The sequence below is a fragment of the Carcharodon carcharias genome, chromosome 17 (genome assembly GCF_017639515.1).
Source record: "Carcharodon carcharias isolate sCarCar2 chromosome 17, sCarCar2.pri, whole genome shotgun sequence".
Classification (NCBI taxonomy): domain Eukaryota; kingdom Metazoa; phylum Chordata; class Chondrichthyes; order Lamniformes; family Lamnidae; genus Carcharodon; species Carcharodon carcharias.
Genome location: NC_054483.1, coordinates 16,512,234 through 16,656,412, shown reverse-complemented (window position 1 = coordinate 16,656,412; position 144,179 = coordinate 16,512,234). Strand labels below are relative to the sequence as shown.

The 144,179-nt window shown below is 43.7% G+C and overlaps 2 protein-coding genes and 2 long non-coding RNA genes across 8 annotated transcripts; 3 read left to right on the top strand and 1 right to left on the bottom strand.

Moving 5' to 3' along the window:
- Positions 1–48,863: 48,863 nt before the first annotated feature.
- Positions 48,864–59,686, top strand: LOC121289598. The gene is made up of 3 exons (XR_005945619.1): positions 48,864–48,942; positions 53,427–53,504; positions 59,615–59,686. It is a non-coding gene; the product is annotated as an uncharacterized LOC121289598 (long non-coding RNA).
- Positions 59,687–61,076: 1,390 nt separating this feature from the next.
- Positions 61,077–63,675, top strand: LOC121290211. Its single transcript, XR_005945722.1, has 3 exons — positions 61,077–61,118; positions 62,573–62,628; positions 63,548–63,675. It is a non-coding gene; the product is annotated as an uncharacterized LOC121290211 (long non-coding RNA).
- A 7,172-nt stretch (positions 63,676–70,847) lies between these two features.
- fahd2a (fumarylacetoacetate hydrolase domain containing 2A) lies at positions 70,848–100,150 on the bottom strand. Of its 5 annotated transcripts, none has more exons than XM_041210250.1 (9): positions 100,102–100,150; positions 92,511–92,794; positions 87,463–87,679; positions 86,940–86,999; positions 84,977–85,139; positions 82,968–83,076; positions 73,560–73,647; positions 71,990–72,076; positions 70,848–71,130 (listed from the first exon to the last, which is right to left on the bottom strand). In XM_041210250.1, exons 2-8 carry the CDS (start codon positions 92,675–92,677, stop codon positions 72,014–72,016), a joined length of 867 nt encoding a protein of 288 aa, XP_041066184.1. In that variant the 5' UTR covers positions 92,678–92,794; positions 100,102–100,150; the 3' UTR covers positions 70,848–71,130; positions 71,990–72,013. The 5 variants fall into 5 exon arrangements, with proteins under 5 accessions (XP_041066184.1, XP_041066180.1, XP_041066182.1 ...); XM_041210246.1 differs by having other exon boundaries at positions 92,511–92,807; positions 100,102–100,139; XM_041210248.1 differs by lacking the exon at positions 100,102–100,150 and having other exon boundaries at positions 85,040–85,139; positions 92,511–92,803.
- Positions 100,151–100,403: 253 nt separating this feature from the next.
- Positions 100,404–138,141, top strand: zgc:152830 (uncharacterized protein LOC767682 homolog). The gene is made up of 17 exons (XM_041210429.1): positions 100,404–100,495; positions 108,244–108,285; positions 110,697–110,793; positions 113,214–113,279; positions 115,541–115,623; positions 115,942–116,050; positions 117,017–117,141; positions 117,629–117,728; positions 118,900–118,975; positions 120,374–120,459; positions 126,537–126,641; positions 127,470–127,545; positions 127,966–128,084; positions 132,711–132,803; positions 133,733–133,790; positions 135,880–136,061; positions 137,531–138,141. Exons 1-17 carry the CDS (start codon positions 100,470–100,472, stop codon positions 137,663–137,665), a joined length of 1,578 nt encoding a protein of 525 aa, XP_041066363.1. The 5' UTR covers positions 100,404–100,469; the 3' UTR covers positions 137,666–138,141.
- The last annotated feature ends 6,038 nt before the right edge of the window (positions 138,142–144,179 follow it).

The following is a 144,179-nucleotide window of genomic DNA, read 5'->3' as shown; positions in this document are numbered from 1 at the left end:
TGGGAGACGAGGGGGTATGTGTGTGGGAGACGAGGGGGTATGTGTGTGGGAGACGAGGGGGTATGTGTGTGGGAGACGAGGGGGTATGTGTGTGGGAGACGAGGGGGTATGTGTGTGGGAGACGAGGGGGTATGTGTGTGGGAGACGAGGGGGTATGTGTGTGGGAGACGAGGGGGTATGTGTGTGGGAGACGAGGGGGTATGTGTGTGGGAGACGAGGGGGTATGTGTGTGGGAGACGAGGGGGTATGTGTGTGGGAGACGAGGGGGTATGTGTGTGGGAGACGAGGGGGTATGTGTGTGGGAGACGAGGGGGTATGTGTGTGGGAGACGAGGGGGTATGTGTGTGGGAGACGAGGGGGTATGTGTGTGGGAGACGAGGGGGTATGTGTGTGGGAGACGAGGGGGTATGTGTGTGGGAGACGAGGGGGTATGTGTGTGGGAGACGAGGGGGTATGTGTGTGGGAGACGAGGGGGTATGTGTGTGGGAGACGAGGGGGTATGTGTGTGGGAGACGAGGGGGTATGTGTGTGGGAGACGAGGGGGTATGTGTGTGGGAGACGAGGGGGTATGTGTGTGGGAGACGAGGGGGTATGTGTGTGGGAGACGAGGGGGTATGTGTGTGGGAGACGAGGGGGTATGTGTGTGGGAGACGAGGGGGTATGTGTGTGGGAGACGAGGGGGTATGTGTGTGGGAGACGAGGGGGTATGTGTGTGGGAGACGAGGGGGTATGTGTGTGGGAGACGAGGGGGTATGTGTGTGGGAGACGAGGGGGTATGTGTGTGGGAGACGAGGGGGTATGTGTGTGGGAGACGAGGGGGTATGTGTGTGGGAGACGAGGGGGTATGTGTGTGGGAGACGAGGGGGTATGTGTGTGGGAGACGAGGGGGTATGTGTGTGGGAGACGAGGGGGTATGTGTGTGGGAGACGAGGGGGTATGTGTGTGGGAGACGAGGGGGTATGTGTGTGGGAGACGAGGGGGTATGTGTGTGGGAGACGAGGGGGTATGTGTGTGGGAGACGAGGGGGTATGTGTGTGGGAGACGAGGGGGTATGTGTGTGGGAGACGAGGGGGTATGTGTGTGGGAGACGAGGGGGTATGTGTGTGGGAGACGAGGGGGTATGTGTGTGGGAGACGAGGGGGTATGTGTGTGGGAGACGAGGGGGTATGTGTGTGGGAGACGAGGGGGTATGTGTGTGGGAGACGAGGGGGTATGTGTGTGGGAGACGAGGGGGTATGTGTGTGGGAGACGAGGGGGTATGTGTGTGGGAGACGAGGGGGTATGTGTGTGGGAGACGAGGGGGTATGTGTGTGGGAGACGAGGGGGTATGTGTGTGGGAGACGAGGGGGTATGTGTGTGGGAGACGAGGGGGTATGTGTGTGGGAGACGAGGGGGTATGTGTGTGGGAGACGAGGGGGTATGTGTGTGGGAGACGAGGGGGTATGTGTGTGGGAGACGAGGGGGTATGTGTGTGGGAGACGAGGGGGTATGTGTGTGGGAGACGAGGGGGTATGTGTGTGGGAGACGAGGGGGTATGTGTGTGGGAGACGAGGGGGTATGTGTGTGGGAGACGAGGGGGTATGTGTGTGGGAGACGAGGGGGTATGTGTGTGGGAGACGAGGGGGTATGTGTGTGGGAGACGAGGGGGTATGTGTGTGGGAGACGAGGGGGTATGTGTGTGGGAGACGAGGGGGTATGTGTGTGGGAGACGAGGGGGTATGTGTGTGGGAGACGAGGGGGTATGTGTGTGGGAGACGAGGGGGTATGTGTGTGGGAGACGAGGGGGTATGTGTGTGGGAGACGAGGGGGTATGTGTGTGGGAGACGAGGGGGTATGTGTGTGGGAGACGAGGGGGTATGTGTGTGGGAGACGAGGGGGTATGTGTGTGGGAGACGAGGGGGTATGTGTGTGGGAGACGAGGGGGTATGTGTGTGGGAGACGAGGGGGTATGTGTGTGGGAGACGAGGGGGTATGTGTGTGGGAGACGAGGGGGTATGTGTGTGGGAGACGAGGGGGGTATGTGTGTGGGAGACGAGGGGGTATGTGTGTGGGAGACGAGGGGGTATGTGTGTGGGAGACGAGGGGGTATGTGTGTGGGAGACGAGGGGGTATGTGTGTGGGAGACGAGGGGGTATGTGTGTGGGAGACGAGGGGGTATGTGTGTGGGAGACGAGGGGGGTATGTGTGTGGGAGACGAGGGGGTATGTGTGTGGGAGACGAGGGGGTATGTGTGTGGGAGACGAGGGGGTATGTGTGTGGGAGACGAGGGGGTATGTGTGTGGGAGACGAGGGGGTATGTGTGTGGGAGACGAGGGGGTATGTGTGTGGGAGACGAGGGGGTATGTGTGTGGGAGACGAGGGGGTATGTGTGTGGGAGACGAGGGGCTATGTGTGTGGGAGACGAGGGGCTATGTGTGTGGGAGACGAGGGGCTATGTGTGTGGGAGACGAGGGGCTATGTGTGTGGGAGACGAGGGGCTATGTGTGTGGGAGACGAGGGGCTATGTGTGTGGGAGACGAGGGGCTATGTGTGTGGGAGACGAGGGGCTATGTGTGTGGGAGACGAGGGGGTATGTGTGTGGGAGACGAGGGGGTATGTGTGTGGGAGACGAGGGGGTATGTGTGTGGGAGACGAGGGGGTATGTGTGTGGGAGACGAGGGGGTATGTGTGTGGGAGACGAGGGGGTATGTGTGTGGGAGACGAGGGGGTATGTGTGTGGGAGACGAGGGGGTATGTGTGTGGGGGGTAAGGGTGTGTGTGTGGGTGGTAAGGGGGTATGTGTGGGTGGTAAGGGGGTATGTGTGGGAGATAAGGGGGTATGTGTGGGAGATAAGGCGGTATGTGTGGGAGATAAGGGGGTATGTGTGGGGGTTAAGGGGGTATGTGTGTGGAAGATAAAGGGGTATGTGTGGGGGGTAAGGGTGTGTGTGTGGGTGGTAAGGTGGTATGTGCGTGGGGGGTAAGGTGGTATGTGCGTGGGGGGTAAGGGGGTATGTGCGTGGGGGGTAAGGGGGTATGTGCGTGGGGTGTAAGGGGGTATGTGCGTGGGGGTTAAGGGGGTATGTGCGTGGGGGTAAGGGGATATGTGTGTGGGGGGTAAGGGGGTATGTGTGTGGGGGGGTAAGGCGGTATGTGTGTGGGGGGTAAGGGGGTATGTGTGTGGGGGGTAAAGGGGGTATGTGTGTGGGGGGTAAGGGGGTATGTGTGTGGGGGGTAAGGGGGTATGTGTGTGGGGGGTAAGGGGGTATGTGTGTGGGGGGTAAGGGGGTTATGTGTGTGGGGGATAAGGGGGTGTGTGTGTGGGGATAAGGGGGTGTGTGTGTGGGGGTTAAGGGGGGTGTGTGTGGGGGTTAAGGGGTATGTGTGTGGGGGTTAAGGGGGTATGTGTGTGTGTGGGTGTGTGTGTGTGGGGAAGGGGGTGTGTGTGTGGGGAGAAGGGGGTGTGTGTGTGGGGGACAAGGGGGTATGTGTGTGGGGACAAGGGGGTGTGTGTGTGGGGGATAAGGGGGTGTGTGTGTGGGGGTTAAGGAGGTATGTGTGTGGGGGTTAAGGAGGTATGTGTGTGTGGTGGGTGTGTGTGTGTGGGGAGTAAGGGGGTATGTGTGTGGGAGATAAGGGGGTATGTGTGGGAGACAAGGGGGTATGTGTGTGGCAGACAAGGGGTTATGTGTGTGGGGTGTAAGGGGTTATGTGTGTGGGAGATAAGGGGGTATGTGTGTGGGAGACAAGGGGGTATGTGTGTGGGAGACAAGGGGGTATGTGTGTGGGAGACAAGGGGGTATGTGTGTGGGAGACAAGGGGGTATGTGTGTGGGAGACAAGGGGGTATGTGTGTGGGAGACAAGGGGGTATGTGTGTGGGAAACAAGGGGGTATGTGTGTGGGAGACAAGGGGGTATGTGTGTGGGAGACAAGGGGGTATGTGTGTGGGAGACAAGGGGGTATGTGTGTGGGAGACAAGGGGGTATGTGTGTGGGAGACAAGGGGGTATGTGTGTGGGAGACAAGGGGGTATGTGTGTGGGAGACAAGGGGGTATGTGTGTGGGAGACAAGGGGGTATGTGTGTGGAGACAAGGGGGTATGTGTGTGGGAGACAAGGGGGTATGTGTGTGGGAGACAAGGGGGTATGTGTGTGGGAGATAAGGGGGTATGTGTGTGGGAGATAAGGGGGTATGTGTGTGGGAAATAAGGGGGTATGTGTGTGGGAAATAAGGGGGTATGTGTGGGAGATAAGGGGGTATGTGTGGGGTGTAAGGGGTTATGTGTGTGGGAGACAAGGGGGTATGTGTGTGGGAGACAAGGGGCTATGTGTGTGGGAGACAAGGGGGTATGTGTGTGGGAGACAAGGGGGTATGTGTGTGGGAGACAAGGGGGTATGTGTGTGGGAGAAAGGGGGTATGTGTGTGGGAGTCAAGGGGGTATGTGTGTGGGAGACAAGGGGGTATGTGTGTGGGAGACTAAGGGGGTATGTGTGTGGGAGACGAGGGGGTATGTGTGTGGGAGACGAGGGGGTATGTGTGTGGGAGAAGGGGGTATGTGTGTGGGAGACGAGGGGGTATGTGTGTGGGAGACGAGGGGGTATGTGTGTGGGAGACGAGGGGGTATGTGTGTGGGGGGAAGGGGGTATGTGTGTGGGAGACGAGGGGGTATGTGTGTGGGAGAAGGGGGTATGTGTGTGGGAGACGAGGGGGTATGTGTGTGGGAGACGAGGGGGTATGTGTGTGGGAGACGAGGGGGTATGTGTGTGGGAGACGAGGGGGTATGTGTGTGGGAGACGAGGGGGTATGTGTGTGGGAGACGAGGGGTATGTGTGTGGGAGGTAAGGGGGTATGTGTGTGGGAGACGAGGGGGTATGTGTGTGGGAGACGAGGGGTATGTGTGTGGGAGACGGGGGTATGTGTGTGGGAGGTAAGGGGGTATGTGTGTGGGGGGTAAGGGGGTATGTGTGTGGGAGGTAAGGGGGTATGTGTGTGGGAGACGAGGGGGTATGTGTGTGGGAGAGAGGGGGTATGTGTGTGGGGGGTAAGGGGGTATGTGCGTGGGGGGTAAGGGGGTATGTGCGTGGGGGGTAAGGGGGTATGTGCGTGGGGGGTAAGGGGGTATGTGCGTGGGGGGTAAGGGGGTATGTGCGTGGGGGGTAAGGGGGTATGTGCGTGGGGGGGTAAGGGGGTATGTGCGTGGGGGGTAAGGGGGTATGTGCGTGGGGGGTAAGGGGGTATGTGCGTGGGGGGTAAGGGGGTATGTGCGTGGGGGGGTAAGGGGGTATGTGCGTGGGGGGTAAGGGGGTATGTGCGTGGGGGGTAAGGGGGTATGTGCGTGGGGGTAGGGGTATGTGCGTGGGGGGTAAGGGGGGTATGTGCGTGGGGGGTAAGGGGGTATGTGCGTGGGGGGTAAGGGGGTATGTGCGTGGGGGGTAAGGGGGTATGTGCGTGGGGGTAAGGGGGTATGTGCGTGGGGGGTAAGGGGGTATGTGCGTGGGGGGTAAGGGGGTATGTGCGTGAGGGTTAAGGGGGTATGTGTGTGGGAGACGAGGGGGTATGTGTGTGGGAGACGAGGGGGTATGTGTGTGGGAGACGAGGGGGTATGTGTGTGGGAGACGAGGGGGTATGTGTGTGGGAGACGAGGGGGTATGTGTGTGGGAGACGAGGGGGTATGTGTGTGGGAGACGAGGGGGTATGTGTGTGGGAGACGAGGGGGTATGTGTGTGGGAGACGAGGGGGTATGTGTGTGGGGGGTAAGGGGGTATGTGTGTGGGAGGAGGGGGTATGTGTGTGGGAGGTAAGGGGGTATGTGTGTGGGAGGTAAGGGGGTATGTGTGTGGGGAGAAGGGGGTATGTGTGGGGGGAAGGGGGTATGTGTGTGGGAGACGAAGGGGGTATGTGTGTGGGGGATAAGGGGGTATGTGTGTGGGAGAGAGGGGGTATGTGTGTGGGAGATAAGGGGGTATGTGTGTGGGGTAAGGGGGTATGTGTGTGGGAGATAAGGGGGTATGTGTGTGGGAGGGGTTATGTGTGTGGGAGACGAGGGGGTATGTGTGTGGGAGACGAGGGGGTATGTGTGTGGGAGACGAGGGGGTATGTGTGTGGGAGACGAGGGGGTATGTGTGTGGAGACGAGGGGGTATGTGTGTGGGAGACGAGGGGGTATGTGTGTGGGAGACGAGGGGGTATGTGTGTGGGAGACGAGGGGGTATGTGTGTGGGAGACGAGGGGGTATGTGTGTGGGAGACGAGGGGGTATGTGTGTGGGAGACGAGGGGGTATGTGTGTGGGAGACGAGGGGGTATGTGTGTGGGAGACGAGGGGGTATGTGTGTGGGAGACGAGGGGGTATGTGTGTGGGAGACGAGGGGGTATGTGTGTGGGAGACGAGGGGGTATGTGTGTGGGAGACGAGGGGGTATGTGTGTGGGAGACGAGGGGGTATGTGTGTGGGAGACGAGGGGGTATGTGTGTGGGAGACGAGGGGGTATGTGTGTGGGAGACGAGGGGGTATGTGTGTGGGAGACGAGGGGGTATGTGTGTGGGAGACGAGGGGTATGTGTGTGGGAGACGAGGGGGTATGTGTGTGGGAGACGAGGGGGTATGTGTGTGGGAGACGAGGGGGTATGTGTGTGGGAGACGAGGGGGTATGTGTGTGGGAGACGAGGGGGTATGTGTGTGGGAGACGAGGGGGTATGTGTGTGGGAGACGAGGGGGTATGTGTGTGGGAGACGAGGGGGTATGTGTGTGGGAGACGAGGGGGTATGTGTGTGGGAGACGAGGGGGTATGTGTGTGGGAGACGAGGGGGTATGTGTGTGGGAGACGAGGGGGTATGTGTGTGGGAGACGAGGGGGTATGTGTGTGGGAGACGAGGGGGTATGTGTGTGGGAGACGAGGGGGTATGTGTGTGGGAGACGAGGGGGTATGTGTGTGGGAGACGAGGGGGTATGTGTGTGGGAGACGAGGGGGTATGTGTGTGGGAGACGAGGGGGTATGTGTGTGGGAGACGAGGGGGTATGTGTGTGGGAGACGAGGGGGTATGTGTGTGGGAGACGAGGGGCTATGTGTGTGGGAGACGAGGGGCTATGTGTGTGGGAGACGAGGGGCTATGTGTGTGGGAGACGAGGGGCTATGTGTGTGGGAGACGAGGGGCTATGTGTGTGGGAGACGAGGGGCTATGTGTGTGGGAGACGAGGGGCTATGTGTGTGGGAGACGAGGGGCTATGTGTGTGGGAGACGAGGGGTATGTGTGTGGGAGACGAGGGGCTATGTGTGTGGAGACGAGGGGCTATGTGTGTGGGAGACGAGGGGCTATGTGTGTGGGAGACGAGGGGCTATGTGTGTGGGAGACGAGGGGCTATGTGTGTGGGAGACGAGGGGCTATGTGTGTGGGAGACGAGGGGCTATGTGTGTGGGAGACGAGGGGCTATGTGTGTGGGAGACGAGGGGCTATGTGTGTGGGAGACGAGGGGCTATGTGTGTGGGAGACGAGGGGCTATGTGTGTGGGAGACGAGGGGCTATGTGTGTGGGAGACGAGGGGCTATGTGTGTGGGAGACGAGGGGCTATGTGTGTGGGAGAGGGGCTATGTGTGTGGGAGACGAGGGGCTATGTGTGTGGGGGGAGGGGATGTGTGTGGGGCTATGTGTGTGGGGAGGGGGTATGTGTGGGGGGGAGGGGCTATGTGTGTGGGGGAGGGGCTATGTGTGTGGGAGAGGGGCTATGTGTGTGGGGGACGAGGGGCTATGTGTGTGGGGGACGAGGGGCTATGTGTGTGGGGAGGACGATGTGGGTGTATGTGTGTGTGGGGACGAGGGGCTATGTGTGTGGGAGACGAGGGGCTATGTGTGTGGGATGTGTGTGGGGGATATGTGTGGGGGAGGGGGTGTGTGTGTGGGGGAGGGGGTGTGTGTGGGGGACGAGGGGCTATGTGTGTGGGGGAGACGAGGGGGTGTGTGTGTGTGGAGACGAGGGGCTATGTGTGTGGGAGACGAGGGGCTATGTGTGGGAGACGAGGGGTATGTGTGTGGGAGACGAGGGGCTATGTGTGTGGGAGACGAGGGGCTATGTGTGTGGGAGACGAGGGGCTATGTGTGTGGGAGACGAGGGGCTATGTGTGTGGGAGACGAGGGGCTATGTGTGTGGGAGACGAGGGGCTATGTGTGTGGGAGACGAGGGGCTATGTGTGTGGGAGACGAGGGGCTATGTGTGTGGGAGACGAGGGGCTATGTGTGTGGGAGACGAGGGGCTACGTGTGTGGGAGACGAGGGGCTACGTGTGTGGGAGACGAGGGGCTACGTGTGTGGGAGACGAGGGGCTACGTGTGTGGGAGACGAGGGGCTACGTGTGTGGGAGACGAGGGGCTACGTGTGTGGGAGACGAGGGGCTACGTGTGTGGGAGACGAGGGGCTACGTGTGTGGGAGACGAGGGGCTACGTGTGTGGGAGACGAGGGGCTACGTGTGTGGGAGACGAGGGGCTACGTGTGTGGGAGACGAGGGGCTACGTGTGTGGGAGACGAGGGGCTACGTGTGTGGGAGACGAGGGGCTACGTGTGTGGGAGACGAGGGGCTACGTGTGTGGGAGACGAGGGGCTACGTGTGTGGGAGACGAGGGGCTACGTGTGTGGGAGACGAGGGGCTACGTGTGTGGGAGACGAGGGGCTACGTGTGTGGGAGACGAGGGGCTACGTGTGTGGGAGACGAGGGGCTACGTGTGTGGGAGACGAGGGGCTACGTGTGTGGGAGACGAGGGGCTACGTGTGTGGGAGACGAGGGGCTACGTGTGTGGGAGACGAGGGGCTACGTGTGTGGGAGACGAGGGGCTACGTGTGTGGGAGACGAGGGGCTACGTGTGTGGGAGACGAGGGGCTACGTGTGTGGGAGACGAGGGGCTACGTGTGTGGGAGACGAGGGGCTACGTGTGTGGGAGACGAGGGGCTACGTGTGTGGGAGACGAGGGGCTACGTGTGTGGGAGACGAGGGGCTACGTGTGTGGGAGACGAGGGGCTACGTGTGTGGGAGACGAGGGGCTACGTGTGTGGGAGACGAGGGGCTACGTGTGTGGGAGACGAGGGGCTACGTGTGTGGGAGACGAGGGGCTACGTGTGTGGGAGACGAGGGGCTACGTGTGTGGGAGACGAGGGGCTACGTGTGTGGGAGACGAGGGGCTACGTGTGTGGGAGACGAGGGGCTACGTGTGTGGGAGACGAGGGGCTACGTGTGTGGGAGACGAGGGGCTACGTGTGTGGGAGACGAGGGGCTATGTGTGTGGGAGACGAGGGGCTATGTGTGTGGGAGACGAGGGGCTATGTGTGTGGGAGACGAGGGGCTATGTGTGTGGGAGACGAGGGGCTATGTGTGTGGGAGACGAGGGGCTATGTGTGTGGGAGACGAGGGGCTATGTGTGTGGGAGACGAGGGGCTATGTGTGTGGGAGACGAGGGGCTATGTGTGTGGGAGACGAGGGGCTATGTGTGTGGGAGACGAGGGGCTATGTGTGTGGGAGACGAGGGGCTATGTGTGTGGGAGACGAGGGGCTATGTGTGTGGGAGACGAGGGGCTATGTGTGTGGGAGACGAGGGGCTATGTGTGTGGGAGACGAGGGGCTATGTGTGTGGGAGACGAGGGGCTATGTGTGTGGGAGACGAGGGGCTATGTGTGTGGGAGACGAGGGGCTATGTGTGTGGGAGACGAGGGGCTATGTGTGTGGGAGACGAGGGGCTATGTGTGTGGGAGACGAGGGGCTATGTGTGTGGGAGACGAGGGGCTATGTGTGTGGGAGACGAGGGGCTATGTGTGTGGGAGACGAGGGGCTATGTGTGTGGGAGACGAGGGGCTATGTGTGTGGGAGACGAGGGGCTATGTGTGTGGGAGACGAGGGGCTATGTGTGTGGGAGACGAGGGGCTATGTGTGTGGGAGACGAGGGGCTATGTGTGTGGGAGACGAGGGGCTATGTGTGTGGGAGACGAGGGGCTATGTGTGTGGGAGACGAGGGGCTATGTGTGTGGGAGACGAGGGGCTATGTGTGTGGGAGACGAGGGGCTATGTGTGTGGGAGACGAGGGGCTATGTGTGTGGGAGACGAGGGGCTATGTGTGTGGGAGACGAGGGGGTATGTGTGTGGGACATAAGGGTATGAGTAGGGGGTAAGGGGGTATGTGCGTGGGAGATAAGGGGGTATGTGCGTGAGATAAGGGGGTATGTGCGTGGGAGATAAGGGGGTATGTGCGTGGGAGATAAGGTTGTATGTGCGTGGGGGTAAGGGGGTATGTGCGTGGGAGATAAGGGGGTATGTGCGTGAGATAAGGGGGTATGTGCGTGGGAGATAAGGGGGTATGTGCGTGGGAGATAAGGTTGTATGTGCGTGGGGGTTAAGGGGGTATGTGCGTGGGGGTTAAGGGGGTATGTGCGTGAGGGTTAAGGGGGTATGTGCGTGGGGGGTAAGGGGGTATGTGCGTGGGGGTAAGGGGGTATGTGCGTTGGGGGTAAGGGGGTATGTGCGTGGGGGGTAAGGGGGTATGTGCGTGGGGGGTAAGGGGGTATGTGCGTGAGGGTTAAGGGGGTATGTGCGTGGGGGTTAAGGGGGTATGTGCGTGAGGGTTAAGGGGGTATGTGCGTGGGGGGTAAGGGGGTATGTGCGTGGGGGGTAAGGGGGTATGTGCGTGGGGGTAAGGGGGTATGTGCGTTGGGGGTAAGGTTGTATGTGCGTGGGGGTTAAGGGGGTATGTGCGTGGGGGTTAAGGGGGTATGTGCGTGAGGGTTAAGGGGGTATGTGCGTGGGGGGTAAGGGGGTATGTGCGTGGGGGGTAAGGGGGTATGTGCGTGGGGGTAAGGGGGTATGTGCGTTGGGGGTAAGGGGGTATGTGCGTGGGGGGTAAGGGGGTATGTGCGTGGGGGGTAAGGGGGTATGTGCGTGGCGGGTAAGGGGGTATGTGCGTGGGGGGTAAGGGGGGGTGTGCGTGGGGGGTAAGGGGGTGTGTGTGTGGGGGGTAAATTGGTGTGTGTGTGGGGGTTAAGGGGGTGTGTGTGTGGGGGTTAAGGAGGTATGTGTGTGGGGGTTAAGGAGGTATGTGTGTGTGGTGGGTGTGTGTGTGTGGGGAGTAAGGGGGTATGTGTGGGGGGTAGGGGATATGTGTGTGGGGGGGGTAGGGGAAATGTTTGGGGGTAGGGTGTATGTGTGGGGGGTATGGGGCTAAGAGGGTATGTGTGGGGGGTAGGTGATATGTGTGGGGATAAGTGGGTGTGTGCAGTGGTTAGGGGTGTGTGGGGTGTAAGGGTGTATGTGTGGGGGTAGGGTGTGTGTGTGGGGGATAAGGGGATATCTGTGGGGGATAGGGGGTATGTGTGTGGGATAGAGCCTGCCTGTGGGGGGTAGGGGCTGCATGTGGGTCATAAGGGGGTGTGTGTGGGTGTAAGGAGTATGTGTAGGCTGTATGGGAGTATGGGTTGGGTTAGGGGATATGTGTGGGGGTTTTGTGTGGGCGGGTGAGGGGTTTTGTGTGGGCGGGTGAGGGGTTTTGTGTGGGCGGGGAAGGGAGTATGTGTGGTGGTTAAGGGGATATGTGTGTGGAGGGTAAGGGGGTATGTGTTGGGGTAAGGGCGTATGTGTGGGAGCTAAGGGGGCATGTGTGGGGTTTGGGGTAACAATGGGAGTTTGGGGAAAGGGTGAGAGGGGAAAAGTGTGGAGGGTAGTGTAAGCAGGAAGAGAGTTATAGAGGGCGAGGGTGGGATGGACGGGTTGGAGGGACATTATTGGTGGTGGGGAGGGGAGCTGTGTAGTTAAGTGACTGGGTGAGGCTGGAGTACAAAGATGGGCACTGGGCAGTTCTGAGATGCAGATAGATGAGGAGTTGGGATTTGCCAGGCCCAAAGGGAAATGATTATTGATTTACATGTTTACTCTGCAGTTGCTGAAGATCAATTAGAAACACCAACAACTTAAATAGGGTTGCCAACTTCTCTAAGGTATTCCTGGAAATCCAAGTTTAATCTCCGAATGCTGCTGCAAAAAACTCAGGACAGAAAACATAGTATTGACATAAAAAGCTGCTTTATTTTCAGTTTATTAGAGCACTTCAGTTAATTAGAAAAAATATTGGAGATGGGAGAAAAAAATTATCTAAGGTTATGTGGTGAAACTTTCATGAATCCATCCAACCAGAGTTGATGAACATAAACATCAGCTGCTTTTGAGAGATATATATATGTACATATTTTATAAAATATTCAAATATATAAATATGGAACCTAATGATTTCTATATGGAAAAATGATAAAAGGTGCTCAATATAAAGTCACTTTGATTTTAAGAACCAGTGTTTTGGTTTGCATTTCATATTCAGTTATTTTCACTGTCCACATAGAACCCCAGGCTGGCTGGCAGCCTAACTGACTGCCTAAGGCAGTTGTGCAGTAAGTAGTAAGTAAGGAAAGCCAGCTGGTTGAAGCTTTTCCAGATTCACCACTTTGATGTTGTTCTCTAGAAAGGGTAAAAATGTGAGCGCTGCTTTTCAGAAACTTAATCATTCTTGTTAAAAACATGAATTGACCATAAAGGCTTGGCAGTGTGCAAAATCTAATCCCAGCCACCGAGGGTCTGGATTGTGATATGAAGCATAATTAATATTTCCACAAAGCACAGAGAATTGTCATAAAATGTTTTGGACCTGAAAATGTATGGCAAGGATGACTATCTATGGCATGAATTGTCACAAAATCAAAAAAATGCAATTCATAATGTGTAGTTGACTTGTATGCTTGATTGACAAATCTTTCATGTTTGTTCACGAGAGAAATCCCTCATCTTGAAAGTCTGAACTGGCTGCTGAGCATAACATTTTTTAAACAAGTAACTTAATTACAGCATAATGAGTGTACAAGCACTTAAAGCGTAATCCACCCGTTAATATTAGTTTAGAAGGTTCTGCAATCTTGTACTGTAATGGAAGTTTTCTCAGGTATGTTATATCAGTGAAAAGTTCATTCAAACCTGGCCAATTACTGTCCTATTCAATCATGAGTAAAATAATGGATGCAGTTATTAATAATGTCATCAAGTGGCACTACTCAGCAGTGACCTACTTAACAATGCTCAGTTCGGGTCACCTTCATACCTCATTGCATCCTTGGTCTAGATATAGATTCAAGAACTGAAGGCCGGAGGTGAGAACAGTCACCATAGATGTCACGGCTGCCTTCAACGAAGAAACACAAAGGAGCATGAGCAAAATTGAAGTCACTAAGTTCAGAGGGAATCCCTACAGTGGCTGGAGTCATCCTGACACACAGGAAAATATTCACAGCTGTTGGAAACCATTGTCACAGGTCCAGGATACCGTTGAAGGATTTCCTCAGTTTAGAATTCTTGGTCCAGCTATCTTCAGTGCTTCATCAATGATTCATGACCTTTCTTCCATCTTAAGGCAGAAGTGGGACTGTTTGCTCACCATTACCCTTTGAAGTTCCATTCTCAAATCCTCTGATTGTTAAGCAGCCCATGCCAGCCAGCAGTAGGACCTGGATAACATCCAGACTTTGGCTGACAAGTGGCAGATAATGCTTACAAGTGACCCCGGTGCAATGACCATTTCAGGTAAGAGGAAGCCCAGCCATCTCTCTTCAAATGACTGTGCAACAGTAGAGGTGCTCAACATCTTGTGGATCATCAGCGATCAGAAGTTGAATTGGGCCAGCCAGATCAATGCTGTAGCCACAAACAGGCCAGTGGCTAGATACTCTGCAACAAGTAGCCCACCTCTTGATCACTCAAAGCGTATTGGCCATCTCTAGGCTTATATCAGAAGTGTGAGGGAATACTCTCCACTTCTCTAGTTAAGTGCAGCTGTAACAACACAATACAGTTCAAGAACAACCAGGACAGAGCAACAGGGTTCCTGCAGGTCATGGAAAACCTGGAAAAGTCATAGAATTTGTAAATGGAAACTTTCTTAAAAAAAAAAGCCCAAGTCATTGATAAGTTATGAAATTTTGTAAAGAGACTGCCAGAACAACAACAGTCATTGACGAAGTAGCCTGTCAATCGGGAACAATCAACCTGCCAGATTACTGCTGCTGTTCTGATGGTGTCCAAAGCAGCCAATTGGCTGAGTAGCACATACCAGATTTCCCAATCCTTCCTTTCTTGCTTGCCTCGTGTGAGCAAAGTTGTGTTTGTAGGTGTCAGTTGCAGATTTTCTTTTGTTGTTGTGGCGCCACAGGACTTGATGGGTGCCTTCCTCTGAGCTGTAGCATGGTAAACAAGGTAGGGCAGACTGGAAACAAACGGAGGAACCAACATCTAAAATTATGCTGGCGGAAGAAGAGTTCATCGTGCCGAGCGGAAATTCATTGAGAAGAGGGCGTAAGGGTATGAAACTAAGTCCTGAGCAGTGAACGTTCAGCGTTGGAGAGGGGAAGGTCGGGGCTGGGATTGGAAGATGGGGTGGGGACAGAGGGACAGGCAGGGGTGGAGGGTCCTGGATGGGTGTTGGTGTCGATGAATTGTTGGAGCTTGTGTTCCTTAGCACTTGAGAGAAAGAGAAAATGTTTCTTTTTGAGACGTTGGATGAGACGAAGAATAAAATGAAACTGGGGGCACGCTCAGCTTTGGAAAAGGGTGCAGCGGTGCTACTGGAGGGAGAGGTTGAGTGTGTTCATATGGCGGTGCATGGCACTGTGTGTGGATCTCAGAATGCGGCGGGAACAGCAATCCAAGGAATGTTGTATGTCCCGGAGATACCTGTAATCCTGGGTGGGTTTGAAACATGAGGGATGGAATTTCAATTGAAATCACGTGGGGTAAGTCGGAGACGGAGACAGTCACTGAGGAAGGAAATATGGCTGTGAAAGCGGGTTTTAGTAACCACCTTGTCAAACACCAGGACAGAAATGGAAAGCAGTGAAGGTGAACAAGGCAAAAGAGAGATTCGAAAATCCTGACGGAGAGTAGAACAAAACTTCTTCAAGGTAGGTATTTCTTGAAGAGAAGTGGCAGTCAATTAAACAGAGATAAAAACAAAAAAACTGCAGGAGCTGGAACAAAAACAGAAACAGAAATACCTGGAAAAACTCAGCAGGTCTGGCAGCATCGGCAGAGAAGAGTACAGTTGACGTTTCGAGCCCTATGACCTGCTGAGGTTTTCCAGGTATTTCTGTTTCTGTTTTTGTTTTGGATTTCCGGCAGCCGAAGTTTTTTGTTTTTATCTAAAATTATGCTGCATGTCTATCTATGGTTGAGACCCATTTGCTCTGACCTTTCATCTGAGACACAATAAAAATTTCTTCTTCAACTTGGAAATGTCAAGGAATTTTATGTAAGGTACAGAACCCTGAAGTGATTTGCATAGTTGGTGTCCTGCCACTGAACTCAATATCCACCACTGGTATAGTCTAGTTGAAACACACAATCTACTGGATGAACTGCTACAACATGCCAAGGTTATTTCAACAGAATGCTCCTGCACCTTAATATCTAGGACTGAGAAAAACAAGAGGATCAATGTTTTGGGAATATCATCACTCTACAATCTACAATTGAGGACTGTTGTCTTAATAGCTGGGTTAGTACCCTGGAATTTTCTACCAAAGAAAATTGTGGGGTCACCAACACTACAAAAATTTTAACTATTTCAGGAGAAGGCTCACCATTTTCGGGCAACAATGCAACCAATGCGGCGTCATGCCAGCAGCTGCCAAATTCTGAGACTATTTAAGCAAATGATATTCTGCCATCCACAGTGCAGGAATAAATTGAACATTGTCCTCGCATCTTCAGAAGATTTGAGTTTGCTGAATCCAGCTCTTAGAAAGTTAACCTCTTGGAAGAATGGTGAGTTATAAAAGGATGGTAAGTCCTTTGAGTAGGAAGCAAGGTAGGGAGCCAGATTCCAATTTGCAAGGCCTCCAACAACAGATGTGCCATTTGAAACTGGCACTGATTCCGACACCATTATCACCCCAGATGTGTAGTCCCTTAACACCTAAGTGTGCAATGACATAGGACTGGAAAAAGCACTGCAGTCCATCTTTCCAACACTAGTGTATACAATATAGTTTAGTTTATTTTATGATAATCTTTTTGATCCCCTTTTCAATATGCAATTGAATCAACATAGTTGTAGTTAAGAACAATTGTCTTCTCCAGCTGTTGTGAAACTGTTCCACTCAGGTTGCCAACCCTCCAGGATTGGCCTGGAGTCTCCAGGAATTGAAGATCAATCTGCCGGAACTGTTGAGGTGCGACCCTGAAGAAAAATCATCAGGACATTAACGAAGATTGTTTACTTGTTATTTTCTTTGAACATTTCTCTTTACCAGAAATAAAAAATATTGAAAATGGGTTAACAAAAAGCGCTTTGGCTGACAGTCAAGCGTCATCCAATTGGGTAATGCATATTTTTGCTTTCCAGTTGGTGTAGGAAGGGAGTGTGTCACAAAGATGCATGTGTTGGCCGACTAATGGCTGGAGCCTGGGGCAAATCATGATGAAACCCCCAGGGATACATTTAATCAGTGTTGGTAGCCCTGCGCTCCACACAAACGAATGCTGTCAGTTTGAGTCTGCCAAAATTCCTGAAAATATCAACCTAAGCAAAATACTGCAGATTCTGCAATTCTGAAAAAAAAAGCAGAAAACGCTGGAAATGATCAGCAGGTCAGGCAGCATCTGTGAAGAGAAACATTTGGTCCAATGACCTGGAAACATTATTGCAGCAGCATTTTTCTGTTGAGCATTTAGTTTGCAATTGATACATACATCTTTCCCTGCAGGGTACCACTTTGTGAATAATACTGGAAGGAACTTTCCAAAGCTGTTGTGCAAATCCATAAATGGAATAGAGGAATTTTTAGAATGCAGATTTGATTATAAATCACTTTTCACTGTGGCACATGTCCTTCCACGTGTAGCCAGAGTTACTGTAGTAAAATGTGACTTTGTTGCTATTTCTCCCTTCCCTTGAAGCCATCGAGTCTTTGGGATTTTGCACAGGTACTGGTTGACTGCAGCATTTTGTCACCCTTTCTATTCATTTTTAAAGTGAATGTGTTCAATGTAACTTGAGAGATTGCAGTGCAGCTTGATAATATAATTACCCTTTGTCAACACTAGTGCTGAATGTTTATGAGGAGAAACAATCCTAACTGAAATTTCCCTTTGCTGAACCAAAGCAAAATCCCAAGCTGTTTTTACCCTCCTGTTTTCACTGTTAGTTCTGTTCAGTTGTACAGTATTGAGTATTCAGTTCTGTTCTTTTGTCACTTGTTTACATACAGGGGCTATAGAATAACATGGGAGAATCACCCAGCCTCCTGCAGACCAAGGAAGTGGCAGTTCCCCAGGGCTACCTGTTAAGCAAGTTTTCAGCCAAATGGAACAAAGACTGATATGGGCATCAACATATTCATATGCCAAGAGAATCTATTACTGCAGTATTAACTTGATACAAGGTTATTGTCATGCTGAATTAACTAACCTTACCTCAATTTTTCCTTCAGCCTGGGCTGATAACATGGCTTTAGAGCACGATCGGGGTGATGCACATGTTAAGGTTTCGGCCCCTAAGGAATCAACTGAATTTATTAATAAAGTAAGCTGTTCTTTTCATTGCTTTTATTGTACTATGATAGTTTTTTTTTGCAAAAATATACTTTATTCATAAATCTTCAAAAACATTTTGAACATTTTAAATCACCATTACAAAAATACAAACAGGTTCAACTTTTACAAACTGAAACACAAGGTGTATCAGAAAAAAAAACAATGAATATTTCAATCATTGGCAGACATACATTTTAATCTGTACAGACTGAGGGGCTCTTTACAGTTCCCAGCCCCCCAGTGCACTGTGGCAGAAAGGTCTTAGGCAGCGACCCTTCCCCATTGCGCCATTGCGGCGGCTGCCCCAAGCTTAACTGTGTCCTTCAGCACGTAGTCCTGGACCCTGGAAAGTGCTAGTCTGCTATACTCGGTCGGGGAAAACTCTTTGCGCTGGAAAACCAACAAGTTTCAGACAGACCAAAGAGCGTCTTTCACCGAGTTGATGATCCTCCAGCTGCAGCTGATGTTTGTCTCGGTGTGTGTCCCTGGGAACAGCCCGTAGAGCACAGAGTCCTCTGTCACAGAACTGCTCAGGATGAACCTCGACAGCAACAACTGCATCCCTCTCCAGACCTTCTTTGCAAAGACACAATCTACAAGGAGGTGAACAACGGTCTCTTCCCCACCACAGCCTCCTCGAGGGCAACGTGCAGAGGGGGTGAGACTCCTGGCGTGTAGGAAGGATCTTACAGGGAGGGCCTTTCTCACCACCAGCCAAGCTACATCTTGGTGTTTGTTGGAAAGTTCTGGTGATGAGGCATTCTGTCAAATTACTTTGTCAGTCTGCTCAGGGAACCATCCCACAGGATCCACCCTCTCCTTTTCCCTCAGGGCCTTTAAGACGTTACGTGCCGACCACTGCCTGACGGACTTGTGGTCGAAGGTGTTTCTCTGCATAAATTTTCCCACGAGGGACAGGTGGTACGGCACGGTCCAACTACTTGGAGCGTTCCGTGGCATCGTGGCCAGACCCATCCTTCGCAACACCGGGGACAGGTAGAACCTCAGCATGTAGTGACACTTGGTGTTTGCATACTGAGGGTCTACGCACCACTTGATGCAACCGCACACAAAGGTGGCCTTCAGTATGAGGGCGATATTGGATATGTTTTTTCCCCCTTTATCTAGAGGCTTGTACATCGTGTCCCTGCGGACACGATCCATTTTCGACCTCCAGATAAAGCGGAAGATGGCTCGGGTGATCGCCACCACACAGGAGTGTGGAATGGGCCAGACCTGCGCCACGTACAGCAACAGCGAGAGTGCCTCACACCTGATGACCAGGTTCTTACCCGCAATGGAGAGGGAGCGTCGCTCCCACATGCCCAGTTTCCTTTTCACCATAGACACTCGCTCCTCCAGTTTCTAAAGCGTGCCCTGGTCCCTCCGAACCATATCCCCAGCACCTTCAGGCCGTCAGCCCTGACAGTGAAGGGGACAAAGGATCGGTCAGCCCAGTTCCCAAAGAACATGGCCTCGCTCTTCCCACGATTTACCTTGGCTCCCGAGGCCAGTTCGAAACGGTCGCAGATGTGGATGAGTCTGTGCACCGACAACGGATCAGAGCAGAAGGTGGCGACATCGTCCATGTACAGGGAGACTTTGATCTGAGTGCCTCCACTACCTGGAATCGTCACTCCTCTTATGCCCGGATCCTTCCTGATGGATTCAGCAAAGGATTCTATGCAACACACGAAAAGAACAGGCGAGAGAGGGCAGCCCTGCCTGACTCCAGATTTAATAGGAAAGCTATCTGTTTCCCACCCATTGATTGAGACTGCACTATTGATGTTAGTGTAGAGCAGTTGGATCCAATTGCGAAGTCCCTCCCCAAACCCCATTTTGGAGAGCACATCCACCATATATGTGTGCGATATTCTGTCAAATGCCTTCTCCTGATCCAGGCTGATGAGGCAGGTATCCACACCCCTGTCCTGCACATTGGCAATCGTATCCCTGAGCAGCACGAGGCTGTCAGAGATCTTCCTGCCCGGCACAGTGCAGGTCTGGTCAGGGTGGATCATCAATTCCAGAGCGGATTTGACCCGATTGGCGATGACCTTGGACAGAATTTTATAGTCCACATTCAACAGTGAAATGGGTCGCCAATTTCTAATTTCCTCCCTTTCCCCCTTGTGCTTGTAGATGAGGGTGATAATTCCTTTCCTCATGGATTCTGACATACTGCCGGCCAGGAGCATACTCTCGTACACTTCTAGCAGGTCTGGGCTGATCCAGTCCCACAGAGCCGAATACAACTCCGCCGGCAAGCCATCGCTTCTGGGAGTTTTACTCTTCTCGAAGGACTCAAGGGCCTCAGTCAGTTCTTCAGGAGTTAGCGCTTTGTCCAGACTCTCCCGTGTACTGTCATCTAAGACCTCCGTGATAGTGGACAGGAAGGACTGGGAGGCTGTGCTGTCTGTGGGCTTTACGTCATACAATCCGGCATAGAAGGATTTGCTAATCTTCAAAATGTCAGATTGCAATGACTTAACTGAGCCGTCTTCTTCCTTCAGGCTGCTGATCACAGAGCTCTCTCTGTGTACCTTTTGGAAGAAGAAACGTGAGCACATCTCATCCTGCTCTACAGAGCGGACTCTGGAACGGAAGATGATCTTGGAGGCCTCCGAGGCAAAGAGCGAGGCTCGCTGGCTCTTCACCTCTTGGAGTTCCTCCTTGATATTGACCCCCATCGACCGCAGCCAGAGCAGATTCTGCATGTTTTTCTGGAGTCGGGACATTTCCCTCTGTTCCTTTCTAGCTTTCTGGGTGCCTTTGAGGACAAAAAACCTCTTGATGTTTCCCTTGATCGCTTCCCACCAGTGTGTCAGGGACTCAAAGTGGGGCTTCATGGTTCTCCAACCTTTGTAATCCCTCTTGAGCTCCTCAATGTTCTCTGGGGTCAGCAGTTGCATGTTTAGCTTCCATACCCCCCTGCCAACCCTCTGGTCCTTCTCTAAGTGGCAGTCAGCCAGTAGGAGGCAGTGGTCAGAGAAGAACACCGGCTATGTACTACGATAGTTAAAAAGAAAGGGCTGCCTTTATCCAGGACCTTATCTTATTTTGTTAATGCTTCAAAATGTTCCACATGCAACTAATTGATCCACAGTACAGTCACTGCTGTTATCAGGACAGCTCTTTCGCATGCAGCAAAAATGTTACGATAGGATGAATAACAGGTTAATGTATTACTTGTGTCGGCAGTCGAGGGAGGACATGTCGACTATGGCATCAGAAGAATTTCCCGGTGTTCTTTAACTGCTCCATAATATCTTTAACATGCACCCGAACCAATAAAACTGGTGCAAGAGGTCTAAGTTTAATATCTCATTGGTTTCTGAAGACTGAAGTGTCATTTTATTTGCCTAAATCTTGGAGTGGGACTCAAAGCATTCTAACTTGAGGGAAGAGTGACTTCGCCAAGCTGACAAGTTACATAGTTTGAGAGTAACAGGTGTAGCAATTTGACCCATTAGCTGCAAACTACTTAAAATTCTTTCTGAAATAATCCCTATTGTTCATTTTATCCTTAGTTTCTGCTGCTTTTATAGTTAGAAAATCGTAAAATACTGGAGTAAGTAAAAGATTGAAGTTCAAAATTCAAGGTGTCAAGAGTTTGCTAAAATACAAAACTTGGGTGATATGATGTGCAATACACAACATCTTGGATTTGCATAGTCCCTTTAGCACAATAAAACTGGTAAATGTATAGCAATTGCAAGTCAGAAGTTTTTTGTAAGGTTTTATACAGACATTAGAAAATAATGATGGTGCATGCAATGTGAGGTAACCTTGTGACATGAGCCAGTAATTGGTTAGGAGCAAGGAGATAGAGTTGAGGTTAAAAATTTTGTTTCAGATTGCCAGTATGTGATAAGTGGTGTTCTTTGGGCTTGATCATGGGGCTTCAGCTTTGTATCATATATAGTAATGACTCAGACAAAGGAACAGTGAGTGTGTCCAAGTTTACAGATGACTTTAAGTTAGGCATAGTAAATGCAAGATCATCTACACACTACCTGAAAGAGTCAAATTGGAATGTTTTCTGAATGGTGAGAGACTCGCAGCTGTGGAGGAGCAAAGGGATTTAGGTGTCCCTACATAGACCACTAAAAGGTAGTGAAAAGGGACACACAACAATCAAAAAGGCAAATGTAATGTGATCCTTTATCACAAGGGAATTGAAATATAAAAGTGAAGATGCGATGCTTTGGTTACACAGAGCCTTGACCAGATGCCATCTGAAAAGCTGCATTCAATTTTGGGTTCAAAATCTCAAGATTATATATATATATATATATATATATATATTTATTGACCTTGGAAAGAATACAGCGTAGATTCACTAGAATAATAGCAGGATTTAGAACATACACCTGTTTTGTATTCTCTTGAGTTTAGATGGTTAAAGAGTGATTTGAATCCAAGTATTTAAAATGGTAACTTGGAATTAAAAGGGCAAATACTGAGAATCTTTCCTCTGGTGGGGATTAAGGTAGCATTATCTTAAAATTAGAGGCTAAGTAATTTATGAGTGAAATTGGGAAGCGATTTTTCATATGCTGCATCTTGGAAATCTGAAATTTTTGCCCGCTAAAGGCTGAGGATGCTGAATCACGTGAAATTTTCAAGACTGAAATTGATGGATCTTTAATGGATGAAGGCATTTAGGGATATGAAACAATGGAGAGGGGTTGTTGGCAGCGGGGGAGGGGTGCGGTGGGGGCGGTGTGGTGGTAAATGGAGTTGAGGTCATGATTTAACTGAATGACAGAATAAGCTTTAGGGGCTGATTGGCCCTTTCCCATTTCTATGCCTAAGCATGTGGAGCATTGTGTCCTCAATCTGCATTTAAATCCAACAAAGTATCATCTTGGAAACCATAAGAGAGTGGACTTCTGAGGGTGGTAGGCTAGCAAACACAGCTCAGCTTTTCATCTTGTAAAACACTTATATAAGAAGCTTATTGAAAATATATTAAGGTGAATTGAAAAATACATTAAGGTCAACATTTTCAGACTGTGACCACTCCAATTTTGTTGGACAGCTAGCGCTGGTAATGATTCTGCTATTGTCCATTTACTACTTTTCCAGACCCTTCTTTTGTTTTTCCACTTGTTCCATTACCCCACCCTGTTTTGCATTACACCATCATTTCACCTGTCATTAATCACTCGTGTTTTCCACCATATTTTTTTTACACCCCTATATCATTTGCCCTGCCTCAAACTTAAAAACTGGTTGATCTTGAAACTTTTCTGATTTCGACGGAAGGTCTTTGACCTGGCATGTCAACTCTGTTTCTTGAGCATTAACCACTCTACTGGAGTGAATCTTAATCACAGCAATTTGAGAGAAGTCACTCTTATCAACGTTCGTTCTTGTGTAACAATGCATGGGCACTCCTTACTGAGCAGTAGATGCTACCCCAGAGCTCTTTATAAGCTCATAATTAGAATTTCCACACTATCAGTTGGATAAATTGTAATCGAAAATGTTATCTTTTATTTAAAAAAGGGACTTTCTGCCATCATAAATATTTCTGAAAGAGAGATATATCTATACAATAATGTGGGAAAAGTACCTTCCAGTACTTTTCCTTTTAAGTAGGCTCATAGTCGAATATTGCTATTGTTGTGAATGAGCTGACTATTGTTCTTTAAGAAATGAAACTTAATTTGCTTTCCTCTCAGGTGAATCATGGTGGATTGTTGTCAACTCTGGCTTTTAGCACACCATCCGGAGGGGCCAGTCTCTTCTTGGGGAACGCTCGACCATTTGTGGGTCGCTGCTGTTACATCTGTGCACCCCAAAGTTGGGTAAGAGCATTGCACGCATTTGGAGGGAAATGGAAGCCTGACAGGGATCAAATTTTGGAGCTGATCAACCTTGTAAAGACTGTGCAGCACTAATAAAATTGGGGAGAGTGCTGCGGGAACGTATTTGTGCTTGGTGCATCAAAAATAATGAAGTAATCGACAGACAAAAAATTATTATTTTTGGTCTTAATTGTAAAGTTATTTTCTTAGATAATATTCAATGTTTGGCATGATATTCAACATTGTACATTTTTAAATTGAACTACAGACTTTGGGATAGTGCAGTTGCACATTTTATTTTATTTCTGTACAATTTTTTGACATTTAACCTATATTTTGTTCCCTCAGCCTCTTAAACTTTAGCTTTGCCTTGATATCATGGATGAAGCTTTCCACAGTAAAATTATTTCTCTGTTTTAGGGTTTGCTTTTCCATAATCATTTAGCCTTGCTGGGATTTCGAAATGCCATCCTTGTTACTGAGGTACAGACACGGTACGTTGATAGATGAGATTGCAATAAAATTGCTGTTTTTTACGAGTTGCAAAGCATAAAAAATGAATAGTTTTTACTGTTCAGGTCTTTTTTATAACCATCCCCAAAACTACCAACCATTTCTATGGAGTTATAGTGCACCGGTTGTATAAATGCTTCTCAAAGCTTGAGTGACTGCCAGGGTTACTTTAAGAAAGCTGCAGCTACCCAAATGCTGGGTGCACTCGAATTCCTACCTGTTCCACCTGCTGACTGATGTTCAGTTTGGATCCCACCAGAGCCACTCAGCTCCTGATCTCATTACAGCCTCGGTCCAAACATGAACAAAAGAGCTGAACTCCAGAGATGAGATGGGAGTGACTGCTTTTGACATCAAGGCAGCATTTGACCACGTGTGGTTTCAAGGAACCCTAGTAAAACTGGAGTCAGTGGGAATCGGCGGGTGGGGGGAGAACTCTGCTCTGGTTCAAAGAGAGATGGTTGTGGTTGTCGGAGGCCAATCACCTCAGTCCCAGGACATGGCTGTAGGAGTTCATCAGGGTTGTATCCTTGGCCCCAACCATCTTCAGCTGATTCATCAATGACCTCCCTTCTATCATAAGGTCAGAAATGGGATATTAGCTGATGATTCCACACTGTTCAGCACTATTCATGGCTCCACAGATACTGAAGCAGTCTGTGTCCTTATGCAGCAAGACCTGGACAACCTTCAGGTTTGGCCTGATAAGTGACAAGTAACAGGCATGCCACCCAAGTGCCATGCATTTGTTACGACCAGTCCCCAGGCGAGGTCCCGCAATTTATTATGACCCCGGATGAGATACCCCAAATTGTTATGCTCCTAGGTGAGGAGGAATGAACTGGCTCCCTTTCTTTATTCAACCCCCTCGGTTGGTCGTAAGAAGGTTAATTTAAAAAGAATCCCATTCCTTGTAGATACCTATTCTTAGCCCAAATTATTTGATTTAAAATGAGCCAATTTGACTAGGCTGTCTTAAGTCAAAGTAAGAGTAAGTTTATTAAGTTTATTGATAGTTACTAAAGCGCGAGAAAAAATAATAAAAATGTAACACACATGCACACAGATTAGAATTGATAAGTGAGCCCAAAATAAAACTTAAAAAAGATATCTGAATCAGTCTTTGGCTTGTCTGTGAGGATTAGATGGCGAAACGTTGTGGCCATTAAGTTGGGTGTTTCTGGTAGAGCTGACATGAGCAGCTAAGTATTGATTTGAAGATTCTTGGTTCTATAGGTTAGCTGAAAGGAGTTGTCCTGTTTCCTTTTCGATTGTGCCTTTGGTGATTTGTGACTTGCCTCCACCAACAGAGAAATACTTTTTTTTAACCTGCAAGTGCAGTGATGCCTAGTAGATGTTCTTCAGCTGTGACATTCACAGCACACATACTAGAACACCAGACTAGCACACCGAGACCAGGGTTGCAGTTGGCTTTTTAACCCCTTTTCTTGTGTATTCCTGGAAGGGCGTAAAACAAACATGTCTTTCACCCAGAAACTCTTTTCTTTCAACTCAGGTCCTGTCCATAGTCTGGGATATAACTCAACAGGAGATGTTTTCTGCTGAGTTGGTAATCAGCCTCCATCACCTTCGCAACCGCAGGAGATTACCGTTCAGTTTTTGCATTGCATCTCTTCCTTTAAAGTGTCGCTGTCTGAAGTAGGCATTGACACCTTATTAGGTGCATTGCTCCTTTTTCTCTGGACCAGTTGGTCAAGTATAATCCATGTAGGAATTTTCCAACAAGTGGTTCCTTTACAGTCTCAGCCAGCTTTTGCTTGTATGTCCTTTATTTAAGAAACACATGTCCCTAAGTAATTCGGGGCTATGATCCGTGGCCATGACAATGATCAGCTCCAGCAAGTGGGACTCTAACCATCTCCCATTGACATTCAGTGGCGGCATCATTGCTGAATCCCACACTATCAACATCCTTGGGTTCCCATTGTTTAGGAACTAAACTGGACAAGCTATGTAAATACTGTAGCTACAGTATTAGGGGAGGTCACGGTGTAGTGGTATTGTCACTGGAGTAGTAATCCCGAGACCTGGGGTAATGCTCTGGGGACCTAGAATTGCAAGTCTAACGATTGCCAATTGTCGTAAAAACTCATCTGGCTCACTCATGTCCTTTTGGGAAGGAAATCACATGTAGGCTGTCCCACAGCAATTTTGTTGCCTCTTAAAAAAGGGTAATTAGGGATGGGTGATTAATGCTGGTCTAGTCCGTGACCTCTACCACCTAGAAGAACAAGGGCAGCAGATGCATGGGAACACCACCATCTTCAAGTTCCCACTAACCACCTTGACTTGGAGCTATCACTATTCCTTCGCTGTTGCTGGGTCAAATCCCTGAACAGCACTGTGGGGTACCTACACCATATAGATTGTAGTGGTTTAAGGAGGCACCTCACCATCACCTTTTCAAGGGCAATCAGGCACGGGCAACAAATACTGGCCTAGCTAGCGACACCCACATCCTGGCAAAGAGTAAAAAAGAAATACAATGCTGCTAGTGAAATGAGACTTTTTAGATCTTGGCTTCTGGCCAGCTTCAAAAAATGTGCCAGTGTCAACACCCTACACAAGTCTGAGAATTAGAGCAGAGACACAAGGAATATGAAAAATGTTGACACTGTTTCCTCATGTACTACCTTAGTCCTGTGTGGTGCAGCATCCTCTGTTGTAGGGTAATGGTAACAAACTATAACTGCACTTCTCTGAGAGCCTGTGTCTGCCATTGTATCGTAACTGTGATGTAGATTCTGGCAGTTAAAGCTTGGATTTCCGTGAGTGAGAAGGGCATGTGTGCTAATATTGTAAAACAAAAGCAGATGTGTATTGTAGAACATATTGCAGCCAATGCCCTACAAGCTGCTTATGCCAGCAAATGGTACAACAACTAATATTCTGTGTAAAATGTAGTTTCTTACCAAATGAATGTATTTTTTTAGCTACAATAATGATTGAGTGCACAAAATTAACTGGGATAAAGTTAAGTTCAAGATGTTTGTAAAATAATAATTAATGTAACCTAATACCTAAAACTTATGTCATTAATGAGTGCTTTTTGTATTATTAAATTTTTTTACCTCTGTTCATCCTTAAGTTTCACTGAAAATATGTAAGTTGCTCATCTTCACCCTTGCTGTATTCTACACAAAAGTTTGAAGGCAATGAGCTGGAAGCATATTTGACACAGCTGTATGTGGATGATGTGGAATCCTCTTTTCCCAAACCATTGTTGCAGGTATAGGGGTTGGCTGGCTCGACGCCTCTGCTATTTCCTCTTTGTTGATGAGCGCACAATTTACCCAGATGTCCCCTCCCTGGAGTACCGAGTAATCAACAGTGACAGGTGAGAAATCTAATGGTACAGATGCTAATTCCACAGGAATATTCTCTCACTGTCTGTCTTTTCCTTCCTTCTATTCTTCGAATAACGTTACAATTGTAAAATTATTGATTCTGTTTGTACAGAGTACAGAAAGCTGTTAAGGAGAACTTACCTAACCAGAAATCACCTCATAACTTGAAGAACCTGCTGGGAATCTTCCACCAGATCCAAGCTACACTCTCACCTTTCTTACTCAGGTATGGGACGGTTTCTCGACTAGGTCAAGAGCTGTAAAAATGCTGCACTTCTGCTGCAAAATTGACCCTGGAAGAATTGCTTCTGGCTATTTTTGCACATTGTGTCCACCTTCATTAGGGAAAAAAGAGCTGTTAGTGGTTAACTCACCAGTCTGACTAACTAATGACACCTGAGTGGGTTGACCTGTACCAGGGTTAGGACTACCCTATTTGCTCCTAGGTAACCCTGCAAGCTAATGCCCCATTTAAAAGGAGAGTCCGAACTGCGGACTATGAGAAAATATGGAACTTTTCTTCAGTGCAGACTCCAGTTGGTTAAATTCCAGCAATGCTCTGTGCGTTTGGGGCTTCTCAAACCTTGGCGTGCCAATTTGTGCCATGGGTCTCTGACTTCAGGAAAGTGGGGTGCATCCTTATGGAGAGAGTGCTTGTATACTGTATCAGGTAAACAAATTGTCTATGGATTTCTCTGCAGTTTTCAGGATGGCATTCCTTGCGTATAAGGCAGCTGGGTATGAGTCTGATCTGTTCGCTACGTAGAAAAATGTTCATAAAAACAAAAGGACCATCGCATCGTATTGGTGATGCAGATACTCAGATGGAAATCACAGAATTTTAACAGCATAGAAGAGGACCATTCGGCCCATCGTGTTTGCACCAGCTCTCCAAATGAGCATTATGACGTCCCATTGCCCTGCTGTTTCCCCTTACCCCTGCACTTTATTCAAATAATCATCTATTGCCTCCTTGAATGCCTCGATTGAACCTGCCTGCACCACATTTCCAGGAGGTGCATTCCAGACCCAAACCGTTCGTTGTGTGACAAAGTTTTTTCTCACATCACATTTGTTCCTTTTTGCAACAGAAATCTTGATGAAGTCATGACCATGTGATGAAACATAATCGTGTCTGTTTTGCCCCCCTTAGGTTGACTAGTTGGGTGCTGTTGAAAGTATTTAACAGGGTTTTTGTGAATCTGCAAGTGCACCGAGGACAAATTGAGATGCTGCGGAAAGCAAGGAAAGAGGTGAGGCACTGAAGTTTTATGTGTTGGGAGAGCAGCCTTCGGTAGAACAGATTTACAGTCTTAAAAGGATTAAAATGTTGGCTGAATGTATTGAAACCACGATATATGTTAACACTGGGCTGCGTTCATACAAAAAAAAAGAGTACCAATGCCCCTTGGTGGCAGAGTTTAGGTATTGCAGCAGGTCACAACACTGGCTTTTGCTCATTTTTCATGTTTCGCTGATGTGTGTAAGTAATTGACCAACGGTTACTTGATCTTGCAGTCACATCCTGCAGGTAAACATAGCATTACACCGTTGTATGTTTGCAACCAGTTAACTGGAACACCCTGGAGGCAACCACATTGTTGGATTTATTTGGTCAGTTCCTTTAAGCAAAATTGATTGAAATTTATTGAGAATGAATTGTTTGATAAATATATGCTCCAACCAGCCATGCCTCTGTTTAAATAATATATTTTGTACTGACTTGTAAATGTATGCTGTCACACTGCAGGGTCTAGCACTATATGGGTAATGTCTAGCACTATGTAGTAAATGTAGGAAAACATTTTTGTCTTTTTGACAGTATGATGGTCCGTTCATCTTTTTCCCTCTTCATAAGTCTCGCTTGGACTACCTACTGGTTACCTTTGTCCTTTTCTGCCATAGTATCAGAGTTCCATACATCACTTGTGGGAAAGACGCCCAACTCCCGTTTCTCAGGTAACTCCACAAATTCCTTGCACCGTTCAAGTAAATGAGATGTGTGCAACAGGGAAGTATTTCACCCTTTTCAGAGTAAAGAATTTGACCTTTCTCTGCAGTATTGTTTTGTTGGTTTGGAGATTCTAGTGTCATTGAGCAGATCCTTCTTGTATTCCCCTTAACGTTCGGTAGTAAATGTCACTAATTGTTTGTGTGTGTATGTGACCGTTGTAGTACTTTAAGTGACAGTATCAGTGTTGCTTGTGCTGGGCCCTATCTTTTGTGTGCCATAACCATTCTATGATTCTGGAAATCTTGCAATGATCAGAATGAACATACAGGAATTGTTACTGTTCAGATGCGTCATGACTGACATCTTTACCACATGTTTGTCACTGGTTTAAAAGCAACAGATAATCTCTGTACTTGGATGACAAGCTACCTTTCCAGCTCCTGTTTCATGCACTCAGCTGGTACTGATGGCTAAGTCAATCCTGGTTGGATCAGAGATGTCAGCATTTTGGGAATGTCAGGACAATAATATCATCTTACCCACTTAGCTGGCCAACAAGGCCTCTGTCAGACTGGTTGAATTCCCAACCCCACACATCCATCATAGCGCTGCAGCTGTAGTTTGAGTTAGGAGTTACAATATATTTGTATTGAAGTAAAGATTTTTCAAAATAACTACAGACACTAGCTCACTGCTTATTCCAACTAATTGCCTCCTGCTAAGAAACCTCATAGGTCCTCCACATATCACAAGTGCAAGAACACATTTGAAATTCAGCTGGTAAATTTAAGTGCCAGGACCCAAGGATCAGAGGGCACAGAGTTGTGATGTGATTGTCAGAAGGTCATGGCTGGAACTGTGTGCAGGTCATGCTGAGTAATGGCTCTGTTACGAAATCTTCAAATTGTCTTTGATGCCTTAGTGTGAAGGCATGTGTAATGTTCCCTGTGTTGTTCTTCTTTCAACTGATTAGGCCTCTGCTTCGCAAGTTGGGAGGAATCTTCACTCCTCAGATGGTACACGCAGCCAGCCCTAGAGAGCACTTGTACAGGGTTGTCTTAAATTTGGTTAGTTTGACAAGTTTTTTTTTATTGAAACACTTCTAGAAATGTGAATTTGTAGCATCTGACCTCAGAGCAAACTTGAGCTCAAATAATCCAAGTTTGTTGGATGTGAGCTACCTTTTCATTGTCAATACCAACAGATGCAAAATTAGTCACTGTGGAATTCAAGTGGTGAGAACAGAATCCTCTTTGGAAATTGACCAGGTCTCCCCTACTATGTAATGTAGTCCCAACCAATCCATACTGAATGTGCTCCATATTATACCAGAAGTAAAATCTGTTTACAAAGGTCTTCAGCAATATCTACAATGGCCTTGCTGTGAAGAAAGTGTCCGGCAAATACTCTGGTTTAATGTGGTGTCCAAGAATGTTAAAATGTTATATTTGCCGAGCGTTTATATACAGTTTAGATATGGCTCCTTTGATGGTTTTCAGTAATAGTTGGGGATTGAAGCAGTACAGAAAATGGGGTTTGGGATTAAAGTTAGTTGAAGGAAAAAAAACAAATTTAGACTTAAACAGATGAAATCTGGTTCAAAAATTAATTCCTCAGCTGGTCTCTGATGTGCAAACATGTTTGATTTAAGCATACACCTCACATGGCTCACAATGTTAGCACACCCCCTTGCTGTGAACACTGTGCTATTGAAGTCTGGAAGCTAGACAAGCATAGACTTCCTCCCTCTGCAACTGCACACGTCTGGCACAGTTGAGTGCATTGATCCATTCCTCAAATTTTGCAAAGCCAGACAACCAATTATTCTCATGTCTCGTAGACAAGGAACATTGAACAAAATCTACCCTTGGAATAAAAGCAGAAATAACTGGGAATCTGCAACAGGTCTGTGAACGTCTGAAAAGGAAAGAGGTTAATGTTTTCATTCAAGACCCATCATCCTTTAACTACTAGTGGTTGACACATGTTTTGAGCATTTCAATTTCAAAAGTGCCAAAAAAGCAGTTATTTACCTAAAAATAAGATGTCCAGAGTTAATGTAGTGAATGGCCAGTGCAGAAAATTTTCACGGCTGGGTTGTCATCTCTTTTTACTGCTCCTAATGGCTCTTTTGCAGTAGAATTATTCAAAGGTTTCGGTTCTTCAGCCTATCTATATTGACAGATCTTTGGAATGTGGGGAATGCATTGTGGGGAATACAATTCAAGGATTAAGTCTTTAGTGGCTGGAACCCTACATGACTGAAAATGTTTACTTGTTTCATGGCCAATAGTCACAGCTACAAGCCATTTAGTAGAAGTTCCTAGGGGCACTGCCCTTGGCAGAACTATGTTCAACTGCTTTGTTAATGAACACACTTTCAGTGGCCACCAGAGCCTTTGGCCCAGAGGTAAAGAAACTACCACTGCGCCACAAGATCACCTGAGGTCTGAAGTGCCAATGTTATTGACTATTATTATGTTCAGCTCTATTTGTCATTCCTCTGATAATGAAGTAACCAATACCAGTTGTCACATTTAGGGATTTTAAAATCTTTGGTTTCTTAAGAATGGACTTAGGAATGAGTTAGGTCTAAAGGGTATGTTTTGAAACAAAGTTTGTTTCCCTCTCAACTTGCTATGTATTGTTTTGTGATAAAGAGGGTGGAAAGGCAATCTGCTGTCAGGAATCTGTCTTTTCTGTATCTGAGCACTGCCTGGGCTTTTTCATTGTGATCAAGCACATGTACTGCAACTTGTGTTTCACGAGGTTATGTACACAAATATGGAAAATTGCAAGCACAAAGCCTTGTCACATACTTGCTTGGTATAGTATGATAATTGCAGGATACTGTGTCAGTAGGCTTCCTTTTCATGCATTTGGCCTCAGATCCGAAGGAATTGCTCTGGATCACTGTCTGTTTTTCTATTGCAGTATATCGAGGAACTGTTGAATGAGCAGCAGAGTCTTGTAGTTTACCTGGAAGATCCTGTTCCATGTTCTGCACGTCCCTGTATCACAGGCTTAATGTGGTTGGCTTGGATATTTGATGCTTTTCATAACCGGTCGATACCAGATGCTGTACTGATACCTGTGGGTGTCTCTTATGATCGTATCGTTGAGGGAAGCTGCTTGGAGCAGATGGTAAGGTAGTTTCTATGCAACATCAGGGAACACATTAAAATTGCTAAGCCCTGGTGGTTGAGTTTCATAAGAACTGCATGTGATTTTAATTCCTAGCTTGTGGAAGAAGTTTAGTTCCATCTGAATTGCTTGTTGAAACCTCATCATTTTCGATAGATTGTATTTTATCTTGTCCTCAGGCGATCCCAAAGCATTTTTTAATCAGTGGGTGAATTTTCAAATTAGCCACTTCTCTCAACAAACCTGGCAGCCACTTTGCACGCAGTTAAGACCCACAAATGGTAGAGAGGAAACCGGGTGAATATCCTGCTCTTCTGATCTTGATTTGGTATCTTTTATATCCACATGAGTAGGCAGAGCCTTGATTTTATACCTCTTTGGAAGTAGTGCTGCACTTAAGCGCTGACCTATGTTATGTGTTCTAGACCTTCTATCTCCAAACAAGAGTTTTCAATAAGCCAATCTGACACTGACCCAATATGGTTTTTCAGTCATACAGACTTGTGCAAGTACCAAGTCTGCTTTATTCGCCAGTCTCATTTGAAGCTGCAGAAGGGACACCATTATTTCCCTCAGCTTCCCCTGGACTGAAGAGGAGGAAAAGTGGTTGATGCTCTCGTCGGGACTTGGAAAAATTGATTAATTTTGCTTCCAATCTCCACCCCTCCATCATTTTCATGTGGTCCATCTCTGACACTTCCCTTCCCTTCCTTGACCTCTCTGTCTCAATCTCTGGTGATAGACTGTCCACCAATATTCATTACAAACCCACCGACTCCCACAGCTATCTCGACTACAGCTCCTCACACCCCGCTTCTGTAAGGACTCCATCCCATTCTCTCAGTTCCTTCGCCTCCATCGCATCTGTTCCGATGATGCTACATTCAAAAACATTTCCTCTGGCATGTCCTCCTTCTTCCTTAACCGAGGTTTTCCACCCACGGTCGTTGACAGGGCCCTCAACCGTGTCCGGCCCATCTCCCGCCCTCACGCCTTCTCCTCCCTCCCAGAAACATGATAGGGTCCCCCTTGTCCTCACTTATCACCCCACCAGCCTCCGCATTCAAAGGATCATCCTCCGCCATTTCTGCCAACTCCAGCATGATGCCACCACCAAACACATCTTCCCTTCACCCCCCTTATCGGCATTCCGTAGGGATTGCTCCCTCTGGGACACCCTGGTCCACTCCTCCATCACCCCCTACTCCTCAAGCCCCTCCTATGGCACCACCCCATGCCCACGCAAAAGATGCAACACCTGCCCCTTCACTTCCTCTCTCCTCACCGTCCAAGGACCCAAACACTCCTTTCAAGTGAAGCAGCATTTCACTTGCATTTCTCCCAACTTAGTCTACTGCATTCGTTGCTCCCAATGTGGTCTCCTCTACATTGGAGAGTCCAGACGTAAACTGGGCGACCGCTTTGCAGAACACCTGCGGTCTGTCCGCAAGAATGACCCAAAACTCCCTGTTGCTTGCCATTTTAACACTCCACCCTGCTCTCTTGCCCACATGTCTGTCCTTGGCTTGCTGCATTGTTCCAGTGAAGCCCAACGCAAACTGGAGGAACAACACCTCATCTTCCGACTAGGGACTTTACAGCCTTCCGGACTGAATATTGAATTCAACAACTTTAGGTCATGAGCTCCCTCCCCCATCCCCACCCCCTTTCTGTTTCCCCCTTCCTTTTTTTTCCAATAAATTATAAAGATTTTCCTTTTCCCACCTATTTCCATTATATAAAAAAAAACAAAAAACCCCCCACTAGAGCTATACCTTGAGTGCCCTACCATCCATTCTTAATTAGCACATTCGTTTAGATAATATCACCAACTTTAACACCTATGTGTTCTATTGTACTATTGTTGTTGACATCTTTTGATGATCTGCTTCTATCACTGCTTGTTTGTCCCTACAACCACACCCACCCCCCCCTCCACCTCTCTGTCTCTATCTCTCCGCCCCCCACACACACCTTAAACCAGCTTATATTTCAACTCTTTCTTGGACTCGAACTCAAGTTCTGTCGAAGGGTCATGAGGACTCGAAACGTCAACTCTTTTCTTCTCCGCTGATGCTGCCAGACCTGCTGAGTTTTTCCAGGTAATTCTGTTTTTGTTTTGAAGTTTCCTAATCCTAATTGACTATACTGACATAAAAAATGGCCCCTTGATTGAGGTACCCAAGGGTGGCTGGTGCTCCATGGAACTTTTTTTCAGCAAAAAGCCAATGGTCCTGAATTTCCTCACTATCTGCATCATTTAATGCTGACACTATTCTGGAAAAGATTGAGGAAATTTGCATTTTGCACCATTATTGCACTGGACGTAAAAGCAACATGGACTAAATATTACTTAGTAGGCAACTACGAAAAAGATAACCTTATTACAGTCTTAACGTGACCGATAAACCCACGTTGCATATATAGTTCCCACTATCCTCTGCACAGGAGAGTGTCTTCAAAGGACACAGCCCACAGTTGCTCCCATTTTCCAGTGGGTTCATGTCTCCCCGTTTCGCTGAGTTGTTACATTGAGTGACTTTGAAACGCAATGTCCTCAGTTTTTGGAGAATCCCTGAACCAGCCACCAGCAGTAAAGACCATTGCAGCGATTTCTCCTCCAGGCCTTGCCAGTGCAAAGCTTTGGAGTGCAATGGTATGCGTCTCTTCAACCAGAGACTGTCCACACTCCCGCATTCTGTCTGGTAACTGACTGAAAGGCAGATAACCACACGAGCTGCAGCCTTTTGTCTTTCTGAAAGACTCCTCTCTCTCTCTCTCTCAGACATAAGTCTGCTCATATTTAGCACAGCTGCTCTTCCCTTTGTTTCATGTGTAAATATTTTGCACCTTGCTCTCGACGAGCCTTGCCCTTGCTCCCCCGCAACCCCTGTCCACATAGTAGCGAAGCCACACAGGTTTATTGTTGGCCAGAAATCGGAGCAGCTTACATGACCCTTTTCACTACTTGATTTCCTTGAATTAAAGAGACTGTATCAAAACATAATCATCTTATATAACCTTGCATTCTTAACACCTGATTCAGGCAGAATTATGAGTGCAAGTCACCTGTGATTGAGGATGTGAGATGCCCTGAGCTGATAAAATCAGAAGGGGTCAATAAAATCTCTAGATCCTCCCTTTGCTGTCCCCACTGCTCTAATGAACATAGATGTCTTTGCAGAGACTGCCCTGCTCCTAAGTTTCCTAGTGCTTCAGTTGCTCACAGAAGTTTGCAGAACATGATTATGTCAGAGATAAAAACAAAAAAAACTGCGGATGCTGGAAATCCAAAACAAAAACAGAATTACCTGGAAAAACTCAGCAGGTCTGGCAGCATCGGTGGAGAAGAAAAGAGTTGACGTTTCGAGTCCTCATGACCCTTCGACGGAACTTGAGTTCGAGTCCAAGAAAGAGTTGAAATATAAGCTGGTTTAAGGTGTGTGTGTGGGGGGCGGAGAGATAGAGAGAGAGGTGGAGGGGGGGCGGTGTGGTTGTAGGGACAAACAAGCAGTGATAGAAGCAGATCATCAAAAGATGTCAACAACAATAGTACAATAGAACACATAGGTGTTAAAGTTAAAGTTGGTGATATTATCTAAACGAATGTGCTAATTAAGAACGGATGGTAGGGCACTCAAGGTATAGCTCTAGTGGGGGGTTTTTTGTTTTTTTTTACATAATGGAAATAGGTGGGAAAAGGAAAATCTTTATAATTTATTGGAAAAAAAGGAAGGGGGAAACAGAAAGGGGGTGGGGATGGGGGAGGGAGCTCATGACCTAAAGTTGTTGAATTCAATATTCAGTCCGGAAGGCTGTAAAGTGCCTAGTCGGAAGATGAGGTGTTGTTCCTCCAGTTTGCGTTGGGCTTCACTGGAACAATGCAGCAAGCCAAGGACAGACATGTGGGCAAGAGAGCAGGGTGGAGTGTTAAAATGGCAAGCGACAGGAAGGTTTGGGTCATTCTTGCGGACAGACCGCAGGTGTTCTGCAAAGCGGTCGCCCAGTTTACGTTTGGTCTCTCCAATATAGAGGAGACCACATTGGGAGCAACGAATGCAGTAGACTAAGTTGGGGGAAATGCAAGTGAAATGCTGCTTCACTTGAAAGGAGTGTTTGGGTCCTTGGACGGTAAGGAGAGAGGAAGTGAAGGGGCAGGTGTTGCATCTTTTGCGTGGGCATGGGGTGGTGCCATAAGAGGGGGTTGAGGAGTAGGGGGTGATGGAGGAGTGGACCAGGGTGTCCCAGAGGGAGCGATCCCTACGGAATGCTGATAAGGGAGGTGAAGGGAAGATGTGTTTGGTGGTGGCATCATGCTGGAGTTGGCGGAAATGGCGGAGGATGATCCTTTGAATGCGGAGGCTGGTGGGGTGATAAGTGAGGACAAGGGGGACCCTATCATGTTTCTGGGAGGGAGGAGAAGGCGTGAGGGCGGATGCGCAGGAGATGGGCCGGACACGGTTGAGGGCCCTGTCAACGACCGTGGGTGGAAAACCTCGGTTAAGGAAGAAGGAGGACATGTCAGAGGAAATGTTTTTGAATGTAGCATCATCGGAACAGATGCGACGGAGGCGAAGGAACTGAGAGAATGGGATGGAGTCCTTACAGGAAGCGGGGTGTGAGGAGCTGTAGTCGAGATAGCTGTGGGAGTCGGTGGGTTTGTAATGGATATTTGTGGACAGTCTATCACCAGAGATTGAGACAGAGAGGTCAAGGAAGGGAAGGGAAGTGTCAGAGATGGACCACGTGAAAATGATGGAGGGGTGGAGATTGGAAGCAAAATTAATAAATTTTTCCAAGTCCCGATGAGAGCATGAAGCGGCACCGAAGTAATCATCGATGTACCGGAGAAAGAGTTGTGGACTACCATCCATTCTTAATTAGCACATTCGTTTAGATAATATCACCAACTTTAACTTTAACACCTATGTGTTCTATTGTACTATTGTCATTGACATCTTTTGATGATCTGCTTCTATCACTGCTTGTTTGTCCCTACAACCACACCCCCCCTCTCCACCTCTCTGTCTCTCTATCTCTCCGCCCCCCACACACACACCTGAAACCAGCTTATATTTCAACTCTTTCTTGGACTCGAACTCAAGTTCTGTCGAAGGGTCATGAGGACTCGAAACGTCAACTCTTTTCTTCTCTGCAGATGCTGCCAGACCTGCTGAGTTTTTCCAGGTAATTCTGTTTTTGTTTTTTATGATTATGTCAGAACTTGCATTAGTTCATGAGCAAATTAACTAACTACCCAAGAAGGTTAGATGCAACTCTCTCTTGCTTGATGTACGATGTAACTTGCTGTGAAAATGGAAATTCAGGGCCAGCACCTTCACGAGAGGCTGGGAGAAAATTGTGAGGAGCAAACCTCGTAAAGTTAGGTTTGTACCAATGAAGGCATTTACTGTCACGCACAGGCAGTATACCACATCACTCTCTTGAGTGCTGATATAAAGACCTTTTGTGGCCCTTATTCCTTAGAGGAAAGCCCTAAACAGATGTTTCATATGATGTAAATATCTTGTATCATGCAGGGAACTGGAAAGACTACTGTATTTGCAGCAATTTGTTGGGTGCTCAGATTCCTACAAAAGAGCTATGGCTGCATCCGGGTGGATTTTGGACAACCGTTTTCTTTGAAGGTATCAAGTGGATTTGTTAATGTTGGAGTACCTATTAGTGTTGGGAATGAGATGTAATTGCCCAGGAACAAAAGTGGGCAGTGAATATTACTCTTAATGATCACATGTGCATCAAATGTGAAATATTTTAGAGTGGAGTTCTGACTAAAACATATTATAATTCCTAGCATCTTGTATAGTGTTCAGGAATCTGCTGGGTTAGATGACATAATAGTAGATGTATTTGCAGTGTTATGGACAGGAGGGGAATCAATTTAAACAGCCTTGATTTCTCCTCTCAATACCTGTTAGTAAACAGAATGGTAATTTTGATTTCTGATTTCCCCGTTTGTAAGTGGTGGTGTGTTTTCCCAGTCTTTCAGTTTGGAGTGATCCAATCCTCTATTCATACCCCCTACAGCAAACTTGAGAAAAGGTAAAATAAGAGGGTTTGTTTATTTTACACGCACACAGAAAGTGGGAAGGTATTTTGCAACGTCCATCCCTTTTGCACTCAGACAATAAAAGAGGGCTAGTAAAAATAAGAGTTATGATTTCACATGCGTCCAGAGTCAAAAGTCCAATGGTGTATTCCTTCAGAGGTTAGCAGGCTGAAACTGTTACAGAGTGATCCGACTTTGCAGAAGCGAGGACTTCCACGCTGGCAAAAGACAGTTAGAGATGAATGAGTCTTATAGGCACTGATGCAGGAGTTCCAATATTCCAGGAGTACATAGTGTAGATGAGGGCCAGGCAATTTACCTGGATAGAGCTATTTGTGCTGCTACCTGTTAGATGGTAAAATGGCAGACTGCCTGGGTTTGGTTCCGGCAGATTGGGAGAGGGCATGTGACATACCTCCCACTTCTCCTGGCTGTTGGACAAAGGATGTAAGGATTTATTTTCCCAGGTCTGGAGTCTTAAGGTGTTTAATAGAGGAGTCAAGGTCCCTTTTGTCCTTGTAGACATGCTTTCTCCTTTGACCGGATTTCTGCCTTAAAAATGCAAAGGGTGTTGGTGCATTTCTTTGGAATTTCCTTGTTGGCAGTCACAGGAGCATTTGTGCCTTTTTGAAGATAACGAGATCCCTCCTGGCTTTTGAAGGTTAGAAATTCCTCTGATAAGAGCCATCGTTAGTCAGGAAAAGGCCTTGGTCTATTTTAAAAATAAAATAATTTTAGAGTAGCCAGGTTGGCACGGATGTATATTTTCCTTCCTGTCTTCTGGCTGGGACAGCAGTTTTTTTGGGTGTTTTTAGTACTGTGCCCCAGATAAGGTGTAGCAGGTTTTTACCTGTGATTCATCAACAAGAATTTGAGCCTTAACATAATAAAATGTTCCAATGCACTTGAATGTTGTCAAATAAACTTTGACACCGAGCCATGAAGAGGCCAAGTGAACAAAAGCTTGGTCAAGAGATAGTTTTTAAGAAGTGCCCTTGAATGATTCGAAATGTCTTCTGAACCTTTTTGAATGTGGGGTGAGGGCTAAGTCTGTACCTCTTTCCAGAGTCTGGCTTATATGGTTTTTCTCTGCTCTAGGATTACATAGAGAATGAAGGCATCCATTTATGTACTTCTACAATTCCACTGCAGAAGATCTTATTGCCATATGTGCTAGGATACAGGTGAGAAATAGAATTATGAATTTGTTAAGCACTAAGTGACTTCCACTTCACCAGAATGATTGTGTCCTGCAACTAATTTCTTAAGTTATATTTATTTTATTTTCTTGTAGGCTCCTCCAACAGGTTAACTATGTCGCTTAATGCAGAATAAATGAAAACCAAGCTTTATTTTTGGAACCCCGTTTTTCATAGATGTGCTGTGTGTATCACTGGATACATGAATCATTTGCTGGGTGTAGTACTGAGCTGTGCCTACCAGAAAATGCCAAGCTCAGTGCCTGTTCTCTGATCTAACCATAGTGGCGGCGGATGCAGTTCATTGCAGAGAAATGTGAAGCATTACATTTCAGAGAGAAGGACAGTTGAGATGAAAATATTTGGAAAGGTTCAATAATCAGCTGTTTTAACTGGTAAAGTGGTTAAGGGGAATGATAGTGGAAATTTTCAAAGTTATGAAAGCTTTTGGGAAAATAAACAGTGGAAGGTTGTTTTGTTGGTCAGCAGATCAGCAACATAGGGATATGCTCACAGGATTATCATTAGAAAAAGAGGGAGGTTGGAAGAGTTTTTGGAACATGGAATGACGAATGACAAATGCCTATTGAGGCAGAGACTAGCTCATAACTTGAGATTCTTATTAAGTATTTGAAAAGGAAAAATACAAAGTCACCCAGGGAAAAGAGGTTTAGTTACATAGCTCTAGGCACAGATATGATAAACTAAATAAAGAATACGGCCAGGACTTTTCCCTTGGCGATTTGGGGGGTGGTCCTGCTCACCAAGGGGAAAATGACGTGAGATGACGTCAGGAGGAACCCCCGAAGTCATCCCGTTCCATTTAAATCTTCAGGAAGGCGGGTGGACAGTGAAATCAGCTGTCCGCCCGCCGACCTGTCAACGGCCAATTAAGGCCATTGACCGGCTAATTAACCTTGTTAAAGACCCTGCCTGCCCAAGCTTAAGGCTGGCAGGCAGGCCAGGAGCCCTAGCGGGCTCCAGATTATTCATGAAACTTCATCCACTGGCGGGATGAAGTTTCATGTCTGTTTTTTAAAAAATTAATAAACTTTGTTTCTTATTAACGTGTCCCATCTCGTGTGACATTTTCACATGAGGGGGACATGTTAATTTCAATATTTCTCTATTTTTTGACTTTTCTTACCTATCAGTAAACTCCCTGAGACAGCACTTTGCCTCGGGCACGCGAAAAAGCGCACTTTGACAGATAGGGAATCCCTCCATTCCCCCGCACAGGAAGCACATAACGCTTCCTGTCGGGAAGGCCACTAAGCGGGCCATAATTGGCCCACCCACTCAAAATGGCGGCTGGCCCCGTTTCGGCGGTGGAGTTTGGCTGCCCGCCAGCTTCTGAGCCGGTGGGACCCGTCCGCCATCTGAGGGCAAAGTTCTGCCCTACCTTTTTTTAAATCCATTTATGGGATGTGGGCCTTGCTGGCTAGGCCAGCATTTATTGCCCAACCCTAATTGCCCTTGAGAAGATGGCGGTGAGCTGCTTTTATGAACCTCTACAGTCTCTGTGGTGTCGGTACACCCATGGTGCTGTTAGGTAGGGAGTATCTCGATTTTCATCCATTGACAGTGAAGGAACGGCAATATTTCCAAGTCAGGATTGTAAGTGGCTTGGAGGGGAACTTGCAGGTGTTGGTGTTTCCCTGTATCTGCTGCCCTTGTCCCTCAAATGTTAGTGGTCATGGGTTTGGAAGATGCTGTTGAAGGAGACTTGGTGAGTTTCTGTCGTGTGTCTTGTAGATGGTGCATACTGCTGTCAATGTTGATGGGTAGTGGAGGGAGTGAATGCTTGTGGATGTGGTGTCAATCAAGCGGGCTGCTTTGTCCTGGATGATGTCAAGCTTTTTGAGTGTTCTTGGAACTGCACTCACCCAGGGAAGCGGAAGGTGTCCCTCCCATCACCTTCCTGACTTGTGCCTTGTAGATGGTGGACAGGGTTTGGGAAGCCAGGAACTGAGTTACTCACCACAGGATTCCTAGCCTCTGACCTGCTCTTGTAGCCACAGTATTTATATGGCTTGTCCAGTTCAGTTTCTGATCAATGGTAACTCCCAGAATGTTGATCCTGCCTACATCCTGTAAATGGATTTAAAAAAAGGTAGGGCAGAATTTTGCCCTCAGAAGCGGGCGGGCAATCTGTAATGCCATTAAATTTATGTAGTGTGTTTCATGACCACATGATATCCCAAAGAACTTTACAGACAGTTAAATACTTTGGAAGTTCAGGCACTGTGTTGATGTAGAAAACGTGGCAGCCAATTTGCATACGGCAAGCTCCTATAAACAGCATTTTAAGAACGAACAGATTTTTTTCATGACATTTAATTGAAGGATAACTATTGGTCAGGACACTGAAGATAACTCCCCTGATTTTCTGTGAAGTAGTGCCATGGGACATTTTACGTTTACCTGAGAGAGAAAATGGGTTCTTGGTTTAACATTTCATCTGAAAGACAGCACCTCCAGTATTGAAGCATTCCATCAGTATTGCAGTGGAATGTGAGCCTAGAATTTTGTGCTCAGGCCTCTAGAGTGAGAATTGAACCCACAATCATCTGCTACCCACTGAGCCACAGCTTACCTACTTTGCTGTAAACTCTGAGTCCCGTAACTGTCATTCCCTGGGGCAAACCACAGATGTGGTGGGGAACTCCCCGCCCCCACCCCTTCAGAAGTCTCCACGTAAAGATTGCATGGCAATTGCCTGTGAACTTCAAACTTGCGTTGGGCAATTGCCCTGCAATGCCCAATTCTCGACTGTGCTCCTCACCTCCTACTGACCAACCCAACCCCATGGCCCCCAATCCTGCCCACTTAGCTTATACACTTCTCACTGGCTTCTCAAAGTGGCTGGACCTTTAAAGTTAGCCTGCTTTACGGCAGCAAGTACTGTTTAAAAAAAATGGGAGCATGTCTTCTTTACCTCCGACTCAGCTGCCCTCGACACAACCAGAGAGGAGGCTTTATTAGACCTGGAATTGTGCAACGACTTGGGTTAATTAATGACCTCATAGTGAAGGCACCCCTAGGTAGCTATGATGATAATACGATTGAATTTTACATTCAGTTTGAGGGAGAGAAGAGTGGGTATAAGACTAGTATTTTAAACTTAAATGAGGAAAATTATGAGGGCATGAAAGCAGATCTAGCTAAAGTGAACGACAAGTTAGCTTCTGGATAGGTCACTAGTGATGCAGTGGCAGACATGTAATGGGATATTTCAGAATACACAGAATAGATACATTCCAACAAGAAATAAAAATTCCAAGGGGAGGACCCACCATCTGTGGTTAACTAAAAAAGTTAAAGATAGTGTCACACTTAAAGAAAAAGCATATAATGAGGGGTGACCTGATCGAGATGTACAAGATTATGAGGTGCATGGACAGGGTGGATAGGGAGCAGCTGTTCCCCTTAGCTGAAGGGTCAGTCACAAGGGGGCATAAGTTCAAGATGAGGGGCACGAGGTTTAGGGTGGATGTGAGGAAAAACTTTTTTTACCCAAAGGCTGGAATGCGCTGACTGGGAGGGTGGTAGAGGCGGGGTGCTTCACATCCTTTAAAAAGTACGTGGATGAGCACTTGGCATGACATAACATTCAAGGCTATGGGCCAAGTGCTGGTAAATGGGATAAGGTAGGTAGGTCAGGTGTTTCTCATGTGTCGGTGTAGACTCAATGGGCCGAAGGGTCTCTTCTGCACTGTGTTTCTGTGATAATTACGCAACGATTGGTGGCAGGTTAGAAGATTGGGCAGAATATTAAAACCAGCAAATAATGACTAAAGGATTAATAAGAAGGAAAAAAGTTAGAGTACAGGAGAAAGCTAGCTAGAAATGTAAAGACGGGTAGTAAGAATTTCGATAGATATTTAAGAAAAGAGTTAATAAATGTGAGCTTAGTCTCATAGAAAGTGAGTCTGGGAAATTAATAATGAAAAATAAGAAGATGGCAGATGAATGGAATTGCTAATTCGCATTGGTCTTCACTTTAGAGGATACATGTAACATCCCAGAAATAGCTGTAAATTGGAAATGGAAGGAAGGGAGGATTAAAAAAAAATTACAATCACCATGGAAGTGGCACTGAGCAAGTTGTTGGAGCTGTGGGCTGACAAGTCCCCAGGTCCTGATGTATTTCATCCTCGGGTCTTAAGAGAAATGGCTAGTAAGATAGTTGATGCATTGGTTTTAATTTTCCGAAAGTCCCTAGATTCAGGAAAGGTTCGTTTGGATTGGAAAATAACAGATGTGACTCCTTTATTCAAAGAGGGAAGGAGTCAGAAAGTCGGAAACTACAAGCCAGTTAACTTAACATTTATTTAGGGAAAATGTTTGAAGCTATTATTGAAGACATTATAGCAGGGCACTTAGATAAATTCAAGGTAATCACGCAGAGTCAACATGGTTCTGTTAGAGGGAAACCATGTTTAACCAGTTTATAGAGTTCTTTGAAGAAGTTATGTGCTGTGAATAAAGGGGAAATGGTGGAGTACTGAGATTTCCAGAAGGCATTTGATAAGATGCCACATCAAAGGTTATTACAGCAAATAAAAGCTCATAGTGTAGGGGGTAACATATTGGCATGGATAGAAGATTGGCTAGCTAACAGGACACATAGAGTAGGTATAAATGGGTCATTTTCTGGTTGACAAGCTGTAATGAGTGGCATGCCATAGGGATCAGTGCTGGCGCCTCAATTTTTACAATTTATACAAAAAACTTGGATGAAGGAACTGAAGGTGTGGTGCTAAATTTGCTGATGACACAAAGATAGGTAGGAAAGTAAGCTGTGAAGTGGACCTAAGGAAACTGAAAAGGGATTATAGATAGGTTAAGTGTGTGTGTGTGTGTGTGTGTTAAGATCTGTCAAGCGTGGGAGATGTGAAATTGTCTATTTTGGCACAAATAATAAAAAAGCATATTATTATCCAATGGTGAGAAATGGCACAGCTCTGAGATGCAGAGGGATCTGGGTGTCCTAGTGCATGAATCACACAAGGTTAGTATGCATGTATGACAAGAAATTTGGAAAGCTAATAGAATATTGTTTATTGCGGGGGGAGTAGAATACAGAGGAAGAGAGGTTATGCTTCAGTTTTATATGGTATTGGTGAGACCACATCTGGAATACTGTGTACAGTATTGGTCACCTTATTTAAGTAGGGATGTAAATGCACTGGAAGCATTTCAGAGATTTGCTAGATTAATACCAGGAATGGATGGATTCTCTAATGAAGAAAGGTTGTTCAGGCTGGTCTTGCATCCACTGGAGTTCAGAAGAATAAGAGGTGATTTGATTGAAACATATAAGATCCTGAGGGGTCTTAACAGTGTGGATGTGGAAGAGGATGTTTCCTCTTGTGGGAGCATCGAGAACTAGGGCTCACTGTTTGAAAATAAGGAGCTGCCCATTTAAGACAGATGAGAATTTTTTTCTCTCAGAGGATCGTGGTCATGGAGAGTCTTTGGAACACTCTTCCTCAAAAGACAGTGGAAACAGAGTTGTTGAATATTTTTAAGACAGAGGTAGATAGATTGATTCTTGATAATCAAGGGAGTGAAGGGTTATCAGGGGTAGGTGGGAATTTGGAGTTGAGATTACAGTCAGATCAGCCATGATCTTTTTGAATGATGGTGCAGGCTCAAGGGGCTGAGTGGCCTGCTGCTTCTCCTAATTCGTATGTTAATATACTGACACCCTCAGTCCTATCAGGACACCTACACCCAGATGCTTCTGTCCATATTTTGCTGGAACACTCCAGTACTCTTGAGTGATGCATGGTAATGTGGATGGGAACTTGGGGACTAAGGCCAACATGGATCAAAAATCAAGTGTGGTTCCTACTGCAGTCCAGTTCTGGTTTGTAATTTTAACATGGCATGAGATTAAACTGTAAGGAACTGCCTATCAGATTGTTTTGCTGTATAGTGATAGATTCCCTGTTCATTAAGGATGGAAAATTAAACCTCAAAACGCAGCTGTTTAGGGAAAATTAAAAGGATAGAGTTATTTGTCGTCAACATGTCCTCAGTATTTTGATATAAGATATTGTGTTTCAGCTCTGACGCTGTGTACTTTGAGAAATCACAGGACTGGCGTCTGAACAACGAAGATTTGATTCAACTTAGCGAACATCACCGAGTGCTCGTGGCTGATCTGGGAAGACACATGCTTTACAGTAAGATTAAGTGACATTGGTGAACACTTAGACCTGCTATTAAGAGCGCTGTTTTCCCACTGTGTCTTCATCAATACAGCTATTTTACTCAAGCTATTTCATGTGTTCGTGCAATTCCGGTTGCAGTTGTGGCAGGTTTGGTGAATTTTACTGTTTGAGCTCACTAGTCCAGGAAAGGAAATGTCATCCTGGCTGTTAGAAAAACACTGAAGAGATGTAATCTCTGCAGTCAGGCTTGTATCTGCAGGAGGCTGCATCTTGATGTTACTTCTGCAACATCCTTCCTCCTCATCTTCATATCTCGTTGAGATCATATGTGTTGTGAGCTGAAATCATTTGGGAAAGCCAATGTGAAAACAATAGCACCCACTGTGTAAAACTTGAACTCCCAGAGTGAATCCGACAGGATATTGGAGTCAGTCAAAATACCAGTGTGAAATGGATCCAGGAAGTTGTCCTGATCCTCCACAGATGCTGCTTACAGTTTAGAGAACTGCTTGACCCAGTCTGACCTGTCATTACATTCTCCTGGTCCTGCTGAGTACAATTCAACTGTAGTGATTTTGGCTGTGGCTGTCATTGTCTCTCATGCTGGAGTTGGACAGAGTGCTGGTTATTTATTGTTTGAATGGTCTTTCTTTCTCATCCCATGTTCTATCACTCATGAATTCTTGGGTAGTTTATGATTCTGCACCACCCCCGCCCCCATCCCCTCCTCTGGTTCTGGCACATTTAAAGTTGCACACTTAAATATTGAACAGTCCTGGAACCCGATCATTTTGAAGTTTTGGATCATTGAAATAAACACATTTGCTTATAAGAATACAGTCCTCTGAGGGAAGCCACTAATTTTTCTGTGGAACCTGCATTCATGATCCTTTAAACAAAATTGTCCTCTTTAGGACAAAATGTGTTTTTGTAACTTTGTACACTGAAATGTTGGCGAAGAATCTGCTCTTGAGAAGGAAATGGTGTGACAGATCATTATTGCCAAAGCTTAAACAGATGTAAAGGGCATGCAGTATCATATCCTGTAGCTTCCCTGAAAATCTCACATTGAGATTGCTAGAACCTCCTGTAGAAGGGGAGACTACGAGAGTTGGTCAAAATTATGAGGGGTTTTGACAGAGCTTGAGAGAGAAATTGTTGCTCCTGGCATGTGGATAGGTAACCGAGGTCATTCATTTAAAATAATTGGCAAAGGAACTTGAGGGGAAATGAGAAATACCTTGACACAGTGTTCTTAAGATCTGGACTTCACTACTTGAAAAGGGGTTGGAATCATTTCCATGGGAGCTTTGAAAACAAAATCAGGCGTGTACTTGAAGAGAACCAATCTGTAGGACTATTGGGAAAGTGATGGGGTATAGGATTATATCGAACAGCTCTTTGACAGTCAGGATGGGCCAAATGACCTCTTGCATTACATAATTTCTATGAGTAAGATGTAGCCCAATTGTGATTCCATATGGAGAGCACCAGTTTCTGAGGACTTGAATTTGCTGTAACTAATTCCCAGTCTTTCTATCTTACAGATGCTACATGTTGTTCAGCAGTCATGTCGACCACCATCATGGCCTGCCTACTGTTTCACAAGCACCGAGGGGTAAGTTGTTTCTCTGATCAGTTAACTTAGGTTAGAAAAAGTGCAGCTCCTGAGTAAGTTCTTACAAGTTACTGATGAACAGCTCTGACACTCCTACTCAGTGAAGTGAGCAGTTAACAAAGTAAATGTTTTTGTCTCTTCTATGTATTATAAAGCCGTTGACATTTTTTTGACCATATCTTTCTCCAGGGCACCTTCCTGACCACATTGGCAAAGGATTTCTGTTGGTTAATGAATGAGGTTCTTGCAAGGCATTTTGATGTGGGATTTTCAGGGAAGCTACAGGACATTATGTTGCATGCCCTCTTTTTGCTGAAAGACTGTGTGATGCTGAGGAGCTGTCCACTGAAAAATTGTATGGTGATACCAAAGACAACCAGGAAAGCTGTAGAGCAGCTTAGTTCTTACAGTAATTCTATCCTCCCTGTCTTTATATGTGAGGCTATAGCTGGTAAGTGATGTGAGCCACCTCTGTTTAAAACAGAAAATGATGGAAATGCACAGCAGGTCATGCAGCATCTGAAAGAGGATAGAATAACATTTTAGGTGAGAACCTTCAATCTGCAATCTCGATAAATGGTTGCACCAACATTGACGTTTCTCTCTATCACTCTGGTGCTAACAAGCTGTGCAATTCCAGTTATTACTTTTGATTTGTAGTATTCATGGTTTGTTTTTTGAAGTTACTTGTTTGAGTCCAGGCCACCATAAATTAACCAGGAAAGTACCTGGGTTTTTAGTTTTTCAAATTCAGTCACAACTTTGTTCATTTCAGTTGGGTTTGTTACACTGTTCCACATTATTGTTGATTGGGGGTACTGTGTGTCAATATATCAGTAATTACATTGTCATTGGTCCTTGACAATCATCTTCTTGACTTAAATTACATTGTATAGCAATTAAATTGTTAAGACCACTGTTTGTTAAAACAGGTGATGGACATTGCTTCACCTATCAAAACAGTATGATCAAAAGAGTTATCAAAATCGTATAAATGAGTACACCTGTAACACTCCAGTGTGCAAGGGACTGGGAGAGTCTGCTGCACTCAGAGCTGTCTTGAGAATAAACCAGCGAAGTAAAAGACTAGCTTGGACTCATTCTTCCGTGACAAGCACTTATTGTGATTTACACTGTGCAGGTGTGAGGAGTTTAACCTTGGAAAGGAGCAAACCTTGGTGCTATTCATTTCTCATTTGCACATCCTACTTTTTGACTGCCATCAATCCTCTATAATCAAAGATGGCCTGTGTTTGCAGTAATTAATGTACAGGACAGGCATGAGTGTATGCGCGTGTGGTACATTACTGTGGAGAATTTCCATGTTATAATTGTTGTGTTCATTTTTTTTTCAGCCTGTGCTTTAAATTCTCTTTTAAGGGAAGTGGCTAAATACATGATGGACTGGGATTCCAATGCAGAGGTTGCAATCAGCCAGGAGGAACTTATCTGTAAAATTGTTCAGCTGTGCCATTTACTGCCCAGTGAGATCCTACTTTTACCAGTAAGAGCAGTATCTGTTCATATTCAAAGATGGAAACAGTACATCACAGAATTGCTACAATGCAGAAGGAGGCAATTTGGCCCATCGTGTCTGCACTGGCTCTCTGAATGAGCATTATGACTGTGTCTTACTCCTGCCTTTTCCCTGTAACCCTGCACATTGTTTCTATTTAAATAATCATCTAATGCCTTCTTTAATGCCTCAATTGAACCTGTCTCTGCTACATTTCTAGGCAGTGCTTTCCAGACCCGAACCACTTGCTGTGGGAAAGTTTTTTCTTGCATCGCCTTTGCTTCTTTTGCAAATCACTTTAAATCTGTGCCCTCTCGTTCTCGATTCTTTTATGAGTGGGAGCAGTTTCTCCCTATCTATTCTGTCTAGCCCCATCATGATTTTGAACACCGCTCTCAAATCTCCTCTCAGCCATCTCCTCTCCAGTTAGAACAGTTCCAACTTCTCCAATTTCTCTTCTGAAGTTTCTCATCCCTGGAACCATTTTGGTAAACTTCTTCTGCACTCTCTCCAATGCGTTCACAACCTTCCTAAAGTGTGGTGCCCAGAACTGTATACAATACTCCAGCTGAGAACCAACTAGTGTCCAATACGAGTTTAACACAGCCTCCTTGCTCTTCTACTCTGTGCCCCTATTAATAAAGCCAAGGACACTATATGCTTTATTAACTGCTCTCTCCATCTATTCTGCCACCTCTAATGAACTTATGCACGTATACATCCAGGTCCCTCTGCTTCTGCACAACCTTTAGAGTTGTACCCCTTATTTTATATTGTCTCCCCATGTTCTTCCTACCAAAATGAATCATCTCACACTTCTCTGCATCGAACTTCATCTGTCACCTATCAGCCCACTCCACCAACTTGTCTATGTCCTTTTGAAGTTCTACACTGTCCTCCTCACAGTTTATAGCGCTTCCAAGTTTTGTACCATTGGCAAATTTTGAAATTGTGCCCTGCACACCAAGATCTATATTATTAATATATATGCCAGGAAAAGCAAGGGTGCAATACCGATCCCTGGGGAACTCCACTACAAACCTTCCTCCAGCCCGAAAAATATGCATTAACCATTACTCGCTGTTTCCTATTACTAATGTTATGGCACAATGGATGGTAAATACTGCACTGTTCAAATCCCAGAGGGAAACTTGAAACAATTGCCACAACTATTTTACAATTTGTATTTATTTTGAAATGCATGCCTTGAATTCAGTAGTAATAAGGCCTTATAGCTTTCTTAGAAAATTAAATTAAACCTTTATTAATAAAAAAATGATTTTAAACAGATATATAGGTTTACAAATTACTACTGTGATAACCCCTGGCTCCCCTAGTTTATCTGACTCCCAGTTGCACCTCCATTAAGGCACTGTAAAACACAAGGATTTAAATAGACCCAGGCAAAGCACACACCGTGGAGAGTCAAACTCAAAATGAGCTTTTCTCAGCTTCAGTTCCTTGTAGACAGCAGCTTGAAGCTTTGATGCTGGAGGCTTTTCACACTTGTGTTAGGCATCGTAAGATGCCTGCCCTTACTCTTTTATACATATTTTCCATTTGAATGCAAAGCATTGTTTCACTATGTCTTTGGGCTTTACCTTCCTAATAATGAAAATCTATCATAGTACTAATTTTACCAGTAATCTTTGGGAAAAATAAACCTGAATGTTCCTGAATTTCTGGCTAGGTGTAACATTTCACCCCCACTTTTGAATTCGAGCTACTCTGGTTTATTTAAAAATGCAAATGTTCCTTTTACACTTCACATTCTAAATCTTCAGCCATGTTTATCTATTTAGCATTTCAAACCTGGCCTCTCCGCTTACATCAAAGCCTTCAGACCAGCTGTCTTTAATTCAGTTAAATCTCTCTCTCTCTCTCTCTCTCTCTCTCTCACACACACACACACACACACACACTCACTCACTCACCTCATTATTACTCCACAATAAATTCCAATAACATGATGAAAATTATTATATCTTCCTGACACTCAGCCAATGTTGTGCCCATGTTGCGACTGTCCCTTTTATTTTTTATTCCATGAGTTATAACTTTTCTCAAAGTCTGTAGTGCAGCACTGTATCGAATGCCTTTTGGAAGTCCACGTACACCACATTAACAACATTTCCCTCATCAACCCTCTCTCTTACCTCTTCAAAAAACTCCAGCAAACTAGTTAAACACAATATTCTCTTTAGAAACCAGTGCTGGCTCTTCCTAATCAATCCACAATTTTCTTTGTGACTATTAATTCTGTCCCGAATAATTGTTTCTAGGATCTTGCCTACCACTGAAGTTAAACTGATTGGCCTGTAATTGCTGGGCTTATCCTTACAACCTTTTTGAACAAGGGCGTAATGTTTGTAATTCTCCAGTCCTCTGGCACCTCCCCTGAGCCTAGGGAAGATTGTTGTTTAAAAAAAGAGAGATTTTAAACAAAGGAAATTGAAAAAGATAACTCACATGTAAATAAGGGAAAATAGTTGAAAGTAGCCTACATGAATTTCTAAAGGGACATTTGTGCTTGACACAGCTGAACATGTGGTAGATGCAGTGAATGTAGTGTATAGGTAGTTTAGGAATGACTTTGACCAAATACCACATAAAAGATTACGGGAGATTATTAAAGGTAATGGATTAGGCAGAAGATGCCAACTGGATTAAAAATTGGTTAGAATGGAGGAAAAAAGTAGAAATCAAGATAGTGATTTGAATGGTTAGAAATGGCTCGTGGTGTCCTACAGGGTTCAGTTCTGGGGCCATTTCTGTTCACTCTAAGAAATTTGTTCATAGTTTTGTGGTGTTAAAATCTGTGCCAACTAAAATAGGAGGCAAAGTTAATTCTTTAGACCTCAGTTAGAGTAGTATTGATCTCTACGTTATAGGAAGCATTTTAAAGTGAAATAATTCAGATTGAATTGGATGCTGCTTGGTATAAGGAAATAAATCTGAAGAAAGACGTGAAAGATTGGGTATTTTCTTGTCAGAACAATGCACATGCTTTATGGAAGTGTATAAAATTATCAAAAGGTGAAACGGTTGAATGTTTCTAGAAACTGAGGGGTGAAGAAAGAGGGTCCATTATTAAATGTAAGACATTACAACAGAGGGCAGGAGAAATTTGTTTGCAGATTATAATGAGGCTTTGGAATTCATTTCTAAGATAGTGGTTAAGACAGAAACTATATCAGAAGGATGAAAGCTAAGGGTTATGGGAATGAGGTGAATAAAGATGATTAGACTTATTTTATTGTGTGATGGACAGCCACTGACATGGACTAATTTGGTCAAATAACCTGTTTCTGTATTGTATCTTACATGTATTTTTATGCATAACTCTTTGTAGGTGATGGGCTCAAAAAGCAGGGTCGGAAGTTGGGTTGAACTGTTACCCAGGGAGTAACAGAGGAGTTACTGGAGCAAAATGTTGAACCAATAGTATCAACAGAGCTAAAAGGCATTTGGATGGAGAGAGAAGTAATTGGGCCATATGGTGAAACAGCAGAAGAACCATGAATTCCTCCAGTTAAGCATTGGGAAGATTGAAGCCATCATGTTCAGCCCTTGTCCAAACTCCTGAACCTTGCCAGCAATTACGCCTTCCCACTCTGAGTCACAGCCGCCGATTGGTCACAACCTTGGTGTCCTCCTTAACCTGCAAACAAGCCTATCCTTTTCATCACAAAGACTGCCTGTTTCCACCTCCATAACATCACCCTTCCTTGCACTGCCTCAGCCCATTTGCTGCTGAAACTCTTATCCATGCCTTTGCCACCATCAGACTTGACTATTCCAATGTTGTCTGGCCTGCCTCTCATTCTCCAGCCTTCACAAACTTCAATTCAGCCAAAACTTTGCTAGCTGTATCCAAACCTACACCGCCTGCTGCACACTTGTATCACCCTTGTTCTTGCAAACTATGTTGCCTCAAATTCCAAAATTTTAAAATTCACTTTACTCATGTTAAATCACTTCATGGCTTGGCCCTTTCCTATGTTTAACCACCTACAACACAACTGCTTGCAAACTGCACTTTTTTCAAATCTGGTCTCTTGTGCATACCCAGCTCCTTTCGGGCCACAATTGGTGGCCATGCTGCTGCAGTTTTGGCACCAAATTCTGGAATTCCCTCCCTGAACCTGTCTGTAAATCTTTCTCCTTAACAGCTCCTTTAATCTCCTATTCTTTGACTTAGCTTTTAGATATCCTCTGAATCCCTCTTTCTTTGGCTAGACATTCACTTCTTGTTTTATGATCCTTCTATGAAGCACCTTGGACCATTTTCAATGTTAATGCACTATATGAAATGAGTTTGTGGCATGTCGAGACGTTCTATCAAAAAATAATGTGCTTATTAAGTGTAATGGTTTTTTCCATTTGTAATAATTCTCCATTGAAATATTTATTTTCAATTGTTTCCCCATTTTATACAATAATAGTATGTGTTTTGCTTGAATCCCTTGCAGCCTTGCCAATCAGTGTACCAGTTTTCACAGGAAGCAGTGGACAAGTTGATGTATTGTGAAATTCTTATCATGGAGGAGGTGAGAGCATTTTTCTGGTGCTCATGCTGACAGAAGAATGGATAGTGCAAATCATTCTTTTGTTTGGGTGATCATAGGAAATTCGGATTCTGTTGTGGAATACAGCAATACAAAGAACTCTTTGCTGAGGTTATCCAGATAACCATCTTTAGCCCATGGCAGTCATCATATATATGTATATGGCAGGGCAGATTGAGGAAATGGTTACTAATGCATATGGGATTTTAGGCTTTATAAATAGGGCCATCGGGTACAAAAGCAGGGAAGTTATGATAAACCTGTATAAAATGCTGGTTAGGCCTCAATTGCGGTATTGTGTCCAGTTCTGGGCACCACATTTCACGAAGCATGTGATAGCATTAGAGAGGGTGCAGCAAGGTTCACGAGTATGGTTCCAGGGATGAGGAACTTAAACTATGTGATGGATTGGCAAATAGCTGTTATTCTTGGAGGAGAAAAGTTTGAGAGGAAATTTGATAGAAGTGTTCAAAATCATAAGTTTTTTGGACTGAGCAGATTGGGAGAAATTATTCCTGTTGACTGAAGGATCAAGAACCTGAGGACACTGCTTTAAGATGATTGGTACAAGAATCAACAGTGACATGAGGAAATACATTTTTATGCTTTAAGTGGTTAAGATCTGAAATGCACTGCCTGAGAGTGTGGTGGGGATGGATTCAATCAAGGCCTTCAAAAGAGAATTGGATAATTATCTGAAAAGAACAAAAAATTACAGGCTGTGAGGAAGTAAGATTTGGCGACTTGCTTTTGCAAGGAGCTGGCACAGACATTGGAGAATAGGCTAGCAGTGTCAGATGAGCACATGGACACAACACTGCTATCAATATGCAAGTCTTGTAAGGCCTTCACAGGCCATGCATATGCCAGGACTTGGATATCGACAGCAGTGCTGTGTCCATGTGCTCATTTGAGGAGGTCATGGTTCATATTGGTACCAACAACATAGGTGAAAAGAGGTATGAGGTCCTGAAAGGGAGCTGGGAAATAAATTAAAAAGCAGGACCTCAAAGGTAATTCCAGTGCCATGTGCTAGTGAGATCAGGGATACAAGAATAGACCAAATGAATGCATGGCAGGAGAGATGGTGTAGGACTGAGGCATTTAGATTCCAGAGGCATTGGAACCGATTCTGGCAGCTGTGCGAGGTGGATTGGTTGCACCCCAGCAGGACCGGGACCAATATCCTCGCAGGATTATTTGCCAGCAATGTGGGGAAGGTTTAAACTAGAGTGGCAGGGGATGGGAACCTAAGTGGGGAGACACAAGAGAGAGAAAAAAAGATAGGAATGAAAGACAGAAAAGTAGAAAGCAAAAGTGGAGTTGGACGAAACCAGAGCTAGCAGCAAATGGGGCTATAGTACAAAAAAAGTGCAAAAATGTTAAAGTCTAGTCGAAAGGCACTGTATCTGAACGCATGGAGCATTCGCAATAAGATAGATGAACTGACAGCGCAAATAGATGTAAACGGGTACAATATAATTGTGATTATGGAGATATGATTGTAGGGTGCCAAAGACTGGGAACTGAATATCCAAGAGTACTCATATTACGGAATGACAAGCAAAAAGGAAAAGGAGGTGGGGTGCCATTGGGGTGACCTTCATTCATTCATTCATTCACTACTATTTGGAGGCCTATAAACAACTCCCACTCATGTTTTCTGTCCCTTTTTGTTTCTTAGCTCCACCCAGACTGATTCTACATCTATATTTTCTGAGCCAATATCCTCTCATACAATTGCACTGATTTAATCCTTAACTGACAACTGATTCCTGGGATGGCAGGATTGTCGTGCGAGGAGAGTTTGGGTTGACTAGGCATGTATTCACTGGAGTTTAGAAGAATGAGAGGGGTCTCATTGAAAAGTATAAAATTCTGACAGGGCTGGTCAGACTGGATGCAGGGATGATGTTTCCTCTGGTTGGTAGGGTCTAGAACAAGGGGTCAGCCTCAGGATACGGGGTAGACCACTTAGGACTGAGATGACGAGAAACTTCTTCACTCAGAGGGTGATGAACCTGTGGAATTCTTGACCACTTGAAGGCTGTGGAGGCCAAGTGCTGATGAAGTGAGATGCTGTAGTGTTGGAGGAGGCTCTTATGAAGCGTAACACTGGTATGAACCATTTGGGTTGAATGGCTTGTTTCTGTGTTGTAAATGCCATTTAATACCTTCTTGTATGTAATATTAAATTGGCTCATCTGACGCCTTGGTCAGCAAGCAGCGTGGAATGAGTCATACAGATGGCCCCACATTTTTTTCCTGGTGTGTGCCAAGTAGCTGAACTGAGCACAGGTGATGGGATTGTTACACTGACACACGCACCTTTGAGCTTGGAAGGGCAAAGATCATAGAGGATTAAGGCTGCTGGAAACTTATATGTTAGCACAAGGAAAAGGATGAGGATTTTTTTTTGATTCTTTCACGGGATGTGACCGTTGCTGGCTAGCCCAGCATTTATTGCCCATCCCTAATTGCCCTTGAGATGGTGATGGTGAGCTGCCACCTTGAACCGCTGCAGCCCATGTGGTATAGGTACACCCAAAGTGCTGTTAGGGAGGGAGTTCCAGGATTTTGTCCCAATGACAGTGAAGGAACAGCAATATGGTTCCAAATCAGGATGTTGTGTGACTCGGAGGAGAGCTTGCAGGTGGTGGTGTTACCATGCATCTTCTGCCTGTTTCCCTCTAGATGGTAGAAATTGCAGGCTTGGAAGGTGCCTTTTTTAATTCATTCATGGGATGTGGGTTTCGCGCGCTAGGCCAGCATTTATTGCCCACCCCTAGTTGCCCTTGAGAAGGTGGTGATGAGCTGCCTTCTTGAACTGTTGCAGTCAATGTGGTATAAGTACACCCACAGCTCTGTTAGGAAGAGAGTTCCAGGATTTTGACCCAGTGACAGTGAAGGAACCCAACGATATATTTCCAAGTCAGAATGGTAAGTGGCGTGGATGGGAACTTCCAGCTGGTGGTATCCCATCTATCTGCTGCCCTTGTCCTATTGGATGGTAGTGGTCGTGGCTTTGGAAGATGCTGTCGAAGGAGCTTTGGTGAATTCCTGCAGTGCATCTTGTAGATGGTACACACCACTGCTACAGTTCATCGGTGGTAGAGGGAGTGAATGTTTCTGGATGGGGTGCCATTCAAGTGGGCTGCTTTGTCCTGGATGGTGTCAGACTTCTTGAGTGTTGTTGGAGCTGCACTCATCCAGGCAAGTGGGGAGTATTCCATCACACTCGTGACTTGTGCCTTCCAGGTGGTGGACAGGCTTTGGGAAGTCAGGAGGTGAATTACTCATCACACGATTCCCAGCCTCTGACCTGCTCGTGTAGCCACAGTATTTATATGGCTAGTCTGGTTCAACTGCTGGTTGATACTAACCCCCAGGATGTTGATAGTGGGGGATTCAATGATGGTAATGTCATTGAACATCAAGAGGCGATGGTTGGATTCTCTCTTGTTGGAGATGGTCATTGCCTGACACTTCTGTGGCGCGAATGTTACTTGCCACTTGTCAGACCAAGCTAGGATATTTTTCAGGTCTTACTGCATTTGGACATGGACTGCTTCAGTATCTGAGGGGTCGCGAATGGTGCTGAACATTGTGCAATCATCAGCGAACATCCCCACTTCTGACCTTATGATGGAAGGAAGGCCATTGACGAAGCAGCTGAAGATGGTTGGGCCTAGGCCACTAGCCTGAGGACCTCCTGCAGTGTTGTCCTGGAGCTCAAACGACTGACCTTTAACAATCACAACCATCTTCCTTTGTGCTAGTTATGACTCCAACCAGCGGACAGTATTCCCTCTGATTCCCATTGATTCCAGTTTTGCTAGTAGCTCCTTGATGCCACACTTGGTCAAACGCGTCCTTGATGTCAAGAGCAGTCACTCTCACCTTACCTCTTGAATTCAGTTCTTTTGTCCATGTTTGAACCAAGACTATGATGAGGTCAGGAGCTGAGTGATCCTGGCAGAGCCCAAACTGAGCATCAGTGAGCAGGTTATTGCTAAGCAAGTGCCGCTTGACAGCACTGTTGATGACCCCTTCCATTACTTTACTGATGATCGAGAGTAGACTGATGGAGCGGTAATTGACTGGGTTGGATTTGTCCTGCTTTTTGTGTACAGGAGATAGTTGGGCAATTTTCCACATAGCTGGGTAGGTGCCACTGTTGTAGCTGTACTTGGAACATCTTGGCTCGGGGCGCAGCAAGCTCTGGAGCACAAGTCTTCATAGAGTTTGCAGTATCCAGTGCCTTCAGCTGTTTCTTGATATCACATGGAGTGAATCGAGTTGACTGAAGACTAGCATCTTTGATGCTGGGGACCTCTGGATGAGGCCGAGATGGATCATTCACTCGGCACTTCTGGGTGAAGATTGTAGCAAATGTTTCAGCCTCATCTGTTGCACTGATATGCTGGGCTCCTCCATCATTGATGATGGGGTTAATTGTGGAGTCTCCTCCTCCAGTGAGTTGTTTAATTGTCCACCAACATTTACGACTGGATGTGGCAGGACTGTAGAGCTTGGGTCTGATCTGTTGGTTATGGGATTGCATAGCTCTGTCTGTCACTTGCTGATGCTTTGTGGCACGCAATGTATTAGCTTCAGCAGGTTGACACCTCATTTTTAGGTATGCCTGGTGCTGGTCCTGGTATGGCCTCCTGTGCTCTTCATTGAACCAGGGCTGATTCCCTGGATTGATGGTAATGGTAGAGTGGGGGATATGCTGGGCTATGAGGTTACAGGTTGTATTCGAGTACAAATCTGCTGCTGCTGATGGCCCAAAGCGCTTCGTGGATTCCCAGCCTTGAGTTGCTAGATCTGTTCGAAATCTATCCCATTTAGCATGATGGTAGTGCCACACAACGCGATTGAGGCGGGACTTTGTCTCCACACAAAAGTGTAGTGATCACTCCTACCGATACTGTCGTGGACAGATGCATCTGCGGCAGGCAGGTTGGTGAGGATGAGGTCAAGTATGTTTTTTCCCTCTTGTTGCTTCCCTTACCACCTGTCACAGACCCAGTCTAGCAGCTATGTCCTTTAGGACTTGACTAGCTTGGTTAATGGTGGTGCTGCTGAGCCACTCTTGGTGATGGACATTGAAGTCCCCCACCCTGAGTACATTGTGTGCCTATGCCACCCTCAGTGCTTCGTCCAAGTGGTGTTCAACATGGAGGAACACTGATTCATCAGCTGACAGAAGGCAGTACATAGTAATCATCAAGAGGTTTCCTTGCCCATGTTTGACCTGATGCCACGAGACTTCATGGGGTCCGGAGTCGATGTTGAGGACTCCCAGGGCAACACCCTCCCAACTGTATAATGTGCCGCCACCTCTGCTGGGTCTGTCCAGCCGGTAGGACAGGACATACCAGGATGGTGATGGTGCTGTCTGGGACATTGTCTGTATGATATTCTGAGAGGATGACTGTGTCAGGCTATTGCTTGACTAATCTGTGAGGCAGCTCTCCCAGTTTGGCACTAGCCCCCAGATGTTAGTTTTGCAGAGTCGACAGGGCAGAGATTTCTGTAGTTGTTTCCAGTGCCAACGTTTCCGGGTGGTCCGTTTGATTTCATTCCTTTTCTGTGACTTTGTAGTGGTTTGATACAACTGAGAGGCCCGCTAGGGCATTTAAGAGTTAACCAAATTGCTGTGGGTCTGGAGTCACATGTAGGCCAGACCAGGTGAAGATGACAGATTTCCTTCCCCAAAGGAACAATCGACCATGGTTTCATGATCATCATCAGACTTTGCCAGACCACTACCCTAGGACTCTGGATTAATAGTCCAGCAACAATACCACTACACCATCGCCTCCCCCTGTTGAATGAGCCTTGGTGAGTGGCTGTGATCACCTCCTACAGATACTTAGCACATGGACTTAGACTTGAATGACCCCTGAGGCAAGATGCTGCACTGTACTATGGAAGCTTATTTGAACTGAGTGTAGCAGTTCAGGCACCAGAGACAGATTTTGGCAGCTGCACATTTTATTCACCAGTCTGCTGTAACATTTTCCAAGGTAATCTCTCTGCATAGAAGTGATTTGTAATTCCTGCGTTTTCTCCACTATTGGTAGAATGAGAACAAACAGCCAGCGTGTGACACATGGCAGAAGAGGTTCGCCAAGGAGCTGACTTGGAAAGTGATGGATGATATTGATGACTCTGAAAGCGACGCTGATGAAGCAGTCTGGAAATGTTATTTCAAGGTATATTGATTCTCATTTAGAAGTCAAGCTTGCATAATTGTTTTGATAGTTCTGCCCTGAAAGGTTTCAATAGTGTACAGAGTATTCAGTGATGTAACTGTGAAACTTACTAGACTAACAGAACTGTGTAACCTACTAGGCTAACAACAACACAGAATTATTTGAGTAAGAAAGAGCTCAGTCAAATGAAGTTGTGGCCAGCTTCACTGAGCTTAAATTGCAGAATGATGTGAAACCTGAAGACGTCAATTGATGTACAAGGTGACTGAATAAAAGTGTGAATGGAAAAATGTTTAAACCTTCAACAAAAGCAAAATACTGTGGCTGCTGGAAATCTGAAATAAAAAACAGGAAGTACTTGAAAACTCAGCTTAGATGAAGTTATATTGGACTCAAAACATGAACCCTGTTTCTCTCTCCACAGATGCTGCCAGACCTGCTGAGTTCTTCCAGCACTTTCTGTTTTTATGTCAACCTTCATCTAGGTACATCTTTGCCTTTTGGTTTGTTGTACACAATAGGTCATCAATAAATCCATGAGTAGTATAGAAGTTGCACTTTTGGCCTTTTTATTTTTGTTTAACTCACCTTTGGCAGCAGGTGCCTGATGTGTCATCTTATTTCCAGCTCGGCCGAACCAGGGAAAGCCATACATTTTACCTTTTTCTCTGTAGTCTGCTGCAACCAGCGTTGAAGGCGTACGAGACAGCGGCGGGTTTGCTTCACAAATTTGACTTGCCAATAGAAGGTACTGTTAGTGTAATCATTGAACTATAATGATCAGATAATGAATAAAAGTGTTCAGAACTTGGAGTGGAATTCTGTATGTTTTATAGCCTTTTGATTGTGTCAGTCCATCAGAAAGTGGTAGAGTGGCAAGCAGGCCCCACCCCTTTTCTCCTGTTTACTCTTCATAATTTTGGAATGTCACTAATGATTTTGTGCATTGTGGACTTTGACTTGGAAGCTGTGGAAATGCCTCTGTTGGGACTGAGAATAATTGGACCCTTTATTTTCCTTCATGATATTCACAATCAGCTCAGTGCTGTGCCCATTGGGTAAATCTAAGTGCAAAGGTGTGAAGCCCATAGTGGCTGAATAAGTGAATCCAACACTCCAGTATCCCTTTTGTTGGGCTTAAGTGTCTAATTCAGCTTTTCATGCTATTTTTGGAAGTAGCATCCTATGCAGTTCTTGGTTCTGAAATGTCATTAACTCTGAATTGAACTGTACAGAGAATAATAGAGCCCTTCTGACAGGATTTACTGAGAAGAGGTTCAAAGCTCATACATTTCTGTGCTTTTTTTTCCAGAGCCACAGTGTGTGCTGAAGATGTTGAAGTTTTTGCAGGCACAGGTAGAGGAACAGCATGGTGAGTCAGTCAATACAACATAAATGATTTCAATCAGTAAATTGCTCAAATACCACAGCATATTCACAAGAAGGAATGAATACTGGTGAAGTTGTTATAGCAGACCATGGATGAGAAAAAAATGGAATGCCTCTCCTAACTTTAGGTGGCACTGGGAACTTCCTATTGTTGTAGCTTCAGATTTGGGGTATTATCCACTCAATAGCACTATTCTGATCTGTGATCCAGGATTCAGAAGCGTTTAAGAATTTTGTTGTCCCTGTGGTTTAACACCATTTTGGCGGTTGAAAAGTCTAAATAATCAGTAAAGACAAGGCAGAAGCATTTGCAGTCATCTTAAGCCAGAAGTGCTGAGTGAATGATGCATCTTGGCCTCCTCAAGTCCCCATTATCGTAGATGCCAGCAGTCTTCAGTCAATTTGATGCACTACACGTGGTATCAAGAAATGGCTGAAGGCATTGGATACAGCAAAGGCTATGTGCCCTGACAACATCCTGGTTGCAGAACTGAAAAATTGTGCACCAGAACTAGCTGCGTCCTTGGCCAGGATCCTCCAGAACAGCTAAAACACTGGCATCTACCTGACATTGTGGAAAATAACCCAAGCATGTTCTAACTTCAGACAAATGCAATTTGGCCAATTACTGCTCCAATCAGTTCACTTACAACCATCAGCAAAGTGCTCTCCCCTTGACATTCAATAGTATTTCTAATGTTGAATCCCTCACTATCAACATCCTGGGGGATTACAGTTGACCAGAAACTGAACTGGACTAGTCAGTTAAATACTGTGGCTACAAGACCAGGCCAGAGGCTGGGAATTATACAATGAGTAACTGAGCTCTCGAGTGTCCAGAGTCTGACCACCGCAAGTCAGGAGTAAGATGGATTACTCTCCACTTGCCTGAATGAGTGATGCTCAACACACTCCAAGACAAAAGCAGCCTGCATGATTTGGCACCCCAACCACCACCTTAAACATTCATTCCCTGTACCAACAGAGTACAGTGGCAGCAGTGTTTACCATTTACAAAATGAACTTTAGCACCTTCTGAACCTGTAACCTCTACCACCTAGAAGAACAAGGGCAATAGACGCCAGGGAGCACCAGCACCTGTAAGTTCATTTCCAGATCACACACTGTTCTGAATTGGAACTATCTTGCTGTTACTTTACTGTCACGAGGTCATAAATCTGGAACTCCCTTCTCAGTAGCTCTGTTGGTGTAATTAGACAAGATAGACTGCAGGGTTCAAGAAGGTGGCTCACCACTATTTGCTCAACGGAAATTCGGTATGGGCAATAAATTTTGGCTATGCCAGCGAATGTCACATCCCAAGAATATTTTTCTTTTAAAATGAACAATGTGGCATATTTTTTTGTGAATACAAGTTTGGTTTTGAATGTATGGATCAGTGATGCTTGAGCTAACCTCTGTTTTAACATCTTACAGAAAGTGCCACGCTCAGCCTTGCAAACAGTGTTGTAAAAACCTTCAGGGAGTTGGGGGTAAGTGAAATTCTTACTATTCAGGACTTTCAACAACTCCTTTGAGTTTATCAGCAAACAGCCAAACCATAATTTAATCCCCTGTTTCTGCTGAGTTATATTATGTCTGTTATATACGGAAACTATGCTGGAGATTCCAGCTTCTAAACTGAATACAATGATTCACGATGATGGTGTATGTGAATAGTCATCAATTCAGAAAGGGATTGGGTGAGTTGCAGTGCTCTGTGGGGCTGAACAACCAGCCACTGCTCAATGTCTGCATATTTATGCAGAATTAATAGCCACACAACTAAGGTACTGAAGGGCACCTTTTATGTGAACCATATCCAGCAGTAGTTAGTGCTTGTATGGCTGAGGGAAGAGAAAACATTACAATACTCACTGATAAATGGGATGAGATTGTTTGATATGTGAATGTCCATTTACCAAATCGGACAGCAGAAGACATTCTATGAATCGCAACTGTCTTATTGTTAAACTGTAGTTCAGTACAAATACCAGTTCCCACTCTTCCCTTCTGGATCCATTCCCTGTCCAGAGGAAAAAAAACCTGACTGGGGAAAATCCCAGCTCTTAAGTATCAGGCTTCAATGAGCATCACCTGCTCTCAATTTGCCCTGAAGCTTGTCCTGGTTTACTCTTAAAGGCACCTGCACTTCTAACATTGTCAGAGATCAGTGCCAGGTGACTTGGAAAGATGGAAGTTTCACAATTTAAGCTTTATTTGATGTATCATTAGTCAGAAATAGTTTGACACCTGAGTGTAAATGTAAAGCTTAACATTGTAGTTTCTCTCTTAATGAATTTTCTTTTTTCAGAATACCTGTATAACAATCCTTGACATGCGATGGACTAGTAATGTATATGAGTAATTACAGAAGCAACAGTAACCCAAACCGCTTCCTTTCACTTGTAGGTTTTCAAAGAGGAGTCTGGAGAAAAGGGGCCCTTGCTGAAACTCAGTGAAACATTTCAGCAACCCGATAATTTACTGAAGCTCCAGCAGTACATTCAACAATTCTCCTGTTAAAAGCACAAGTGGTGAACAGTTCTATACTTTTTCATTCGGTTCAGTCAGGTGCAAAGTTTATATCTGGATTTATTGCATCGATGCTCAGAGAGTCCTCCACCTTACATCAGATTGAACTTTTTCAGGCCTTTTGTTCTGGACTGCTTTACCCTTCCTGATTCATGGTTGAACCCATAATGTGAATGAGAAGTTCAGACGATGTGGTTTTTCACCCTGCATCTTGAAAAGCTGGGCATCAAAACAAATTACAAACTGGAATCATGGTTGTGAGAGAAACCCTTGTCTTAACTTTCATGAGGAAACTCTGAAGTTTATGTATATGGCAAAAAGAGAGTGAATTTTGTTTGTTTAAATGGAAAAATCAGAACTCATATTGTTCTGAATTCATTGATTGTTTTTGATTTTGTATTGGTTAGGTGGGTTTTGTTGCCTTGTACTGTGTCAGTGCTTGAATTAAATGATGTGAGCAATACATCAGTAAGACCAATCTTCAGTGTCTGTCTTTTATGGAAATATTGAATATTTGAAAGCTCAGCTGTAGTGCTTGGTTTGTGCTGAATTTTCAGTTCTTGAGAATTGTGACCAGGACACAGCTTGTTAGAGGATAGATAAAAGTCAGTGATTTTGGTGTTTATGCAAACATAAAATTGATTTTATATTTTATCTCACCCCTTCCCTCCAAGGTATCAACTTGCATTGGAGCGTATTTTCAAAGTTGCATATCTTTGGTTTCTTGCTTTCTTCATATGTGAGCTGAGATGGTGAATGTCAGCAGTCTACTTGAATGTAGAAGGAGGATGGTGGGGCGGAGCAAACCTTCCAGCCAAGATTCGCCTAATTTTGCACACAGCTCAAATATCAGCACATTGTAGCATGCCTCACTGGAACACAAACCCTGCCTGATTTTTTTTCTTTATTCTTTCATGGGATGTGGGCATCGCTGATGAAGCTAGCATTTGTTTCTCTTCCTTAATTGCCTTTGAACTGACTGCCTTGCTTGGCCACTTCAGAGGGATTTAAGAGTCAACCACATTGATATGGATGGGGGTGGAGTCACATTTAGGCCAGACCAGGTAAGGCTGACAGATTTGCTTCCCAAAAGGACATTAGTGAACCAGATGGGTTTTTACAACATCCGATGATCGTTCCATGATCACGATTACTGAGGCTAGCTTTCAATTCCAGATTTTATTAATTGAATTTAAATTCCACCAGCTGCCATGGTGGGATTGAACCCATGTCCCCAGAGCAAATTGAAGAAGGACCATATGGACTTGAAACTTCAACTCTGTTTCTCTCTCCACAGATGCTGTCAGACCTGCTGAGTTTTTCCAGCATTTTTTGTTTTTGTTTCATATTTCCAGCATCCGCAGTATTTTGCTTTCATTCCCAGAGCATTAACCTGAACCTCTGGATTACTAGTCCAGTGACATTACCAATATCCCACCTTCTCCCTCATAAACATATACTCACATGCATTCCTAGCACTCATGCTAAAATGCCGCAATGAATTTGGGACCTTCTGGTCTATGAGTTCAGTACCACAACATTTGGTTGATTTAATGACCGACTGCTTAAAAAATCTTCAAAATACAATAGAATTCAAGTCCAGCTTGTTACAAGGACACTAACAAGGTGGCTAAGATGACTGCCAAGGGTCAGGTCACTTTCAAAAATTCAACACATCAATTTAAGGTTCCGGAGAGTTCCTAATTGAATCACCCGGGGTGGCGTTCTCCCCGTTGAATGGACATATGTAGAAGGAACCCGGCTGTGGAATTCACATTGACTATTGTTCGTGGTTTACTCCAAACTCATGAATGAACCCATAATTGTGAATGAGAAGTTCAGACAATGTGGTTTTTCACCCTGCATCTTGAAAAGCTGGGCATCAACACAATTACAAACTGGAATCATGGTTGTGAGGGAAGTCCATGTCTTAACTTTCATGAGGAAATTCTTGAAGTTTATGTATATGGCAAAAAGAGAGAGAATTTTGTTTGTTTAAATGGAAAAATCAGAACTTATTTCGTTCTGAATTCACTGATTGTTTTTGATTTTGTATTGGTTAGATGGATTTTGTTGCCTTGTACTGTGTCAGTGCTTGAATAAAATGATGTGAACAATACATCAGTAAGAGCAACCTTCAGTGTCTGCCTTTTATGGAAATATATGGACTTTCAAACTTCATGTCTCCAAATTTGTAATTTAACAAGAAGAACTGCAGAAAACAAGTTAACCACAAGTAGGTGTGAATGGCAATCATTTATTTCCATTGTAAAGCAATGGCTTTTAACTTTGAACCATTCTGGGTGGACAAAAACAGTTGATCATGTGACCAAAACAGGCCTCGGAATCCGAAATTCTTTATTCAAGAACGAGAGAGGAATAGCCTGTCTACAAAGAATTCCACTGCATAATATTAGCTGTTGACTAAGGCAGTAACACTGAAGCCTTTTTCAACTTAGAAGCTGCTTTCTCTTAAAAATCCTCCCAATCCGATTCCTAATCCAAGTTCACCTGGAGAGAAACCTGACGACCTGGTTAAAAAAAACTAAAGGAGACTAACTTTGTGATCTTCTGAACATCCATCTCTCTGAGAGAATGGCAATAATTCCGATAATCAACTCCAGCTATTGAAACCACCTAGATTGCTTTTTCGGAATGGAACACCTGTTAAGCGGGCCTGCTACCACTGTTTTCCTCTGATGAGACAGTAGGCTACTCTTTTGTTTATGACTTGTGAAACTGCGCTATTCTCTTCATGTGTATCTTTCTCAAAGTGTGTCTGAGTGACTTGGCATTTAGACTTTAGGAGGTGAATGTGTGAATAAACAATCCTTTTTATTTAAACCTATGAAAGTTTGATGCTGTTATTCAAATTAACTACCCACTTGGGGGTTAAGAGACTGGCACATATCTTTTTCCTAAAAGAAAAGATAGATTATGGACAGTACGGGACAGGGTTTTTCCAGCTCGCCCCTGTTCCTGTTTGTAGCAGTGTGCACTCTTCCCTGGTAGCTGTATCCTTTGGATGAGATGGTGGAGCATGGCAAGCATCAGTGGGATTGGTTTCAGTTCATAAATACATTAAGTGGTGGGGTATTTAGTTGCACACTGGAAATGAGTCGCCACCTTAAAGAAATATAATTGTCGTGAGAAAATTATTTCTGATCCCTGGCGTGGGGTGTTGCCCTTCATCTTCCATTGAGCAAGCTACCAAAATAGCAAAAGTTTGAGTGAATTGATCATTTTGCTTTGTTATTTTATTGGAACAGGTTCCGCAATTCTTCACTTGTGGGCATCATGTATTTTTTGCATTTGGGAAAAGGAAAGTATCTCACCCAATTCTGTACATTCATACAGAAAGACCCTAAAATAATTCCATTACTGGATCCAATTATTGCTTAAATAATTCCAGGATTTCACCTCTCTTGCATCTGAATGTTGTTCCGTATGTTGTGTGAAGAGCTACCTGATAACACTCCTAAATTTGTCTTTTCGAGTTTCAACTCTTGGTCCTTCATTTTATTTGAACAGTTTAATTTTTTAGATTTACCTTTCAAATAATCAATCATTCAATCTTGTAAACCTCTAAAAGATCACCTCTCAAGATACCTTATTTTAAGGTTGCAAAGCCGAAATCTCTCCTGTCTTTTCTCATAACTCAGATCTTTCACACGAGGGATCAGTCCTGTGGCTCTTAGCATTGCTTCCATTGTTTGAATATATCTTAGTGATCAAAACTGGACAGTACTTGAGATGTGGTCTGTACAGAGCACTGTACATGTTGATCACTATCCTTCTGTGGTTGGTAATGCAATGCAATTGAGTCTTCTCTTCATTTTGTTAATTGCTGTTCCACATTGTTTGGATATGTTGTCTGTAAGGACTTGTAAGTCTCTATTAGCTTCATCCTTGACAATTTCAATCTCAGTCATGTGTGTGTTGTTCATTTTCTTTCCCTCCGTAGGCTTGTGTGCTCTGACAATCCTTTCAGTGATGCCATTGGGAACTAGTTGCTCCTAGTAAGCACACCCATGGTGGCATAGTCGGGATGGAGTTGCCCTGGGAGTCATCAACATCAGCTCCAGACCCCATGAAGTCTCATGGTGTCAGGTCAATAATGGGTAAGGAAACCTGCTGATTACCATGTACTGCACCCCAGCAGCTAATGAATTAGTACTCCGCCATATTGAACACCACTTGGAGGGAGCACTGAGGGTGGTGAGGGCGCAGAAGGTACTCTTAGTGATGGACATTGAAGTCCCCCGCCCAGAGTGGCTCGGTAGCACCACTATTGATCGAGCTAACCGAGTCCGAAAGGACATAGGTGCTAGACTGAGTCTGCGGCAGGTGGTGAGGGAACCAACACGAGGGAAAAACGTATTTGAACTCATCCTCACCTATTTGCCTGCCGCAGAGGCAGCTGTCCATAACAGTATCGGTAGGAGTTACCACCTCACAGTTGTTGTGGAGACGAAATACCATCTTCACATTGAGGATACCTTCAATCATGTTGTGTAGCACTACCACCGTGCTAAATGGGATAGATTTCCAACACATATAGCAATTCAAGACCTGAGTAGCAGAATCGTATTCAACCATAATCTGTAACCTTATGGCCTGGCATATCCCCCACTCTACCACCACCACCAAGCCAGGGGATCAAACCTGCTTTGATGAAGAGTGCAGAAGGGCATGTCAGCAGCAGCATCAGGCATACCTAAAAGTGAGGTGACAACCTGGTGAAGCTACAATACAGGACGACTTGCATGTCAAACAGCCTAAGCAGCAAGTAATAGACAGAACTAAGTGATTCCACAATCAACGGATCAGATCTCAGCTCCGCAGTCCTACCACATCCAGTCGTGAATGGTGGTGGACAATTAAACAATTCACTGGAGGAGAAAACTCCACAAATATCCCAATCCTCAATGATAGGGGAAGTCCAGCGCATCAATGCAAAAGATAACGCTGAAGCATTTGCAACAATCTTCAGCCAGAAGTACCGAGTGGATGATCCACCTCAGCCTCCTCTGGAGGTCCCCAGCATCACAGATGCCAGTCTTCAGCCAATTCGATGCACTCCACGTGATATCAAGAAAGGGCTGAGGGCACTAGATACTGCAAAGGCTATGGGGCCCTGACAACATTCCGGCAATAGTGCTGAAGTCTTGTGCTCCAGAGCTGGCAGTGTCCCGAGCCAAGGTGTCCCAGTATAGCTAGAAGACTGGCACCTACCTGGTAATGTGGAAAATTGCCCAGGTATGTCCTGTACACAAAAAGGACAAATCCAACCTGGCCAATTATCACCCCATCAGTCTATTCTCCGTCACCAGTAAAGTGATGGAAAGGTTAATCAACAGCGCTATCAAGTGGCAGTTGCTTAGCAATAATCTGCTCACATACGTTCAGTTTGGGTTCTGTCTGAGCCGCTCAGCTCCTGACATTACAGCCTTGGTTCAAACACCGACAAAAGAGCTGAACTCCAGAGGTGAGGTGAGAGCGATTGCGCTTGACACCAAGGCAGCGTTTGACCGAGTGTGGCATCAAGATGTCTTAGCAAAACTGGACTCAGTAGTAATCAGACTCAACTCTCTGCTGGTTGGAGTCATACCTAGCACAAAGTAAGATGGTTGTGGTTTTGGAGGTCAATCAACTCAGTTCCAGAACATCACTTCAATAGTTCATCAGGGTAGTATCCTAGGCCCAACCATCTTTAGCTATTTCATCAATGACCTTCCTTCCATCATAAAGTCAGAAGTGAGGATGCTCGCTGAGGATTGCATGATGTTCAGCACCCTTTGCGACTCCTGAGATACTGAAGCAGTCCATGTCCAAATGCAGCAAGACCTGGACAATATCCAGGCTTGGGCTGACAAATGACAAATAACATCTGCACCACACAAGTGCCAGGCAATGAGCACCTCCAACAAGACAGAATCTGATCATTGCCCTTGACATTCAATGGCATTACCATTGCTGAATCCCCCAATATCAACATCCTGGGGCTTACCATTGACCAGAAGCTGAACTGAACTAGCCATATAAATACTGTGACTACACGAGCAGGTCAGAGGCTAGGAATCCTGCAGCGAGTAACTCACCTCCTGACTCACCGAAGCCTGTCTACAAGGCACAAGTCAGGAGTGTGATGGAACACTCCACGTGCCTGGATGAGTACAGCTCCAACAAACTGAAAATGTTTGACACCATCCAGGACAAAGCAGCCCGCTGGATTGGCACTCCACCTACAAACATTCATTCCTTCCACCACTAACAAACAGTGGCAGCAGTGTGTACCATCTACAAGATGCATTGCAGGAACTCACCAAGCCTCCTGTGACAGCACCTTCCAAACCCACGACCACTACCATCTAGAAGGACAAGGACAGCAGATAGATGGCGACACCACCACCTAGAAGTTCTCCTCCAAGTCACTCACCATCCCACCTTGGAAATATATCACCGTTCTATCACTGTAACTGGGTCAAAATCCTGGAACTCCCTCTCTAACAACACTGTGGATGTACCTGCACCACATGAACTTCGGCGGTTCAAGAAGGCAGCTCACCAACACTTTCTCAAAGGCAATTAGGGATGGGCAATAAATGTTGGCCTAGCCAGCAATGCCCACATCTCACTTATGAATAATGAAAAAAAGTTACAGATAATCCTAGAACAGTTTAATTTTGAGTTTATAGTAATGTCACGATGCCTCAGTTGAACAATGTGTTGGAGACTGCAGTACAAGCACTTGCATGTGTAAGACTCAACAATTAATGTTGAAAGAATGTTTTACTTGTTCTGCTTGTTTCATGATCTGAAAATTTCTCAGTCCACTTCGCATCCAACCAAGGACTTTTGAAATGTAGTGACCGTTGTAGTGAAAGTTGGAGGCTAATTTGTGCATAGCAACGTTGCACAAACAGAAAAATGTTCGGTGACCAAACAGAACACCAAGAAAACTATCTGCTCTCTGGATACTGCTTTTATGTTCACACAATAGGGCAATAGAGCCATGCTCTGCTCTCATTCAAAAAAATGTTAAACTGAGGTCCCATCTGTGCTCTCAATTGGATGTCATTGCATGATGTAGAAATCTACTGCAATCTATTTTTCTCCATAATGTCTAGAACAATAATGGAATTCCTTCATTAAAATAAAGGAAAACTACAGTCTCTGGGAATTAAGAATTTATATTTACTAAAGCTCCATATACACAATACAGCAAAAAATTATTTATTTTAAATAGTTAGCATTTTATTTATCATGCTTAGTTAATCTTCAAATCACATGATTCTGAATGTTTCATTTCTCATTAAAGTGTATGTTGTAGCACCAGAACACAATCAGACTACTGCCTCTTCAAACAAGTGTTCCGCTGGAAGTAATCTAACTCTATTTCCTCTCATGTTCTGGCCAATATTCACAGAAAGGTGTTCCATATTGTCAGACAAATTAGCCTGCAAAACAAATGTGTTTCTTGAATTTAAATTTGTGTTTCACTTTTAGTGCAAATGGTTTCTGATTGTATATTTTAAGCAGTTTGTAACTGACCAGATATCTTCACCCCCCCACTTGCATTTTTACCGTGGATTTTTGTTCCATCCATTAAGGCCTCTAGCTCATTGCCAGTGTTATATTAAAAATATACATGATCAATTAAAATTATTAATTATTTAAACTATGGTAACCATTATTTTTAGATTTATCTATTTGGTGCCATGGGGAAGAATGTACTGTATAGTTCCAAAACCCAGAGAATTGCTGAACTCTATTGAACAGCCAGATAGATCTTGGTAAATCTAATCCCATTTGTCAGCTGCTTTTTAAAGTGAATTCAATTTCCATCTCATGTTGCAGAGCATCCCAGTTTAACACTTTGAGCCACCTACATGCACTCAAATATTGATTGAGTTTGGAGCACCACTGTCCTACATTTCAATGTTTAGGCCCAGTTTCTGAACATTTCTCTGACTTTTTTGACAAGCTTTTCTTGCAAAAAGTAGCAAGTAATCTGTGTTTGTTATGTTAATTCCTCCCAAAATTGACAATAAACTAGGCAGCAATTCTGAGTGAGAATCTAAGTAAACATGGAATGAGAAAAGACCATTTTTCTCTCAGTGCATTTAGAATCTACCTCTTGTGAACTCAGCTCCACCCATTAATCTGAGGGAAGGTTCTTCTCCAATAATCCTCAAAGCTGCTTACATCTATACATATCCATTGTTTAAACTGGTTTGCTGTCATCTGGACACTCTCTATCCCCTACAGCACATCTGGGTATTATTCAAATATTTGCAATTAAAAATAACTTGATACCTTCTACGAATGCAATCTGAAACCCTAAATGATAACGTTCCTTAAGGTTCCAATTTCATCTATTTCACATTCCACGGTGTCTCCACGCTGCAAGAAATTCAAATAAAATGAGCCATTGAAGTTGGTCACACTTTAAAGAGCTTTTGAGTATTACAAAATTAAACAAACATATTACGAACAGAGACTGTAAAATGACAGGTTTGCTCATTGTCATTACGCTGTAGAATCCAGATAATTTTGACTTAATGGGTTAGTCACCCCACTGATCTTTCCAGTTAGTACTTCTAGGCTTCACGTTCATGAAACAAATGACTCCATGAGCCTTTTATTCAACAAGAGGATTCATTCCAAACATGCTTTTTCAAAGGCATTTCAGATTGGCCATTGCTGTTTAAGTCACTTGCCCTGCTCCAATACCTGGCTGGTGGAAGGCCTTCCAAAAATAAACTCCAAAGTAAACTAAAATCACACTCAATCACAGTGTATTTTTCAATTAATTGTGCACATTGGTAGGTTGTTTTTGTAAAGAGACTCCTCGATATCATCCCTCTCTCGATTTGTATGATGGAAACTTTGCCCAGCACATTGTTCCTACATTCACCTTCTCAAACTTCTGTGTTCTTGTGAATGACTGGTGGCAGGTGCTGTTCACACATCTTTCTGCAATAAACTGTTTACTCCACTGCCCTTAGACATTGCTTGTATTCCTACCTAGTGGAATTTCTTTTGCTTCAGACATTGGTTTTCACACTTACATCCATCTCCTGGAGCTCAATGTGGGTTTCAGACTCTCTTGCCCTCTTTGTGGACAGCCAGCCAGTGCTCTCTACAAGACTCGATTTCTTATGTAGACAAGTCGTCTGGGTGGGAGTGGGGGGTGCACTATCTTTAAACAGACTTTGATGCAGGAGTTCCTCGAGGAGGTATTGTTGACCCAACCATCTTCAGAACCAGTTCTGAAGAAGAGTCATACGGACTCAATATTAACTCTGCCTTTCTCTCCACAGGTGCTGCCAGACCTGCTGAGTTTTTCCAGCACTTTTTGTTTCTGTATCTTCAGCTGCTTCATTAGTGATCCTATGTAATAGAGCTTATGGAATCATATATTCTCCAAGTTGCACATTATTCTGACTTGCCGTGTTCCAAGAACAACTTTTTAAAAATCTGCCAGGGTAGCAAAAGGGCATTATAATGGGCATTATAATTGGCATCAGTTCTCCATGGCAAAAGAGGAAAATGTCAGCCAAGATTTTGGATCTCACCATGATTCAGAGACACTTGCTGGAAAGTGTCCACATGGACATCAGGTATCAACAGGATTATACCCTGCCGTGTTGCTCCCTTTTATCAAATAGACCACTGACTTTCGCCTTCACAGCTCATAAATTATTAATGGTCATTTGGATGAGACAGCAGAATGTGAAACATTTGGTGTTGAAATGGAGAGATGCTTGAATTTGGATTTATATTGTGCTTCACTACACCTCAAGTGTTTCAAAGCACTTCATGCACAATGAATAACTTGGTGAAGTCACTTATTATTTAGAAGAGTAAAGAATCAGCTACTTACTTTGAGAAACACAGGTGGTTTCCTAAATACTCCGACTCCAGATGGTGTTCCAGTTAAGAAAACATCTCCTGGATACAGGGTCACAAACCTGAAGAAGTTAATTGTCAACAAGTAAAAACAGTGGAAATGGCGTTCCGGTAACAAAAAAAGCAATACATTGCAAATGGCTTTTTGGCACTCACGCTAATAGTAATCAGGTGCCCATGTGGATCAAAATCCACTCATATTGAGCATTTTTTTTCCTATCAGCTTTACTGTTCAGTTTGTGTTGAGAAGGAACAATTCCTAAAGAGTTCAAGTGTTTCTGATTACCTACGCTCATGTTGCAACTTTATTGAAACCTTTAAGGTCCTGAGGTCTTGACAAGAGGAATGTGGAGAGGATGTTTCCTCTCATGGGAGAATCTAGAACTAGGGGTCACTGTTTAAAAATATGGGGTAATTCATTAAAGACATGAGATTTTTTTTTCTCTGAGAGTCATGAGTCTTTGGAACTCGCTTCCTCAAAAGGTGGTGGAAACAGAGTCTGAATATTTTTAAGGCAGAGCTAGATAGATTCTTGACTAACAAGGGAGTGAAAGGTTATTGGGGATAGGCAGGAATGTGGGGTTAAGGTTACAGTCAGATCAGCCACGATCTTATTGAGTGGCAGAGCAGGTTCACGGTGCCGAGTGGCATGCTCCTGCTCCAAATTCATATGTTCCTAAGTTCTTCCTTGGCCTGTCCTTAAGCAGTTGAGGTTGTTCCACTTTTCCGTGGAAGGTTGAAACCTGGGATTTGGCAACATGGGTAACTTACCAGTTTGTGGTTAGTGATGTTTGCAGTCAACGGCTCAAATTGTGACTGTGGCCATCCAAGTTGGACCATCACCCACATGCACAACTTCTTCTCTGACAGATCCATTTCTGATGGTATCATAACCATTCACAGCTGAAGCCTTGGATGGATTGTTAGCCTCAATTTCAAATAACTGCATCTCCAGCCATATGAAGAAAACCTACTCTCAGAACTGTTCAAATCAATTGTAACAAAAAATAACGTGCACATCTTCATGTTGTTCCAAGACATTTACAGTCAATTGATTACTTTATTGATGTGTAATCATTGTTTTTATTTGTTGCTAAACACAGCAGACAATTTATGTATGGCAGGGTCTCTCAGAAATGAGATTAATGACCAATTTATCTGTTTTGGCAGTGTACACCATGGGATAAATTTGATAGGGATCTTTTATCCATAAGTTGAACAGACCTTACTTGAACATTTTGTTAGGGGAAAATTAAAAATGCTAAATGAGAACACTAAGAATTTACTGAAGAGCACTTAAAATCTCCAAACAGCCATGGATGCTAAACCTAATGACAACCAAATTATATTGTCATCTGTGAGTCTGAGAAATATTTAGAGCTGTGGTGATTCGTACAGTTGGCACCTCCTGGTTTTCGACTAAATGGTGTCCTGTGCACTTTAAATTGGAAATGAGAAAGGGAGGACATAGGTTGCTGTGATAACATGAGCATTCCATAAAGTGGTTTTTACAGCTGAACATGGTGTAAATCAGGCTTGTTCAATCCTTGATTTGCTGGCCGGATTGTGGTTGCCAAAGCTATTCTATGTAGCTCCTGGAGCCACTGCTCAAAATGCTGGTAAAACAGGTAAATAAAGTTGAAAATTCTACATGGGGCTGCTTCTCCAATCATGGGGCATTACTCTTCTGCTTTTACTGCTGATGAGCTCACTGATGAGACTATCAGCAGCTTGTGTGGGAGAAAATAAAATCTCTGATTGGATTAGCAGAGATCACCACCAGTGCGAAGGATACTGGGGGAGAGAGAGAGGGAGGATTTCAGCACGGGAAGAAGAGATTGAAAGTGCTGCAGGACCCGGGGAGTGAGAAGGTGCTGCAGAGCTTGTGGCGAGGAGGGGGAGATTGGCAACAGAAGAGAGGGGCTGCAGGGCCCAGGGAGACCGAAAAGCTGGGGAGCTGGGGCTGAGGAAGAGAGACAGGCTGTGGAACCCGGGGGGAGGAGAGAGCGCGTGCGTGAGAGAGGCTGCAGGGCCTGGTGGTGGGGTGGAGGGAGGTGCTGAGGGGCCCGGGGAAGGAGGGCGAGGCTGCAGGGCTTGGGGAGTGAGAGAGCGAAGCTGCAGGGCCTGAGGAGAGAGAGAGAGAGAGGCGCTGCAGGGCCCGGAGAGAGTGCGAGCCTGCGGGGCCCAGGGAAAGAGAAAGTGCGGATCCTCGGGAGAGAGCAGGAGAAAGGCTGCGGGGCCTGGGGCGAGTGCAACGCTTTGGGGCCCCGAGAGTGAGGTTGCGGGTCCCAGAAAGGAAAGCAGAGAGAGAGAGAGCACGAGGCTGTAGGGCCCGGGGGAGAGGGAGAGAGCGCGAGCAAGGCTGCAGGGCCCGGGGAGAGAGAAAGCACAAGACTATAGGGCCAGGGGGGAGTGAGAGAGAGTGAGTCAGTGGGGCCCAGGGAGAGAGAGAGAGAGAGTATGATGTGGCAAGGCCCAGGGGAAGAGAGATAGAGCGAGGTGACAGGGCCCAGGGAGAGAGAGAGAGAGACGGGGCCCAGGGGGAGAGAGAGCGAGAGAGGGGCCCGGGGTGAAAGAGAGAGAGATAGAGCGAGGCGACAGGGCCCAGGGAGAGAGAGAGAGAGAGAGACGGGGCCCAGGGGGAGAGAGAGCGAGAGAGGGGCCTGGGGTGAAAGAGAGAGAGATAGAGCGAGGCGACAGGGCCCAGGGAGAGAGAGAGAGAGAGACGGGGCCCAGGGGGAGAGAGAGCGAGAGAGGGGCCTGGGGTGAAAGAGAGAGAGATAGAGCGAGGCGACAGGGCCCAGGGAGAGAGAGAGAGAGAGACGGGGCCCAGGGGGAGAGAGAGCGAGAGAGGGGCCCGGGGTGAAAGAGAGAGAGATAGAGCGAGGCGACAGGGCCCAGGGAGAGAGAGAGAGAGAGACGGGGCCCAGGGGGAGAGAGAGAGAGAGAGAAGGGCCCAGGGGGAGAGAGAGAGAGAGAGAAGGGCCCAGGGGGAGAGAGAGAGAGATAGAGAGAGGCGACGGGGCCCAGGGAGAGAGAGAGAGAGAGATGGGGCCCAGGGAGAGAGAGAGAGATGGGGCCCAGGGGGGGAGAGAGAGCGAGAGAGGGGCTCGGGGTGAAAGAGAGAGAGATAGAGCGAGGCGACGGGGCCCAGGGGGAGAGAGAAAGCGAGAGAAGGGCCCGGGGGGAGAGAGATAGAGCGAGGTGACAGGGCCCAGGGAGAGAGAGAGACAGGGCCCAGGGGGAGAGAGAGAGAGAGAGAGAGAGAGACGGGGCCCAGGGAGAGAGAGAGAGAGAGAGAGAGAAGGGCCCAGGGGGAGAGAGAGAGAGATAGAGCGAGGCGACGGGGCCCAGGGAGAGAGAGAGAGAGAGAGAGACGGGGCCCAGGGAGAGAGAGAGAGATGGGGCCCAGGGGGGGAGAGAGAGCGAGAGAGGGGCTCGGGGTGAAAGAGAGAGAGATAGAGCGAGGCGACGGGGCCCAGGGGGAGAGAGAAAGCGAGAGAAGGGCCCGGGGGGAGAGAGATAGAGCGAGGTGACAGGGCCCAGGGAGAGAGAGAGACAGGGCCCAGGGGGAGAGAGAGAGAGAGAGAGAGAGAGACGGGGCCCAGGGGGAGAGAGAGAGAGAGAGAGAGAGAGAGACGGGGCCCAGGGGGAGAGAGAGAGTGAGAGAAGGGCCCACGGGAAGAGAGAGAGATAGAGCGAGGTGACAGGGCCCAGGGAGAGAGAGAGACGGGGCCCAGGGGGAGAGAGAGAGTGAGAGAAGGGCCCAGGGGAAGAGAGAGAGATAGAGCGAGGCGACAGGGCCCAGGGAGAGAGAGAGACGGGGCCCAGGGGGAGAGAGAGAGCGAGCGCTAAGCGGCAGGGCCCGGGGAGAGAGAGAGCAAGGCTGCGGGGCCCGGGGAGAGAGAGCGAGGCTGCAGGGCCCGGGGAGAGAGAGAGCAAGGCTGCGGGGCCCGGGGAGAGAGAGCGAGGCTGCAGGGCCCGGGGAGAGAGAGAGCAAGGCTGCAGGGCCCGGGGAGAGAGAGATAGAGAGAGTGAGGCAGCGGGGCCCGGTGGGGGAGAGAGATGGAGTGAGGCAGTGGGGCCCAGGGGGAGGGAGATAGAGTGAGGCAGCTGGGCCTGGGGGAGGGAGAGAGAGAGAGAGAAAGAGAGAGAAAGAGAGAGCGAGGTGGTGGGGCCCAGGAGGAGAGAGATAGAGACAGGTGTTGGGGCTTGGAGGGGAGAGAGAGAGAGTGTGGTGACAGGGCCCAGCGAGTGAGAGAGAGAGAGGGAGAGGCGGCGGGGCCTGGGTGGAGAGAGATAGAGTGAGGTAGCTGGGCCTGGGGGAGGGAGAGAGAGGGGGAGAGAGAGAGTGAGGCGACAGGGCCCAGGAGGAGAGAGAGAGTGCAAGAGAGGGGCCCAGGGTGAAAGAGAGATATATAGAGCGAGGCGACAGGGCCCAGGGGGAGAGAGTGAGAGAGAGGGGCCCAGGGGGAGAGAGAGAGAGAGATAGAGCGAGGCGCCTGGGCCCAGGGGGAGAGAGAGAGAGAGAGGGGCCCAGGGGGAGAGAGAGAGAGAGATAGAGCGAGGCGCCTGGGCCCAGGGGGAGAGAGAGAGAGAGAAAGTGAGGCGGCGGGACCTGGGGGGAGAGAGAGAGAGAGAGCAAGGTGATGGGGCCCAGGGGAGAGAGAGAGAGGGAGCGAGGCAACAGGGCCCAGGGGGGCGGGGGAAGAGAGAGAGAAATAGAGCGAGGCGACGGAGCCCGGGGAGTGATAGAGAGATAGATAGAGTGTGGCTGTGGGGCCCGTGGTGGTGGGGGGGGTGGTGGTGGTGGAGAGGGTGAGGTCTGGGGTGGGAGAGAGAGAGAGAGCAAGGCAGCAGGACCCGGGGGTGGTGGGGGGGAGAGGGAGAGTGAGGTGGTGGGACCCAGGGAAAGGGAGAAGGAGAAGGGTCAGCGGGGACCCTGGAGACAGAGCAAAAGAGAGGCTGCGGGCCCTAGGAGGAGACAGAGAATGAGCCTGCAAGGCTCTGGTGAAAGAGATAGAGGGGCTATGGGTCCGGGGAAGAAACAGAGGGGCTGCGGGGCTTGGAGCAAGAGAGGGAGAGAGACAGAGAGAGGGGAGAGGGGCCCAGGGAGAGAGAATGAAAGAGAGGTCGAGGGGTAGAGAGAGAATGAGGCGCTACGGAGCCCAGGGAGACAGAGAGAGAATGAGAGGTAGTGAGAAAGGTGATCCAGAGCCCAGAGAGAGGGAAAGAGTGATTGCGGGGCCTGTGGAGAGAGTGGGGCTGCCAAGCCGGGGGGAGAGAGAGAGAGGGAGGGGCTGTGGGGCCCTGGGGTAGAGAGGCTGCATGGCCCGGTGTGGGGGAAGAGAGAGAGAGAGAGAGAGAGGCTGCAGGGGCTGGTGCGAGCGCAAGGGAGGGAGGGAGAGCGTGAGGGAGCGAGGGATAGTGCGAGCATGCACGAGGGAGGGAGAGCACGTGAGAGGGAGGGAGAGCGTGAGGGAGGGAGAGCAGGAGTGTGCGTGAGAGGGAGGCAGAGCGAGAGAGGGAGAGCGTGAGAGAGAGGGAGAGAGGGAGGTTGTGAGTGAGACAGGGAGAGCGCAAGTGAGAGAGGGAGGGTGTGAGGGAGAGCACGAGTGAGAGAGGGAGAGCGTGAGAGGGAGGGAATGTAGAAATGTGGCTTCCCTCCTAACATATAATGGTTGGACAAGCCTAGTGTAAATGCAAGATAAATTAAAATCTGACTCAATTAGCTGTTTGCTTTTTCTCCTCCAGGCTTTGCGTTCCTCCAATTTTGGCCTTTTGAGCACCCCAATTTTAATCACTGTACCATTGGTGGCTGTGCTTTCAACTGCCAAGCTTCTAAGCTCTGGAATTCCCTCCCTAAACCCCTCAAATCTCTCTTTCCTCCTTTAAGGTGTTCTTTTGACCATCTGCCTCAATGTCTGCTCATAGTCTTGGTGGTGAATTTTGATTGCTCATGTTCCTGTGAAGCAACTTTGAAGGTTTTCCTATGTTAAAGGTCTTTTATGGAGAGCTTGTGTCTGGGGTGCACTCTCTTGGTGGTCAAAGGAAAGCCTACAAGCACACTCTTAAGGTTTCACTTTGGAGTTTTGATATCAACTTTGAGTCCTAGAAGAAGCTTGCCCAGGATCACTTCACTTTGCGCAACCAAATAAATAATGGTGCAGCCTGCTTCAAAAGCGAGCTCAGATCAGAGACAGAGAGAAAATACAATGAGAGCAGAAACCTGAAACTTGTCCAAACCTCGATGGTCTATGGTATCCTGTCCTTCCTGCAGCAGAATCTTCTAGGCACAGATAGGCCTAGCAATCACTTAAGTACCCACTGGAACACGACCAGCAATTCTCTATGTACCCACTGGAACCAAACAACCCAGATGATCAGCACAGCCTCGATGGACAAACAGGATGTTAAAGGTGCTGTATAATTACAAATTGTTGTTGTTTTGTCAGAATGGAGTAAATGTCAGTTTACAGAACTTTGTCCATATTTTAGTTTTTTTTAATATATTTTCTTCACCCTTTGTGGACTCTTTGTAATCAATGTCTCGTACTTTGTTATCTGTCTCGCACGCACTATGAAATACAATGGTTCAGAAATTTTGAGAGACCTGCATCATTGCAATAGCGCATCTATGTTGAGGGCCCATTTATGCTTTATATGTCCCAGGAAATTATGGCGTACCATATATCATTTAAATCATAATTTGTTGGGATTTTTTGCACTGCCCTGCTGTTTGCCTCACTGAAACAGTCAGCAGTTAAATGTCGCACTGCCCCATGAAAATCAATGTATTTTGATTTTCTTAAAATGCTCCTTTGATCACTATTGCCTCAGATTGTTACAGGATAGTGCTTGTGGGCTCAGTACATTCGGTATAATCACAGGAATCTTAGTTTACTGTTTAAATATGTTTTCAATTTGACAAATAATTAAAAATTTTACTTTTATTTCCATGTTTCTGATTTTGTAACTTACTACCAGGTCTTACATATTTGGGTTCAGTTCAATATTTGAATATTTCAAGGAGTTTATCAATCAGATTTATAGCTGTTATCTATTAAGCCAAATTAGACAAGTTAATTACTAAGTAAAATAGGTCTATTTAATCATTGCCTGATGATGTGTCAAAGTGTATCAAACATTGAAAGTGTTTGACTGAATGGATCTGTCGGGCATTTGGGTTAGAATTTGGAGCCAAATTACTTACCAGTATTGCTTACATGATTAAATTCACTTCAAACTTGTCTCCCTCTGGACCTTCCTTTTTGCCTGCGCACACTGTTTCATATCACTATCCTATTGTTTGTATTCTATTCTCTCCATCTCTTGTTAATCATTTTCATTTCCACTTGAGAAGCCTGACTCTCCAGAACTGAATTTTGGATACAGTAAATGGTGGTTTCGATTGATATTATATGTCCGTAACTAAGGTATAATTGCGAGGGAAAGTTGAGCCGGTGAAGCCGATATTCATTGGAATTTAGAAGAGTGAGAGGTGATCTTGTTGAAATATTTAAAACTCTGAGGGGGCTTGACAGAGTAGATACTGAGAGGATGTTTCTCCACATCGGAGAATCTAGAACTAAGGAGTTTCAAAATAAGGGGTCTCCATTTAAGACAGAGAAGAGGAGGAAATTCTTCTTTTAATCTTTTGAATTCTCTACCTTAGGGAACAGTGGAGGCCTGGGTCACTGAATATATTCAAGACAAAGCTAGATTTTTGATCTGCAAGGGAGTCGATGGTTATGGGGGGCATGCAGGAAAGTGGAGTTGAAGCCATTATCTTATTCAATGGCGGAGCAGGGTGGAAGGGCCAAATGCTCCTAATTTTTACGTTCTACCTGGATTAAGGGTGAAGGAGTTCCCAGATATCATGATCCTGCCCCTTTTGCCTGCAGATATCAACAAAGTTGGTGGGTGGCGGATAGCCGGAACAACCTCCAGATGTGGAGGCTAGCTGCAAAATAAGCAGGCCCTCTCCTGATGAATAAGCAATCATTGACTTCAGCAGCAGGTTGTTTAGGGTGGGTGAAGTATAGGGAGGTACCACTGTGTAATTTGAAATGCCCATAAGCTCCTTTACTGTACTCTGTGACATGGTGAGCAAAGACTGCCAATCACTAAGTCGTCCCACAACAACATTTTTCGGACTCGAACTCAAGTTCTGTCGAAGGGTCATGAGGACTCGAAACGTCAACTCTTTTCTTCTCCACCGATGCTGCCAGACCTGCTGAGTTTTTCCAGGTAATTCTGTTTTTGTTTTTGTTTAACATTTTTCCAATAGTGGATCAGCTACTGACAGTGAAGACTGACAAAAGGTACAGGAGGGCCCTGTTCCCAGTTATACAGGCTTTCCTGATCATGGCAACCAAACAATATCCCATCAAGACTCCTAAATATTAAATATAAAGATAAATAAATCAGTTTTACAGCAAATGTTTGTCACTGGAGTATTGAGCACACAGTGATCCAAGTTATGCCATTGTGGCAAATATTGCTTTTGTAGGTAGTTCCAGCCCATTGTCTCATGCTGGTCATAGGCTTGATTGTATGTCTTTATCTGGTCTCACTGATTACAGTCTCTTGCACAAAAAATGTTTTGAACAAACTTTAAGCTGTTGCTTTGGGGAATTGGGAATGTTTTCCCTTTGGTTTGACTGGTTGCCTCCGATCTTCCCCCTCCCCCTCAATCTTGTCACAAAATTTCTTTCTGGCCTTGATCCCATGATAGTGTTCCTTCTTATCCACCTGCTCGAAAAGCTTATGTTTTTCTTTTACCTCTTCTCTACCTTGTGGGAAAGAAAAGGATTGCTACTTTCTGAAACTTTTCTATACATACAAGGAAGGTAGTGCTGGATCACTACGCCCCCATTGCTCTTCCTGCGAGAAGGAGGGCAGCGAACCTATGAGCTTTTCAGGCATAAGGCTGAGGAAGAAAGTACAGTACCAAATATGTATCCATGTATGTAGCTCTTTAAATGTTGATACCATATTTGTATTTTAATGGCATATTGATTTTCACTGATATATTACTCTCATCGTCCTGAACAACTCTACATAACAATGGAGAAGAACTTTGAGCTAATCTATTCCTTCGGCTCCTCTGAAACTGTCTCCCACAATTGCTTCAGTGGGGCCCCCCCTCCCTCTCTCCTTTCAAAATTCATCTAAAAAGGTCTCCAACTGCAACTTTTATTTCTCCGCTAAATTATTTTTCCTGTTGGATGTCTACCTGATTCCACCTTGTGAAGTGCTGTAAAATGTTTGTAATAGAAATGCAAGTTGTTTGAATCCCTGACATTGAAGGCCAAATATATCGAATCATTTCCAATACAGTTCATAACAGTAATTAGGGACATCATATAATAACACTTACTGTGACACCCAAGCGACAAGTGCCTCTGTTTTAAATATTAGCTGATTGGTGTTGCTATCCTGCATCACTTCTTGATTAACCCGGCAACGAATTCCCAGGTTGTGGGGGTCTGTAACATAGAGCATTTGGGCTGAACTACAAAAGCAAGCTGGAGATGAAAGATCAGTTTTATCTTCCTCCTGAGAATGGGCACATTTTGGACACAACAATGCACAGAACTACTTGTAACAACACAAGAATGTTTATAATTAGTCAGCTTCCTTCACAGATACAACTTGACTTATCGTGACCTCTACTTAACCATGCAATTAAAAACAAGACATAACTAAACAGAATTCATATGACAATAAGGCCAAGAAGGGATTGATTACTGCTAATGGAGGTATATCAAAGACCACATTATAATGGAGTGGAAGTGGAGGGTGAAATATGGAGGGCAGTCTATGAAATGAGTGAAAGATGTAGAATAATCATGGGAGATTTCAATAAACCCCAAATAAACTAACAAGCGATAGTGAACAAAGAAAAGGGAATGAAGATTTTACATTGTTGACAGGACACCCCTCTTACCCAGTTTGCAAGGAAAACAACAAGAAAGCAATCACTGCTAGATCTAGTAATGGAAATGAACCAGAACAGATATAAGAAGTAAGCACAGGGAACATGTTGGCAGTAGCGATAAGGTTTTAGATAATGATTGAAAGAGATATAAGAAAGATAAGGATCAAAGTAATAGGGAAAACCCTAATTATGAGGGGATGAGAAGGTAAACTGGAAAGAAAGACCAAGAGATAGCAGCAGTGAGAAAATCTTTTACAAGTGATAAACAAGAGTTCAGGAGAAGTGAATTTTGCTAAGAATCAAGAAAAAATACTGAGACACCACAGATGATGAAAGATGATCTAAGAGATAAAGGTAACATTAAACGAAGGAAAAAGGCTTACATTGCACATAGACAAAAAAGATGACATCCATCAAGAGCTTAGGAAAGGAGTTAATAAAACAATCAGTAAGGCAAAGAGGAATTACAACAATATATGAAAAGAATTGGTAAAGTCTACTGTATACATAAATAAAAGGAAATTGAATAAGGCCACAAAGGGATACACAAGATAAATTCACAAGTAATGACAGTAAAAATTTCAGGAATATTGGATAGTTACTTTGCCTTAAATTTTACCAAAGAGACTAACAACAACTTGCATTTCTAAACACCTTCAACCTTACCTGAACACTTCAAAGGAGCATGATGAGACAAAATTTGACACCGAGCCACATAAAGAAGCATAAGGACAGGTGACAAAGGGTTTGGTCAAAGAAGTAGGTTTTAAGAAAAGTCTAAAAGGAGGAGAAAGGTGGAAAGGCAGAGAGATTTAGGAAAAGAAATCCAGAACTTAGCTCAAGGCAGAGTAGGGTAAAGGAAATTGAGGATGCACTGGAAGCTAGAATTGGAAAAATGCAGAGATTTCAGAAGATTTTGGCCTGGAGGAGGGCACAGAGATAGGGAGGATAAACCCATGTAGAAATCTGAACACGAGATGGATGTGACATTTGAAGAAAGTATCAAAAAATTACATCAAGACATCAAAAATCAAAAGTGAGACAATTGATATGATAAATTAGCCAAATGCCGGGTCCAGATAGATTGCATCTGACCAGGCCCAAAGAAACTGCGGAAAAGATATCAGATTTTTAAAAAATCAATAGAAAATAGAGTAGTGCAGAGGATTGGTGGCCAGCCAATATTATTCCAATGGTGTACGGAAATTAAAAGCAGACCAGAGTTGGAGGAATGCAGAGAACTAGGAGAGTTGTTGGGCTAGAGTAAGTAGAATGTAGAATGAGCCAAGAAGATGTTTGAAAACAAGGATGAGAATTTTAAAGCCAAGATGTTTTGGGACTCAGTGCCAATGTAGGTCACCGAGCATAGGGATGATGTGTCAGGCAGCTGTTCCATTTTGATTCCACGGTCACACTATGTGGTTCCAGATGCAGTGATCTATGAGTACCTGAGAGAGCATCTCTGGTGACTATGGCTGGTCCCAATGGACAGAATGTGTCAAACGTTTTACCCAAGAGCCACTGCTTGCCATTTCGCTTCATCTGCCAGTCACGTGCACTGACATCATGTGCAACGGTGAATCCAGCCACGTAGTCCATTGCTGCTTCTTTCTGTGAAGAGGGTAAGACATATTTATTGGCAGCTCCATATTCAATGCACAGTACTCAATGTCTGAATATCCTCAAACACAAACTAGTTACCTAGGACCTTAGAGCACAGTTTTGAAATATTGAAAACTGAGGGAATGGTGATAAATGTCAATGTATTGAGACTTCTGCTCCCATCCTGGCCTTACTTTGATGTAGCCAACAACTCCACACACCGATTCACTGAAGTTCCCTATATTTAATTATATCAACTTCTGATGTGTTCCGAAATCTGACCTACGCTAATCTGATTCACTGTGAATTTTCCATTCCTAACAGCACTATCCGTATACCTACAGATAGACTGCAGCTGTTCAAGAAGGTGGCTCACCACCACCATCTCATCAAAGCGAATTAGGGATGCACAACAAATACTGACCTTGCCAGTGACAATGAAATTCCACGAAAGAGTAAGAAAAAAATAGCTGGTTCTCCAAAGTACTCTTCAGAGCTGGTTTGCTGTTCTCCCTCTCTGACACCCAGTCAGCATGCAGTCTGCCCAAATGTGAAGTGGAAACAGTCAGTGCTATTCCTTTCGTACTCAACTCCTGCTTGAATTCAGCAAGATTTAGGATTTTTTTCTGCTAATGAGGGATATGGAGCTGAGAACAGATAGTATGTAGCTGGACTTGCAAATTTGAATAGGTGAATTCTGTAGGATAGGAGTGCAGTGCTGTCTGTCTCAGCTGCTGACCAGGAATTGGACGAAGAAAAATGGAACCAGCAGGCCAATATTGGAGTTTTGAAAACTCTGAAGTGCTTCACAAAATTTTCAGTTTTTTAAAATCCAGACTTGGTGCCCCTCATTGTGACTCTCTGATTTAACTCTGTCTCCTTGCTTCCATCCTGTTATTGTCCTGCACTGAAGGTTTGTCTGTGACCTTAGTTACTCAATACAAAAGCCGTTCAGTAACACACCAGGAATTGCATTGACACACTAAGCCATTTAAGAGGCTCCACTGTCTCCCATTCTTTTAGGCCCTCTGCAGCACTCGCGATTTCCTAAGCTGGGAAACATCTTGGCCCTGGTTTACTGTCCCATTCTGCAGGAATTTCTGGCCTCTGTAAGCAGTCCTGATAGCATTCTTTCTTTGTAGTCAGAAGCTCAACAATCCGAGACCCACTGAACATAACCTTGGCTCACATGCATGCCAATGTAGCATTGAGGAAGTGCTGATTGCCTTTAAATGAGATAATGTTTGGAGACCCCATCTGCTGGTTCAGGGACATTTAAGATCTCCTGGCACTGTACAAAGAGCAGCAAGAAGCTCCCAGTGTCCTGAATACCACTCCTTTCTCACCCAAAAACAGATTAATTGGTCACTCATCTAATTTATTATTTCTGTGATCTTGCTGTGTGAAGTTGCCGGCATAACAACAATACAATCATTTAAACATAATTAATTGGACTTCGGTAAATACAGTGCAGTGAGGCATATAGTTTCAGGTCTTTATTCTTTCCCTACAGATATACAAAGCAACTGCATTTTAATTTGTTAGTTCTGTTACTCCTGTGGGATGCATCCCTACCAGTTCTTTACAACCATCAGCCACATATCAGTTCACAGAAATATAGCATTAGATTCAATTGTGAAGTTTGGCAGATCTCAATGACTTCTCCTTACACTGAATGGCGTATGGGAGAAGGTGAGAGTCTGTGGTGGAGATTAGTTAGTGCATGTGACAATCAGTATCCTATGTAAGCTCTGGTATGCTGGCCAGTTTGTCTGGGAAAATAATGAACACATGCCAATATGGACAGACCTTTATGTGCTTTCCTTTCTTCCCAATGACAAATGCCAGTTCCACCTCCCAGTCCACTTCCTACAAGAGAGATCAAAACACAATTGAGAACAATTGATGAACGCTGTAACAGGCAAAGTCAAGCTCTGCTCAAATGAAGAGGAACTGAAATCCCAAACTATTTTCTGTCCACATGCACTATAAAAATTGAACCTGCTGTAAATGCAGCTTGCTCAGCAACTGAAAGAGAAAGACATAACAGGTCTATCACCAGAATTCAATAAAGGGACTGGCGTAAATTTATAGCTGTCTTTATCAGATGTACGTACCTCAAACTACAAGTAATCATTTCCTGTACACGGTGCAGTCTAAGTGGACCAGGTTTAAAGCTTACCACTCAACTTAAACTGTCGAAAGGCGATCCTTTAACCCCTTCCAACACCTCCCGAAGGCTTTGACCTCTTTCTTCTGTGAACCTCCCTTTAGTCATGTCAGTTCAACCCTCCCACACCTCCCCCCAAACGTAGAACAAAAACACACTCACATTACTCTCTGCTGGGTGAATGATGTCACTGTAGGGCCCCACTATGGAACTCCCAAACTTGCTAAATATAACTGGCTCCTTAGGGATTGCCACATTCTGCTCCTGGCAGTGGTCCATATAGTTCAACCCAACACACACCACTTTGTCTGGGTTAGTCACAGGTGGCAGAAGCGTTATTTCTGAGTGATGTAGGGCATGCTTTCCACAATCCAGGGCTCTGTAAATACAGAAATACTAGAGGGTCATTGTCAAATTACAGGAGTAACACAGTTATTCACATCGATCAACAGCTGACTCATAATAGTCTGTCTAAATATTTCAACATTTGTTAACACAGTACCAATACTTATACAAACAGAACAATGCAAGATACTATAAACATCATGATGGTATACTCCTCACACTCTCTACATTTATGTTTTATTTGTGGAAGGAGTGAGATCACTGCGTTCAGGAACTATATATCAGGCACAGGTATAATGAGAATGAGAAGCACTGACATATCAGATAGGCAGGTCACTTAAATCACTCATTGTGATTTTCTTATTGTTTGAATTATTTTTCATGAATATCTCAATAAGTTGAGAGTGTTGGTGCTGGGAAACTTAACACTGGGGCATGCATGAAACACTCCCAGGTCAGTTCCAGCTTGAGCTAGATACAGAGTAAAGCTTCCTCTACTCCAGGGGTTTCAAACTCACCTTATCTGTTGGTCCGATCAGACATCCTGGTATCTGACAAGTTACATTCAGTGAATGTTATTATAATGAAAATAGATAAAGATAAACTATATTAGGACAAAAATGATTATCCTTAATGAGATCACTTCCATCCATTTTTAAAAATTATTCCAGTTTGTAATAACTCTTTAGAACATGTTCTATATATTTTTCACAGCTTTTCACCTTATCTCTGTTGGCTTTGTACAATACATTTTCTTCCTTATATCTATTTAAATTATCTACTTCTTCCTTTTGAAAAGATGCCTTGTATCATTCAGATTATTTTTTGCATTCAGTATTACGTTCACTCCCTCTCTTGTTTGAACATCTGTATTTCCATATTTATGGTGACAACTTTTTCCCACATCTCTTACACGTAGTTCTGATTCTAGCAAAAAATTAAGTAAGTGACATTTTCTAAACCAAATTCAGGGACACATAGTCCAACACTTACCACATCGTCTAAGGCCATGGAACATGGTATTATCAACTCTTGGAACATCCACCAAGCCCAGTTCTAGCTTCTGCTACTTAGTCAAGTTACCAGTGGCCTCCACTATTTAGCTGCTTTGGCTGTGGGGCTGTTTGCTCTTCAGTTGACTTTCATAGAAAAACTACACATAATCATACCAGGAATTCGGTTGAGGGCCAGAGGGGTGGAGAAAGAGCATGCATAATGCAGCCACCGAGAGTGATCTCTGCAAAAAAGAAACTTCCTCAGTGAATCTATCCCTTCTGGTTAAAAATAGGAGATTGACCAATCAGACCCCACCCCACTGCAGAGACCCCACACTTCACTGACTGACCACAAGCCACCTCATTGTCATATGCCTTCTAAATGGAGCCCATAGAACTATTTATAGCTAGGGTATTCACTCAGGGAAGAGCTTTGTTAACCGAGTACTCTTCCAGGGACATTGTTTTCCCAGGTAAGGTTCCTGGAAAATGGGAATGTACGACCACCCAAGATTACAGCTTCTAGAGAAAAAATCTAAAGGCAGTGAATTATGTTTGTTATATTTTGTCTTATTATTAAGTACCTGTAATGTGTTTTATTTTCTGTTCTTCAAATTGACCATTTTTACATTTCTGTTTTCCCTGTTATTGTCTGAGGTGAGAGTGACTGCCTTTGACATCAAGGCCGCATTTGACTGAGTGTGGCATCAAAGAGCCCTAGCAAAATTGGAGTCAGTGGGAATCGGGAGGAAAAATCTCCATCGGTTGGAGTCATACCTAACACAAAGGAAGATAGTTGTGGTTGTTGGAGGTCAATCATCTCAGTTCCAGGAGTCACTGCAGGAGTTCTCCAGGGTATTGTCCTTGGCCCAACCATCTTCAGCTGCTTCATCGATGACTTTCTTTCCATCGGTTAGAAATGGAGATGTTTGCTGATGATTGCACAAACTTCAGCACCATTATGATTCTCAGAGACTGAAGCAGTTCATGTTCAAATGCAGCTAGATCTGGACAATATCCAGGCTTTGGCTCACAAGTGACAAGTAACATTTGCACCACACAAGTGCCAGGCAATGACCACCTCCAACAAGACAGGATCTAACCATTGCCCCTTGACATTCAATAGTATTATTCGTCGCTGAATCCCCAACTATCAACATCTTGGGGCTTACCATTGACCAGAAACTGAACTGACTAGCTATATAAATACTGTGGCTACAATAACAGGTCAAAGGCTAGGTAACCTGAGGCGAGTAGCTCACCTCCTGACTCCCCAAAGACTGTCCACCATCCAGAAGGCACAAGTCAGGAGTGTGATGGAATACTCTCCACCTGCCTGGATAAGTGCTGCTCCAAAAACACTCAAGAAGCTTGACACCATCCAGGATCAAGCAGCCTGCTTCATTGGCACCCCTTGCATAAACATCCACTCCCTCCACGACCAACGAACAGTGGCAGCAGTGTCTGCCAACTACAAGATACACTGCAGAAACTCACCAAGTCTCCTTAAACAGCACCTTCCAAACCCACTACCGTTGAGAAGGTCATGGGCTGCAGATACATGGGAACACCAACACCTGGAAGTTCCCCTGCAAGCCACCCACCATCCTGACTTGGAAATATATCATATTCCTTCAGTGTCGCTGGGTCAAAATCCCAGAACAGCCTCCCTAACAGCACTGTGGATAAACCTATACCACGGGACTGCAACAGTTCAAGAAGGCAGCTCACCATCTCCTCCTAAAGGGAAATTAGGAATAGGCAATAAATGCTGGCCTAGCCAGCGATGCCCACATCCTGTAAATTATTTTTTTTTAAAATTGCTTCAATATCTTTTTTAATTCATCCTGTGTTATTCATAATTATTTTAGGAAGGAGAGAGCTTAATCATCTGTTAGAAGAATAAATAAATATGTAGCTGCTGGTAGAATTTAATAAGTAACTTAAATAGTTGTTAACTGGGCTGAAGTGATTAATGGGCTAATTTGCAATAGCTACTTAGTCATTTAAAAATAAAATGCTGAATTGAAGGTATTTCTTTTTGACATTGTAATGCATTTTCAATGAGCTTTGGACAACAGTTAGTCAAGAATAGAATAAATGAGTGGTTTTATTAATTAGCTATGTTCTGACCAACCCATGCATCATTGCTTTCTGTTCTCAGCATTCTGATCCCCATTGACTCAATCTATTGCTGTTTTCCAGACTATAGACTCCTGGCTCCTCTTCCATCTGTATGAGGATGAAACAGGTCATATGTTTGACACCCTGCTCTACAGTGCTGCATCAATTATATCCAGGTTAGTTACAGCATAGATGAGATACAGACCAGAGCTCCTGACTTTAAATTCTCATTGTCATTAATAGAGGTACAAAGTTGTGCAGAACATACAGCACGGAAACAGGCCATTCAGCCCAACCATCCCATTTAATGCATTTGTACTATTCACCTCAACTACTCCCTGTGGTAGCAAGTTCCACATTCTTACATTCCGTGGGTAAAGATATTTCTTCTGAATTCGCTATTTGACTTTTTGTTCTTATCAATAAGTGGAAACACTGTCTGTGCCTATTCCATCAAAACCTTCCTTAAGTTTAAAGATCTCTATTATGCCACCCTTCAGTCTTCTTTCAACAGAAAGGATACGCAGCTAGGTGACCCTTCCTGATATCATCCTTCTAAATCTCTTTTCCATCCTCTCCAGTGCCTCTATATCCTTTTTGTATAATGATGGGCAGAATTTTACACAGTATTTCATGTGTAGATAACCATGGTTCATTGCAGATTCAGCATAACCTCTCTACTTCTCAATTCCAGCCCTCGAGAAGAAAACCCTAGAGTTTTTTTTAATGGGCTCATTGACCTGGGTTATTACAGTAATTTCATGCTTTGTACTCCCATATCTCTGGCTCCTCTACCCCATTTAAATTCTTATTTCCTGAATAATATAGAACTTTGTATTTTTCTTACCAAAATACCATAACTCACACTTTTGTGTTGAAATTAATTTGCAAGCTATCTTGCCATTCTGCAATTTTATTAATTTTGTCTTGTAATTTGGTGCACTCCTCCTCTGTGTTGACTGCCGCCCTCCCCAACATACCCCCACTTCATGCCCAAGCCTGCCTATTTGGAGTTATCCACAAATTTAGTTGGTCAAAACTCACACTGCCATTAACACAAGCATTCAAACCTCACTTACATTAACTGACACTAATATGTACCATGATGTAGAAGTGGCTACATAAGAGGAGCAGGGTTTACCAAGCTGTACAAAGGATTTCAGTCCCACTTCTGTGATCATAAAAATGAACCATCAACATAGGCTTATGAATTGCTCTAACTAATTTTGTGAGTAAGGTTACAGTTTACAGTGACATATATAAAGCACATTTATTGACTCGGGTCATTTTGTGCAACCGAAATGTTTCCTGAAAACTAAACGCAATATTTGTTTTTAATTCTCCCCTTCAACTTATAAGTTTGATTGGAAATCAGGAACTTTTTTTCATCATTTTGACATCAACAAATATGAGATGATTGTTTCGCACTGACATCACTTTGTAACCTACATACTGTCTGACGTCACTAAACAGAGCAAAAATAAAATACTGCAGATGCTGAAAATCCGAAATAAAAACAGAAACTTCTGCAAATACTCAGCAGCTCAGGCAGCATCTATTGAGAGAAACAGAGTCAATGTTTCAAGTTAATGACCCTTCATCTGAAACTTTGTTTCTGTCACACACGGCAAGTATTTCCAGTATTTTCCGTTTTTATTTTCCTATACAGATAGCCTTTGTATGGAATGTGATACGTAGTGAAACAATTTTAATAATTAAAAAAATAATGAACAAAATGTTAAAAACCTTCTTGCAGTTTCCATGGCAGTCTCTCCCTTTTCCAGAAACTCCTTCATGGTTCTTGGTAGGGAACTGTCAAATAAATTCAGATCAACAACATTCCCTCCGTCCTTCTCTACTCCCACTCTTACTCCATTCTGATCACCAACAGTCAGGAACTGGATGAGCCTCATCCTCCAACCCTTAGATCCAGACAGGTGCCTCACTTGAAAACAATAACTGTGCTTTGAGCAAAGGCTCCCACATTTGGCTCGGGCCAGTTGGAGAATCGCAGTTGATTTAGCAAGAACCTGCATTATAAAACTGAAAATGATGATTTGATCACTTTGTCAGAACTTCAACTTTCACAATAATTTTCAAGACACTGATTAAGTTGGAGGTGTGTGAGCAATTCTGTATATCCCATAATAGGAAATATATCATAGCTATGGATAGGATATAGGAAAGGTTTGCTTTGAAGCGGAGACATGTTTATCCATTGGTGTTTATTTTCACTGGAACGGAGAAGGTTAAAGGAGGAATCTTACTGGAGTTTTTAACCTGAGCAAAACTAGTCACAATCTTAGACTTCCCATTTCACCCAAAGCTAACACCACCTGCTGTCCCGCACAAAGACCACCTAGTTTCACCTCAAACATCATCTGCTTTCACCTCTACCTCAACCCGTCTGCTGATAAAACCCTCATCCATGTGTCCTTTGTGACTTACAGACTCGACTATTCCACTGTTTTCTTGCTGGAACTCCCAACTTCCACACTCTGTAAACTTAGAAATGTGGAAAATTCACAGGACAGAAGGAAGCCATCAGCCCATCAGGCCAGCTCATCCGAGTCAGCTCATCTGAAGCTCTGCTAACTGTCTCCAATGAGCCACGAAATTCCATTCACACATCACTTGTTTCACTGACCTACATGAGTTCCTCACCCGCAACACTTCAAATTTAAAACACTCATCCCCATTTTTAAGTTCCTCTACAGCCTTGCCACTCCCCATCTAGGTCTTTCTCCGGCATTACAACTGCACCCAAACTTTCCATTGCTGTGACACCAGCTTATTCACAATCCATATCAATGATTTGGATGTGGGGATCAAACTTAATATTTCCAAGTTTGCCGACACAAAACTAGGTGGGAATGTGAGTTGACAGGAGGATGCAAAAAGGCTTCAAGGTGATTTAGACAAGCTGAGTCAGGGCAAGAACATGACAGATGGAAGAAAATGTAAAATTTTCCACTTTGGTTGGAAAAAGAGAAATGCAGAGTATTTCTTAAATGGTGAGAGATTGGGAAGTGTTCATGTCTAAAGGGGCCTGGGTGTCCTTGTTCATAGGTCACTGAAAGCTAACATGCAAGTGCAGCAAGTAATTAGGAAGGCAACTCGCTAGAAAGTCTCAAAGGAATGAAACCGCACAGACCACCAGACATCAGCCTCGGCACCAGAAATGACAATGGCAAATTCAGCCCTGCCGACCCTGAAGTCCACCTTACTAGCATCTGGAGGCTAGCCAAAATTGGTAGAGCTGTCTCACAGACCAGTCAAGCATGCCTAACAGTCATACTCACTGAACCATACCTTAAAGATGATATCCCAGACATCACCATCCCTAGGTATGTCCTGTCCCACCAGCAGGACAGACCCAGCATAGGTGACAGCACAGTGGTATACAGTCAGGAAGCAGTTGACCTGGGTGTCCTCAACATCGACTCTGGACCCCATGAAATCTCATGGCATCAGGTCACACATGGGCAATGAAACTTCCTACTGGTCACCATCTCTGACACTTTCCCTCAACTGATGAATCTGTACTCCTCCATGTTGAACAGCACTTGAAAGAAGCACTGAGGATGGCAAGGGCACATAATGTACTCTAGGTGGGGGACTTCACTGTCCATCGGCAACTATGGTTCAGAGCACTGAATAGGCTGAGTCTTAAAGAACATAGCTGCCAGGCTGGGTCTGTGGCAGGTGGTGAGGGAATATCATGTGAAAGTGTGAGTTAAGTATTTGAAAAGGGAGAATATTTTTAAAAATGGAAAATTGGCAGGGAAATTGAAATAGATATTGGAGCTTAAGAGCTATCACACCCACAGAAATATAAGATGAATTAACTTGGGTACATGTGTTCATCTACTAAAATAGGGCAGAACATTTTTTTCTTGGTATTTTTTAGCAAATTTGGATTTAATCAACAGGATTATAAACACTGAATGTTAGAACGTTAAGTTAGAAATAAAAGATAGAGATAAAAACACATTCCCCAAATTCATGTTTAAAATCATGTAGTGTATTTTTTGCTCTTGTGAGTTTAAAAGAAGGCTTCAAAATTATCAATGGGTTCAATTTGTGTTTCCACTTTGGAAGAGTCCAAAACTAGGAACCATGAATACCAGATAGTTATTGATTTTCTTTACACAGAGAGTGATTAGAATGTGGAATTTACTACCACAGGTTCTTAATGAGGTAAGTAGCATTGATGATTTAAGGGGAAACCCTGTAACTATGAGGGAGAAAGGAATCAAAGGTTTTGCAAATAGGGTTAGATGACATAAGGTGGGAGAAAGCTTGTGTGAAGCATGAACACTGGCAGCTGGCCTGAAATGACCTATTTGTACTGTATATTCTATGTAACTGATGTTTTTGATGAGCAATTGTGAAACAAGGAAGCTGCCAAACAAAGTAAAAATGGTTGGTATCAGCTGTAACAATAATAACAAAATTTCGCATTGTCATGTCAGAAAGATGTTCTGCAGCCTTTTACACATGAAAATACACTAATTAGGACTAAAAGATCTTAGGTGGAATGGAATGAATGATTGGAGCAAAAGGTCTTCAGCAGGTCCTTAAAAGCAGGAGGAATCTCTAGAAGGCAAAGTATGGCAGGGAAAGAGTGGACACCAAAAGTGAACGAAAGAGGACAAGAGGTGAGGAGTAGGCCTTTGAAAGAGAAAAAAGGTGCATGCAGAGGCATAAATTGATATGGAGTGGGGTGATTATGTGGGGATATTTTAAGGTGAGAATGAAGATCCCCAATTTGGAATTATATAGACATAACAAGCTCTTGGAGTCTGTTGAGTACTGAGGTTTTAAGTAGATCAAGATTCCGGCAATGTTATTCTGAACAAAGTCGGTGGTTTGGGGAAATCTCTCTGTGAAAAATTGTTAGAAGATACTGTCATGATAATGAAGGAAAAACACTAAATTGCATCTGGAAATACTGGACTTTAAAAATAAGACCTGAATTTTAAAAAATGCACACTCCAGTAGAGACAATAGGACATTAAGACATTATGGGAGATAAATATCATCTCATGAAGGAATCCTGTGAGATTCAATGCCCAGACAGATTTATGAATTCACTTCACACTTGGAAAATACAAAGCAGGGGTTAAAAGTGAGCTGAAAAGCTGCACCAGTGTCTGTCTGTTGGTCGATGTTCTGAGAAAGGGCAAGTGCTGGAAGTTTGACTCAGAAGTAACTGCCACACACAATACCCCTGCAAGTCACCATTTTGCAGGTATCCCGATCTCTCTACCACTCTACCAAATTCAACACTACTGGAATCTCAAAACCTACTATTCATCTACCAGAGTCAACTCTACTGGAACCTTGAAACTGCCTATTCATTCACTGGATTCAACTGTATTGGAACCTTGAATTGCAATGGCTGCAATGCTCAATCATCTACTCCCCACGAGTCAAGGACTGTTCTGTATACCTTTTTTATATATATATTCACTTAGTTCAAGCTAAATTCTTACTTTTAACCCGTATAGCCGTATATGCATGTGTTTTTTGCCTTTAGTAGATAATAAACCCATTCTTACTTTAAACTCAAGAAAGTCTTGACTCTTTCAAAACCAGAACAATTGGGTCTGGGGGAAAAGGGATCCGTGAAAGGGATCCTTTTTAGATTAAATCTTGTTGTGACCAACAGAAGGTGGGGGGCTGAATAAAGACAGGGAGCCAGTTCATCCCTCCTCACATGGGGCATAACAGTATGGGGTGTCCCAGCCAGATGGTGACAAATTGAGGGGTCTCATCTGGGTCAACAACTTTGGGGAACCTCACCTGGGGATGGGTCGTAACAGTACATTTCTCTACTAGAGCGGTGACTGAAGCAGCGAATATGGCATCACATGAAAGGGATTAGGTAAGTATTTGAAAAGGACGAATATGGAGAATTGGCAGGGGAATTGAACTAAAATGTTCAAATCCAGCCAAGTAGCTATCACTGGAACAGGTGAGCTGGGATGAGTGAACACCTTCTGTGCTGTACATTAGTAAATGACAAGATTAGTACTAAAACTGTAACAATAATAAAACAATGTACATTTAGATAGCACTCATCAGAAAAATGTTCATTACTTAACAGATCAAAAGACACAGGTGGGAGAGAAAATTTAAGGTGGAACGGAATGAAACAGTGTGGTTGAAAACATCATCGGTTGGAGAAGGCAAATTTATGGTGTATGGTGGCTGAAAGAATGGACAGCAGTTGTGGACCAAAGGACAGGAAGTGAGGACTCGACCAGTGCCAGAGAAAAAAGTTGCATGTAAAGGTATAGGGCTGATAAAGGTCATTGAGATTGATTGGGGTGAGGCTTATGAGGTCTTTTTAAAACAAAATTAAGTCAATAGGGCTGACAGTGAGTTTAACCCAGTATTCCCAAACAAATGCTCATGGTAACGTATCCAAGGGTACCATTAATAATGTAACATAAACAAAAGCCAAATTTAAATAACACACTTAATATGAAGAAATGGGATAAAACCTAGAAAGTATTAACCGTTTATACTATTGGTAGTGAAAAGGCACTCTACCCTTCAGTACCCACTCATCACAAGAAGGCCCCAAGTGTGCCAGTGGATACTGCATGCTTCCTGTCCAAGACCACATGGACTCAAGACAATGCTCCAGAAGAATGACAGGTTATTTTAAGGTCAGGTTTAAGATCTTCAATTTTGAATTGTTTGATTAATGAGTGTCAGGCGGTGAAGATAATGATCGATTATGGATTTGGCCCAAGCTGTGGCTAATCCAGAGGTGATTGATGTTGTGTGAAGTCCAAAAGTCTCTTTTCTCCACTCCCCACAAGTCCAGTGCCATGGATTGAAGACTTGCACAAGGCTCAAGTTTGGAGTTTTGTATTATAAATATGAAGAACTGATTCTAAAGTACACGCCCTCTGAGTGAGCTATTCGTTCCTTGTGTGGGCCAGGGTAACAGCAGTGTGAGGTTTTCAATAGGCAAGGATTTGGGCAGTGTCATTCTGAGTGAGTCGCAGTTTGTGGAGGCTAATTAAACAAGCATTTGCAAAATTGGCGCTTTCTGGTGATAAAAGCCTGGATCAGAGCCCAAACAGCAGTGCGGGGAACATCCACGGCTTGAGATTCACATTAGTGCGAATGGCCATGGAAGTGGATACATGTGAAGATACTTAACTCGACTCAAGCAACAAACTAAGATTTGCACCATCTGATTTGGTTTGAGATGTTTGTCAAGTAAGTTGCTTGGAGTTAAGGCTAGATACACCTGGAATCTATTGGTGGCCAAAAACGAACTTCTTTACATTTGACCACACTGAACTAGACTGGAGACAGTTTTGATTCTTCATGGTTTTACATAGTTCAACACCACTCTTGCAATTCTTTAAACTAGGTTATATGAAGTAGTTAAAAGCAGAATACTGCAGATGCTGGCAATCTGAAACAAAAACAAGAATAGCTGGAAAAACTCAGCAGGTCTGACAGCATCTGCGGAGAGGAACACAATTAACGTTTCGAGTCCAGATGACTCTTCATCAGAACTAAGGAAATATAGAAATGTGGTCAAATATAAGCTGGTTGAGGTGGGTGGGACAGGTAGAGCTGGATGGAGGGCCAGTGATAGATGGAGGCAAAGAAGAGATTGTCAAAGATGTCAAAGAAAAAAGGACAAAGGGGTGTTGATGGTGGTGATAATACCTAAGGAATATGCTAATGGTGACATTCAGGGTAAATAAGAAGGACAAGCAAGTGACGGATGGCCCTAGTGGGGGTCGGGTAGGGGGAAGGGATCGAAATGGGCTAAAAGGTGGAGATAAAACAATAGATCGAAATAAATGTAAAAATAGGTGGGAAAAGTATATTTTTAAAAATATAAATTATTGGAAAAAGGGGGATCGGAAAGGGGGTGGGGATGGAGGAGAGAGTTCATGATCTGAAGTTGCTGAACTCAATGTTAAGATCGGAAGGCTGTAGAGTGCCTAGTCGGAAGATGAGGTGCTGTTCCTCCAGTTTGCATTGAGCTTCACTGGAACATTGCAGCAGGTGAAGGACGGACATGTGGGCATGAGAGCAGGATGGTGTGTTGAAATGGCAAGCGACAGGGAGATCTGGGTCATGCTTGCGGACCTACCAAAGGTGTTCCGCAAAGCGGTCACCCAGTCTGCGTTTGGTCTCTCCAACACTGCTCCCAATGCAGTTTCCTCTACATTGGAGAGACCAAAAGCAGACTGGGTGACCACTTTGCAGAACAATGGCAAGCGACAGGGAGATCTGGGTCATGCTTGCGGACATACCAAAGGTGTTCCGCAAAGCGGTCACCCAGTCTGCGTTTGGTCTCTCCAACACTGCTCCCAATGCAGTTTCCTCTACATTGGAGAGACCAAAAGCAGACTGGGTGACCACTTTGCAGAACACCTTTGGTCTGTCTGCATGCATGACCCAGGCCTCCCTGTCGCTTGCCATTTCAACACACCACCCTACTCTCATGCCCATCCTTGGCCTGCTGCAATGTTGAGGTGAAGCTCAACGGAAACTGGAGGAACAGCACCTCATCTTCCAACTAGGCACTCTACAGCTTTCGGGGCTTACCAATGAGTTCAACAACTTCAGATCATGAACTCTTTCCTCCATCCCCACCCTCTTTCCGATCCCCCCTTTTCCAATAATTTGCATATTTTTAATATTTTTTCATTTCCCACCTATTTTTAAATTTATTTCGATCTATCGTTTTAACTCCACCTTTTAGCCCATTTCAATCCCTTCCCCCAACCCAACCCCCACTAGGGCCATCTGCCACTTGCTTGTCCTGCTTTCTAACCTTAATGTCACCATTAGCACATTCCTTAGATAATACCACCATCAACACCCCTTTGTCCTTTTGTCTATGACATCTTGGGCAATCTCTTCTTTGCCTCCACCTATCACTGGCCCTCTATCCAGCTCTACCTGTCCCACCCCCACTACCAGCTTATATTTCACCTATTTTTCCTTAGTTCTGATGAAGAGTCATCCGGACTCAAAACGTTAACTGTGTTCCTCTCCGCAGATGCTTTCAGACCTGCTGAGTTTTTCCAGCTAATTTTGTTTTTGTGTATGAAATAGTTGTTGCTTTACGCAAGATGCAGATTCCCCCGCCCCGAGCATCAGTTACTCTCCAAAGGCCTCGGCGTGTTTTCGGTTAGGTCAGAAAGTGAACCAACATTTTTACGTTGTCTTTTATACAACCCCCTTTGAAGCGATTTAAACCGACACTGAGAACGCAACTCTGCCCGCAGAACCTTCATCCCCTGTCACTTCAACCGGAATACGCAACAGCGTCACCACAGTTTACCTCCGTGCGCCAATGTCCAGCTTCTGGCCGAGCCTGTGATTGACAGCAAAGGGGGGGGTGGGGATAGCGGCGCGGCAAGAACATAGGCCAATCACGGGTAGGCAGGGCGCAGCTCTGGCCAATCACAAGGGGGCGGAGGGGGGGATTGGCGCGGCTCAGCCAGCCATATTGAAGCAGGGGCGGGATAGGCGGCTGCTGCCACAGCTGCTGCGGCAGCAGCCACGAATGGGGAGAGAGATGGCCTTATCGAGAGACAAACAGATCGGATTGGCGGACTCTGGGGCTGATGGAGCCAATCAAGACGGCGTGTGAGCGGGTTACTAAGATTGACGGTTGGTTTCAGTTTGAGTTGACCGGAGCCCGTGACGATGGCGAGCTCGAACTTTCAACTGAGGTGAGAGTGAGCAGAATCTGAGTCGTTTGTTGCAGGGTCATTAAATCAGTACTCGGAGTATTGGTTGGGGAGCTGTTCTTTTGTCTTTGTTTATAATTTGTTATTTATCTTTATGTATTTATTGTTTATCTCTATGTTTTGCATCGTTACGGTTCTCCTGTTGTATGAAGTGCAGTCGGGAGAATCTTCTAGAAAGTGGGTGCTGTCTGCAGAGTTGGAGTTCTGATGATGCTCAGCTGCACACCCGACAGTCGCCGAGTGGTTTTTTTTTTGGTGTGCCCGGATTCTCTTTATTTTTCAGTTTTTATTTTCTCCTAAACACCATCACAGAAGAAACAGATTATCTGGTCACGATCGTATTGTTGTTTGTGTGATCTTGCTGTGCGTAAATTGGCAGCTGCGTTTCCTACATTGCAACAGTGACTACGTTTCGAAAGTGCCTAAAATTGCGTTGGAACCGCTTGAGGCTCAAAATCATGAGTAGTGGTGGGGGGGGGGGGGGTTCTGTACAGTACAGAGTAGTTAGGGAGAAACACTTCACCAATTGGCATAAAAGCAAAATACTGCGGATGCTGGAAATCTGAAACAGAAACAAAATTAGCTGGAAAAACTCAGCAGGTCTGACAGCATCTGTGGAGGGGAGCACAGTTAACGTTTGGAGTCTGTGTGACTCTTCGACAGAACTAAGGAAATATAGAAATATGGTGAAGTATAAGTTGGCTGGGGGGCGGTGGGGTTGGCGGTTGGGACAGGTAGAGCTGGATAGAGAGCCGGTGGAGTCAAAGAAGAGATTGCCAAAGACGGCATAGACAAAAGGACAAAGGGGTGTTGATGGTGGTGATATTAGCTAAGGGATGTGCTAATGCTGACATTAAGGGTAGAAAGCAGGACAAGCAAGTGGTAGATGGCCCTGGGGAAGGGATCAAAATGGGCTAAAAGGTGGAGATAAAACGCTAGATTTAAAAATAGGTGGGAAAAGAAAAATATATTTTAAAAAATATAAATTATTGGAAAAAGGGGGATCGGAAAGGGGGCGGGAATGGAGGAGAGAGTTCGTGATCTGAAGTTGTTGAACTCAATGTTAACTCCACGTTGGCAGATGGTTTGACAACAAAGGTAAGTTGGTAAAACAAAAACAGAATTACCTGGAAAAACTCAACAGGTCTGGCAGCATCGGCGGAGAAGAAAAGAGTTGACGTTTCGAGTCCTCATGACCCTTCGACAGAACTTGAGTTCGAGTCCGAGAAAGAGTTGAAATATAAGCTGGTTTAAGGTGTGTGGGGGGGGTGCGGAGAGAGAGAGAGAAGTGGAGGGGGTTGGTGTGGTTGTAGGGACAAACAATCAGTGATAGAAGCAGATCATCAAAAGATGTCAACAACAATCTTATCTTTTCTTCTCCGCCAATGCTGCCAGATCTGCTGAGTTTTTCCAGGTAATTCTGTTTTTGTTTTGGATTTCCAGCATCCGCAGTTTTTTTGTTTTTGTCTAAGGTAAGTTGGATATGTTAAAAGAAGCAAGGGTGATAAGAACTTGTTTTCTCACAGCGAATAGTTAGGATCGGGAATGCATTGCTTGAGAGTGTGGTGGAGGCAGATTTGATTGAGGCCTACAGAGGAGCATAATTATTTGCAGCGCTACAGGGAAAAGGCAGGGGAGGGGAACTAACAGAGTAACTTTTGCAGAGAGCCAGCATGGACACAATGGGCTGAATGGCTTCCTTCTGTGCTGTAACCATTCTGTGAATCTAGAGTAAAATTCTTGTGAGTCAAATTCCAGGGGATCTGTCCACAAGTTTTAAGGAGAGCTTCATGATAGCTAAGGAAGCCCCGTTTCTCCGTGAATGCATATCTATGTAACCCAATAAGCCTACAAAAAATGTCAATGGAAAAGCAGCAGATTCAAATGTGAAATGAAACACAGTATGGCAGTATATGAACAAGTTTTTATTCAATTTGTTCAAGTCCATCTTTCTGACAGACTGACCCACCTCCATGCTCCAATGCTTTGACGAGTAACCTGATGGGAGGATGCATGAATTTCCTGAAGGACTTTATAATTAACTTTGCACTTGTGTAGTTTGGTAAACAAATGTATTAGGTGGTTGGGACGATCTTCAAGTTGTCATTGTGATTTAACACAAGCTAATGAGGAGACTGCAAAAGTGATTCTTTGAAGTCTGACTTGATTTTGCATGTTCAGTATCGTAGAACTCTGACCACAAATTTTCAAATTTGAAACCAACCTTTGGAAGAAATGACTTGCAATTTAAATTTTGTGGCCTTGTCCTCTTGGACTCATCCTGCAATAGAATGCAACACAATTTTTCTGCTTGTAGTGTTTCATTTGGAGGAGAGGACGGACTGGAACTCTCTGTAAACATACTCGGCCCCAAAATCCGATAATAGTTCAAAATTTCTGGAGTTTTGATTTTATAAAACTGCTTAAACATGGTATCATTTATCTGAACTCTTTAATTTTAAAGTGCCTGTGTAATGAGGTTCAAGTCAGCAGTTACTAATTTATATTAGCTGTTAATATACATAAACTCAATGGGCCCTGTTAGTCACAAATATCTTGATTTGATCATGTGATAAAAAATTTTTACCTCTAAGAAGCTACTGTTAATGATTTATATTACTGGTTTGGACTTGGGAACTAGCAACTTAATCAAAATTTTGCAGATGATAGGTAACATTTGGGGAGAGGAATATAGCTCACTGAGGAAGAATGCAACATAGTACAAGAAGTTGTTAGAAAACTTGCACTCTGCAAGATGACCAACTGTCCACAATTTATAGTTTTGTCCTGTGATTTTTACGTTTTGTCCCATGTCAGGTAGGTTGGTTTCGTGGGATGCCATTTGTGCTCTATTTCTCTGGACAGTAACTGGGAGGCTGCTCAGTCTCCCCTTGCCACTGCTGGCACATCTTTGGTGTTTGTGCATGGCACTGTAGTGCTTGCACATGCATGGCCCACTCCACTTATTTAGCCAGGCGGAGCAGGAGGAATGACCAGCCTCTTGAGTCTACAATTGTTCGGCAAGTGGGTGCTGTGGGGGTGTTTAGAGTGAGAGTTGTGACACGTGGGTGTAATCCAGCAGCAGGTCTGAGCCAGGTTGAGGGGTGCATCTGGCAGCAGGCCAGTCATTGGAGGGGGGGTGGGTAGTGGTGGAGTGTCATTGAAATTGTATGGCCTGATTAGAGGAGGACAGAGATCCGCAAGGCTCATAGGATTTGAGTAGGTTAAAAATAGAGAGATTAAGCCAAGGATGGGAAGTTAAAATTTGAGTTGTTGCAGCAGGAAATAATATTGGCCCATGAGCATATGGATCATGCCTGTACAGGACTTGGTGTACAAAAACCTTGTACAATATTCCCATCATTGGCTATGAGAAAAATGTTGCATGTAACATGTATTTGCTGTCCATACTAATGTTGGATCCTTTGTCTAACGGCAAACCTATATGTCACCATATCACTGAGGGAAAACACTTGTTAACATTTGATTTCAACTTCGCTCTCACAATTCTTTATTCCTGCCCTCTAAGGCCAGCCTTCTGCACCATCAAGCTTGATATAAAATCTTCATTCGCTTGAACACTCTGTGATCCTCTGGGCTTAATATGAAGATATTAAGTTAAATATATCTTCTATTTTCATTGTTTTGGAGGGGTAGTGTGAAGGGTGGCCCTACTAGAGTTTGGGGGCAGGTGCAAGTATTTGGGTATTGTGAAATCCATTCACTAACAAAATCCTGGTGTGAGGAAGGAGCTGAATGATTAATGTGAGCCCGCTTTTCTTCTTTCTCTATTGGGAAAAATGCAATCATTGTTTTCCCAACCCAATATTCCAGTTTTCAGTACCTTGGATTACAACCTGTCCTAACATAGAAGAAAAATCTACATGCCTTGTTCCCATTTTCCTTAATTCCTGCCCTTTTTTCTCTTACTAATATAACTTGAGGACATGTTGAAGCAAGTTCAGTTAGCTTTTAAGGAAAACAATTCTTCAAAAATTAATTACATCATGCTGAGACTATAATGGTGACATGACTCTTGACAATAGTTAACTGGAAGCTTGTTGTTACAAAACCTACCACAGTGGCAGGTATGTGACAAAGTTTTATGTTTAAGGTTGGTTCTGAAGGATGTGGACAGCTACACTGATGAGGTGGTGCTGCCTTTCTGTTTGAATGGCTTGGTGGAACTGAGTTGAGGTGCTTGCGTGGCTCTATCAGATGACATGTTAAGCCAGACCTAGAGGCCAGACCAGGCAAGATTGGCAGGTTTCCCTCCCAAGGATGTCAGTGAACCAGTTGGGTTTTTCAGAATTCGAGCTTTTTTATGGTTAGTTTGATTTATACCAACCTTCTATTTTAAAATTTAAAAAACAATCTGTGCAAGTTTTTCCCAAGTTGGGCGTGAGGTTAGATGTTACTCTCTTCAACTGACTTTTTAAACTAAATTTGCAGTTGTGCATCTTGGATTTTAGCCTTGAAGTGCAGCTATTTACCAAGTTCACTGGTAAAATTGACTGCATTCTAGTTTAGGTTGCATGCCCTCTAAGCTGCACTTGAAATATGATCACACAACTTTGAACTCCTGTGCAAGGCCATTGCTTGTTTACTGATTAAAATAAGCAGATGCAATCCCGAAGTGGTAGATTGGAGGCTGTTTAAAGCTATTTCAGTATTGACCATGAAATATTGCTAGTAGGTTGATCACTTTCTATTCTGCCCTCTATTTCCTGGAGGAGGAATGGTGGGATCTGAACTATGATAACACATTTACCCTGTACATGGTCACACAGCTTGATTTTTTTTTAAATAACAGCTCTTGATAGCTTGGGTGAGTCGATATTCTTGCGTGAGACAGAAGGGTGAGTGAGTGCAGTTAGCTTTTTTTGGTTGCTCAAATTGCTTGCTGCTCTTATCCATTTTAAGTGACTGCACTTCAACAAAGAAATGCACTTGTGAAGTGTTTTGAACACACTGAGTATGAGGCCAGGGAGTGAAATCGTGGGCTCTGGTGCTTCTCCTGTTTCTGGGACCCCTATTTCTCCACCCCAACTTTAATCGTCCCCCTCAGTCATGCACATTTCTTCCCCTTACAAGATTCACCAAACAGCCACAAAGATCCTAGTAAAATGATTATACCTATTGTTGACATCTGGTTACAAATATCATTCAATACATAGGCAGCATGGTCCTTGATATTAAGAGCAGCATTGATACAATGCAATCTTAGTTTGTGTGTGTGCTGTAGGTGATCCCACCATGACTAATAAAGAATCAGAAAGTTCAAATTTTACTTTAACAGCAACATGCAATATTGTTAATTTGACAGGAAATTTTCCATTAGTTTATAACACTAATCGCATGCACCCGGGCAGGTTAAAGTCTTTTACAGAATGGAAAAGATCTTGTGCAGTTTATCTGAGTTGCAAGCATTGAATATTTGCTCCAAATGTAAATTTACTGACCCTGGATCCATATGGTGCAAAGTGCAGAACAAGTTCATGAGGGCTGAGGCAGTCAGCAATATCAGTCTTATCGATAACGTTAATATTGCTGACTGCCTCAGCCTTCATTAACTTGTTCTGCACTTTGCACCATATGGATCCAGGGTCAGTAAATTTACATTTGGGGCAAAGATTCAATGCTTGTAACTCAGATAAACTGCACAAGCTCCTTTTCATTCTGTAGAAGAAGACTTTAATCTGCCTGGGTGCATAATATTCAATATTATAATTTCATACAAGGGGTTTAATTATATTCTCAAAGAATAGAAAGATAAATGACTCCTGAGCAACGGTGTGGAATGATTGAACGACATCGGTCTTCATTATCAGTGAGAATCATTGGTGACCTGGGCTGTCTCTGCAACTTAACTTTTAAGAAGCCAGAGGACAAAGACTGGTTCACAATTATACCTGTTTTCTTGGTCAGCAAGTCTGTTGCTTTTCACGACAATATATTTTTTCTATCTGCAAAGCAACACAACTTTATCACAATGTTTCAATACCTTTTTTTTAAAAAAAAATTCAAAGCACCAAGGTAGAGTGAGTAAACAAGAGGACAAGATTGAAGTCAATGGAAAAGACCCTTGAGAATTATGTGCAGTATAAAATAGATTCCTGATTCACTGTGAGCCCATTATGCGTTCTGTCCTGGCAATCTCACCCCGCAAATCCTGCTCACAGTAAAGTTTCATTAGCATCAAAATAAACAGAACTTCAGCCATGATTTCACCCTCCATTTGCAAGATAATTATGGTTGACCAAGGCCATCTCAGCAGTTTATGCCCTCCATTCCAGAATGACATATGAACATAGGTATTATGAGCAAGAGGAAGCCATTTGTCCCCGCGAGCCTACTCTGTCACTTGATGATGATACCTACGTTAAACATTGAGCAAACTGGGCCTGTATTCTCTAGAGTTTCAAAGAATGAGAGGTGATCTCATTGAAACCTACAAAATGCGTTAAGGGATATGCCTGGTAGCTGCGGGTGAAATGTTTCCCCTGGTTGCAGAGTCTAGACCAGGGGACACAATTTCAAAATAAGGGACAAGCCACTTAGGACTGAGATGAGGAAAACATTTTTGCTCGGAGGATAATGTATCTTTGGAATTCTCTATCCCAGAGGTCGCTGGAATCTGTCATTGACTATGTTTAAAGTAGAGATTGGTATTTAGAAATCTGTCATTAACCAAGGGATATGGGGATAATGTGGGAGCAAGGTATTTAAGTGGATAATCAGGCATAATTGTATTGAATGGTGGAGCAGGCTCGATGGGCTGAATAGCCTACTCCTCCTTTATTCCTATGTCAGAGATTACAACTCGAAAGTACTTGGCTGTAGAATCAGGACATCATGAAAGGTGCCGTAAAAATAGAGCCTTTGTCTTTATTTCCTTACACCATGCAGTAGGCAGAGGGACTGCAGCAGTAGTAAAATTGGAGGCGCAATGCTGGTTCTCTGACGATAATTAATCATAGAGCAGTCAACTGATATAACCAAAGTGGCTAGCTTTACAAAACAATTCAACTCTGTAGCTAACCCCCTCCAACTCCCCTCTAATATTTACCATCCCAACTTCCACTTCCCACTTGTTTCTCTCCCCCAACACATGCATCATCCAATTGATTGTAAAATTGCAGGGATTTTGCTTCACATTTTTCAAGCATAAACGTTTTCCTGACAGTTGCTGTGCTGCTGTTGACCTTCAGCTTTGGTTCTCTAGCAAGCTTTCAAACTCACCTGTTAAGTTTTTTTTTAAAGCTAGTCTGTGGCTCTGGCTGCACAGTGTGGACAATGAGAAACGTTTTTTTAAAACAGAGCCTGGGCCCCAGTGTTTGGCACGGTCTACACCCTCGTCTCCTGGGCTCTGTATGAGGCACGACATAAATGTCCGTGCTCTTGAACTTCAATTTTCTTAATTCAAACTCGTGTTCTTCTCATAAGGAATGACAAACTTGTAACCACCAACATTTCACCACTGTACTGATCTGACACAGCTATGTTGGGAAGAGGAAGTAAGTATATCATTTCAGACCTGAGGAGCTTAGATTATAGATGAAAATGCTGTCTTCAGCATCATTGCCTCAACCTTGGTTTGTAAAAGGAGGTTGCAAGTAGTCACTTCCTCAATTTGGGCAGCTGAGACTTTGATAAGTTTGTTTTTGTTGGTCAAATGCCATTATACAATTCCAGAAGTTAGCTCTAATGAAAAACAACTTATCTTGCAGAGTTCCAGAAATATTGTTCACAACTCAGTTGCAAGCCAAAGTGTGAGTATAATATGATTGATATTATCTCTTTTCCTAATTGCACTCTGCACCTCTTTTTATAATTTTTGTTTATGGAGCTGCCTTGGTTATGGAAAAAAGCAGCAAATAGAAGTTAATGATGTTCTCAATCTTTCATTCAGACATACCACTTCATTTTAGAAAAGCATTTTTCGTTGCTTCAAATTCACTTGCAAACAGACTTAAAAAAGATTGGATCTAGATTTAAGGTTGCAATGTTATTCTTGGCAAGTTGGCTAGTTCAATGATAACAGTGGACGGTTGATAGGCAGTTATTGCTGATTCTTGTGAAAAGAAATATTGAGCAATGAATATTGGTTTGATTGAGGATGAGTGTTGGCATGGACACAGAAACCGTTGTTCTTTATACCTGCCGTTGGATTTTTAATCTCTTGGACAAGTGGGACCTTAACTTAATATTTTGTGAAAGATGGGTTAGGTTTAAGTGCATCAGAGGCAGTAAGGGTAGAGTTTGAGGAGATCCAATTGTTGCAGAGGAAATAGGCAAATTTTGATTATTTGGATTTGCCCTGCAACATTCAACTTCGCTGAGTATTTTGCTTGTTGCTGAGTTCTGCCTGAAAGAGCTGCCAGGGTGAGGTGGATTAGTGTGGGGGGAAATTCGGTGTTATGTTTTGTTGAGCAGCAGGATGAATAATATTGCCAACGTCAGGTTGAAGCAACTTGATGCTCAACCATGACTTGATATCAGTATTTAAAAAATTCAGTGGACAGATTGTCCTGGATTCAGATCTATAAGTTGGCCCCAAGTTGACCCACAATTGCTCAAAGGTGCACTAGTATGCCAAAGGATTGTGCTTTAAATTGTACCTGTGAATGGTGGGGGATGGAAGGTAGGTCATTGTGAGAGATGCCCTCGTCTTGCCTCTGCAGAAAAATGTTCATTTTATTGGCTCCTGGAACTAATATTGTTTCCTTTTATTTTAAATTCTGGATTTGGTTTGATGGTGTTAGGAGCCAGAGAGTTTTGAGTAAGTCTTCTGTGTATTTGTTGAGAATAAGCTACAGTTCAAGTTTAAGTTGTAACTTTAAGATGAAGTTTAATTAATATTTTGTGTGTTAGAAATGTGAAGCCTGCATTTTAGAGTGGAGTCAGCAAGCCTGTGGGTTTGTTTTTATACCTGCATTTTCATGAGGTTTTATGACACTTGAAGTGCTGTAGGGAAGTTAAAACTAAGTCGTAAAAACTAGCAACAGGAGGCCTGCACAGTGAGACAGAAAAGCAGTACAGTTGGTTTGTGGATACCAGAGGTTGAGGAAGCTGGACAGGAGAGGGAATTGCAGAGAGCAGATTTCCCAGAAACCAAGGAGTGGGGACAAAAGAAAAGTCCCAGGAAGGCAGTTAAGTGGAGGAACAAAAACAAGATTCGGGAACATGTGAAAGTAAGGGACACAGGGAAAGGATCCCAATTTAAGGGAGAAAGCTGCAGGAAGCAGACTGAAGGCTAAGTGGGCTTGTGAGAAGCCAGAAGATCCGAGGAGAGCCCAAGGTTGGTGACTGCTTATTATGGGCATATGAAGCAGTAATGTCCTGTTGGCATAGCTGAGTGTTTGTGTGTGTGCGCGATGCACGTGGCAATGCAAAAGAGGGGAACATCGTTAAGAGAGATCAAAAACCTGGAGGTAGATCCTTGTGGAAGGTGTCCGAGAGAAAGCTTCATTTGGGAATAGATTCCAAAGCGGGTTCTTAAAGAATGGAGATTGGAAACCCCCATATGAAAGACAGTTTCAGTGAGACCTTTTGGCTTACAGTGTGACAAGCATTTGGGGGAGTTCATGAGAGATCCATAGCATCTGTTTGGGGTGGCATTTTTCACTTGGTTTCAGAGTGCGGTACGTCTGACCACATTGCCTATTGATTTACATGACTGTGAGTATTAGAGTACAATGTAAATATCTTTTAACTTGTTATCCTTAGAAATCTATATTTATCTGCTAAGGTATAGTTGTGGGTGAAGGAGTTTTGTAATATAGTTCATCTTTTTTTGTTTTAGAAATGTTTTATAATTTCATCGAAAATTCAGCAGTTGACTCTTGTGACTGTTCAGTAGCCCCTCTCCACGCTTCTAAACAAAAAGTCAAAGTTAGGATCTATCAAGCCTGGTTCCATCCAGGTATCTGACTAAATTCCAGCTGATGTTATTCCTGGACATCAGTGTGCCCAGTTTTGCTATGGCTTGGGGTTGCTCTTTCACAAGATGCATTCTTTTCTTTATAAATTGTGGCTGTTGGTTCAACTACTTACACTAAGCTGGTATTTGTTCCAACTCACTATAACTCGGTAAATGTTGAGAAAATTCTAGACGTATAGCCTGTTATTTATGCCTCATGCAATTAACCAGAATACTAAGTTAGCTTTTTTAAATATACAGGCGAACCTTTGATGGTGTCATCTTAGTAACAAACACTATTGACAAGCTTTCTGGAGATCTACAAGGCTTGAAGTATCCACTCGACTGCTACAAATCTGTAAGTACATGAGTATTTTAATGCTCTGTCCCTATCTGGAGCCATGTTCCATCTGCACTTGGCATTCATAACAATGTCTTTTGGGATGAGTTGAGTGAGACTAACTCTAATTACTGATTTAAACTTAGCTATACTCTTTAGCTGACATGAGAACATCAAAGTGTTGAGTTATCTGCATTGGACTTGCTTTTAAGAGAGAAACAAAAAAAATAATGATCTTGCTGTGAAAATTGTCTTGATGATTAATGTTTGTGAAGCTATTACAAGGAAATGGAGAGGGGAAGGAAAATGACCACGACAATTACATTGGTACAACATCTCTTAACATTAACATGTCCTGTTGCACTTGACAGAAGCATTATTGAACACAACTTGGACACCAGGCTACATGAGAGTGTACAATAGATAACCAAAAGCTTGGTTAAAGAGCAAGGTTTTAAGGAGCTTGTTAAAGGAGAAGAGAGAGGTAGAGGGACAGGGGTTTAAGGAAGGAATTTGGGCATTTAAGGCTTAGTCTGTTGAAAGCATAATTGCCAGTGGTAAAGCAATTTTGAAATAAGGGTTGCCAAAAGGGTAGAATTGGAGCAGTATGGAGAGCTCTTGAGAGTTGTAGAAGTGGAGGAAGTTGAAGAAAGGAAAATGAGGCTCTGGAGTGAATTAAAATAACTGAAAATTCAGGCATTTCTGGAGTGACAGCCAATGTAGGTCAGCGAGCATAAACAGTGAAGGGTGAATGGGACACGGTTCAGTTTAGGATACTGACATCAGTTTCGAATGAGTTCCAATTTATGGGGAGTGTATGATGCTGGCCAGGAGAGTGCTTGAATTGCGGCATTGAGGAATTCAGCAGTGAATGATAGTGGATAATGGCAGAGTCGGGACATGTTATGGACGTAGCAGCAGACTGACTTGGGGAGAATGTGGTCAGAAGCTCATATCAGGGTCAATAACGACACCCAAGGTCATGAGAATGCCTGGTATGGCCACACAGTTGCTAATGAAATGGATGGAGACGGTGGATGGGGACCCAGGATAAAGCCTTTGGTCTTTCCAACATCTGTTGGGAGGAAGTTTCTTCTCATTTAGTATTGGATGTTGGACAAGCTGTATGACAAATTGGAGATAGTGGAGCAATCGAGAGAGGTGGTGGTGAGAGGGCTAGGTCAGTGTAACTTAAGAGGTAGTTTAGCACAGTGGGCTATGTGAGAAAGAGCAAAGTGACAAAAGCAGTTTAATGGATGGCTTCCATCTTAGTGACAAATTCAATGTGTACTAGGCTCCTGCTGGGAGTGAGGGTGGTGGGAACAAGGAATTTAATGACAGTGTTGGTAGTGAGGGAACGCGTGGGGCTTTGTATTCCAGGATCATCCTGCACTAGAAAATTTTGACACGAGAGCAGGAACCTATAGCATTTGTGGTCCAGCCAGATGTGATGATGAATGGCTAAATCAGTTTTTTGCCATATAAGCTGATATCTATGTCTTTTAGACTAGGGCGAGGGGAGATGAGGGCCATATAAAAGTGTATTGCAGTTGCTGTAAGTCTGAAAACAGAAAATGCTGGAAATGCTAGGGCAGCATCTGTGGAGAAGAGTTCATGTTTCTGGCCTGTGACCTTGCATCATGATGTTTTACCCTCAATGGTTGCTGCCTGACTTGCTTTGATAAGGGGCGTATCAGGGTAAATGACCAGGGTGAGGGAGAGGGATATTTCTAATGAGCACCAGGGCATCAAAGATAGGGGTGTGATTAAGCAGGTCAGTAGTTGCAGAAATATGGAGAATGGGCAGCAAGTCGGTTAGGAGTTTGAAAGTTTTATTGTAAATGATTTGGGAGGGCTTTTTTCCAGGCTTGGTCATGAAACTAAATGGAGTTGGGAGGTCATAGATGTAGAGTGTACCTTGAGGTGATCAGAGCCTACCTTGTGTGCAATGAATACAATGTGGCTAGCAATAGAACATGAAATGGCAAGGTCATGGGTGAAGAAATTTCTCCTCTGCTCAGTCCTAAAGGCTGATCCTGAGCTCTGTACTGGACGGGCAAAGGGAAACAGCATTTTGGCATCTGCTCTGTCAGAAACTTATTTTGTAATGGGATTACCTCCCATTCTTACGAACTCCAGAAAATATAAGTGCATTCAATTAGACATCTCCTTTATAGGGCAACCATGTCTTCCCAGGAATCCAGTCTAGTGAACCCTCAAGGCACATATATTCTTCATTGGGTGATGACACCTTACTCCCAAGCGCAGTTTCACCGAAGCCCTATATAATTGCATCAAGACTTCATTACTCTACCCCCATGCAGGAAAGGCGAACATGCTGTTTGTTCTCCTAGTTGCTTGTCTGATGTCTCTACTGGTGGTTAATTCTGCTACTTTTGTAAAGGATTTAACTAATGACTGAAATTATTGTCTTCCAGATTGATGCTTCAGTGGAGCAGGAAGTGGTACTGGTTCATGCTCCTGATTTTCCAGGAGCTAGAGTGGTGAGTGAACTTATCAGATGGGAGCATTTCTTATCACATTGCAAAAAAATTGCACAGTATATTCAAGCATTGTGCTCTGGCTCTTAATTCTGTTTATTGTAATATAAACAGGCTGGCCACAGAGCACACAGTGGAAAACGTGTGGACAAATGAGAGTTTGAAATACCCGCTTCCCATTCTCAAAAGATCACCAGACTAAAGACTTGTGACCAGTTTGCTATTACCTCAGAAACGTGAGGATAAATGTTGCCCACTATTGCTGAAGTTTACATATGGGAATTAATTCTTTGCCCCCCAACTTTGTCTTCAGATCATAAAGTTTTTGTTTCCTCTTGGAGGAACATTTAACAATACTGGGACACTGTATGTACAAGGTAGTTAAGGATGAAGGAAAGTAATTGGGCCATCTTTCATCCTGAAAGACAAAATTAAAGAAAAAAATAAACGCAAGCTGTATTTGACTCGGGTTTTTCAGTGGATGTGAAAATGTGCCTTATGGCTGCAGTGGACAAGTTAGAATGGTACTTAAGTATTTAGTTATTGGTAATGTTGAGCTTTATTGGCACATGAAGTACAACAACTTTAATTACCTAATTATAGACTGGGACAGTTGTACTGTGAAGAGCTTGGAGCGGGAGGAATTTCTTTAATGTGTACAAGAATTTTGTTGATGACGGTGTAGTAGAAACAGGCCCTGATTTAGTTCCAGAGAATTAAATGGAGCATATTTGTGTTTGAGCATTTGAAGAAGAGTAATTATTATCAGGCTTATAAGAATATGGAAAAGGACAAATAACAATTAATTATAAGAATACTTGACTGGTGGAGTGCTAGTTAGTGAGAAATTGGGATCAGGCCCAGGAGTATTTAAAAACAGATGGACAAAACAGTTGAGCAATGGGAGATCCAAAGAGATGTTTCAGGTGCCGAGTAGACATGAGTGGGAAATGAAGAGTATCCAAAGGTAAAGTTCCCTGGATGGCTAAAGATAGCATTTAAAACTAAAACAGAAAAAGGCAGCTTATGAAAAATGTACAGCTCACATACAGTAGAGAGCTAACTTGAATGCAGCAACTACAGCGGAAATGTAAAACAGGAATAACAGACAATACATTAGCAGCTAACATAAAAGAGATTCTAAAAAAAACCCTCAAACATAGAGCAAAAGGAAGGGTTGGGTCAATTTGGGGGCAAAAAAAAGAGCCTTGTAGAGATGGACAAGACTGCTGTATTAGATGAGATGCATCTGTTTTCACTAGAAAAGAGTTTCTGCTGCTATTGCAGTGAAGGAGGGGCCTGTAGTGATATTGAACAGGATAAAAATTAACAGAGAAGGTACTTGGTGAATTTTTGTGAGCAGTGCCACCCTTTCCAATTCCCAATGGGTGATATCATTCTTGCTGATAGAAGCAAGAGTGGAAATTGTGCAGGCAAGGGCCGTAATCTTCCAGTCTTCCTTTGATATCAGAATGGCACCAGAGGACTGGATAACTTAAATGTTAGGTTCTTGATCCAAAAGGTTTAGAATAAACCCTGAAATTACCAGGCATGTCAGTCTTAAGTTGGAATCCTTGAGAGAGAGAGCAATCAGACAAAATAAATTGACATTTGGAAAAGTATAAACTGATAAATGAGGCCTGCTTGGATTTTGTGAGGAAAACTTGTGCTAGAGTATCTTTAGTTCAGTTGTTTGAAGAAGTGCAGGTCATTCATGAAGGCAAATTGTCAAGGCCTTTGAAAGTATGAAGAAGAAACTTACTGGCGTAGCACTAGTAGAGAGATGAGAGAAGTGGGTGCTGTTCTTAAGAATAGAGAACCTTAAGAGGAGATTTGGTTGAGATATTCAAAATCATTAAGGGTTTTTGTAGAATCAAGTAGGGGAAACTATTTCCTTTGGCATAAGGGTCTGTAATCAGGGAAATAGTTTTAAAGTGAGTTACACAAAAATCTAAGGGGTTCTGAGGAAAATTGTCTGTAAAATTATAAGCTGAAATCCTGAAAGGATGATGGAAGGAGATTCCAGAGTAACTTTCAAAAATAATTGGATAAATAGCTAGGGAGGAAATGATTCCTGGAGTAAAGGGCAAGTGAGTGGATTTAAGTGTATAGTTCTAATCAAGTGCACGCATGATGGGTTAAATGTTTTTCCTTTTGTCATCATTCTATGATTTTGTAAAAGAATATCACCAGAAAGAATTTAGGAATTGACTTTGTCCAACTAACGAGATAATTATGTGTTGTACAAACTTCTTTATGCATAGATCTTTGCACCAACTGGGCCCCTCAACAGGGATTACGATGATGTGCGGCGATTCAGTGATGCAGCTGCCATTGGCATCAAGCGGTAAGTGTTGTTGGGATTGTTAGGAGTTATATGAAACATGCCTTGTGGTCTTTAATGGTGGAAATTGGACTATGCAAATTCAACTTCTGACCACACTTGAATCAGGCTTAACACAATGGAAAACTTTGGTCATGAGAGAGGGAGTTTTGCCTTGCATGTCGCCCATACTGTATTTGTACAATCAAAGTGGGAGGAAGTTCATATTGACGATCTGTAACTCGAAATTATCTGCTTAAGCAAAATCTGAAATGTTGCAATAAAACTCATTTTGACTTTCTCCACCCCCCCCCCCCCCCCCCAACCAACCCCCTTGCCCAGTGCTTTGAAGGCTGGCATGGTGAAGCCCATCTTGGTTTGCCCTCCTGAAGAGTTTTTTCAAGAAGCTCCCTTAGTTACTCTGCTTGGAGCTCTGCATGCTTTGTATGTGGTAAGTAGGATATTGCATTAAATGATTCAAACCATTTGCATGTAAATTGGAATTGTCACTTTGAGGCTCTTGCAGGAGTAGACTCCTTTTTGTTGACTGATCACCATCACTGACTTTTTAAGTATATTCAAGGCTGAGATAGACAAATTTTTAATCATTAAGGGAATCAAGGGCTATGGGGAAAAGGCAGTAAAGTGGAGTTGAGGATTATCAGATCAGCCATGATCACATTGAATGACAGAGTAGACACGATGGGCCGAATGGTCTGCTTCTGCTCCTACATCTTAGGGCTTAAGGAATCAGCAAGTGCAAGGCATTGTGCTCAAATTTTCCATTGGTCAAGTGAGCTACCTGTTTTTGGCATAGTACTGAGCGCTAGGTCACCGACCTGCTGAACTTACTTGTGGTATTTGCAGAGGCTTGAAAAGTTGGGCACAGTTGATGCCTAGTAGGACAAAAATGTCGGGGAGGGATACCTTAACAGTTCTTTGGAAGGCCTCTCCCTTGGGTAAAGAATTACTGAATTAAGGACTTGTTAAACCTTTTATCTAGCGTACTTGCTATGGAGGTCTTCTGGTGCAGTGGTAGCATCCACCTCGGGCCAGAAGCTGTAGGTTTAAGTTGCTCTTCAGGACATGATGGCCACGGAAAGTGGCCAACCCCAGGTTGCTTATCAACCTGTAAATCCTTCCAATATGCCTGATAGACAGTAAAAGCAGGAGAGTTCTGTGGTCTGCCATACTGTAGAAGGCCATGGCAAAGCACTGCAGGAATTTGCCAAGCATAATCATGGAACAATCCAATGTTCCATGGTTGCCAACACCTTCTTGCAGCATGGTACCTGAAGGAGGAGGAGTGTATTGGCCGAGTTGAGTAAATGCTGCCTTACAATTCTAATCTCGGTTAAAATGATCTAGGAGAGTCTTGACTGACAGGTGAAGTAATTCCCATGTTCATGTCTTGCAGCCATTGGAGATTCGTGAGCGATACCCAGAAAAGGCCACTAAAGTGGACTATCTGGGTGTATGGGCCTCAAGTGTGGAGGAAGGAAAGAAACTTGTATTGCTGTCATCGGCAGTAGAGAGAGGCAGGTAAGGACCAGTCGAGGGTCATGCTGATTGGAAAAAGTCACCTGAAATATAAAATACTGGGGACAAAAGTCAAAATTTAAATTCTGAGCAAAGTGAAGTTTGCCCCAAATAACATGACTACACACATGTTTCCTTCACATGTTGATTAATTTTGAAGACTACCTTGACTTCTTTGAAAGCCAAAGTTGTTTTTTTACCCTTCTCCATCTGCATCATTACTTGCTGTCATCTGTTCTGAGCAAAAATGCTCTCGGCAGTGCTCCTGCTGTAATTCAAGTAAGTTGAATCAATCCTCCAATAGTTTTGTTTTTCCTGCCCATAGTGAAGCTGTGATTGCTAGAACAATCAAAATTAGGAGCAGGAAGCTTTTTGAACTGGCAGATTAGAGATTAACTTCATTCCTAACAAGTGTTTGGGCAGCAGTCAAGTGATTAAACAATCATTTGGATAATCTGAGCTAAAATCATAACTGTTTTTGTCTTTCCAGAACTGTATGCAGAGATATTGGTGGATCTGACCCAGAGCGAATGGCAGCTCCAAAAGTGGCTGACTATGTTCAGAGTATTTTTAGTAATTCTGTTGTCTCTGTAAGTGTTCACTGAAGTAGTTTATTTGTTTTAAGAAGCTTCAAAATGCTCCCTTTTTCTCCATGTACATTATACATTTCTGTTCAAATTAGCATGAAATAGATTTGTAGAATGGTACAACACTGAAGGCAGTATCAGTGAATGGCACCATTTTGTTTTGGCCAGCCCTCTGAAAAGGCTATCCAGTTAGTTTTACTTCCCCTGTTCTTTGTCCATGGCTTCTTAAATATTTCCCTGTCAAGTATTTGTCCAATTCCCTTTCCCTTTTACAAGTTACAAATAGATCTGGCTTCGCTACGTTTCCAGGCAGTGCATTCACTGCGTAATTTTTTTTTGTTTGGTTTCTTGCAAAGCTTTTTACTTGGGCATCTTTTTTGAGTTGTGGACATTGCCAGCAAGGCCACCATTTTCTGCGTAACCCTGATCTCCCCCACGTAGGTGGTAGTGAGCTGGTGCCTTGAACTGCTGCAGTCCATCTGGTGCAGGTACACCTACATTGTCACTAGGAAGTGAGTTCCAGGATTTTGACCAGTGACAATGAAGGAACAGTGATATGCTTCCAAGTTGTTCAGGTCTTGTTGCATGTGGACTGCTTCAGTACCTAAGGAGTCGCAAATGGTGCTGCACATTGTGCAATCATTAGCGAACATCTCCACTTCTGACCTTATGATGATTGGAAGATTATTGGTGAAGCAGCTGAAGATGGTTGGGCCCAGGACAGTACCCAGAGGAACTTCTGCAGCGATGTCCTGGAGCTGAGACGATTGAATTCTTACCACCACAACCGTCTTCCTTTGTGCTAGGTATGAGAGTGGCAGTTGGGAATTTTCAACCTGATTTTACATAGAAAAGGATAAACTTCCTTTGCTTCATGAATATTAAGTAACTGATGTATTTGAGCCCCTGCTTGGTTACAGGCTCACATTATGCCTGAGCTGAGCTTTCACTTTGCTTTGAATTCTGCTTTAGGTAGTTGACTCTTGGCACTCGGGCATTTGAATGTTTTTCACTTAAAGCAGGCTAAATAAATTTATTTTTAACAGAATAAATGCTGCGAGCCATCTTGAAGAGGGCAATGAAGAATGTTAAGTCTTCAAATCCCTGTCTTTGCAATTTTTGAGTCCATCGATGCCAAAAGCTAGTTCAGATTATTGATCTTTTCTGTTGCCAGGTTTCAGTGATCAGTGATTTAACAACACTAGAAGAAGAGTACCCATGCTTGGCAGCAGTCAATCGCTGTGCCAAAGGTAAGTCGATAGATAGACTGAACTGAGTCTTTTATTTTCTGCCTTTAAAAATTAGTTATGTTGCTGTCCACTGTTCCACACTGGAATCCATTTTAATCAAAAGTGAATCTTTTGATCTCTATCTGTAAATACCCATCTATTTTCAGAGTTTCTATGGCGTCCAGAATATTCAAACTCATTACAACCTAAAAAATTTCTCGAGTCTTTCTAGAAATTCTAAATCTAACTGCCATTATGTTTTAAACCTGCTGCAAAATTGTGAAGGCCAATAAAATAAGGTGTAAATGCAATCCTTTTGCTGACTATATTGTTGCAGTGAGTGGGCGAATGCTGACAAAAGTCTTGCTGAATCTCAATCTCAAATGCTTTCCTGTGTATTGTTCGTTCAAGAGCAACTCACTTTACCATAATTTTCACTTTGAAGTGCACTTTGTTTATGACTCATCTGAGTGGATCAGTCTGACTAGCAGATAACCACCTTTAACAAAGTGATCGCTGCTTTTAATCAGTTGCTGTGCTATTTTTTAACAAAAAAATAATTTCAAGCACTCATGGGTTTTAAATTCACTCTGAATTAATCAAATGTATGCAGCACACTAAATTATGGGTTTGGATCTTTTGCTTTAATATTCTTCCAAAGGTTTTCATCTTTCTGTTCAGTAATTTGCTTTAATTTAGTTTGTTCTGTTGTTCTAACTGAGGAATACAAGGTCATGTTAATTTAGATGCATTATCATGCGAAGAATGGGGTCCCGACTTAATCCATGTTACTCACAGTAGTGAGCTCTGGTTCACTTGCACCAATTGATTTGTCTAATGCATGCAAAAGTGTTGCTGTAATTCAGTAAGTGTAGGGTTTTGTGTAGGAGTTAGAGCCCTTGGGTTCCAGGAGATAAGTGTTTCATCAATTCATACATGGTAAATGAAGTGTAGTGCTATATTTTATATTTTTGTGCATCTTTTGAGCCAAAGGATCTGTCAACATTGAAACTAATCTATAGCCATAATTAATTAAAAAAATGAGAAAACTAGAAATGCTCAGCAGGCTAAGGTCTGAGAAAAATTGAAGCCAGACTGTCAAGGTTTCAGGTCAAAGGACTGCTCTGATCTGAGGAATGGCCTCTATACTTGAAGAGTTGACTGATTTCTGTTTCTCCAGGTATTCCCTGACTTGAATATTTCCAGTTTGATGTTTGCTTTCAGATTGTTAACATCCAAATTATTTTTTCCATTTTGCAAAATGCCCTGCATACTTGGCTAAATTGTTGAACCAGTCATGGTGGGATACTTTATACTATTAGAGACGCTTGAGAATTTCCTTGTCCCTGACTTCAATAGTCTACATTTCATGATTTGACAGACCAAATACTGATGCTTTTCCCCCTCAAATCCCTACAGATGTAGAACGTCATCAGGCACGGGTTATTGAGCTGCAATATACAGGAGAGGGTGCCAATGAAAAAACACTCATGCTTGTTGGCAAGGTAAGAGTATAGGGATAAAGCTGCGGAATGGTTCGTGCTTCATGTGTTTTAATTGAGGGTGTCCCAACCTGATCCTTGTACTAGTTCTCTGCATTTCATAGTGGTTACATGCACATTTTGTCTCTTTTTTTTTCATTTATTCATGGGATGTGGGTTTTGCTAGCTGGGCCAGCATTTATTGCCCATTCCTGGTTGCCCTTGTGAAGGTGGTGGTGAACTGCCTTGAACTGCAGTTCAAATGGTGTCCATGTGGTGTAGGTACGCTGACAGTGCTGTTAGGAAGGGAGTTCCAGGATTTTGACCCAGTAACAATGAAGGAATGATGATATATTTCCAAGTCAGGATGGTGAAGGACTTGGAGGGGAACTTCCTGGTGGTGGTGTTCCCATTTATTTGCTGTCCTTGTCCTTCTAAATGGTAGTGGTCATGGGTTTAGAAGGTGCTGTTTAAGGAGCCCTGTAGAATTCCTGCATTGCACCTTGTAGATGGTACACATTACTGCTACTGTGTGTCAGTGGTGGAGGGTGTAAATGTTTGTGGATGTGGTGCCAATCCAGCGGGCTGCTTTGTCCTGGATGGTGTCAAGTTTCTTGAGTGTTGTGGATGCTGCACTCATTCAGCTAAGTGGGGAATATTCCGTCACGCTCTTGACTTGTGGATGGGGGACAGGCTATGGGGAATCAGCAGGTAAGTTACTTGCTTCAGGATTCCTAGCCTTTGACGTGCTCTTGTAGCCACAGCATTTATGTGGCTAATCCAATTCAGTTTCTGGTCAGTGGTAACCCCCAGGATGTTAGTAGTGTGGATTCAGTGATGATAATGCCATTGAACATCAAGGGTTGATGGTTGGATTCACTCTTGTTGGAGATGGTCATTGCCTGACACTTGTGTGGCACGAATGTTACTTGACATTTGACAGCCCAAGCCTGGATGTTGTTTAGGCCTTGCTACTTTTGAGCATGGACTGTTTCAGTATCTGAGGAGTTGTGAGAGGGTGAAGAATTGAACATGGAATTAAAATTAATTCCATGTGTTAAACGAAGGCTCAACACGTCCAAAAAACCTGGAGCAGCAATAATTAAAGCCAGTGGAATGTTGACGTACATGAGCCTTAAGAGTAAAATTCATCATTGAACCATACTGTGCTCAGATCTGAAAAAGAGTCATACGGACTCGAAACGTTATCTCTGTCATTCTCTCTCCACAGATGGCTGTGAGACCTGCTGAGTTTTTCCAGCATTTTTTTATTTGTTTTCGTTTCAGATTTCTAGCATCGGCAGTATTTTGCCTTTTATCATACTGTGCTTTCGTCAGACCACTGTTTGAGCGCTGTACGCAGTTCTGGCCAGTGAGACATTGAAGTACTGATGGCTGTGCAGGACATGAGAGAGAAATATTTAAAGATGTGGATTAAATAATTTGAAAATTTTACTGTCCTTCCTTCGTGTGGCTGAGTATAGAGCAACCATTATAATTAGACGTCAAGGTGATCAAGCCAGGATATTATGGGATAATGATATGGCATAATAGTGTATCACTGAAATACCTCCATGTTTGAGGCAGGCATTGAGTTGTTACATGTTCAGTGGTTTTGCATAGCAGCCCAGAGTTGTGCCCACAGCAGAATTTTTAATTTTGCATTTGTGCATGAGTATCCACATTGGATGTGGTGCAAGAATGCACATGAGCTTTGTGGGAGGTTGAAATTATAACTTAACATCTGTCATAGGAAACATGTTAGAGGCTGTTATTCAAGAAGATATAGCAGGGCACTTCGATTAAGTCAAGGTAATCAGGCAGAGTTAACATGGTTTTGTTAAAGGGAAATCATGTTTAACCAAATTACTGGAGTTCTTAAGAGTCACATGTACTGTGGATAAAGGGGAACTGGTAGATGTACTTAGATTTTCAGAAGGGGGCATTTGATAAACTGCCATCCCAAAGGTTATTGTGGAAAATAAAAGCTCATGGTATAGCGGGTAACATATTGGCACGGCTAGAACAGGAAGCAGAGAGTAGGCATAAGTGGGTCTTTTACAGGTTGGCAAGATGTAACAAGTGGCATGCCACAGAGATCAGTGCTGGGACATCAATTCTTTACAATTTATATAAATGACTTGGATGAAGGGATGGGTAGGATGGTTGCCAACTTTGCTGATGACACAAAGATAGGTAGGAAAGTAAGTTGTGAAGAGGACATAAGGAAGTTACAAAAAGATAGTTTAAGTGAGTGGGCAAAGATCTGGCAAATGGAATATAATGTGGGAAAATGTGAAAATGTCCATTTTGGCAGGAACAATGAAACAAGTTTATTATAAAAATGGTGAGAGTTTGAGGAGCTCTGAGATGCAGAAGGATATGGGTATCCTACTGCATGAATCGCAAAAGGTTAATATTCAGACATAGCAAGTTATTAGGAAAGGTATTGGAATGTTATTTATTTTGAGAGGTATTGAATACAAAATTAGGGAGGTTATGCTTCAGTTACATAGAGCATGAGTGAGACCATATCGGTGTACAGTGGCCAGTTCATTTAAGGAAGGATATAAATGCGTTGAAAGCATTCAGAGAAGGTTTACCAGAATAATAGCTGGAATGGATGGGCTTTCTTATGTGGAAAGGCTAGGCTTGTATCTGCTGGAGTTTATCAGAGTAAGAGACGACTTGATTGAAACATATAATTTCCTGAGGGGTCTTGATAGGGTGGATGTGGAGAGGATGTTCTCTCTTGTGGCAAAATCTAGAACTAGTTTTAGAAATAAGGGGCCGCTCATTTAAAACAGAGATGAGGCAAGATTTTTTCTGAGGGTCGTGAGTCTTTAGAACCATCTTTCTGAAAAGGCAGTGGAAGCAGAGTCTTTGAATATTTTTAAGGCAGAGGTAGATGGATTCTTGATAAGCAAGGAAGTGATAGGTAATCGGAGGCAGGTAGGATGCAGATTTGACGTTACTATCAGATGACCTGTGATCTTATTAAATTGCGGAGCAGGCTCAAGGGGCCCTATGGCCAACCTCCTGTTCTGTTTTTATAAGGGATCTTCTGAGCTGGATCTTTACAAGGTTGTTGCTCATAACTTCTTGTGAGGACCATTGATTTTTCCAAGCTTGTTCAGCGTTGAAATCTCATGGCTGGAGGTTTTGTGCATGGGTTCAAAAGGACTTAGGTGACATAGGCAGAGGTGAGGGACATGAGTGAGGTCCTGATGGATGGGGAGATGTTTGTTTTCCTGAATTCGCCGAGCTTCACGGAGGACCGCCGTTGCAGCGGATCAGTGAGGGGGCTATGTGTGCCATTACGGATAGTCAGGGTGCTGGGCTTGATTTGAGTGTTCCAATGATGCATCTTATTACAGTGTTCAGTTGAACATCAACCAGTGAACTGCGGCTACTTGTGGTCCATACTGGTGCACAGTGCTTGGCTACAGAATACATCAGGGCGGTTGCTGAAGCCTGTAGTGCTGGTGTTGAGGCTTCCCAACTGGTGTTTGCCAGTTTCTGGATCAAGTTGACTCTTGACTTCGTCTTGATGGCTACCAGCTTCCGGCAGTTGTGGAAGGGAGGTATGCGGTCCGCTTTCACTCCGAGATAAGTCAGACTGGGGTCATGTGGTACAAAGTTGCTGCAGAAGGTAACATACAGGGTGTGTTCAGCACTCTCTTTGAGATGAAATGTAGTGTGTTGTGTAGAGCTTTGCTTTGAGTCTCCATTATGGAAGAGGTCAGACATGATGTTGAGGTCTCTTTTGAAAGTGGACTCTGTTGGTGTTGCCAGGGCAAGCTTGTCTGCATATACAAATTTGCTCAACTTTGGTGTGTCACTCGGGTAGATGTTGAGCTTGGGTGGCAGCACGATGCTTGTGGCAGTCCATGAAGGGATTGAGATGAGCAGGTTTTGTCGCCAAGATGGATACCTAGCCAGCTATTGCTCAGTGTTGCTCAAAGGAGGCGTAGTGTTTTGAGGCAGGGAATTATCCTTGTAAATTTCAGCATCAGGCCTCTAATCCAGACAGTGTCATAGGCTGATGACAGGTCCACAAGGTCTGCACAGGCCTTGAGCTTCCTCTGGAAACCGGCTTCAATGTGAGTTGTCATGAAAATATAATTTTCATAATATTGTAATTTATTGTAAAGGTAGGTTAATAGTGGGTTTTGGATTAGAGTGTGTGTGTGCATGTGTGTGTGGTTTTTAATTGAATTACAGACAGCAGGTCTGGGTGCTCTGATGAGTTAGAAGGGAAACTAGTTTTGAAATGCTAATTACCTAAACATGGTGGAAGTTTTAGAATGGGAGGTGTGAAGAACATTGGCATTTTCAGATAGACCCGAGTAGTGAATTTCAAAGACATGGTAAGGCGTTTACACCTAGCCAACAGAGGCCAAGCCAAACTGTGTTTATTTTTCCCAAAGATTACTGACGTGAGCACTATGAAAGGTTTATATTATGGGAAAAGTAAAGTTGCAAAGGCAAATTGGAACAATGGGATTTACATTAAAAAGAGAGAAACGTGTATAAAAGTCTTCGGTCTCCGTGTACCAAGTTGCTAAGAGAATTCACTTTGAATATCACTGTCCAGAGTATTGTCTGCTTTGCCTGGGTCTGTTTAAATCTGTTGTTTTACTGTTGCCTTAAAGAGATGTTATTGGGTGTTAGATTAATTAGGGGAGCTAGGAGTTACAGTAGTAATTTGTAGACCTATGTATGTGCTTAACAATCTGCTTTTAGCAATAAATGTTTAATTTAGTTTTGTGAAAAACCTTTAAGACTCAGTGGACTTATTACTGCAGAATTCAAGGCATGCATCTTTAAATAAAAGCGCAAATAGCAAAACAGTTGTGGCAGCTGTTTCCAAGTTTCCCTCTGGGATTTAAGCAGCTCAGCATTTACTCTCCTCTTGCCATAACAGTTGAGTGCAGCAGCTTGGTCGCAGCTACTTTTAGGCCAAAAGCCCACTTGTTCTTCAGGGATCACAGCCTCGATGAGACTGCTAATTCTCTGTAAAAGGCTAGGTTCTTGGGGTTTTAAAGTCAGGTACAGAAGTGACATCAGCCTATAATTTGCTTGGTCACCTATCGGCTTGCCAGGTTTTAGTATAGCAGAGACCATTGTCCGTGCGTCGGGATGCATTCTGATTCCATGGCTTTATGGTACAGTTTCACAAGCCGCTGGTATCCTATTGGGCCTACCTGTTGGAGAGACTTGAAGAGGGAATACCATCTCTGCCAGCTGCCTTCCCTTTCTTGATTGCTGCTAGTCCTTCCTTCACACCATCTTTTTTTATGGGAGTGAGGGCGTGTGGAGGAATTAATGTCATTTTGCAGTGTAGTTGTAATGTAACTTTTGCTTAGTGTCCTTGACAAAAGATCCTTTTGTACTCTGGACCAATAAGGAAGCTATGCGTTTGGCTGGACTTCTGGGGCTGGGTATTCCATTGGAATACCATTCGTGGCTCCAAGGCAAAGTAAAAGGCCAAGGCGCAGCAACCAGAGTGCATTAAGTTCAGGCCTTCAACACACTCAATTGATCGTTGGCGTCTGGCTGAATCTGGAGACTTGAGCAGGGCTGTTGAACCATATGGGCTGCCAGATTGGTGTATTGCCAGAGAAGTTCATGGGACTCCTTTGTCCAGCAGGGAGCGTGTTCTTGCCTGAAACCTGGGAGGATACTCTTTTTGGTGGCAGTGGTCAGGCGACCAACGAAACCATGATAACATTCCTTGATTGCTGGGAAATGGGCCCGCCACTTGATTTTGCTGTAGTCTAGGGTAAGTGGAGATATTATTAAACAGCACATTGCGGGCTGTGAATTTGATTTTCAGTGATTCATAGCTTGCATAGACTTGCAGATTGTTGTCGTGCTTTTGAAAATGTTAGAATCGTTTATCAACTGTTGGGAAGTTGAAGTGAAGTGTTCTGGATGGATTAAGTGAGAGAGGCTGAATGGCTATCCTCAAAACAGGTAATTTTATTGAAAAATTATTGTAGAATAGTTCGCTCCTAACTGCAACATTTGCTTTGTCTAATACAGCTGTTGAGCAGTCAGAAGTCAGATAATTGCTCTGCCATCTTTTTTGCCTTCAGGGAGTAACTTATGATACTGGTGGTGCTGACATTAAAGCTGGTGGTATAATGGCAGGAATGCACAGAGACAAATGTGGAGCTGCTGCTGTTGCAGGCTTCTTTGAGGTATTTTCTCTCTAGTTACTTTTTCCCATTCAGTTTGTCTGCTTTTTGAAATTAAAATTAACTTATAACCTGGCTCAGCCTTGTTTCTTAACTTCTGCTGCTGCTCTGTTGTGAGCTTGCTATAGCAGCAAGGTGCTGGCTGTTGATTCCTCTTCCAGAGAAGCGGATCAATTCAGTTGCTGCAGAAAGGGAGTTGTCAGCCATACACTAATAGTGTTAACTACTCTGTAATGATCATCACTCCAACAGGCCCACCTTTTGAAGGTGGAACTGAGGAGTGTTTAAGTCAAAAAGATGGAGTTGCTAAGTTTCCAGCTCTTTGTTATTTTACTAGGTTCAGCTGCATTCTACAGCATCTAAATTGAATTGTGAATCCATTGTTAATACATGCTGATGTGAGTAGTGTGGGTGCTCTTGATTTTAAATCCTAACATGTTATATTCAATATTTCCCACCTGGTGCAGCCTAAATTTGTACTCAGTTGATCAGTCGTAGCTGCATCATGTTTAAAATTGTCTGTCTTGCTCTTACAATTGATTTTGCCTGGTTCATGTGCAACATTGCAATTGCAGGGATGATATGCCCTTTCTGCTACTGCATGTGCTTGCCTGACAGCCATTCATGTTGCAAGATCAATGAGCTCTCTAGAATTTTTCATCTGCTTAATGGAACAAGCCCTTTTTTGACTAATGTGCAATTGAAAAGAAATTTTAAGATTGTCAATTCTCCCTGAAGGAACTTGGTGTTTTACTCTGCTAAGATGCTGTTTAAATGCAAACTGAACTGAGATAATGCAGTTTTACTGACTGGAATTACTTTGTAATACAGGTGCTGTCCATACTGAAACCCAAAGGAATAAAAGTAATTGGTGCAATGGCAATGGTTAGGAACAGTGTTGGTTCAGGTAATGTGAATCTGAAAAGTATGGTCTCCACAAGCATGCCATTTCTAAAATGGTTGTGCCACCTTGCTCAATTTTTCTCAATTGCAAGGTGTGTTAGGTTCAGGTTGAGGTTTGGATGTATTGATAATTCCTTGCCACTCGAATAATTTCCTTTGCTGTTTTAGATCTGGAATTTGAGCACAGTTCTTGTGAAAGCAGCTCTGCACAATGGTGATGCTCTGATTGCCATGTACATTTCAGATTGAGCAAACCGGAGCCAGAGGAAACACGTAAAAGGCAGTAGTATCGGTTTACCATCTGCCTCTAGACCCCATTGAGACATTTTGAGGCATCTATCACTGTTACTTCTGTTGTTATTATCTGGATGCAGTTGTATTTAGCTGCCTGAACCCTGTGCATTTGCTTTCTTTTTTTGGCTAGATTGTTATGTAGCAGATGAGCTTATCACATCTCGTGCTCAGAGAAGAATTCGGGTTGGAAATACAGATGCAGAGGGTCGGATGGCCATGGTGGACTTGTTGTGTTCCATGAAGGAAAAGGTGCGTGTTGTCCTATGTGGCGAGTTAAGAGAAGCTTGATTTATTATTTTCCAAAGCACATGAGAACTTTCACTTGGTTACAACACAATACCTTTTGAAATATTTTGCTTCTTAGGTAGGTTGGAGAGAGATTCTAGCATATCAAAAGTATTAGTTTTATGGAAGAAAGTTCTCCAGTTTTAACCATATACTGAAGGGTGGGGACAAAAGAGGGGAGGAGAAATGAAATGAACATGTCTAAAAATGTACTGATGGGGCTGTCATGTTACTGCATTTCCCACTAACCTAAATGTTTCCTTTATGCTGACGACCTTGAAGTTAAATCTGACCCACTTTGCTTTGTGAATTGTTGTAGTCCAGTTTGACAATTAAAACTGCATTGCAGCATGATTACCTGAGGGATATATGTCACATATTTCCATAATTGATCAATTTGTCTTAAAGTAAAAGTCCCTGATTCTTGCAACATCGCAACAAACTTTTGTTTAATTCCTTGACTTGGCAGCTCTATCCATCATGTTCCTGTTGTAAAAATGAAGAAGAAAAAGCTAGGGATTGGCACTGTGGATTAGTATTAATACACAGCATATTTTCAATGTAGAAACCGTCTCCTATCAAATTATGAAAGCGACCATAAATATGCTTGAATTTTACATTCCATCTGGTGGAGAGAAGAGTGGGTCCTAGACTAGATTTTAAAGTTAAATAAGGGCAATTACGAGGCCATGAAAGCAGAGTCAGTTAAAGTGAACTGGCCTGTTAGCTTAAGGGATAGTTGAATAGAAATGCAGTGGGAGATATTTTAGGGGATATTTCAGAATACGCAGAATAGGTGCATTCCAACAAGAGAAATTCCAAGGGGAGGATCCACCATCCATAATTAGCTAATGAGTTAAACCCAGTATCACACTTCAAGAAAAAACATATAATTATGCAAAGATGTTTGGCCAGAATCTTAAAAACAGCAATGAATGATTAAGATTCATGATGGAAACATATTATGAGAGAAAGCTAGGTAGAAGTGTCAAGAGTTTGTATAGATAGTTACAAAAAATGAGTTCACAAAATGAGCATTAGCCCTACAGAAAGTGAGCCTGGGGAATTAATAATGGAAAATACGGAAATGGTAGATGAATTGAACAGGTATTTTGCATCAGTCTTCACTATAGCGGGTACAAGTAACATCCCAGAAGCAGCTATAAATCAAGAAATGGAAGGGAGGGAGGAACTCGGGCGAAAATTACAATCACCAGACAAGTCCTTAATTGAAAATGGGAGGGAGACAAAGTGGGGAAAATACAGGCCGGTTAGCTTCGTATCTGTCATCGGGAAAATGTTAGAAGCTATTATTAAAGATGTCCTAGCAGGGCACTTGGATAAATTCAAGGTAATCGGGCAGAGTCAACATGGTTTTGTGAGTATGTTTAACCAACGTAGTGGAGTTCTTTGAAGTAACTTGTGCTGTGGACCAAAGGTTGGATGTACTACACTTAGATTTCCAGAAGACATTTGATAAGGTTCCATGTCAGGTTACGGTGAAAAATAAAAGCTCATGGCATGGATAGAAGATTGGCTAGCTAACAGAAAATAGTAGGCATAAGTGGGTCATTTTCTGGATGGCAAGATGTAATGAGTGGTGTGCTACAGGGATGAGTGCTGTAGCCTCAACTCCTTTATAATATATATAAATGACTTGGATGAATTGCCTGAAGGTATGGTTGCTAAATATGCTGATGACACTTAGGTCGGATAGAAGATGTGACGAGGACACAAGGATATGGATAGGTTAAATGAGTGAGCAAAGATCTGGCAAATGGAGTATAACGTGGAAAAATGTTAAAGTTGTCAATTTTAGAAGGAAGAATAAAAAGCCTGTTATCTAAATGGAGAGAGGTGGCAGAGCTCTGAAATGTAGAGGGATCTGGGTATCCTAGAGCATGAATTGCAAAAGGTTAGTATGCAGGTACAGCAAGTAATTAGGAAAGATAATAGAATGTTATTGTTTATTGTCAGGGGAATTGAAAACAATAGTAGGGAGGTTATGCTTCAGTTTTCCAGGGCATTGATGAGGCTACATCTGGAGCACTTGTGTGCAGTACTGGTCATCTTATTTAAGGAAGGATGTTAATGAGTTGGAAGCAGTTCAGAGAAAGTTTACTTGATTAATACCTGTAATGGGCAGGTTGTCTTATGAGCAAAGGTTGAACAGGCTAGGCTTGTATCTGCTGGAGGTTAGAAGATTAAGTGGTGACTTGTTTGAAACAAAGGAAGATCCTGAGGGACCTTGACAGTGTGGATGTGGAAAGGATGTTTACTTTTCTGGGAGAATCTAGAACCCACTGCTTAAAAGTAAGGTTTGCCTATTTAAGACGGATGAGGCGGAATACGAGGGTCATGAGTCTTTGGAACTTACTTCCTAAAAAGGCAGTGGCAGCAGAGCCTTTGAATATTTTTAAAGTAGAGGCAGACTCTTGATGAGCAAGTAGTTGAAAGGTCATCAGGGGTAGCAGGGGATGTGGAGTTGAGGTTAAAAGGAGATCAGCCATGATCTTATTGAATGCCAGAGCAGGCTCAAGGGGCTGATTGGCCTGCTACTGCTGCTCATTGCTATATTGGTATGAAGATGTTCCAAACATGAAACCATTGCTTCATGGCAAGAGTTCTGTCACTTACCTGGTTTTAATATTTCAACTTTGGCAATTACTCATGAAACTATACAGCACAGACAGAGGCAGTTCAACTTTATTATACCTGTGTCAGTTCTTTCAAAGAGTGAAACAAACTAATTTTGCCCCTCCTGCTCTTGACTTGTATTTGAGCCAAGTTCCCCTTTCTAATTGTTTATTGAAGTCTCTTTTGAATGTTGTTAATTAGTTGGCTTCTTACACACTTTTTTACGCAGTGCATCCCAGGCTGTAATCTGCTGTGTAAAATGATTATTTTTCCTCCTTCATGTTATGCTTCTGGCAAATGCTATTAACATGTGTCCTCTGTTATTAACCTTTCTCCTACTGGATACTGTTTCTCATTTTCTCTATCAGAACCCTGCATGACTTTGAACACGTAACAAATCTTCCCTTAACCTCCTCTGCTCTAAGGAGAATGAACTCCATTTTTCAAGACGGGAACTGATTTTATCCCTAGCACTAGCCCACTAAATCTCCTCTGCACCCTGAGTCCTTGATATCTTTCCTGAAGTCTGGTGTATACAATTGGTCAAAATACTGGAGTTGGGTCCTAACCAGTGTCTGTTAATGCTTTAGCATAACTTTGTTGCTTTGCATGTCTATGCCTTTGCTTGTCAAAAGTCTAGAATCCCGTATGCCTTGTAACTGTCTTCTGAACATGTATTGCCACTTTGCCAAGACGTGTACTGCACCATTTCTAAAACTGCTGCCCTTTGTTCTTCTTTGTGAAAGGAGTGATTTCCATTCCTTTCAAGTGTAATGCACACTAGCTGGCTTCAAGTCTGCTCCTTAATTCAGTCAGATCATGAATGATATGTCATTCAGTTCCATTTTCCTCTATCCATTAATACCCTTGCCTCACAGAAATCTATTCATTGTCATTAGATTTCTATCTGAAAAACTCCAAATCTACCTGCATCCACAACCTTTTAAAGAAGCAAAACAAATGCTCCCTGTTTTTCCTTTTCGCTCAAATTTTAAGATCACATGTTTCTCATTGTTGATATCCCTCAAAAAAGGAAACCGTGAATATTTTGAACTCCTTTATCAATTAATCCCTTAACACACTCTGCTCCAGGGATAAAGGTCACTTTTATGCAACCTGTCTTCATAATTTAACCCTTTAGATCCTATTAAAATCTTGTAATTGAGAAATAGCAAAATTACTTAATACCATAGCTCTGCACAGAATCTTATCGAGTTGAGGAAAGGAAGAAATATCAATTGCATGAAATTGGGCTGAATTGTGTATCAGCTTTTCACAGACTTTTTCGAACCAGACAACAGAGTTTCTTGCCCATATCCCCAGACCTATTTTCAGCTGAAGATATTGATTCATATTTGATTGGATTTTACTGAACCAACAATTACAACAAAACAGGCTATTAGTTGTTAATTAACTTGCAGCTAGAGTAGCACAGTAATCCTTAATATGGTTGCACATCTATTCATCGCCTAATCAGATTCTGCAAGCAGCAAATGAATAAATCAGTATATTTTTATTGCTTCAAGCTCGCAATCACCAGATCCCACCACAGCAGCTGGTAGAATTTAAATTCAATTAGTAAAACCTAATTCAGTGATAGTGACCATGAAACTGTTGTCGATTGTTGTAGAAACCCATCTGGTTCACTAATGTCATTTTGGGGAGGGAAATATGCCATCTTTAGCTGGTTTGGCCTACATGTGACATGAGACTCACAGTAATGTGTTTGACTCTTAACTGTCCTCCAAAATGGCCTAGCATGGCATTCAGTTCAAGGGCAATTTGGGATGGCCATCAAATGCTTGCCAGTGATGCCCACATCCCATGAAAGAACAAATTTTCAAAAATGAAAGTAGGAAAACATAATACTGAATGGTACTGTTCCAGCATCTGGGGACAAATGTTAGCGTTGACTGGTAATACTTTGAACATCATGTTAATTCTTTTCTACAGGCCATCGAAGACTATGTTCCTAACCACTTTGAACTGTTCACTATTGCCACACTGACTGGCCATGCTATTCGAGCTGTTGGTTTCAACTACTCAGTGAGTTCAATCTAATGTGTGATGTGCAAACAACTCATAAATGACCCAATCCTATAACAGAAAATCAGCTAGCTTTCAGCCCTTTTGCTGTTACAGGTGGAGATACTTGATGTCAGGATGCTGTTGTTTATTTATTAGATGAACATAGTGGCAATAAGCTGAGCTGCTGTGAAAGTTTGGCTGTGTTTGAAAGCTCACCTGAACTCTCGAGAATCAGAAATATTATTGATATTGCCAGCTGTTTTGCCTTGGATTATGTGAAGCTTAAAAGTATTTTTTCTTGGTTGGTGGGGGTACAGAAAAAAGAATACTGACACACACATGCCCGTCCTGATGATTAAACCTATAATCCAAGCTGATACTTCAGCGCTGAGGGCATGCTGCACTGTCAGATCTCTTGGTTTTTGGATGAGGTGTAAAAGTAAGGCCCTGGTGGAAGTAAAAGATTCCATGAAAGAGCAGGGAAGTTGTCCCAATATCCTGGCCCACATTTATCCCTGACCAATGGCACAAAACAAGACTATCTGGTCACTAATCCTATTTTGTTGTGGAGCCTTGACATGTACAAATTGACTGAGTTTCCCTATAATGCAAAAATATTTGCACTTTGACTGTGAAGCATTTTTGATATATTGGAAGGATCTATATAAATACAAGCTTGCCCTCAAACTTATGCGAACCGCTTCAACATCTGAACAATCTGAGATTTTATTTTTGAAACTTAAATTAGCTTCAAATGCACATGTTCCTATGCAATTTTAAAATTGATGGATAACTGTCCACACTGCTCTTCAGCTAAATTGAAAGATGTCTGTTTTAGTTGCTTCAAACACAGGGACCACAATTGTCTCGAACTTTAATCTTATTATTTCCTCTTATTCATATTTTTAACTTAATTTGAACTACCACGTGTTTCTCTTTGGATGTAGATTATAATGGATAATGGTCCTGCCCAATGGTCAAAGACTGCTCAAGAACTTCAAGTAGGTAAGCAATTTGTCCCTCCATACCTACGAGGTATGAGTAGATTGGGTAATCTGAATTCAACTTTCAGTAAGTGACGCTATCGACTGTCTAAAGTACTTTACCGCTTTGTCATTTTGGGAAGTATTTTTTAAGCAGCTTTGTGTGCTTTGCTTAATTGTCTATATAATCTGATACATGAAAGGCATATGACAGACTCGTAGCATTTGCTTGGGATTTTTTTAATTGAAGTCTTTGGTCTTCTCTTCACATTTTAAAACATGAGTAAATGGGTCTGATTACCATTTATGTTCCTCATTCAGTATAATCCCCAAGCATCTCAGGTGATCTAAGTGTCAGGAAAATATAATGTCTGTAGTGGTGTGCGTGTGCAGTCTGAGTGCTTTGATGTAAGAAGAGAAGTTGGGTTTGAAATGTTAATTAGGTAGACATAGGAAAGTTTTAGAATATGAAGCGTAAAGGGGGAAATTTGCTTTTTTTAAACAAACTAGTGTGGCTTGAATTCAAAAGTGGGGTTATAATCTACACCTAGCCAGCAGAAGTAATAAGAAATATTGTGTTGATTTATTTTTCCCCAAGATTACTGGTAAAACTTAGTGCTATGAGAGACTTATTATCAGGAAGGTAAAGTCCAAAGACATAGTGAAACAATGGGTATTTGCATTCAAAACGGAAAATATATGGATAAAGAAGCGAAGGCTGTGTGTGAGGGAAGGCAGTCTAAGATTCAACCAGTGTGAAATGGCTTCAACATCTGTGCCTCAAATTGACTTCAGGGATTGAAGTTAAGAGAACTCAATTTTTGAATTTGACTGCTCAGGGTATCGTTTACTTTGCCTGGTCTTTTTAAAATCTGTGTTTTACTGTTGCCTTAACAAAAATGTAACTGAGAGTCAGATAAAGGAGGGGATTTAGAAGTTATCATAGGAGCAATTTGTAGATCTATGTATGCATTTAAAGTCATTTCTTTTAATCTAGTTTTGTAAAATCCTATAATACTTGGTCTTATTACTACTGAATTCAACGCATGCATCTTGAAATTTCAACAAATTGCAAAACAAGTTGTGGCAGTTGTTTCAAGTTTCCCTTTGGATTTGAACAACTCAGCATTTACTATCGGCTTGCCATTACATAAGTCATAAGATAGATGAAGGTATGATCAAAGGTAGACTTTGAAAGAGGGGATGCAAAGTTAGCATGTGGATCAAGATGACCTGAAAAGTAGAACAGGTTTGGGGAAGAGAGGCGGGGTAGAAAGGAGCTCAATCCAAATGCAGGATACATACTGGCATTTAGCACACGAAAGGTACAGAGGCAGAGAAGATAATGGTTTCATTGTGATGAATGTTTAGGTGTTTTTGGGACCTTCTTTAGAAATCCAATAGTGAATTCAGAAGAAATTTCTTTAGCCATGGGTGGTGAGAATGTGAAACTGGCCACCTCAGCAGTTGAAACAAGTAGGATTAATATATTTAAGGGTAAGCAAGACAAGCATATGAAGGCCATGCAAATAGATTTAAGACGTTAGAGTTACATGAGTCAAGATGAGAGGAGGCTTGAGTGGACATGAATATGTGCTGATTTGGCCAGATGGCCTGTTGTGCTGTATATCTTATGTAAATGTGCATAGTGCAAGATGGAATCCTAGTGACTGGCAAGGAGAATAATAAGTACTCTGACAGAGAGTTTATGATGTTCAGTGGGGATGAAAGACTATCTTGCTGCTGGCTTTATATACTGCTAATCCGATTCAGAATAAGTTTTCTGACATTCTAGTTACTGTCTTCACTATTTTATATGTACCTTGATAGATTGTTCAGGATGTGCTAAGAATGAAGAGGCCAAAAATTTTAAGTGAGGCCACGACCTTGTTTCCTATCCCTGTCTTTGTTTGGTTTTTGAGATGAACCTTGGTTTACATCTGCTTTTTGGTAGGTGGGTTATTATGGGAGGGTTTTGTTCCCAGGAGAGTTTGCTTGTTATAGACCCAACATGTTTATCTCTACCTTTTTAATGTTTTTTTTAAAATTCAAACTTTATCACTGAATCAAATAATAACTTCTGTGCATTTAATGCTGTGTTTTTGTTTTAGCTGCTCATGAAGTGGCTGATCCTTTTGAAATCTCTACCATTCGGCGTGAAGACTATGATTTTCACAAAGGCAAGTCAGAATACGAAGAGATTCTGCAGTGCAACAACCAGCCATCCAGTGCCACACCCCGTGGACATCAGTCACCTGCAGCTTTCCTCATCATGGCTTCCGGCCTAGATAAGGTAGCATTCAGTGCCACCTGAAGATTTGTGTTGGATAGCTTTCAAATTGTGTACTGTACAAGAGCTACCAGTTGAAATAGCTCTTAAGTTAAAACTAAATTTATTCTTTACCCATATCCCATTATGAATTCAACAATCGGCCAACGGGAGGAATCATTCAAGTTGGTCACTTCTTGCCATAGTTTTGTGCAGATTAATCAGCAATAGCTTGTGGACAAAATCCCAATCTCTTCCACTATCACAGTATTGAAGATATTTAAAGCAGGCAGAATTGCTGTGATGAAATTTATTAAGATGAAGTCTTCCACAACATGGATTAGCCACTGAGTCTGAAATCTTGATTGCCTTTGTGCCACAGGAATCCATGGCACTGTTTATTTGGATGGGGGACAGCTACAACAACAAAGCAGCACCTACTTACTGAGCAGACGTGGCAAAAATTAATTGATACAATGGCTTCCTCCTTAATATGATATAATAGCCAACTATTGCATCCACTAACTTTGTTAATGCAAAAACAACACCATGCCTGAACATGTTCCTTTTGCCTGCAAGGTCAGGGCCCTGTGTTTAAATATATGTAGCTTCTCGGAAGTGCAAGTGAGCCACATTGCGAGTCCAACTGATCTGAAATTAGTTTTAGTGCAATTTTTCATACACTCAGGATTATTCAGCAAGTGTGGCTGATCGCAGAATTGCATCTGATGTTAGACGTAATTTTCTGAGCTTTGCAAGCTTATGGCCTGTTTTGAGTATAATCAGTCTTCTGCCTATTGTGAGCAGCAGCAGAGCCATGCTGTGCAATAGAATCTGCCAGTCATTGGGGATGTAAAGCCTACATGCCATCACATGGACACTGAAATTTGTATCCCACATTACATAATTGTGTGGTAGACAGAACATTTTGCTTGAAGACAGCTTCCTGTAGTGTAAAATAACACTTGCCTTGTGACCGCATAGTGCCAGTGTGAAACAACGAGTTTTGCCTGTTGCTCAAATTTTTGTTACATTAATCTCACTTGGTAATTTGAGATAGACAAGGTACTTTTCAGGTATGCAAATGGAGGCCTTAGATTTGTTTGTGCGCGATACACAGTGAGCAATGATCTGATCATGGTAGCCATTATCCTGCAGGATAGCTTTGTGCACTATCTCAGCGTCAAGCTTGCATAGTGATCTTATGGCTTGGGCCGCATTTACGAGATTCAGGCAATCTTAGCGCATGGAGCTATAAGAAACCCCACCTTGTATATTGACCAGTGAAGGTAGGCTTGAGGTGTACTACTTTTCTACTAGCAGGTCAAGGAAAGAAAGCTCATTGTACTGCTCCATTTCAAAGGTTTGATCTGAGCATGAGGTGGGATGCATCAAGGTATTGAAGGAAATTCTTACTTGTAGCCTTACATTCAAATATAGTAAACATAACACTTGGAAACTATTTGTACTTAATCAAGTTTTCTCTTTTTCAGCATGGAATAGATTCTGAAAAACCTCTTCGCTACTCTCATATTGACATAGCTGGATCTTCTGGCCCATTTCCTGGGATACCGACTGGATCACCGGTGGCTGCCCTGACAGCAAAATATGTGCTAAATCGCATTTGAACAGCTGATTTTAAGAATATAGTCTGCTTCAGCACTTGTGAGAAGGCTTCTGTAAATCAACGCTTGTAGACAAAGCACTATTTTTATAGGAGGTATAATGCAATGAGCTCCCTATGTTCACCTTGATTCTGAAGGAAACATTAAGTTCAAGATGCAAGATTAAATTTGGTGTAGGTCAGTCAACAGCATTCATAGAACTGGCTACAGGCCAGCTAATCAGTACTTCAAACTTTCTCAGGTAGGCTAATGAATGTGTTAGTATATTTCAATACAAAATTCTTTGTGTTTTATTTGTTTTATTTTTGAAACCTAAATACATACACAGACTACCAACTGGCAAATTTCCAAATTAAGTTGAGCTTTGCTGGAAATTTTTTTAAAAAAACAATGAAATCATCAAGTGTAAGAAATAGATAATAGATTTTCAGCGAATTGGAATTATAATATTCAAAACTAAATAAATGCGACAAAGATGCCATTGTTTGCGAGGATCTTATTTAAAAAGTTTAGGCCATAGATTAAACCTCTGTGTTTACTTATCAACTGAAGTTGACCTTTATCTGGAAAAGGTGGTCGCAGTTGCCTTCATAACAAAGTATTACCATTTGCTTTCTGGCTGTCATTTTAATATATGTTTGAGATGAACTTCAGTGCCAGCAAGTAATATTTCCCAAACTGCTCTTCGGGTGCTAATGGGCAGCATGCATTATTACTGGACAGTTCTTGAGCAGAAATTGCTTAACCCAGAGCCTTCTAAGTGAGGTATGTGCAGTGATGTTACATCTTTCGCCTGAGGTCTTGAAATTCTGTGTAGAATGATTTTCCACAGTGTAGCACTTGGGTTATGGAGTGTCACTTGTTTGGACCACTGTGAATTGAATGCAACAATTGAAATGGGGGTAGAATTAACTAAATGCAATAGTAGCTGCAGGAAATTGTATAGCGGGGGAGGGATTCACATTCCTGGGGCATTGGGACTAGTTCTAGGGAAGGTGGGACCAGTACAAACAGGATGGGCTGCACCTGGGCAAGACCGGGACCAATGTCCTCGTGGGGGCGTTTGCTAGTGCAGTCGGTGGGCGGGGGGGGGAGCTTTAAATTAAAATGGCAGGGGGTGGGAATCTGAGCAGAGAGAAAGAGGAGGGGGGAAACAGAATAGAAACAAAAGACAGAAAAGCAAGAAGGAAAAGTGGAAGGCAGAAAAAACAAGGGCAAAAAATAAATGGGATCATAGTGCAAAATAAAGCTAAGATAACTAACAAGGTTAAAAGGACAAGTCTAAAGATATTGTATCTTAATGCTCGGAGCATTTGCTATAAGGTAGATAAATTAACAGCGCAAATAGATATAAACTGTTATGACATAGTTGCAATTACGGAGACATAGCTGCAGGGTGACAAAGGATAGGAACTGAACATCCAGGGGCATTCAATATTTAGGAAGGACAGACAAATAGGGAAAGGAGGTGGGGTAGTATTGATAGTAAAGGAAGAAATCAATGCAATAGTGAGGAAGGATATTGGCTCGTAAGATCATGATATGGAATCTGTTTGGGTGGAGGTAAGAAACACCAAGGGGCAGAAAATGTTGGTGGGTGTTGTCTATAGGCCCCCAAACAGTAAATGAGATGTAAGGGAAGGCATTACGCAGGAAATTAGAGTCGCATGCAATAAGGGTACAACGGTAATCATGCGTGGCTTTAATCTCTATATAGATTGGACAAACCAAACTAGCAATAATACTATGGATGAGAATTTCCTGGAATGTGTACATTATGTTTTTTAAGACCAATACATTGAGGAACCAACTAGAGAGCAGGCTATCCTAGACTGGGTATTATGCAATGAGAAAGAATTAATTAACAATCTTGTTGTGCGGGGTCCCTTGAGGAAGAGCTACCATAAAATGATAGGGAGTGAAGAAGTTGAATCTGAAACTAGGGTCCTGAATCTAAATAAAGGGAACTACGAGAGTTTGAGGCGCAAGTTGGCAATGATGGATTAGGGAACCTTACTAAAAGGGTTGACAGCGGACCGGCAATGGCTAATATTTAAGGAACTTATGCATGAATTACAACAATTATCCATTCCTGTCTGGTGCAAAAGTAAAACAGGAAAGATGACTCAACCGTGGTTTACAAAAGAAATTAGGGATAGTACTAGATCCAAAGAGAAAACATTTCAAATTGCCAGAAAAAGCAGCAAGCCTGAGGATTGGGAGCAGTTTAGAATTCAGCAAAAACGGACATAAAGATTGACCAAGAAGGGGAAAATGGAGTATGAGAGTAAACTTGCAAGGAACATAAAAATTGACTGTAAAAGCTTCTATAAATATGTGAAGAGAAAAAGATTAGCGAAGACAAGCGTGGATCCCTTGCAGTCAGTAATGGGGGAAATTATAATGGGGAACAAACAAATGGCAGAAGAATTGAACACATATTTTGGTTCTGTCTGCACAAAAGAGGACACAAATAATTTCCAAGAAATGTTAGGGAACCAAGGGTCTAGTGAGAGGGAGGAATTGAAGAAAATCAGTATTAGTAAAAAAAAGTGCTAGAGAAATTAACGGGGTTAAAGGCTGAAAAATCCCCAGGGCCTGATAATCTACACCCCAGAGTACTAAAGGAAGTGGCCCCGGAAATATTGGATGCATTGGTGGTCATCTTCCAAAATTCTAGACTCTGGAGCAGTTCCTACAGATTGGAGGGTGGCAAATGTAACCCCACTATTTAGAAAAGGAGGGAGAGAAAAAACAGAATTACGGTCCAGTTAGCCTAACATCAGCAGAGGGGAAAATGCTACAGTCTGTCATAAAAGACATGGTAACAGAACACTTGGAAAGAATTAACGGGATTAGACAAAGTCAGCATGGGTTTATGAAAGGGAAATAATGCTTAACAAATCTACTGGAGTTTTTTGGGTGTGAAAGTAGTAGAATAGATAAGGGAGAACCAGTGGATGTGGTGTATTTGGATTTCAAGAAGGCTTTTGATAAGGACCCACAAAAGGCTTGTGGGCAAAATTAAAGCACGTGGGATCAGGGGTAATATACTGGCATGGATTGAGAATTGGTTGACAGACCGGAAACAGAGAGTGGGAATAAATGAGTCTTTTTCTAGGTGGCAGGCGGTGACTAGTGGTGCACTGCAGGGATCAGTGCTTAGGCCCCAGCTATTCACAATATGTATGACTTGGATGAAGGAACCAAAAACAATATTTCCAAATTTGCTGACCACACAAAGCTGGGCAGGGTTGTGAGGAGGATGCAAGAAGGTTTCAAGGTGATTTAGACAGCTTGTGTGTGAGGGCAAACACATGGCAGATGCATAAATGTGAAGTTATATGCTGCAGTGTGAAAAGCAGAAAGGCAGACTATTATTTAAATGGTAATATATTAGGAAATGTGGATGTACAAAGGGATCTGAGTATCCTTGTACACCAGTTAATGAAAGTAAATAGACAGGTGCAGCAAGCAATTAGGAAGGCAAATAGTATGTTGGCCTTCATTACAAGAAGGTTTGAGTTCAGAAGTAGGGATGTCTTACTGCAGTTATACAAGGCCTTGGTGAGACCACACCTGGAGTATTGCGTGCAATTTTGGTCTCCCTACCTAAAAAAGGATATACTTTGCCATAGAGGGAGTGCAGCAAAGATTCACTGGTTCACCAAAGATGGCAGGACTGTCGTATGAGGAGAGATTGGTTCAACTGGGCCTGTATCCACTAGAGTTTAGAAGAATGAGAGGGGATCTGATTGAAACATATAAAATTCTAACAGGGCCAGACAGACTGGATGCAGGGAGGATGTTTCCCCTGGTTGGGGAGTCTAGAACCAGGGGCCACAGTCTCAGGATGCTGGGCAGGTGATTTAGGATTGAGATATGGAAACGTTTCTTCATTCAGAGGGTGGTCAACCTGTAGAATTCTCTACCACACAAGGCTGTGCAGAGGCCGGGTCACTGAGTATATTCAAGAAAGAAATTAATAAATCTTTGGATATTAGGGGCATCAAAGGGTATGGAGAGAAAACGGGAATATGACGTTGAGATAGAGGATCAGCCACGATCATTCTGAATGGTAGCTCAATGGGCCGAATGGACTACTCCTGCTCCTAGTTTCTATGTTTCTATCAAAGACAGAGGGGTCCTCTCTGGTCTCCTCTTGGGGATATGGGCTAAAGGATGGTGGCAGCTCAGAGCCCTGCTCCCACTCAGGCACCAGGTCACCTGGCGAGTCTGGAAAAAACTCCAGACCTAGGATGGAGGCGCCACCGCGTCCAGTGACCCAGCAATCGGGGCCATTATTGGACTGCCTCAGTCCCCTGATGGGCCAAATGGCATCTCGGGGGTACAAGGTGGCTCGGGCGATACCCTCACCGACCCCCAAGGGACCCTGCTCAGGGCCCTTTAAAATCCAAATCTCCCTTCATTTATCTAAAAATGTAAATCCCTTTCACACCTTGGATGCTAAGCCAACATCTATGTTTAATCATCAGTATGTCAAGCACTTGCTTCTTTTGGTGAGTTAAACTTGCAGTCTACTTGACTGCAAATGTAATTAAATCACACAGACCCAACTGTACTTATCCCCATAAACCAGAAAAATATTATGAAAATTATTGTACTTCCATGACAATTGCTTACAAATTGTGACCAGATGCACAGCATTTTCTGACAATGCCACATCTCTAAGCTCTTCAAGGGCAGTAAATGAATAATTGCACCCCTTCCGACTGTGCACAATGACCCCTGAGAGTTGGAAGAGAAGCTCTACAATGAGGCGTCAGCTTCTACTGGAGTTAAAATAAACTCCTCTGTTCTTAAATTGGTGCTTACACTGCTTGACTAGATCAGAATGGGCTCTGTTTGTATCTTGAATAACAGAGAAGAGCTAGCTCCAGCTAATAATGTGACTGCTGAAAGGCCTAGTTGTCACGATTTACAGAGAGATTGCACAATGTCAGCGAGAAACATATTAAATGAAGCAGCAGGGGGACTGTTGTTGAGAGGACTCATTGAAGGCTGTAAGTGATACTGAAACTCAGCTGAGTTAAGTGTTCTCATCTGTTCCACCAGGGCCCAATTGGCTTTTGACCTCATTACATTTGTGGTCCAAACATGGACAAAAGAGCTGCAATCCAGAGCTGAGGCCAGAGTGACTGTTGTTGATGTCAAGACTTTATATGACTGCATGGCAACAAGGAACCCTGTGAAAATTGATGGTGTTGAGAATCTGGGGAAATGTCTTCACTGCTTGCAGTTTGACCAGACAGGAAGAAAGATTAAAGCAAAATACTGCAGATGCTGGAAATCTGAAACAAAAATAAAAATAGCTGGAAAAACTCAGTAGGTCTGACAGCATCTGCGGAGAGGAATACAGTTAACGTTTCACATCCGTATGACTCTTCAGTAGGTGCTGTCCAAGGAGCCTTAGTGAGTTGCTGCAGGGAATATTGTACATGTTACTGCTGCTTTAGTGGTGAAGAGAGTTCATGTTTGGAGATGGAGTTCTGATGAAGAGTCATACAGACTTGAAACGTTAACTGTATTCCTCTCCGCAGATGCTGTCGGACCTGCTGAGTTTTTCCAGCTATTACTTTTGTTTCAGGAAGAAAGATGGTTGTGCTTGTTGTAGGCCAATCACCTTTGTCTGAGGAGTTTGCTGTAAGAGTTTTTGTGAGTGTCCTAGGCCCAATCATCTTCAGCTACTTAATCAATGACGTTCCTTCTGTCATAAAGTCAAAAGTGGGGATGGTCACTCAGCACCATTCACAACTCCTCAGGTACTGAAACAGTCCATGTCTGTATGCAGCATGACCTGGACAACATTCAGGCTTGGCTGACAAATGGCAAGTAACATTTGCACCACAAAAATGCCAGGCAATGACCATCTCCAATAAGAGAGAATCCAGCCATCTCTCTTTGATATTCAATAGCATTACCCCTACTATCAAGAGCCTGGGGCGGGGCTACTATTTACCAGAAACTGAACTGGACTAGCCATATAAATATTGTGGCTATAAGAGCAGGTCAGAAGCTGGGAATTTTGTGACAAAAAGTCTCCTTACTCCCCAAAGCCCGACCACCATCTACAAGGTGCAAGTTAGTAAAGGTGGAATACTCTACACTTGCAGCTGTAACAGCACTTGAAACTCAACACCATCCAGGACAAAGCAGCCCAGTTGATTGGCACTCCATCTATAAACATGAACTCTCTTCACCACTAATGCAGCAGTGTGTACCATGTACAATATTCCCTGCAGCAACTCACTAAGGCTCCTTGGACAGCACCTAAATCCATGACCTCTGTCATTGATAAGACAAGCAGTACATGCATGGGAACACCACCCCCTGAAAAGTTTCTCTCCAAGCCACACATCATCTTGACTTAGCTGCTGCTTCACTGTGGGTCAAAATCCTAGCTTTTAGTTCCTAAAAACACTGGGTGTACCTGCATCACATGAACTTCAGCAGCTCAAGAAGGCAACTCACCACCACCACCTTGAGCAAATGGGGG

What these genes read in the sequence shown, in the direction of transcription:
- fahd2a (XM_041210246.1), bottom strand. Translation starts at nt 92,800, where the DNA reads ATGCAGGTTCTTGCTAAATCAACTGCGATTCTCCAACTGGCCCGAGCC. An exon ending in TTCACCCAGCAGAGAGTAAT is followed by an intron (nt 87,000 to 87,462) that starts GTGAGTGTGTTT and finishes TCTCTCTTGTAG; the next exon opens with GAAGTGGACTGGGAGGTGGA. An exon ending in CACCAGAGATGCTCTCTCAG is followed by an intron (nt 83,077 to 84,976) that starts GTACTCATAGAT and finishes TCTATGTTACAG; the next exon opens with ACCCCCACAACCTGGGAATT.
- zgc:152830 (XM_041210429.1), top strand. Translation starts at nt 100,470, where the DNA reads ATGGCGAGCTCGAACTTTCAACTGAG. An exon ending in TTAGTAATTCTGTTGTCTCT is followed by an intron (nt 117,729 to 118,899) that starts GTAAGTGTTCAC and finishes TTCTGTTGCCAG; the next exon opens with GTTTCAGTGATCAGTGATTT. An exon ending in TGGCTTCCGGCCTAGATAAG is followed by an intron (nt 136,062 to 137,530) that starts GTAGCATTCAGT and finishes TCTCTTTTTCAG; the next exon opens with CATGGAATAGATTCTGAAAA.